Raw genomic sequence first — 144,179 nt, 5'->3', positions numbered from 1 at the left:
GCCATGGAGCGCACTTCACTTTACCTATTGGAGGGCACCGCTCCCAATGTCTGTGCGACCTGCTCTCCCTCCGGCCCACTGTTTAAAAAGTTTGAGGACCCCTGCTCTACGCGTTTCAAATTTTCATTCTCATCAGGAGAGGATGATGGTGTCAACAAAATAATAAAGATATTGCGGTTAAAACCGCATTTCCCAGTTACCTGATAGTGGGAGCCAGTACTGAGTGTCAAACTTGATTGAAGAAGGTCTTTCCGAATGGCCCGAACAGCTGATTGTGCAGGTATTTATGCTCAAAATTCCCACCACTAAATTGACAAGCTCCAATCAGCTGACGAGACCCAAACAGCTGATCACTTACACACCCCCATTTCGAAACATCTGGAAGGTCTCCTCAGCTGACTGGAGCTAACCTTTACCCTACATTTCACTGCCTGAGGTGAATTTGAAAAGAGGCGGGAACATTAGCCCTTTCACTGCCGGGCAATACTGTAAAATACATTCCTGAGGAGAAATATTAGATTTTATTATACGGTTTCAACAATTTATGCTGCAACCATGCCACCATGCGTCCCCCAGAGCTATGCAGCTCTGTACCCCCACCCCACCCCCCACTCTCTTTCTACAATGCTGGTTTCTCTCTGGTTTACAAATCTGGTTTCTCTCTGCAGTGTTCAATTTCCGACTCAAGTACATGATGGGATGTTTCTCCCCATTAACTTCCTGAGACAGGACAGCCCCTAACCCAATTTCTGACGCATCTGTTTATACTAAAAATTCCTTTGAAAAATCTGGGGCCACTAGTACTGGTTGTCTAGAGAGCGCCATTTTCAGATTGTTAAATGCATTTTCGGCCTATGGTGACCACTGAATCATCACCGACTTTTTCCCTTTTGTGAGATCTGACAAAGGTGCGGCCATACTGGCGAAATTAGGCACAAATCGCCGGTAATACCCCACAATCCCTAGGAAAGCACTCACTTGTTTCTTGGTGAGCGGACGGGGCCAGTTCTGTATGGCTTCCACCTTATTATTTTGGGGTTTAATCATACCTCTCCCCACAACATACCCCAGATACTTGTCTTGTTCCATGCCTATGGCACACTTTTCTGGGTTTGCAGTAAACCCTGCTTCTCTAAGGGAATCCAAGACAGCTTGAACCTTACTTAAATGGCTGCTCCAGTCTAGGCTGAAGATGACAATGTCATCTAAATAGGCCGCTGCATAACTCTTGTGCGGAACAAGGATTTCATCCATTGCTTTTTGGAAGGTGGCCAGGGCTCCTTTCAAACCAAATGGCATTCTAACATATTGAAAACAGCCATCGGGAGTAGAAAAGGCAGTTTTCTCTCAGGCGTCTTTTGTCAAAGTGATATGCCAGTACCCTTTTGTGAGGTCCAAAGTGGTGATATATCTGGCTGGACCCAACCTCTCAATAAGTTCATCAACCCGGGGCATAGGGTAGGCATCCATTTTTGAAACTTCATTAAGTTTACGGAAATCATTACAGAATCGCCAGGTACCATTTGGCTTGGGAACTAGTACAATTGGGCTAGACCATTCACTTTTTGATTTTTCAATCACTCCCAAAGACAACATTCTCTGAACCTCTTCTGAGATCACCTGTCTACGGGCCTCAGGAATCCTGTAAGGTTTCAGCTTTACTTTTACCTGTGGTTCTGTAACAATATCGTGTTCAATCACACTAGTACAACCTGGCAAGCTAGAGAACATATTTTTGTTATGTTGCAAAAACTCTTTGGTCTCCTGTTTTTGCGAACTAGATAACGTATCAGCCACCGTCACCTTATGGCATTCTGGCTCAGTAGCCACAGGAGGGCAGACTAGTGCGGGCAGTGACTCCCTTTCTCTCCAGGGCTTAATCAAATTTACATGATAAAGTTGCACTGGCTTTCTTTTGCCTGGTTGGTGCACTTTATAATTAACCACCCCAACTTTTTCCAGGATCTCAAAGGGTCCCTGCCACTTAGCCAAAAATTTGCTCTCCACAGTGGGCACTAATATCAAAACCCGATCACCCAGACTGAATTCTCTAATTCTAGCAGACCGATTCTACATATTTCTTTAAGCTTCTTGTGCCCTCTGCAAATGTTCCCTTACTATGGGCATTACCTTAGAGATTCTCTCCTGCATGTGGGCAATATGTTCAATTACACTTTTATATGGGGTTGCTTCAGACTCCCATGTTTCTTTAGCCACGTCCAGGAGACCACGGGGATGTCTACAATATAGCAGTTCAAATGGGGAGAACCCTGTACAGACCTGTGGTACTTCCCTAATTGAGAACAGCAGATATGGCAACAAACAATCCCAATCTTTCCCATCCTTTTCCACAGCCTTTTTTAACATTGCTTTCAAGGTCTTATTGAACCTTTCTACAAGGCCATCAGTTTGTGGATGGTATACGGACGTTCTCAGCTGCTTGATCTTCAATATCTTACACAACTCTCCCATGACCTTAAACATAAATGTATATATATATGTGCACTGAGCTGATCTTTGACAGATGGTATGGGTATTACCATAAAAAAATCAGGTTCTTTAGAGCAGTAGTTCTAAGGGGAAGCGTATAATAGAGAATACATCCAATGGTATCACACTTGAGATAAAGATAGATCCAAATTGAGAGACTGCGCTGAACCAATATGTATAATTTCAAAGCTTTATCATAAACACTATATCATTACACCCAAAACATAAATTACGTAGGATGTAGCACAATCTAATCTCGTCTTAATGGGAAAAGATTCACCAGTTGCCGTGCTTACAACTTGTGCTAAATCGTGAGAGATATTATGGCAGCACTTACGTTTCCAGCTACCACATCTAAAACTGCCTTTAATTTTTTCACGGTTCTCGTTATTGACTACACTCAGTGTTTCTCTTATTGACCACACTCCAGCCAGTCACCACGTGGATACCAGCCACCTCAGCGGAAGATACCTGCCATCTCCAACTTTACCGTCTGCTTGTCTATACTTTTTTGACACAAAAGTACCAAATATTGCATGATTTTTTTTCTGGTTATTTTTCCCTATAATAACATTACGTATATAAATGTACAGTATACACAATGATTACAGTTACAAAGCAAAAGCAGAACATACACAGCATGTACAAGACATGAGATACACTTGGCTCATTGTGGGTGAGGAAGTCTCCAACCTAAAGCCATACTTGTGTAAGTGATTCCCCCTGACACCTTACAGTTACATGCCCTAATAGGGGGAATAATCTCAACAGAAAAAACTTTACAAGTTTCTTCCATAGTTGGGATTAATAAAGTTGTATAGTATTGTACTGTATTGGATCAGTCACCGACAGGGTCCAACTGCACCAATGGAACATAATGGGACCTGTCACATATTGTCTGTCATTTTGGTGGATAAACTAGTTCAATATTCTGCTATGTTTTGTCTGCCACTTATGGCAGAATCTGCGCTTAGGCCTGGTTCACATCTGCATTTGATAATCCATTCGGGGAGTCCTTATGGGGACCGCCCCAAACAGACTTCCGAATGCTTTGGAAAGCGGTAAGCTTATGAAAGCACACGGACCCCATAGGCTATAATGGGGTCCGTGTGCTTACCGTGCGATGTCTGCATGGAACATTCATGATCTACTTTCCTGTCCGCATGACTCGTACAAAGACCTTTATAGTCTATGGGGTCCGTGTGCTTTCACTGCACACCGCTTGCCAATGTGTTCGATAGTCCGTTTGGGGGTCCCCATGCGGACTCCCCGAACGCAGATGAGAACCATACCTTTATCCTTCATGACAGTGTACCTGTAACAAGCAATACATGTAATAAACTCATTGGTAAATAGCACTTTATTATTGCATGTATGTTACACTATATTTCAAGAGTGCTCATGACACTTCCTTCCTTTTTTCTGTTCATTTATGTACCAGCGACATTAGATCTTTGGTTTAGGAAACATGACAGTTGTTATTTCTTTACTTGTTCAGTGGCAAATGTTATATCTATCTATCCAGCGCCGCATCTCTAATGAGGTGAGGTGAAGCGCCCGCCTTGGGCGGTGCATGAGCAGGGGCGTCAGCCCAGGCGATTTTTATTTTTTAAAATTTTTTTTCTTTGATAGAGAAGAAGAGGATCACGGAGGCAGCGGGAGCATCAGCAGCACGATTGGTAAGTATAATAACATTTTTTTGTTTTATAATAGGCTGCCACCTGCTGGGAAGAAGGACGTTCCTGACAGACTGTCAGGAACGCCCTTCTGACTGTGAAGAGCTACAGTACCGGCACTGATAGCTCTTCACCTGGGGCACAGATCAGGAAAGCCGATAGTGCGCTGAATTCAGTGCACTGTCGGCTTTCCAGTGGTATATAAAACTGCCTTTGCCCAAACCCATGAAAGGTCCTCTTTAACATCGGATCCCGGAGAGGTGAGTAACAGTGTTTTTTATGTTCCCTCATCTCCCCTGGGGCTCCAAATATTATACTCGGTGGTCTAAAAAGACCCCTGAGTATAATAATAGACCTTGAAGGGTCCACTGTGGCCCCTGCAACCTCTATTATGCCTACAATCTATTGTGCCATATAGGGGTCGGGTGTGTGGAGAAGTGAGGAGTAAAAGATGTCTATGTTTCAAACTTTACAGAGTCAAGACACAGTTGAAAGAAGTGGTTATGGCGGTCCAAAGAGAAGAGACGGGAAATTCGATCGTCCGCCTCAGGCAGCAGAGAGGTTAGGTTCACCACTCTATCTATCTATCTATCTATCTATCTATCTATCTATCTATCTATCTATCTATCTATCTATCTATCTATCTATCTATCTATCTATCTAATCTATCTATCTCACAGTAACTGTGCAAAACTGTATCTACTTGCAATGCATAAGAGTGCCACTAGATGGCACCACTTGTTGCAGCGTACACACTGGCTGTAGTATTTGATGAGTCATGCTCCATGTGCAGGCAGGGGGACTGGACTTCTTAGTGTTACATTACATACCCTACAGAGGAGCTCAGTCCTGTGATTGTCTAGAGGTGTACAGAGCATTGTGTGTTGTAGGATCACCCGAAGGTGTCCTGTGATCGGTGAGTGGACTCCATACAGTGTTTCTGCTGAAATTATATTCTGTTATGGGACGGAGCGCACATTGACCACTTTTACGGGGCAGTATTTTAGTTAGAGTTAGAGTTTTGTATCCGTAGTCTTGCAAATCTTTCCATGTCAGTTTTTATATGCTGGTGTTCCTCTCCTGGTTTTGGTTTACAAACACTGATGTAGTATCCTTACTCGAATACTGCCATATGAAGGTGACTATTGTACAAAAGTTCACAATTCCTCCGGGGTAGAGATCAGACAGTGAAGTAGTTTGACTGATGCAACTCTAAGACTATATTCACATGACCGCCCTGATCTTCAACTGTGTTTTTCATAGATGAGCCAGCACCAGCATGTAACAGAGCCGAAAGTATCAGTAAAAGGGCAGGAGCTTCCCCTACATACTGTAGCTTTATCTATTTATAGATTTCATGTCTTACGTTAGAGAAGTTCTCAGATGCAGAATCCCTCAAAAATTACAGAAGAAAAAGTTCTGGTAGTAGGACTTTTGTGTCCCGCTAATTGGCTGACACCGGAACAGAAGATAGATAGTTTAGGAATATTTTATTTGATGATGAAGAGTATATATTGCAAGTAGAGATGAGTGAATAGTATTCGATTGAATACCTCGCTCCCATAGGAATGCGTGTAAGTGGCCGATCAGCAAGGGGTTAAGCGCAGTGAATATTTGATGCGCTTAACTCCTTGGTGTTCGGCCGATTACACGCATTCCTATGGTAGCGAGGTATTCGATCAAATACTATTCACTCAACACTAATTGCAAGTAATAGAGAATGCGTTATTTAAGAGTTCGTCTTTTAGTTTATTTCTTAGACCAATATGGGCTCAAAGCTGTCAGTAGATAAATCGGTGCACGTCGTCATCGTGGGTGGAGGATTTGCTGGCATTGAGGCCGCCAGTCAGTTGAAATCCAATGAAATTCCCTTTGTTTTGGTGGATGTCAAAGATGCCTTCCATCACAATGTTGCTGCTCTCCGTGCATCTGTTGAAAGCGGTAAGGCATGTCAAATAAAGAACATGGTAAAATAACGTGGCTGTATTCCCTAGCTCAAGGGGCATTATCACATCTATAACCTGTCCATAGTGTTAGGAGCTCAGATGCAGGTACAGGGTCCGGAGTAGCCAGAATAGAGAGAAGCAGCAGAACTGAATCTAACAATCGCTAGCGGAGAAACCGTAACCAAACTGCTATACGCCCAGTATGAGCCAAAGTGCTGTGAGAGAACTCATTTGCATACCAACGAAAATTGAGATTTATACCGAATGGCGGTGCGGAGAAGACATCTAAAGGTAGGAAAAGAATAGCCTTTCTTAAGGCTATTCCTACGTGTCAACGAGAAAAAAATCGATTTTAATAGTAGAATCCCTTTAAGTCATTCATTAAGCACTGTGCCAGTACTATATGTGTAAACTTTGTGCTTGTGATACAGGTTTTGCAAGAAAAACGTTCATCTCCTATGAAGAGTCGTTCCAAGACAGCTTTAAACAAGGACGAGTGGTGGGAATAAACCTGCAGAATCAGACTGTTATTCTAGAAAGCAATGAGGTAACTACGGTGCGATCAGTCATAATCCTCTAATGTAAGGAAAAACACAACTGCTTCATAGTATCGCTTGGCACCACAAGGTTACTTGTGAAATACTTCATAGATGTGAACATTTTTGGCATTTCATAAGATTTAAGCAAACTTGGTTTGTTACTTGCCCAATGTATCGCAAATGAAAATATAGGAATTTACAATGAACTTCATAAAAAATGTTTTGTTTTGCAACTGGGCCCGGCAAGGTACAGTGCCTACGGCTAGCTGGAGATGGCCTGGGTTTGGTACCACTATGATAGCGGTCGGGGAAAGCCGCTGTACATATTGTAAATGAAAAGGGCCCCCGGCATGTCACTGAGGACCAATCACAGGCCTCAGCAGAGACGTCGGGAAGATGGCCGAAGATGCTGAAGACAGCCGGAGCCAGGGTGCCCAGGAAAGGTGAGTATCAGTGTTTGTTATTTTTATTCACCTTCACTGGGCCTCTGATTATCATAGTTTTGGGTCTGAGGAGACCCCAGAGTATAATAATAGCACCAGAGTGGAGGGTGGGGGGATGTTGGGAGCATATAATACTGTGGGTGTGTGGGGGGATACTGCTGGGCATGTAATACTGTATGTGGGCCACTGCTGGAGGTAGGAGGGGCGGCGCTGTTGGGGGAGGGGGCGCTGGGAGGGGCCCGGACAAAAGTTTGCACCCGGGCCCACAAGATACTTGTTACGTTACTGTACACTACTTCTAGTAACATTAGAACAAACTCTGTGTAGTCTGTCCAGCAGGGTAGTACTCCTGTCTAAATCTCCCCTATATATTATTCTTAATATAGATTTAATAGACTAACAGGAAATAGAGGACCAATAGAAAAGGGTTTGACTGCATGATCTGACTACACAGGGTTTGTTTGTAGTCTGTTACCATGGAGACAACATATCTCTACTCAGGTTAGATATAAAATGGTAGGATTTTTTTAAGGGTATGTTGACACTGCGTTTTTTAGAGCGGATTTTGACACGGAATCTGCCACAAATTCCAGCTCCACAAACGGCTCCCATTGACTTCAGTGGGAGTCACTTGCTTCTTTTTTCCGCTAGCTAGTAGCGGAAAAAAGAAGCAAGCTACCCTAGCTTGCTGCTCCCATCCGATTAGGCCCATTCTTCATTCCTAATCCGGAGTGGAATGCCACGCCGGGATGCCAATGCACAGCACCGGCATCCCATCGCGATTAGCCACGCAGAAGTGTTCACACACGGAATGCATATTCCGCCGTGTGAACATACCCTAAAAAGGTTTTCCAGACTAAGAGATTTTGATGAACAATCCTAAAGATAGATTACTAATATCATCAAATCTGTGGGGGTCTGACATTCACCACCCCATCAATTAGCTATTCTCAGCAGCTGATACACAGAGAATGGAGGAGGAAGCAGATAGCTCTGGTCTCGGAGTAGATTCAAGTGAATCTGAGCTGATCTGCAGCACCAGGTCTGGCCACTACACAGTGAACAGGGCTATCTGCTTCCTGCTCCATTCTCTGTGTATCAGCTCCTGAGAACAGCTAAGTGATATGGTTGCAGGTGCCAGACCACCATAGATCTGATATTAGTCATAGGTCATCAATATTCTTAAGAAAATGCAGTTCTCAGTTATATGACATCTGACCTTTCATCTTCACCAATCTGATATGGGAGTAGTAAATGTAGCATCTTCAAGGAATAATAATCTGGCTACATAGTAACATTCATTGTCTTTTTTCCTCAGTGAATAACAATTATGTCATATGGTTTTGGCTGCAGCCGGTATGTCACTGCTACATAATATATCACCGCCATATAATATTTTAAGCCCAACTAAACTTTCGGACAACTTTTGATTTTCTGGCAGAAAATTAATTCATTTTGTAATATACTTTATTAACAAATTTTGGCTTCTTTCTGTGAAAAAAAAAGTGGAAGCAAAGATTAATGTACATGGCAAAGGAATCTGCAGTAGCAAAGCAAATCTAGTTTCTTCAATACTGTATAAAATGTATATTTTCTTTATTTCATAGTCATGTGATGTTATAAGGAGGTGGTCATTATTATTTTTAACAATTTTTTTAACCCAGGAAATACATTTTACCCACCTCATCATTGCCACTGGGAGTGATGGTCCATTCCCTGGAAAATTCAACAAGATAGCCACCAAGGAAAACGCCATTCAAATGTATGAAGATCTAGTAAAAGAGGCAAGTATTAAAGGGGTTGTCCCATCTGAAGGATCCTATCTATACTGGTAGCTTATGTAAATTGAAGACGTTTCCTAAATATATTGCTTTAGAAATGCTGCTTTGTTTGCCTGCTATAAGAACTTAATCCTCCCATTGTTTACACAGCTTTACCATAACCACTAGAGATGAGCGAACACTGTTCGGATCAGCCGTTCCGAACAGCACACTCCCATAGAAATGAATGGAAGCACCTGGTACGTACACTTTGCCGGCGGCCGGTCGCCGTGCCAGGTGCTTCCATTCATTTCTATCGGAGCGTGCTGTTCGGAACGGCTGATCCGAACAGTGTTCGCTCATCTCTAATAACCACAGACCTGTTAGATAGGACAAGTGACGTCACTCACTGCTCTGCCGGCAGGACAATCAGCTCAGCTAATTTCAGTTTGCTGATAAAGCCTGTGATGATTGTATCATATAATCTGGGAAACGGAAAAGCCGTTTCTTCCGGCTCCAGGAAAAAAGAAGCGAGGTGCTCATTCTTCAGGCCGAGTCGCCTCGTGATTCAGCCTGAAGACACTCCCTCCTCCGGACTAGGCCCATTCATTGCCCATACCAATCTATGCTAATAAAAATGGGGTAAGTGCCCTAAGTAAGTCTGATATAAAACCCACTGACTAGGAGAGGGAATATTTTTACACAGCAGGTTTTCTATCTTGCAATGATGTCACTGAACCACAATGCAATTGGCTCTTGTACATAATACTGATAAGCTATGACATCTCTCTGACCTTTGCTCAATGCTTTATGCAGATGCAACATACAGGTGCAATATGTCATGGGAACCATTAATATGGTAGCTCAGATCACCAGCCTACAGAAAGGAAAAAAGGAATAAAACATAACAGAAAAGGATTTGGAATAAGAATTTCCATGCATGTGAATGCGACAAATCTACCAAATCTACCATGTGTGAATATGCTTGTGTTCAGAATATACCAGAAATATAATGCAGTTCATGTCCCCCAAGGTCCAAAAAGCTAAACGTGTTGTGGTGGTTGGTGGCGGCTCAGCGGGAGTCGAGATGGCTGCAGAGGTGAAAACAGACTATCCGGAGAAAGAGGTAGAATATGTTCAATACTTTAATAGTTCCCCTTTTTTTTTCAGTATTATTTTACAATGTACTTTTTCCTGTACTATCTGGTAAAATATTTTAATTATTACATGTTACATACATACACTGTCTACCATGCAAAGGAAGATATCTGCGGTGTCCGTCGTTAAATATAGGAGGAAACAGCACTGGCATTAGTCACATGCAAGATGCCACGAAGTGCAGAGTTGTCCGATTTTGAGAAAGGGGTAATTGTGGGATACCACAGAAGTGGTAGATCCTTAAGGGACATAGCAAGCGAAGTGAATTACCCAAAATCGACAGTGGCCTATGTGATTACGAGTGGAAGGTGAATGGTGATTGTCGGAATGTGTCTCGAGTCGGCAGACCCCCGAAACTGGGAGATAGAGACCGACGGGTGCTGGCCAGAGAAACCGCACCCAACCAATTCCCTAACATACAGTATAAGACCAGGGCCACTTAGACAGAGATGGCTGGAGGTTAGCCGCAGGGTACAGTAGCAGCTTTGTGGATGGGATTAAAGAAATCTCATCCACACGCTGTCGCTAAACCCTTAGCAATTCAAAGGTTGAAGGCAGTAATACTTACAGCTGAGTCGAGGCAGAAAACACCAGATTCAGCGACTTGCAGAAGAACACACATCTCCCTGGCGTGTACCCTGTCCCCATTAAAAGCAATAGTGTAAACTTACGTAGTCTGGAAATGCTCCAAAGTGGATATCTGCGCCAGTTTCCTGTTGCCGCCATAGTTCTGATGGTCACAACAATAAATCACTATGGGGAATATGGCTGTGATAAATGCAATGTTTCCAAGTCTGCATACATGTGTATGATAATGCCCATATGACTATAACATCTTCAGCTTTTTCCGTTCACAGGTCACATTGATTCATTCTAAAGTTGCCTTAGCTGATGTGGAGCTGCAGCCTTGTGTAAGGCAGACGGTGAAGGAGATTCTCCTGAAAAAAGGCGTCAGGCTAGTTTTAGGTAAGAGAAGACTTCCATAGTCTGTATCAGCTCTCGTTGGTTTTAGGTCAGTGCTGTTGAAAGTCACAAGTGCCCGTCTAATTCTGACTTATTACTTCTAGTTTGCTCATTCTCTCCTTATGTGATTTTTGTACTACTAAGGCCTCGTTCACATCTGCGTTGGTAATCCAGTGGTGCAAGCGGTGTGCAAGTGAAAGCACACGGACCCCATAGACTATAATGGGGTCTGTGTGCTTGCCACCAGATCTCCGCAGGGATCATGCGGACAGTAAAGTAGTTCACAATCTACTTTCCTTGATTCGTACGGGCAGCGCACAGGCAGCACACGGACCCCATTATAGTCTATTGGGTCCGTGTGCTTTCCCTGCATACCGCTTGCAGTTGCGTTCGGTATTCCGTTCGGGGGTCCGCATGCAAACTCATCGAACGGAATACTGAACGCAGATGTGAAATAAGGGTAACACCCAAACACCGTCATTTCCTGGTTTCAGCATTTTATTAGCACTTAAAGACTTTCATCTGTTCATTTCCCAGGTGTCTGGGCTAGTCGAACGCTTATTGGTAGGTTCATGGTTGTGCATGTGTTTGGCCATATAACCAACCAACCACAGATTTTGTAAGACAAGTGATGGCAGGCTAAAATTTAATATGTAAAGGCAGTTTAAGAATAAGACCCCACGTTGCAGAAATGCAGCTTCTGCGGAAACACAACAGAGAAAAACAGATGGGATATTCCTGCCCCTGTGTGCAGTTTAGGACAAGTGGAACTTTTAATAACATTAATTTACAAATTGACTCTCCTATAAGAGGTAAGAGGAACCTCCCCCTTGTGTTTTTTTTCTGTCCTGTGTGTTGGAGGCTCTGTGGCCTCCTGAATGGTTTAGAAGAGGGGTTTTAAAGCCTTCTTCTTCTACTTCTTTTTCCGTTCCTTTCCTTTTATCCTTCTGAGAGAAAGATCTCGGTTTATATTGCAGTCTTTTGACTTTCCTGCTTTTTTGTTACTGCCATTTTTTCAGCTGTGTGTAGCTTGTTCATTGGCCAGCAGTAAGGTAGTTGAGTCCTCTCCAGCTTTTCCTCTGTGTCCATTGCAGAGTCTAAAGCACTGTTTTCTATTGCTATGAGCACTCTGTCAACTTCCTGTTGTTTTTTTTGTCAGCGGCCGTGTGCGCTCACCTGAGCTGCAATCACAGCCGTGGGAATCGATTCACCGCCATTATGGTGAGATCCAACCAAACTTTTGATATATATGTGATATATGATGATATATCTTGCAGTTTTTCAAGGTGCATTTGGTTCCTAGGCGGATACCATATGCTGTGACCTAGAAATAAGAGTGGACATATACCTGTGTATTATCATTGTTTAATATGTGCATATTTGATTGTTGCTCACATAATGGTGTATACCTTAAGTTATAGTTAATGGTGACCATCTTCCAGCCTGCTGTCTGGGAGTCTTCACTTTCCATATCAGACTCCTTAAACCATAGCTAATGTGAACAGTGGCCTGTCATATACAGTGAGTTTGAGGATCACTGGATTCCCTGCAACTCGCATATATCCAGTTGAGATAAGCTGAAAGTGCACCAAGTCCACTTCTAATAATGAGCAAGTTTCCTTAAAAAGGCAAGTTTTGTTATGTTTTGTGGCTTGCTCTGCTTCCAAGACCAAGCTCTTTTTCCAGACCTTTCCGGTCATTTTCCTTTCTCCTTCCTCTCCAGAGGTGGCATTCTTTAGATGTTTGTGTCGATTTCCTTTGTTGATTTCCTTTCTAGGTAGATCCAAGGGCTTGAAGGCTTCTAAGCCCACACTGGGCAGTCAGATCAAGAAGGCGATAAGGCTCTCCTTTCTTTCTCAGGGTCTTTCCCCTCCAGAATTTGTGAAAGTCTATACTACTAGGGCAATGTCGGCCTCCTAGGTGGAAAAACGCCCAATATCCCTACAACAGATCTGCTCAGCTGCCATCTGGCGCTTACATTCTACCTTTGTCAAACACTACAGGCTAGATTTACAAGGTTCAGAGGCGACTGCCTTTGGACGGTCAGTGTTGTCTACTGTATGCCATGGGGGCCCTCCCTAGGGGTTATCTCGCTACATCTCCATCTGTTGTGCTGCGGTTTGGACGTGGGGAATCGTTGATTATGTAGATAATCTGTTTTCCCTTAGTCCAAACAGCAGCACAAGACTTCCCTCCCTATTATATATTGTACTTTATAATTAACACAAGGGGGGAGGTTCCTCTTACCTCTTATAGGAGAGTCAATTTGTAAATTAACCCCTTCCCGACATGCGCCGTAATAGTACGGCGCGTGTCGGGTCTGTAACTATGGCGACCGCCCGGGAGCCGGGCGGCCATCATAGCCGCCGGGTGTCTACTGCTTTAAGCAGTAGACAACCGGCTTTAATGCCTTCGATCGATCCGGGGACCGATCGGAAGCATTAACCCCTTCGGCGCTGCTGTCAAAGGCGCCGGAGGCGCCATTTTCCCGGCGGCGCATGGGCGCCGCCATTTTGGCAGGGATCGCCGGCTCCTGGAGCATGCTCCAGGGCCGACCCCCCATTGCCATGACAGCCGGGAGCCTTGTCTGCAAATTCTCTCTTTTGCAGGCTGGTGTATGCAGCCTGCAAAAGAGATGATGATTTTTTGCAATGCATTGCAATGCATTAGCATTGTAATGCATTGCATTAGTGATCAGACCCCCTGGGGTTCAACACCCCTAGGGGGTCTAATAAATGCCAAAAAAAAATAAAAAAAAAGTAAAAAAAAATATAAAAAAATATAAAAAGTATTAAAAGTTCAAATCACCCCCCTTTCCCTAGAACAAATATAAAAGTAGTTAAAAACTGTGAAACATATACATGTTAGGTATCCCCGCGTCCGAAATCGCCCGCTCTACAAATCTATAAAAATATTTTTCCTGTTCGGTAAACGCCGTAGCAGGAAAAATAGTCAAAAGTGCCAAACCGCCGTTTTTTCACTGTTTTGATTCTGATAAAAATTTGAATAAAAAGTGATCAAAGCAATAACATTTCCCGAAAATGGTAGAACTAAAAAGTACACCCAGCCCCGCAAAAAAAGACACCCTATGCATCCCCGTACACCTATGTATAAAAAAGTTACGGCCGTCGGAATATGGCGACTTTTAGAAAAAAAATTTTTAACACCGTTTTGGAATTTTTTTTAGGGGTCAAAATGTAAATAAAACCATATAAATTTGGTATCCCTGGAACCGTAGCGAAACACAGAATACAGGGGACATGTCATTTTGGCTGCACAGTGAACGCCGTAAAACCAAAGCCCGTAAGAAAGTCGCAGAAATGCATTTTTTCTTCAAATCCACCCCATTCTGAATTTTTTTCCTGCTTCCCAGTACATTATATAGAATAATTAATGGTAGCATCATCAAGAAAAATTTGTCCCGCAAAAATTAAGACCTCATATGGCTCTGGGAGCGGAGAAATAAAAAAGTTATGGGGTTTAGAAGGAGGGCAGTCAAAAACGAAAAATGAAAATCAAAAAATGCCATCGGCGGGAAGGGGTTAATGTTATTAAAAGTTCCACCTGTCCTAAACTGCACACAGGGGCTGGAATACCCCATCTGTTGTGCTGCTGTTTGGACTAAGGGAAAACAGATTATCTACATAATCAACGATTCTGGCTAATCCCATTCACACATTGCAGGAAAAAAAGCGCTGCAGAAAAGCTGTGTTTTTGAAAAACTCAGCATGTCAATTTTACCTGGCGAAACGTTTGCGTTTTCCCTATAGATTTAATAAGGGAAGAAAATCTGCAGAAATGCAGCAAAAACGCAATGAAAAACGCTGCAGAAAAAAAACAAGCAAATCGTGTGATGCAAATTGAGATCTTAGCCTATGGCTGCTTTCATACAAGCTATCTGTTTTGAAGGCTCAAAAAAAAAAAAAAAAAAAAATAGACATATATATTAGTGTTTTTGTTTTGAACCCAGAAATTCTCCCTTTAGTAGAGGCACAGGTGGCGTGAAAATGTCATCATGTCCACAGGGGTGAACCTGCTTCTTTCGCCGCCCGAGCGAAGTGCAGAAAGCCGCCCCCCCCCCGACCGGGAGGAGGGGGCGTGGCTTAGCGGAGGGGGCGTGACATCTCGAAAGGGGGCGGGGCTTAGCGCCGTTTGCCAGCAGAGAGCAGGCCCGGAGACTGCCTGCGCTCTGCCTGAGCGTGAGGGGAGGCTGCTGGAGCAGCGCTGCTCCAGTGGCCTCCCCAAACCACCGCTCCATGCTAAGCCAGTCCAGGACAGCTTGTCCTGGACTGGCTTAGGTTAGCAAAAATGCCGCCCTCCCTGAGGCCCTGGCATAGTGCCGCCTGAAGCGCTCGCTTCAGGTCGCCTCATGGGAGGTGCGGCACTGCATGTCCATGTGCATTACCGGCAGTCTTCTATGGCAGAGCAGGGACCTTTCAGCTCCCTGCTCTATCATAGAATTAAACAGTATTGGCGTGCACAGCACAGCAAAAGCCTCGTGCTCAGGTTCCCATTGGGGACGGGGGCTCTGGGCAATTGCCCGGTTTGCACCCCCCTAATGCCGATCCTGGTGAGCGGACCCGCCTGGAGATGGATAGAGGAGCAGTGTCTCTTTTTTTGTTGTTGTTATTGCCAAGTATGTGTTTCCTATAAATGTCCCATTACTTCCGTAGCCACGACTTGGTTTGGCTCAAAAAAAAAATGTAGCGGGGGCAACACGGTGGCTCAGTGGTTAGCACTGCAGCCTTGCAGCACTGGAGTCCTGTGCTCGAATCTCGCCAGCAACAACATCTGCATAGAGTATGTATGTTTTTCCCATGTTTGCGTGGATTTGCTCCTATTCTTCAAAAGACATACTGATAGGAAAATAAATGTACATTGTGATCCCTATATGGGCCTCACAATCTACAAAAAAATGTAGACAACGTTTCCACAAAGTGGGGTCTTAGCCCAATAGTAGTCGAGTTATCAATACATAACTGTGCCAACCATCATTTACCAGGGCAACGAGTTTCCAACCTGGATGAATTAACACTGAACATGGTCAGAGAGAATATGGAATTGCATTTGGACAAGGACACGGAGGTGATCACTTCTGACCTGATTCTCTGCTGCACAGGACTTAAGATTAACTCATCTTGTTACATTAATGCTTTCGGTAAGTGAACTAGAAATTAAAGATATAGTTATGGATTATACAGCTACCTATACAACGGATGCAGCAGAGCTGACTTTGTACACTCAGGACACCCGGAGTGTTCAGCAGCAGCCCGGCATTCATTGTTAACAACCGAACTGCTTGGCTTGTCTGAATATGTGCAGCAGTGTTTTATCTTCCTTTTATGCAAATATACAAAGTGCTCTCTTTATACAATGTATCACTTTGAAGCATAAAGTCTCTTACAAGAACGGACTTGTAAAAGACTTTATTCTTCAAAGTGATACATTGTACGTTTGCATGACAAAGATAAAAGCGGCAAAGCTGGAAAATAAAACATTGCTGCATGTGTTCTTTGTTACTGGTGTTTGCAGAGCTGAATTTGTCAGCTAATCCATTATCTACGTGGATTTAGAAAAAAATGCTCGATACAGTTCTGGTTATATCGCTTTGAAGTTACGGTTTTTCTTATACTGCAGTCTTGTTTTAGGAGATTACTGCCCACAGCGTTGCACAAAATGTTTTCCATCCTGCTTAGCTCGATGAGCTGCTGTGAGATCACCATATTGCCCTGGAGTCACATTGCAACCCCAAGGATGCCACAATTGCAACGTCTTGACACAAAAGAAGTTGAACATTGCTTGACTTGTTCGTGGCAGTCACAGCACTCTCGAGGCTGCAATTCATCACACATTCACCAACATGAGTGAAGAAGTCTCATGTCTACATGGCCAACTTTTGGTCATGCGATGGGAGTAATGGCCAAAGTCGCAATGTAGCCCTAGCCTAAAGTGCAGTTTAATAGCATGAGAGACCCTGTTGGGATTTCATCCTTCCTATAGTTTACGAAGCATGAATCTAATAACAGGTTCCCTGTAGGTGAATGCACCATATATATCACCCACAGAATCCCAGACCGGGGCCCACGTTGTGAAAAACGCAGCCTCGGCCATGGCCAAAAAACGCTGCATTTTTCATTACCTGCTAAGTGGATGGGATTCTGGCTAATCTCTCCCACATATTGCAGAAAAAAAAAAATCTGTAGCGGAAATGCTGTACTGTGAAAAATGTTTGCAAATCAAAGCATGTCAATTATACCTATGGAAACACTGTATAATAGAGGATCCTCTGCTGGCTTTATGTGGAAAAACCCTGCGGAAAAAAAACATGATGTCTTTCCGCCGCAACTTATCTGCAAAACTACAACTCCCAGCATGCATACTTGCTCTGCTGTTCTTGGAACTCCCATGGAAGTGAATGGAGCATGTTGGGAGTTGTAGTTTCACAGCAGCTGGAGAGCCGAAGGTTCCCTACCCCTGGGCTAGGGATATGGTTCACACAGCAGAATTTTGGTGGGAGTCAGACGTCTTGCTAGGCGATTCCACTCAAACCTCACATTGATATGAATAGGAATAGGAAATCTTTCTGCAGCAGACAGGAAGATCTCCAAGGTAAATTTTGCCTGGTGGATCCCACTACAAAATCTACTATGTGAACCTAGCCTAAGAGAGATCACCATTTTGGTCAGTGCTGAGTTGATCAGGCGTTTCCGGACCTACTTTGTGTGTGGAGATTAGGGACCAGCAGGGACGTGGTAAATATCAGAAAGAAAGCAACAAGGGATCACCGAGGTATGTGCTGCTTTTTTTTATATTTTATTCCACTCTGAGTCTGTGTGAGGACAATCCTTTTATATGGAACATGAATATATAATTTATACATAATTTTTGTTTGTATTTTTTTCACATTAGGTGATAAAGTGGCGAGCAATGGAGCCCTGAAAGTGAATGACTATCTACAAGTGGAAGGGTTTAATAATATTTATGCAGTTGGGGATTGCGCTGATTTGACAGAACCTAAAATGGCGTATACCGCAGGCTTACACGCCGAGATAGCAGTATCCAATATTATCAATAGTCTTATGGAAAAACCACTCAAGGCCTATAAAACAGGTACAAAAATGCATTATTCTCTCTATACGTGTGTTTTTGCCAGTTGGTGTGATACATACAAGGTTCATATGCATGAATATTGTTTTTATACATATACAGTGTTAGTGTGTATATGTATATATATATATATACACTGTAAGCTGTATAGACAAACAACCAGACAAATAATTTTTATTTTTTCCTCTTTAGGGCCTGTCACTATGCTAATATCTTTGGGTCGAAATGATGGAGTCGGCCAGTTTAATGGCGTCTACATGGGAGGATTTTTTGTAACTCTAGCGAAAAGCAAACATATGTTTGTTTCAAAAAGCTGGAATAAAATGGGGCAGAAGATGCCCAAATAAGAGTTATCATTTATGGGAGACATCTTTGTACATGACTACCTCACCATAACAGGAAAATATGACTTTACTGTAAGGAGAATGTTAACATTGAAGTGATAGACTGTACGATATACTGTAACAAGCAGACTAATATGACGGAGCTGATCCCGATGGAGTCACAAGCTTTGTTCCAAATACATGAAGGATATGCTGGATCCCATTGACCTAAACATGGCCCATGATGGTATGTGCATAGCCTTGGTATGTGTTCTGGTACTTGCACGTGTGACTAAATTAATATTTTCCATACCTGTATTTTTTTTAACTTATTAAAGCTAAGTAGTGAGACCCATTATCGTTTTTATCTTCTGATGTTACGTGTTTTACATTCTATTTTCTGTACATGATTATGGGGCAGCCATCTTGCCTGAGCTTCACTTAACAGTGGAGATGGGCATTACAGTATAGATACTGTAGTCTGAACTTGTCTCATTGGAAGAGTCATCCAGACATGCTCTGTGCCCAGTACTGTGGTCAGTATTCAGAGAAGTGGCACAGGTGTGGCCCTTACCTCCTAAGGCTGAAAACACACATGCAGATTTTGATGCCGTTTGTGGTGTAGTTTTGAAGCCAAAGCCAGGAAAGGATCCAGCAGAAAGAAAACATTATAAGTCCTCAGTCATATCAGCAGCAATTGTATGATTAATTTGATCTCTTTTTACTCTCAACAATAACGCACATCAAACCTCCCAACCGTCCCGGATTCTGCGGGTCATTGCCGGATTTGGTGTCCTGTCCTGGTCGGCGGGAGGTATGTCCCAGACGCAGATGAGTTGAATACATAGGCGAGTAAAGCAGGAACTGTCACAGCTCAGCTCATACTTTACCGCTGCGACCTGGCTCCTGGATGTGTAGGCGCGATGTGATGACGTCACTCACGTAACGCCTACAACTCTGTGCGTGAGACTGCGGAGAGAGCTGCGGGGGAGCAAGGGAAAGGAGAGTATTAGTGTTGTTTTGTGTTAAACATTGAGGTGGAACATAATGAAGGGGGCCCATGAAACTAGGGGCAGATAAGGGGAGGAATGACATGAAACTGGGGGCATAGATATAGGGGGGGCATGAAACTGGGGACAGAGATGTAGGGGGGGACATGAAACTGAGGCAGGGATGGAGGGGGGACATGAAACAGGCAGGGATGGAGGGGAGCATGAAACTGAGGCAGAGATGGAGGGGGCACATTAAACTGGGGCAGAGATGGAGGGGGGGCATAAAACTGGGGGCAGAGATGGAGGGGGGGGCATAAAACTGGGGGCAGAGATGGAGGGGGGGCATAAAACTGGGGGAAGAGATGGAGGGGGGGCATAAAACTGGGGGAAGAGATGGGGGACATGAAACTGGGCAGAGATGGGGGAGGCATGAAACTGGGGCAGAGATGGAGGGGGTCATGAAACTGGGCAGAGATGGGGGACATGAATCTGGGGCAGAGATGGAGGGGGTCATGAAACTGGGGCAGATATGGAGGGGGGCATGAAACTGGGGGAAGAGATGGGGGGGACATGAAACTGTGGGCAGAGATGGGGGAGGCATGAAACTGGGGCAGAGATGGAGGGGGACATGAATCTGGGGCAGAGATGGAGGGGGTCATGAAACTGTGGGCAGAGATGGAGGGGGGGCATAAAACTGGGGGAAGAGATGGGGGAGGAATGAAACTGGGGCAGATATGGAGGGGGGCATGAAACGGGGCAGAGATGGAGGGGGGGCATAAAACGGGGCAGAGATGGGGGGACATGAAACTGGGCAGAGATGGAGGGGCATGAAATTGGGACAGATGGAGGGGGACAAGAAACTGGGGGAAGATGAAGGGGGTATATGAAACTGGGGGAGAGATGAAGGAGGGCATATATTTTACAGGTGACTAGGAGTATTATACTGTGTGGGGGCACATGAAAAATAAATGAGAATGGGTGGAGTCAACTGTAGGCAAGTGGATGGAAAGGTGGCGGAGGGAAGGTATATCCCATTGAGATGGCTCCTCTCTACTAGGTAAGGGATGAATCCAGTTCCGGGTGTTGGGTGTAGTCATAGACCCAGGTTCCAAGCTCTGGCCCTGAGTTTTCGTGCAACACATTTGGAGCCTTAACTCTGTGAAGACAGTAGGGTGTGTCTGACTTTCATTGCTGCTGCTGCTGCTATTGAGAACTGATTACCCAAACCCTGTGTAGGTGTGGAGAACCAGAAAGGCCAGCCTGTTAAGTTTGTGGACTGCACTGCCTTGTGGCTGAAGTAAGCCTTTTGTTTTTCCTTTTTGCTGAAGAAAGCTGTTTATGTTGAACTTTGTGAATTGCACCTAATAAACCAAGCACCAGTGTGAACCTGAAGACCGAACTTCACGCGTATTTTACTTACCTGACAACCAGCCCCAAGCACCTGCATTTACACAACATAAAAGTGGGCGGAGCTAAATTTTCCACAGTGCACTGTGCATGCCGCACGTTCTGTCCCTCTTTCTGTTCTTTGAAAGTTGGGAGGTATGTGCACATGGTGATTTTCCAGTAATGCACAAAGTGATGTCACAGTACAGGGATAATGCACACAGTGATATCATATGTCAGGGATCTCAACACACACACACACGCAGTTGTGTTCGTGATTGCAATCAACCATAAATCTAAGGCCCCACGTGGTGTCTAGCAGCAAAAAAGCGCTGCTGGAAAAAACGCAGCAGCAACGAATGTCTAAGTGCATATTTTAATGCAAAATGGGATTGGATTCGCTAGAAACCCATACACTTTGCTGTGACTGTAAAACGCTGCATTTCCCACCTGTAGGACAGAAAGAAACGTAAGAATTCTGCACTGCAGGACTTATTTCTTCCTCAATCAGGACTTTGTTAAAGAGTCTTTTTACCTCTAACATGCCGACTGTAGTTTGGACGCCATGTTCATGCTGACAGGTCCCCTTTAAGCAGGGTGCAGGTTTTAATAAATTTGTTGCATTTTATTTTGGCAAACTTAAACAGATCTTGATCAATCTCCGTGATAATGCTCTGAAACTCCATGGATATTACTTACAGTTGTATTAATGAAAAATGGCCACTAGATGGTGCTATGCACAGAAATAGATGGGAGTCTGATCATTTGCCGCTGTCTGATCACTCACATCAAAATACATTGAAACAGACAAGTTAAAGTTTATTTTCCATTTACTTAACATTAAGTGTTACGTTAAGCTTTCTTAGGGCATCCATTACCCAGACCATCTTCCCCAAACGCCCACAAAAATGAACCAGTCTAACAAATTTACCTTGATTTTCAATCCATCCAATGTTTCACTAATAGGGCATTTTTGTCAGCATGTAACTGAATAAGGCCGAAGTTACTGATACAGCGTAAAATACTAGTTGACACTCCGCACATTGTTACACCTTCTTTAACCTTCTTACTTCTTGTATGACCTGAGGCTGTATAATCCTTCACAATTTACATTTGGCAAACAAAGTTAGAATACAGCCTATGTCATATAGCTCCCCACTACCGGGATCTGCTCCAATGTTAAGCCTGAGGCCACAATTCGGAAAAACTGCATTATTTTACTTCCTTTCCGTAGAAAATAAGCTCTAATGTCCTCCCTAGCAATGTTCTATCTAAGCACTGTCAGTGAGAGCTTGTCCTGTATACCTCTACTCACTGTGTATTGCCAGTATACACGGTCTATCAATAAGTATTTGGACACCTGTAGTCCAAACGGCAATGACAGCCTCTACCCTCCGGAACTTTCCACAAGTCCTTGTATGACGGTTAGTGGTATTTTATTCCATTTGACTTGGAGAAGACAGGTAAGTTCCTTCACTGATTTTTGCTCGGCTGCTGCACCCCTTAGATTGGTGATCCAACTCATCCCAGAGGTGCTCGATAGGGTTCAGGTCTGGGCAGGCCAGTCCTGTGGGTTAACCTGATTGTCACTGTCCCAAGCCATGGTAGACCTCGCTACATGACAGCTGGCGTTGTCATCCTGGAAATAACATTGGTCTGACCCATAGAACCACTATAATGTATGGAGCACACTATTATCTAAAATAGTTCAATAAGCGTCGGCGTGGAGTTTACCATGCACTGGGACCAAGGGTCCATACCAGGAGACTATTCCTATGTGTTAGGGACAAAAAAATTGAGTTTTACTGATAGGATCCCTTTAATTAGTGATACCTCAGATTTACAGCTAGAACTACAATCTTGGTAGCCTATAGACTGGGGCTAACATGGGCCCAACATGTGCAAAACTTTTATTTCATTGTATAGAAAAGCAAATGGAATCCTATAAAAAATATGTATTTTGCAATAATGTTGCACAACTAGTGATGTATGAACGGTGTATACATTAGGAGATTTTCACAATATGGCAAGAGTACACCAAAATATAATGTGAACAGAGTTTAGCTTTAGCATTTATGATTGAATATTCATAAAATCCTTATATTTATAAGAAATAAAGGTCAAACAGAAGATAGGCAGAGAATTGCTTTATTTTCATTTATTCAGTCAGCTCATGACTATAAACCATGAAAAATGTATACATAAAGGTTTAACTAAAAATAAAATAATCAAAAAAGATGAAATATATACATCAGGTAATGCTAAAATGCAATACTGCATAATGGAGATAGGAAAATGCTATACAGTACAAATGACATAACTGTAACATTGTAGCTATAGAAAGAACAGAAATGACATTTCTGAACTAAACTTCCCCTTACTGGACACACAGTAGGCAGATCCTTCATTTTATCTGGGAATTATTAAAGAATAATGAGAATTAATATTAATCTTGACAAAAATCCTGTACAATGTGTCCCCAGATGAGTTGACCGAATATAAAATACCAAATATAACATGTAATAATGAAGGATGGGTTCACAAACATAGAACAAACAAAACTGTCTTCGATGTCTAACAGATAGTACACAGCTCCTATGATACTTGAGAGGTCAGCATGGCTTCTGTCCCGCTATGGCCTAGTTCACACAGGTTAGTGACCGCATATTTTGGTCCTGATTTTGACGTAGGAAGCGTGTCAGAATCAGGACCAAAATGCACCTGCCGCAGCTAGCTGTTGCGGCTTCTGACAGTCGCGGCTTCCTGCTCTAGAGTAGGACGAAATGAATGGGACTAGTCCGGAGGAATTGTCATTGCCAATGTCTTCTTCCATCGGCTTCTTCTGGATTTAAAATTCACGCATGCCATTGGGCAGAGCCGACTGTGCGTGTCTGCGGCCTTTTTCTTGTGGCTGCTTTCACAGTACGCTCTTGTGAAAGGCCACAAGAAAATGCGTAAATTTTAAATTCAGAAGAAGCCATAAAAAGAAGAGATCGCAGAGAGTTGGGCTAGAAGAAGACAGAGGACAGCACTGGAGAGTTTTCTCACAGCAATGGGGACGCCCCCAGTGCTGCGAGAAAACTCGTTTACATACTGAAGTAAACCAGGATATCTATGGAACGGCGGCGCGGAGAAGACATCTAAAGGTAGAAGAAGAATAGGCTATTCCTACATGTTAGGGAGAAAAAAAAATGGGATTAAAATGATTGAATTCCTTTAAATCAATAAATCTAAGGTTCCCCATGGAAATCGTGGATGCGCACAGCTAACACAGTGTGAAAAGAAGCATTCATAAAAGATGATATAACGAGAGGGACGGTATCACACTTTCCATGATACTTTTTATTTTTCTATCTTTTATATCCGATCATTTCTCAAATAAAACAATCATAAACAAACCTAAATAGGGTTAAGCCGATCTTGAGATTTCAAGATCGATTTTAAAATCCGATTTCCGATCATTTTCCAGCCGATCCCGATCTCGATTGTGAAATTTGCTCGATAGCCGATTGGAATCCGATCTTTTCCGATCCTGATCCTCAACCCTAGCTAATGCTTTTCTATGGGAAAAGTCACTTTTAGGGTTGAACCGATCTTGAGATAACCTCTGATCTCGATCCCGCTGTAAAAGATCGGAATTGCGATTGTGAAACTTACTCGATCGGAATCAGATCTTTTCCGATCCCAATCGCTCAACCCTAAACCTAAAAACAAATGAAGCATTACACGGTGCCTTTTAATATCAATGCACTGTTTGTGCCTACTTGTCAACCGTCCCAAATTTGCTAAGTTAAAGGAATTTCTCAGAGTTGCATGATGACCTATCCTTAGAATACGCCATCAATATCTGTTCGGAGCGAGTCTGACACCAAGAGCCCACCAGCACCACTTCTGCTCCACAAGCCATTGACTTCATATTTACTTGTCATGTGGCCTTTCTACAGCTCAGTTCCATTCAAGTGAATGGGGCTGAGTTGCAATACCAAGCAAGGCCCCTATAGAATTTACTGAACTCTTATTATACAGTGAATAAGCTGCAGTCTCTTTAAAAAGCTGATCTGTGGGGTCGTTGTCAAAAAAGCGTGGCGGAAAAGACCGCAGTGGAAATGCAACAGGTTGTTTACAGTCATCTGCAGAGTTCCTTGAAGTATAATTGACATGATGCAATGTACAAAATCGCAACATTTTTTGAAACAGCATTTCCGCTTTAGATTTTTGTCTGCAATGTGTGGATGGGATTAGCCAGAACCCCATCAACTTTGCGACATTTCCGCGATAATGCTGCGCTTTCGCAACGTGTCCCAAAAACCAGCCTGGTCAGCAACAAGTGTCCATATTCTGAGTTGATTATAGCAAGGACAGAAGACTCGCTTTACCTCCAAGCAGCTTTGCTGTGCTATGTCACCAGTTAAACATAAATGTAATAAACATATGAAAAATTACTTAATAAAAATTGAAGAAAATGTGCAAAACTTTTATAAAATCATCAAACATTGGACATGTATTAAATATCTCTTTAAATCTCAACTAGATATTTTATATCTATGTAAAATACAAACACAATGCCCTCTTTGCACTTTGCAGGATATCAAAAGATTATAATACAGTTACATTTAATATAATACATCCTTGTAAATAAAACAGGAAAAACAACATAAAAAATGTAAAAGAATCAACACGTAAAAAAGGTTAATTTTTTTGTTAAATACCAGACTTCAATCATGTAGGGATTTCTTTACAGTTTCTCTATTTCCTTAAAATACAAGTAATACATAAAAGCATACCGCCATAAATAGTGCAGGTGAATCCAAGAAAGTTTATAATGTATTTTTATTAAAGAGGTAGGTTTCCTTCATCTTACATAGAAGTCTATGGAGAGGGCAGGACGTAGCAGATGGGAAAGACATACACATGCTGCAAAGGAGGGAACTCTATCAACATGAGGATCTACCACTGCATGAAACGAAGCAATCAGTTATCTAACCAATCCTCTCCATAGACTTCTGTGGGTGAGGCTGAAGAAGGATATGGATGCTATTAAAGAAAATAGTCTGGGATAGGTAAGACAAGGAAACCTTTTTCTTTAATAAGATGTATTACAAAGTTTCATATATTTCTAAGTTCTATTCATTTATATATTGGGTTTTACAATTGGATGTTCGCTTTAAAGGGCAGGTGCATCAATAGTGTCATGGTTGGGGGTATAGGCATGAAAAAATGTGCAACGATTTAATTGATGGTGTGACCAAACGCAAGTGTAAAGAGCTTGTGCTGTAAAAGCACACAGACCCAATAGACTATAATGGGGTCCGTGTGCTTACCACCAGATCTCCGCAGGGATCATGCAGAAAGGAAAGTAGTTCACAATCTACTTTCCTGTCTGTATGATTTGTGCGGTCAGCGCGCGCCAAGCACACGGACCCCATTATAGTCTATGGGGTCCATGTGCTTTTATAGCACAGCACTTGCAATTGTGTTTGTATTCCGTTCGGGGGGTCTCCATGCAGACTCTCCCTGGACGGAATACAAAAGCAGATGTGAACCAACCCTAAGAACCACAGAGCAAGTTTCAGTTCATGGCTCACACACAACTTTAACATTTCCCTTGGCAGAAAAAGCTTAAAAGAAGCCTTGGCAAAAAAAAAACAAAACACAAAAATATTGCAGTAATGTGGAAATTGTACTGCAAAATATAGGCGACTCCATCAAAACTGAGACTAACATGTATGATACAAAGTTAGAGAAAGCCTACAATGGCGGTGTTAACTGACGCATTGATATATCTGCCCTTGATAGCATCATTTTTGCGTAAATCGAAATTTGAGAACATGGAATTTGCGAGCTCAGGATGACAAATACATGATCCTGAAAGATACATCGACTATCAAATAGGATATATGTATTACTCTGCCATATGCAAGTGTGCAAATAGAGAACTATAAAGAATATCTGAGTATTCAGGTTGTTAAATAAGTTAAACACATGTAATGGACATACAGTATATATGTATTTACTTGTATAATATGTTGAATGCCCAGAATAGATGCACAGATGTGTTATGATCATTTTGAGAAGCTGAATTAGAAAAGTATTAATACTAATATAATATTAATAAGGGTTCTGAAGGCTTTAATAGATATTACTAAACTAAACCGAACACGTTGTATGGCGTTCACGATGTATTATAACCCTCTTCAGATGTAGAGAGCATGATAGCACTGGGGTAGTACTGTCAGTGACCGACTGCTTCACCCCAAGTGCGAGAAGGAGCTATCGGAGATCCTTCCTCCCAACCGCAGTCAGGCTGTATAATCAACGCCGAGCTAAGTGAAGATCACTCCGCACAGAGAACTAAATGATCCTGGATGCTTCAAGGATTCGGTTAGTGCCTTGCTTGTTTAGTAATATCCATTAAGAAGTATGGAACCCATCAAACAAGAATAAATCCATTTCCCGTCTGTGCTTTTATATTTCGGCCAGTTGGTTTGTATTGGCTGTCAATGGCTTATTCGGTGGTGATGTAAAACTAATGTATGTCAGAGTTGGAACAACTGGTACAGTGAACAAGAAACATTACTGTAAAGCACATGGGATGAGAGAGCATCTTTTTACAATGTATCACTTTTACCTCCTCCGAATCCTGTTTACGTCATCATTTAGAACTACCCTAAAAACAATGTGACGTTTCTGTAACAAATCCATTATAAATACATAAACACTGAACTTCATAAGCACCATGTACACAGGACCAGGATACGTCAAGAAAATATAAAACGCTTAAAGAACTCTACAAATATTGCTGCAGATAAATGCTTCCATACCTTTCTTATACATTGTCACGGTATGCTACTATTTACAACAGAAAAGAGGCATCTCGTCTGCATCTCTGGTCATTTAGTAACAAGAACATAGTTACAAAGTACATATAAAGAGAACAACCTTAACCAACCATTGAAAAATTAAAAAAGAAAAAAAAAAGAAGCTATATTTCTCTCCATACTGGAGGATTCCACCAGCCATCGTTCCCTCAACAAATGGAGGAATAAAATAACTTCTTAAAATATACACCTTTTACGACACTTTTCTTCTCGTGTTTTATAGCTTAGATGAAAACTAATGCCAACCCCTTAGTGGAACAAGTGCTTGCGAGAGCACATCTGGCAGTGAAGGGGTTCAATGGAAAGAATCCGCATATATTTTTATAATGGTTTAGGAATTCTCTGGAATATGTAAAACAATAAAAAAAAACATATGTCAGGGCCATCAAGCACAGTGATGTGTTTTTATATTATACTGAAGTGACTCTCAGCTCCCGGTCGGGACCGTGACACAGGGGACGGAGAAATAATATCCATATTGTCCATGCAACTTGCCACAGCTAGAATTGAATGCTTTCAAGCTCTAGTAATCGATGAAAACAGAACATAGTAAAACGATACAAACAAATGGAATTCCTACGTGGAAGCAACAGATCGCAACCTGGTAACTATAAGGCAGTGAGAGGGTAATGGAGGAATCATCAAAATCAATAAGAGGAAATGTTCTGTTCTTACTTCTTAACAAACAGTCTTTCCTCAAAAGTATAAAAAAAATGTTCTACTGCAGTCCATGTCAAGGAATTGTCCTGCATTACTGAGTAACGTCATACACGATGGACTGTTTCGATGGCATTGTAACACTATGGGAGCCTCTACAGAATACTACGAGCATAGTGCAATGGTTCTCTTTCTTCCCCACCAGCTATCCGTACGGTGATAGCAACACGGTGAAACTCAATTCAATAAACTCATCTCCATTGGTAAAACCAATTGTGATCAAGACTTTTTTTTTTCTCCACCAGCAGTTGGACTTGTAGAAGTCATCAAGATCAGGAGACAGTTGTCCTCATCTTCATCTTTCGTCGATCAAAATCTCATTTACTGAATAGCAACCATCTTCACTTTTTGGCTATTAACCATGGTGTCTGGCCCTTAAAGTATCAAATAAAGGTGCGTTCAAGATTAGGTTTTGGTAAATGTAGGAGCGCTGACAATGGTCTATACCAGCATGGTAAAACTAGGACTGTATCCTGAGCTGCAACCAGTGTTTTTGGATTTTACTTCACAATCCACTAAATCCTGCTCACTGTTTTCTGTTACTTAATATTACTGTATATCATATCAAGGGTTTGTCCTGCCCAAGAAAATTTAAATTGAAAAAGACTCAAAATTAGGGTTGAGCGATCGGGAAAGATCGGATCCGATCGGCAGTTGGAATTCCGATCCTGATCTTTTCCGGCGGGAGGTTATCTCAAGATCGGCTCAACCCTATTCATGTATATATCATTAATCGGGTTGAGCGATTGGGATAGGGAAAGATCGGATTCCGATCGGTGATCGAGCAAATTTCACGATCTGGGTCGGCTGGAAAATGATCGGAAATTCGATTTTAAAAACAATCCTGAAAGCTCAAGATCAGCTCAACAATACTCAAAATGCATAAAAATGAGATATACAGAAAAATAATATTCATCTCATTGGTATACTTTGGTATACTGATGATCTGGTTCCAACAATTCCTACTCCACTTGTGTCTCAGGCTCGGTTCACATCTGCATTTGGGTTTCCATTTGGGGAGTCTGCTTTGGGACCCCATAAACTACAATGGGATCCGTTTGGTTTCCAATCGGTTTCCGCACGAAACATGCGGAGAGAAAAATGTTGTTTGCAGGACTTCTCTCCCAATGTTTCGTGTGGATACCACACGGACCCCATTATAGTCTATGGGGTCTGTGGGTTTCCCAGGTGAACCGCTTTTTAATGTGTATAGATTTCCGTTTGTGGGGTCCCCAAGCAGATTCCCCAAATGGAAAACCAAACACAGACGTGAACCAAGCCTGAGATTGCTCAACCAGTCTCTGGGTGAAGAACCAATCACTGACTCTAGTGTTGACCAGTGATTGTCTAAGAGATCACTTTTAGATGTCAAACCATGTGACCAAAAAGTAGCCTGGTGGGTCTGTGAAGTGTCAGAATGGGAGCATAGTGGGATGTGAGAGGTGTGCATTTTTTTTCAAAAAAATTGAAAGTTTAATTTTGGCATTTTTTCAGTGTCTTTTTGAATACATAATATTGATAATATGATAGCTATTTAGAATATATATGTACAACCTATATCTCTCATGGTTTAATGACATGTACAGACAAGCCTTCTTTCACGCATTATTGTTGGCTTTTTTATTATGGTAAAAAAACTAAGCTTTTTTTTACAGCTTGTTTGAAGTGTAAGGGTAAGTTCACACGGGGTTTTTTTGCTACAGAACCTGAGGCGGAGGCCGCTTCAGGTTCCGGACCAAAAAAAGGGTATCCTCGAATGAATGCCGGTGCGCTGCACCGGCATCCAGGCGTGCACTCCTCTCCTGATTAGGCCCAATGAATGAGCCTAATCGGGAGGAGGGAGTGTCTTCAGGCCAAATTGCGAGGTGAAACGCCCTGAAGAATGAGCATCTCGCTTCTGACCGGAATCCCATTGATTTCAATGGGAGTCGTCTTTTTGGTCAGGATTTTGAGGCGGATACGGCCTTAAAAAAAACTCTGTGTAAACTTACCCTTACAATTCATCAAAAGTGTTAACACTGCAAGCAAGGTTTTTTTTGTTTTTTTTTTTACAGCCGTTTTAGCTGTATAAAGCATGCCAATTCACAAATTTCTCTAAAAACTGATTTGTCTGTATAGTATTTCATATTGTACTATAGACTGTAAAGCAACATTTAGGAATATGGAAAAAATGTTGTTACAAGTGCTTCCAAAAAGTAGGGTTGAGCCGATCTTGAGTTTTCAGATTTTTAAAATCAGATTTTTGATAATTTTCCAGCTCGATCGCCAATAGTGAAATATGCTCGATCGCCAGTCAGGATCCCATCTTACCCAATCCCAATCGTTCAACCCTAGTTACTTTATGTTTATGAAGTAGGGTTGAGCCGATCTTGAGATTTCAGGATCGTTTTTTAAAATCCGATTTCTGATCATTTTCCATCCGGTCGGCGATCGTGGAATCCGATCTTTTCCGATTCCGATCGCTCTACCCTAGTTACCTTATGTTTGTGGAGTTGGGTTGAGCCGATCTTGAGATTTCAGGATCATTTTTAAAATCTGATTTTCGATCATTTTCCAGCCGATCCCGATTGTGAAATTTTCTCGATCGCCATCCGATCTTTCCCGATCAAAAAGTGAATGCACCCAATAAAGAATGCAGGTGAATGCAGCACCCTTATGACAATATGCTTTAGTATTTATTTATTTTTGTTTTTTCTTTTGGTTTTTGTCTGGTTACATTCGTTTCATGGATTGCTGTAAATAACTGGTAGTGACATTGTCAGAGCTGCTTTGAACAAATGGATGGACGGATATTGAGAGTATATTAATACATGGCAGAATCATGCAATACAAGCAAAAATCACAATACAATAACACCGAGCAACGACTCATTTCTAAAAGGAATTGAGAACCTTAGTTCTCCCCAAACCTGAGAGTAACGCACATTCCATGCCGTCTCCATGACAGATGGGATTCATCTACTACATGGTACGATCGTCTTACAATGTAACAATATAAAAGAGAAGACGGAATGTTCTCCCCTCTCCAAAAAGTTAACGGATACACAGATTGGCAACAGTTGTCGAATGTTTCGTTCATCGATTGACTTTATTTTTCATTAACCATCATACTCAGGAAAACGGCCATCATTTCTCTGACGTACTTTTGGCACCGAAGTATAATAACTTAACAAAAAGCATTATTTAATAAATGTGCACAAATATCATGCAAATACAGCAGCATTTCTTCACAAATATTAGAAAAGCAAAAAACAAACATTATACACGAAGGCTTAAAAAACAAAAATGGAGAACATCTATTTTAGTATTTCTGTACAAAACGCATAAAGTTTGGTATGCTTTTTTTCTACGGAACACTGTATAAAAATAAATATTCTATGTACAGACACACAGGACAATCCCGGGTTAGAACGATCACTGCAAAAGAAAACATAAACGTGGGTTAATCCGGAATCTTAGTACTTGGTGTTGAGTTCAAGGAGATAGTAACGTAAGAAAGTATGGACAAATGATAGGCTATTTTTAGGTTTAGGAGACCAGTGGGCGGTCTGACCGTGCAGAGAAACATAGGTTATGAATAGGACCACCCACTGGACTCCTATGGAGGAAAGAGCAGGGATTTAGATGAATAAAATGTAAGTTATACTCAATCTATTCACACAAAACTACATGAATACGTTCAGCTTCTCCTGCTCTATAACATGTTGCCCGTTGGTCAGACACCATGTGGCAAGTATGAAAACTGAATAAGGAGTAAGATTTTTCTTCCGATTCTTCAGCTCCAAACAGCGCCACTCCTGCCTTCTGGCTGTGTAAGTTATTGCAGTCCATAAATGATGCTTTTCTGTACAAAATGGGCCCCTAAAGACTAGTTCACACGGGGCACGGGATGGCGTATTTTGGTCCTGATTTTGACGCTGGAAGCCACGTCAGAATAGGACCAAAATGCGACTTCCCGCTCCGGAGTAGGCCCATATAAATGAGCCCAGCCCGGAAGGTGCTGCCGCGAGGCGGACGCCACGGCTGAATCAGCCTGAAGAAAGGGCAGCTCGCTTCTGTTTTCCATGAGAGGGAACATACCACTCACGGAAAAAAGTAAGCTAGCGGTCTACACAGACCTCCATTGTGAGGGGGCGGATTCTGACGTGGATTCAGCACCAAAATCCGCCCCCTCTTGCCCCGTGTGAACGAGCCCTTATTATAACCTCAGACAACCTCACAATGCTCGGTAGTAATCCCTCCAAGAACACAACATTAAATGTTAATTTCTTTGGGTCTAATGGAGTGGATGTGCTTACAAGCTTACGAAAAATGTCTATCGTTATCAACTAATACATCCCAGATGTCGAGATCATAAGATGTTAAACAATATGGGATACATATACATTTATGGCTCACTGAAACCGTATCTTGTGTTTACAAGACTGTGGATATTGGAAAACACCACCTGTTCAGCAAAACATGTCTTCTGCATATACCAATGTATATATATATATATAACAAATACACTGCTATGTCTTCTCTCTAACTTGCTGGATATGAATACAGAGTAGGTGGATGGAGTCAAAGTTAATATCTTGTTTATTGGTTGTGTCTGATTTGGATAAAAAATATTCAAGAATATCAGGCAATGTATCCAAAGTTAAAGAAACATGAAACCCAGAAAACTTTATAAAAAAAATTATGAAATCTCCCAGCCCGTCCTCCATTAACCTTCTCCTTTATCTTGACTTTGGTTCGTTTCATGCTACAGTTGCGAAACATATAGTTACATAGTTACATAGTAGATGAGGTTGGATGAAGATATCAGTCTATAAAGTCCAACCTATAACCCTACAATCTTCTCTGTGTCTCAACTTAGCCATGCCCCCCCTTTGTAATACAAGAGGTTCCTACAGCCTCTCTGCTGTGTCCTGTCTATAGTAGGACACAAGGTTTATTAAAGGGGTGTTCCCATCTCACTGTTTTAGAAGTTTGCCTGCTGTCTCTTGTTCTTACTTGCTGTATTTCCCTTCCCCACCCCCCAGATTGCTGAATGACACTATGATGTATCACAATACTTATACAGGTCAGATAATATGCAGATTCTTGTACAGAATGGACTCAGTGTTATCTGTGTGGTTACATAGAGAGATAACAGACTCGGCTTTATTAGCAAACTGCAATTATCTGAACTGATTTTCCTGCCGGCAGAGCAGTGAGTGATGTCACTTGTCCTATCACACAGGTCCATGGTTATAGCAACACTGTGTAAACAATGGGAGGTATATGTTCACATAGCAGGCAAACAAAGCAGAATTTCTAAAGCAATATATTTAGGAAAAGTCTTCAAGTTATATAAGCTACCAGTATAGATAGGATCCTTCAGATGGTACAACCCCTTTAAGCCCACTCCCCTTTAAGCCTACTCTTAGCTAAAGCCCACACCCTACAAGGACAATTCTATTTTATGTACTTTTAGTTCTCATTTCTGGGTTTAGTGCATCTTTATCATGTTGATACATGTTTTACTACTTGACCAAATACAGGCTGCTATGCTTTTCAATAACAGGACATGATCTATTTGTTATAGTATATGTTTTTGACTTTTTTTAATGGTATCTTGGTTTTAGCCTGGCATGTGTATACAATTATTTGAAATAAATATCCATGCATATCTGTGCAACATACACTGCATGCATATCTGTGCAAAATACACAATGTCAAGCAGCATGGAAGAAAGGAAAGTGTCAAACTCAAGTGCTATAAACCCCTTACACGGCAGATAAAAGCATATGGTCACCTTTGAACACTTTACTGTGTATATATAGGATTCAAACACATACAAAGTTCAGCCGCTGTGCAAAATACAGTAAAGTTCCATTAAACCAGCACCCCATAGTCTGATTCAGCACCGAACAAAAATAGTCTCATGTCATATTACTCTAACAAGTGACCTCATAGTCAAGCTCTTGTGCTTAGTAACCCTTGCAGTAGAGGGGATTAATGACCTGATGGTGCCAACATGGTTACAAGTCCTGGTACTGATGTAGGGTGCTGACAACATGCCAACATGATGATGGCAGCAGATTTAGGTACATTTGCGACGTAGACTCCAGATAGAATGACGCTGGTGGTCTAAGTAGTGTTATATACATTACATATTATAACACGTCAGATCTCAAGGCTCATGAAATAAGCCATATATCCAGCACTCTTGTCCCACAACAGTCGGCAGAGATTGTAATAGATGGTGTAACTAAATTCCTGCACAGAATAATGCAATGTATTCTAAAGGATTGATTCAGGTTAGGTTTAAGCTATAGGCAGCATTTAAAGGTGAACATACACTTTTAAGGAACGCTGAAAATATAATCCAATAGGTGTGCAGCACATTATAGAGCAGGAGAAGCTGAGCATAGTGATATATGGTCTTCATTTGTCATGTATTCATTTTTATCTCTGCTATTCTGGTCTTGGGAGTTCTTGGTTACTCAATTCAGCTCCCATTCACTTGAGATACAGTAACCAGGATTGGCGACATGTAGTATAGTATACAGAGCAGTCTGCATCTGGTTCTGTACACTGTATAGTTCTGCTCATTGAAGACATCAGCTGAACAGTGAGGCGTTGGATGTCAGTCCCCCCATTAATCTGAATTGGTATCTTACCATCAGTATATAAGAAAACCACTTGCAATGAATAAATGACAAGTTATAGTGAGAATATTCCCACAAAGCTACACATCAGTCTGCTCTATAACATGCTGCCTACAGATCGGACAGACTGTGATCTTATGCACTTCAAGCACTGTAACTAATGTTACCTTATTCCAGCAGCCTTGAACTGGTAAACCATCTTCTCCCTGTATTAACAGATCAATTGATGATAGTGTTTATGTAAATGTCCTTGAAATAAGCTGAAACATGCAGTATGTACATATAGAAAACACTGGCGACTGAATGCTGGTTTTGCTGCAATCCATGTATTATCCACTACACAATCATTTTGTTTTCCATTTCGAGAAGACCTCACACCAGATCTGAAAAGCCCAATGACATCCGTCATCTGATAGATGTTGTCACCCGAAACATTTTGGTGTTTTGGATATCCAAATCCGTTCAGCCATTCCAAAGGTATAAGCTCTTTAATGTTGATGCCAATTAGAGTACACTAGTCAAGTGGTTGGTAACAATGCATGACATATAGCACACCAAAACCCTGTGTGCTATATACCACACACGTGATTAGTAGACCCAAAATTGCATAAGCACTAGTCTTGAGTGAGTAGTAAGCGATCGAATACCTCGCCGGCATAGGAATGCGTGTAATCGGCTGAACACCAAGGAATTAAACGCTTTGAATATTCAATGCGTTTAACCCCTCGGTGTTCGGCCAATTACACGCATTCCTATACCGGCGAGGTATTTGATCGAATACTACTCAATCTAAAAGGGCTTATATCTTTGGAACAACTGAATGAATTTGGATACCAAAATGCTTAGGGTGTCAGCGTCTACGAGATAACGTAAATCAGTGGGATTTTAAGACCCAATGACAGGTACTTTTTTTTTAAAGGATTGCATCATTGGGAAACCCATTTTTCACTAACTCCACGTCGGAACAGCCTTTAAGAAGGTTATTCTTCTCCTACCTCGTGTAAGAGGCCACATGAAAATGGCCGACTGTACATGTATAGTTGGCTCTGTCCAATGTGAAATGGCAACAGAGAATCCCCAACAGAGACTCAGCGGGTGCGGACAACGAGAAGAGGTGTGTGCACAAGAGGAGAGAGGCGGCGCTGGATCTTTGGAAGAGCATTTCCTTTGAGCACAGGGGACGCCCCTTGTGCTTTCTGAAGACTCATTTGAATAAAGAACAAATATAAAAATTCTCCAAAATGGCAGAACGGAGCAGAAAAATAAAGGTAAGAGAAGAACAGCTGTTCTAAAGGCTATTCTAACATTAGGTGTTAGTGAAAAATGAGTTTCCCAATGATAGAATCCCTTTTAGGCTATGGCCCCATGGAACGGAAACGCTGCGATTTGCCACTGGGGAAAAATCGTGGCGTTTTGGAGTAAGGGCAAATTGGATGCGATTCTAGCGAATCCCATGCCCACATTGCAATAAAAACTACGGTGTGGACATGCCACGATTTCCGAAACCGACACGATTTTGGAAATCGCAGCATGTCCATTATACCTATGGAAAAACTGGCAGTTTCTCCATAGGTATAAATGTAACAGAAAGACGCTTTATTGCTGTGGGACGTCCCCTGGGGCCTTAGCCTAAAGAGGTCCTGTCACTATTGCTACACCCCACAGAATGCATTAAAGGGAGTGTCCTAATCCCCTGTGTAAGTGCAGGAGTCACCTTTATATTTTAGTTGCACTTTCTTGGAAACTGGATCCATGAAATTGGTCTTGCACTCTAGGCAAACACAAAGCATCAAGGAATCCTGGTTGCAGCTGACATGGCGTGAATTTTACCCAGTCACATGACTATTAGTTACTGTACATCATTTCTTACAAACTGAATGTCTTGGAGAGTCCGAACTAAGAACCAGACCCTTGTAAGGTTGTACACTGTTACTTACCTCTCCACGATCTGGGCAGGCTTCAGGCCTAGTTGTCTGACGTCTCATGACCCTGGTCTGTGTCCCGGGTCTTGTGACGTCTGACGTCATTGAAGACGGACTACTGCGGAGGCCGACAGCGGAGGAGCCGGGAGATGGGTAACTGTTTTTTTTATTTTTTTCTCCCCCTCAGTCTCCGATTATTATTATTACTGAAAAGAACCCAGAGTATAATAATTATTTATGGGTGTCCACTAATGGACATATTACTATGTGCAGGGGTCACTATGGGGGATAATACTGAGTGCAGGGGCCACAAAGGGACATAATACTGTGTTCAGGGGCCACTAATGGATATAATACTGTGTGCAAGGTCCACTATGGAGCGCGCAGAAATGCATAGGAGGGGTTGGTCGAGGTCTTCAGCGTCGGTGTCGGAGAGGGGGGGGGGGCCATGTCAAAAGTTCGCCACGGGGCCCCGCCAATCCTATTTATGCCACTGACCTTATCACTCTGATTATAGGGACTGTATAGTGATATATCTCTATGACCATTCTGTGTCTTTCTAATAACTGAGACACTTTTAAGTCTATTTTAATCTACATAATTCATGATATTCACGGTACATTCCTGCTAGTTACTGATGCACAAAAAGCTGCAAATGCCAAATTTCAGCTAACATTGCTCATGCAAAACAGATTAATGTATGAGAATATTCTGGCAGCGTAACCCAACTGTAGGCAGCTTCATCTTCTATCTTACAGAACAACAGTCATGCACAGTTACATTTTCATTATATCTACAAGGTAAAACTTGCAGATGACATATTTCCTAATAGGAAATGAAAAGACAACACAAATGCATAACACGTAGCACATATATATAAGAAACACAACTGTCCTGTATAACACAAACACATCGTATAACACACACATTATATACAATGTATAACAAAGACAAAACAGAGGTAAAATAAAATGGATACAATGTATTAAATGTACATCTTATAAATCTAGTCAAAACTGAGAAACACCATCAGTCCTGTGAAAGTGATTAGAACACCGGTCACAAATGTGTTTTATTGAATTATGTATATGGAGGACTTGGGACTGGGGTTGAGCCGATCTTGAGATTTCAGGATCGTTTTTAAAATCCGATTTTCGATCATTTTCCAACCGATCCCGATGGTGAAATTTGCTCGATCGCCGATCAGGATCCGATCTTTCCCGATCCCAATCGCTCAACCCTACATTCTTGTCAGCAATAGAACCCATCCTGATCATATATTTATCACCATGTTTATGATTCAACCCAAGCATAGTACTAGACAAATCTACACTAGGACTACAAACATAAGATCCACATATTTTAGGTAAAAATAAATCTTAAATGATAACATGTTGGCTCCCGCAGTTACCAATAGAGGGAGCTTGAGTATACGATAACCTCCCTGTAGTCATTATGGCACACAAAAAGGATTTTATCACTCTGTCTATATAGTGTTTGTGGATCTCTATGGTATCAATATAGAGCTCGGACCTAAATAAAGGTATAGTAACAAAATAGCACAAAATTTTGGACCTTACAAATATTTACTTTAAAGGGGCTCTATCAGCAAAATTATGCCGTATGAACCTCACATATGCCTGAATAGCCTTTAAGGCTATTCAGGTACTGCTAATGGTATTTTAAAAGCCCCCCCGTTTTAAACTAAGACATATATACAAATTATACTTACCGTGCACGGTGGGCGGTTCCTGCACTGGTGGACATGATCTTCAGTCCCGCCTTCCTCTGATGTCTTCTTCCAGCAATGTCCTCCTTCCATGCCTTCATCTTCTTTTCTTCGGCAGGTTCTGTTTAAATCCCGCACGTGCGCAGTATCGCTCCCTCCGGAGTGCTACTGCGCACGCTCCGACACCATTTTTGTCAATGGAAGTTTGCGACCGTACTGCGTATGTGCAGTACACTCACGTAGTTCTAAGGGGAACTGAGCATACTGAGCATGCTCAGTATGCTCAGTTCCCCTTAGAACTACGACAAAAATGGCACTAGAGTGTGCGCAGTAGCACTCTGGAGGGAATGATACTGTGCACGCACGGGATTTAAACACAACCAAAGAAGATGAAGGCTTGGAAGGAGGACGTCGCTGGAAGAAGACACCAGAGGAAGGCGGGACCAAAGATGACAGCCACCAGTGCACGAACTGCCCACCGTGCACCGTAAGTATAATTTGCGTATATGTTTTTACAGTCTTAATTTAAAACGGTGTGTGTGGGGGGGCTTCTAAAACACCATTAGCGGTGCCTGAATAGCCTTTTTAAAGGCTATACAGGCATCTGTGGGGCTCATACAGTATAATTTTGCTGATAGAGCCCCTTTAAGGATTATCAAGTGCATCTAGTATGCTAAGGGTACAACAATCATCAGGAAACCAATGACGGCGGCCATGCGCCTTTAACAATTGTCAATCCAACTAACAGCTATTCCTGCCAATTCCTCTATACAAATGCATGTTGTGCTCAGCTGAGCATACAGTGTTGTCAATTGGAAGAAAGGAATAAGACATCGTTAGACGCCTGAGACAGCAGTTTATTTCCTCTGAAGGGATCGAGAGTTAAAATTCAACATGCCCAATCCTTATAAAATCACAAAGCTCCAAAACACATAAGCGGATCAGCCAGTCTCACTGAAATCAGCAGGTTCCACTAAGATACAAACCAGATTCTAAAATGTTTTATTATATCCCATCATTGCTTAATAAGCGTGTGTTACGCGTTTCCATCTATAAGGTTTATACGTTTATGCCAAATAAGACACTTTTTGGAAAACAATTCTGGCCGCTATAGTAAAAAGCATGATGTTGACTAAAGTATATATAGGTTGCGTGATATAAGTATAAATATAGATTATAGTATCGGGAAAAGGAGAGTTTAGATTGTTAAGTGTGTCAAAAAAAAAAGAATTTGGAAAGTGCTCATTAGGAAGACAAGGAGGTAAAAGCATACTTAAGTCATGGGGTATTCAAGGAGTAAACTACTTAAGACCCACCCTTAAAAGAGGCCACAGTGCACTGGATCTAGCACAGTCTCATACACTAAGCTTGTAGTACCTTTCCCAGCCACTATCCACCCAAGAACACTGTGCTAGTTCCAGTATACTGCAGCCGCCACAAACTGCTGATCGGTGTGAGTGCCAGGAGTAGATCCCTGACGACCAGCTGTTGTTTCATAGTTTATACCTGGAATGCCCCTTAAAATAAAAGGAGTGAAAACTAGTTTAAAGTTTGCTACATCAAGGTATGTAGTGTGTTAAATGTTGAGTTAAAGTTACTATATCAATATTATTCTAGTTTGTATTTTCTGTACAAAAGTTTAGTTTTTGCACTGAATAAAGACAGTTGAAAGAAAATTGGGGTTTTTTTTGCATAAAGAAATAGGACTTTGTGTTTAGTTCAAATGATGTTACAATTGGAGTTTTATAGATAAAGTTAGGCTACGTACACATCTGGACACCCAATAAGGTCAATGGGATTCCTCAGGATCTATTTCATTAAACGGTTCCTGAAATGGACCAGAACAACGGACAGAGTGAATGTGAATATGCCCCAAATGAATAATAATTAGATGGAGTAATGTGGTCCATTTATATATTGTGTTACTAATTTAAAGGGGGTCTATGACCAGAACCCTGTATTTCGACCTATAGGTTGGGGCTACCTACATCAAACTGGTATTCCTTGCTCCAGAGAGGTAATCGGCAACTTTACATATTGGCAAAAATGGTGATATCTCAGCAACAGAGGCAATAATTCACACTGAGCCATAATATTTATATGAATAATTAGCATTTTAATTATGTATTACCAATAATAATATTTATTATTTTGCTATTTTTGTTAACTATTTATTTTATTTATTATTCACTAATTATTATCATGATCAATAATGAACACCAGGGGGCGGGCAGCACAGGAAGTCTGTCCGTTGCAGTTTCAGCCAATCAGTGCACAACAGGATGTGATGTCAAGGAAAGATGTGCAGCTTTAGCAACTTCTCCTATACAATAACTTAACAAACTAATAGTGTATAGAGAACACAGGGAACTTACATTTGAGGAACTTATGCGAATAAGATGGATGGCCCTGATATGTCCTGATATGTCAAATCACCTTAGTAACTTATTTTTAGGCCTAGTTCACACGGGGCACAGTTAGGCGTAATTTGGTCCTGATTTTGACACGGGAAGCCGCGTCAGAATTGGGTCAAAATGCGCCTGCCACGACTATCGCGGCTTCCGACAGTTGCGGATTCCCGCTCCGGAGTAGGCCCAAATGAATGGGCCTAGTCCGGAGGGTGCTGCCTTGAGTTGGACGCTGGGGCTGAATCAGCTGCGGAATCCACCTGAAGAAAGGGCAGCTCGCTTCTTTTTTCCCTCTAGTGGAAAAAAGAACACTAGCAGTCTACATAGACCTCTATTGTGCGGGGGCGGATTCTGACATGGATTCAGCGCCAAAATCCGCCCCCTCTTGCCCCGTGTGAACGAGCCCTTACAGATCTGCCCATGGTTTTGCTTTAAGGAGGAATTCTACTTTTTATTTTTTTTTTTTAGTAACTACTCCGTTCGAGAGTCATAAGTAAGACATTTAGACCAAGGTTAATGGGTAAGTCCAAGGAGGCGATACATGTTAAATGTAACCATGCAAAGGATGTTAAATAAAGGACAGCATACACCGTGCAGGAAAAGGGTTGTTAAATCCATACCAATGGGCAAGGGGCATCCAGCCCATCCAGCCCTGGTATCCCCGGATCACCAATTTCTCCTTTTACACCTCGATGTCCCTGTTCATAGAAACTATTTTATTATTCCATAAGATGTTAAAAATGTTCATTCTGATAGCTGCAGATCATAAGAAGGCAAAGCTTTAGGACACCAAGGTGGGATTTAACAAACTGAAATAAATTTAGGTTTTCCCCCAGAAATGGAGGACGCTAATGCTCTACCTTTGGCAATAAGAAAGATGGGACCCTACGTTTTGTTGGATAATTGGATTAGGTCATGCACTGACGGCCGAAGAAATTAGGTGACTAAATATTAAATCCAACTTTCGTGTCCAGCAGCTTTGCCACGTTTTGATATGACACAACTTGGTGGTGACAATATTGAGGAAGGGAAGAAGCATTACCAACATTTAGCGGTTGCGGAAGTGATCACATGACACCTGGAAGGAATATTCTTTACAAGAAACCTTATGATTACAGAGCATAAGATATAATACACATTAAACAGATACATTATTTTACAATTCATCCTTTGTTCTTCCCATCCTCAAATCCTATATAAAATACATTATAAAAATCAAACATACCAATGGGCAGGGTGCATCTAATCCAGGCGCTCCTTGGTCTCCCTTATCCCCTTTAGGCCCCCTAGAGCCTTTCTTCCCCCTTTCCCCCTGCAAATAATAATTAAGTTCAACAAGAGATGTAATGACTTGTAGGATCATCCGCTTCAAAGTTGTTTTACAGAACTATGTCTAAATACATATCACCTAGAATATCATATAATGTATCCAGTAATATCTAGAACATTATCTTCTGTTTATTCTTTGTATGTGAATATGGATTTCTCACCATTCAGATGAATTAAGGTGGAAATGTTAATGAAGTCTATTGGTCTATTGTGTCAGTTTGTATACATTTATGTGTTGTTTTGTTGTCCTTTTGTGTCGTTTTGATGACAAAATGGAAAGACACCATAAAAACTACAGTATGCGCAGTTATCCACCAATACGAACCATAATCCATCATTTAAAGATACAGTGTACAGTAAGGGCGGGTTCACATTTGTGCCCGATCTCTGCTTCATGGGTTTCCGTCTTCTGCCGACAGGAGACACGAGTCCGCCCGTGAGCGTCTTCTGGTCTCCGGACACAAAGTCCTGCATGTCCGACTTTGTGTCCGGTTAAAAAACAACGGTTTCGCTGCGGAGACCAGAAAACACTCACGGACGGACACTTTGCCACTTTGCAAACCCATTCAAGTGAATGGGTTTGAAAACTGACTGCCCGTGTCCGTCTCCTGTCCAGTTTCCCAGGCAGAAGACAGAAACCTGAAAGCGGCGACCGGGTGCAGGTGTGAACCCGCCCTAAACTGTTACTTCCACTGTATCGTAATCCATTTTTTCAATTACTCTCACGTTCAGCAAAATGGTGACTCCTATTTAATTCCAAGAATAATGGTCAGGCACACAAATGGTCCTTATGTTGGTTTAAAATTACAAAGATGATATAAAATAGGTTTTTCAACACACAGAATTTTTTTGACAAATGGCTCAGAACCGTTTAAAAAAAAAATTAAAAGGAACCATATTCATTTCATCAATCCCGTGTCTCTCCTGTTCTGCTGCAGCCACGGCCCCCCGATGGTTTCTATGTTCTGGTCACTCTTAATAGCCAGAAAATGTCATTCAGTCTATCACTGGCTGAATCGGGTCGCCTCTGAGATTGAGGATTGGCTGATTGAGAGGGAACAGGAAACAGTCTACAATGTACTGCCCTAAACAACCAACCCAGCTTCCTCCTGCTGCCAGTGAAGGCCAAGCCAGAAGCAACGTTATTCCAATTCAGGCAATAGGCACAGAGTTGCAGTATCCTGGCATCAACACTATACAGTGGACAGAGCCTGCAGCTCGGATTCTATTACTTGAATAGGAGTAGAGCCGCTTCTGGTTCTGTCCTTCACTGTAGCTTCCATAACTTGGAGGCGTCTGGAAAGGTTGCTCAGTGCAGGGTTGCGATGTTGGACCAGTGCTAATCTGACACTGACCTATTAATTCTTTTTGGACAAGCAAATCTAAAACTGTACTTGTGACATTTCCACTAATACCACTGCTGCCACCAGTAAAAAAAATATTAATTCCCCCCCTTCCCAAAATTATATTTTTATGGCCGAGCTATGATCTATTCTGGATTGAATAAAAAGGGTGACCTGGTGCCCCATTAAATGAATGGCAGGCTCAAATTTGAGCCACCTAATCCAGTTGCAGCTCTTACCCAGATATCATCTCATGGAGTGGGTGGTAATGCGTAATGAAGAGGTAACAGAAAAAAAAACGGCGAAATTGGAGAGCGCTACTGGTATGAAATATCCAAGTATCCAAAAACAAGGAGAATCACGAGAAGGTGAATAGCATAAAATGAATTTATTGGTTCCAAGGACGTACAAGGCAACGCGTTTCAACACCAAACAGGTGTCTTTGTCAGGACACTATCGACAGGAAAGATGGATGAGGATCTGATCGCCCCAATCAGAAATAGGGTCCCCTATATCAGTCTTTTATGTCTGATTTTCCTTATTTTTCACCATTGGTTTACTCTCCATCCTTTGCTGTAATAGGTGGTCCCGTTTTTGGATACTTCACACCAGTAGTGCTCTCCATTTTCCTGTTTTTTCCTATTACCTCTTCATGATCTATTCTGATTATTCTCAGTGCTCCTGAGCAGATAAACAAGATTTAGGCTGACCATACATATCAGATATTTTTCGGCCAAACACTCATTCAGAAAACATCCAGGTCTCCCAATCCTCCCATACACATGCATGCTTGACTTAGTAAAGTATGCAAATGTCCATATGGAAAGAGTGAAACAAACCTCTAGAGGTGGCTTTTCTCTCTTCAGAAATAATAGATCAGACATGTTACAGTTCTCTGTGCGTAATACTTTTCTCTGGCATGACAGTCAGGAGGCCCCCAGACACATTGGATGGCCAGCCATTCCCATTAAAATTGGCAGGTTCAGTCGAGAGTAGTCTAATGTGTATGACCGGCTTCCATGTTAGCGCTACTATTAGTTTCATAGTTAACTCTACACTTCAAAGGGATCATGTGACGTCCGATTCATTTATTTACTATGATGTAGGGTTTCAATATCATCTATTCAACTGTATATAGATCACATTGAAAAGACCTATTCAGTGTGACTAGCCCTCCGAAAATAGACACTGGGACTTACGGTGAAATTCTACTTTGACATACAAACATATAGAAGAGCAGTTACCAATAGCTGTGTCCTAATTGGTTTCTATGGGTAACTTCTCCACATTGTATTGTATTATGATTACTTCTTTTATTACTATACTAGCATTTGCCCACGACTTTGTCCACGTGTTTGTGCCGACCGCAGGCCCCCGCACATGCCCCCTCCCACATGGACTCCACTCCCGCGGGCCCCCCTCATGCATGTCCCCTTCTAACAGGCCCTCCCTTCCGCGTGCCCCCTCTACCGCGCGCCCCTGCCTCCCCCAAACCCCCCATCCCGTGTGACATCCTCCTCCCGTGCGCAAAAGCATGTTCACTCCAGTGAACACTTTCTTTTAGACTCCATGTACTGCAGCTGCCATCAGCCTAAGCGGTACAGCAGGGTGAATGGATGTTACTGACATACGCGCTAGCTCCCCTCTCTCTCCCCCGGCAGAGGCCGAACACTTCTGTCCCTCATCGTACTCACACACGCGGCACACTTCGCGCGCCGCCACAGCAAGACTGCATGCCCGGTAGTCTCCGGACCACCGAGTAGACGTCATTTTCTCCAGCTCGCAGACTCTCCATAGCGCCGCCCACACTATGCCGCAATCCAATCGGAGAACGGCTGAAGGACCTGTGATGACGTCATCTCGGGTCCTTTATCCTTGCATGAACATGAATCCTGCGTTAGCAGTGGAGAGGTCCGGGCATTTAGCGGCACCATATGTAGCCTATGTTTCATTCCTGGTTCCAATCTATGTATGTGCGAAATGTCAGCCAAATCCGTTCAGGCGTTTTTGCATGATTGAGGAACAAACATCCAAACGCACACATATCCAAACTTTCAAATTTATAACATTAGTAGGATAGGATTCTCATGGAGTCCTAGGGCAACTCATGATGGATTATGGATACGATCTTCTAGAATCTTGTGCCAATATATGAAACATTCTGAATCAGATAACAAATGACAATATACTAGTGGTAACATAAGTGTACATTATTGGTGACAATACTGCTTGCATATTGTATTTAGCTATTTTAGGAGGAATGGTGCAGTGTTTTATTCTATTTATTGCTTCTCGTATGTATTACATTGTGAAGGAAGCTTAAATGTCTGTTTAATGCAGATTAGAGACTTTAGGACATTAAGCAATTACAGTGAGGCATAGGAACGTGTGGTTTGCAGAATGAATATAGGATGTGAAAAGCAGGGGATTAAAACCAAGGAGAGGATAATCCAGGTGAAAAAGTGGAACAGGCTACAGAGGAGGTTGGAGGAAAGACCCAGGTAAATAGGCACAAGTTAAGGAAAAGGATAAAGGGGACAAAGGTGAACCTGTGAAAAGCAAAGAAAATACACACACAGTAAAAGTGAAGAAAAGGAAGTGGAGCAAGACTGGATCGCACAAGTGGAACACATTTCATTTGGTAAACCTGCTATATGGTCTGTATAGATAATAGCATGTTGCCTATCTGACCTTACAGGTTCTGTCCAAAACAGATTTCAGAATAGTAAATTATTAGATGACTTCATTCTTATTTTTGGTATACATTAAGGCAGGAAACCAAATGAAAAGTGCAAAACAAAGTTAAATTTTTGTTCAGTAGGCAATACAGAATGTGATATATCAAATAAAGGCGTTTAATACACTCAGTAGGAAAGCGATCATAAAGATGTTTATGGGTTGTTAGAGATAAATGGGATTCTGTAAATTGCAACAGATTAAATTACGGAATCATCGCTAAAGAAATTCATGTCTGGATGGGACACAAACACAAGAGCTAAGGACACTCTTGTCTGGGTCCTCTGGCTTACAGAAGAAGGTCCATGTATTTCATTTTATTATATCTCTGTTGTGATCTGTAGTCATCCTCCTCAGATACTGATTGATGGAGTGGTCACATTTTAATGTTGAAAGGGGATCATGGAAGTGTTGGCATAGGAACCATGAGGATTAAAGATGTTTGACTTTAAAAATAAAACCTGCTGGTTGTAAAACACCTTTAGTCTGAGGCTTCACGTTGTGGAAACGCAGCTTTTTTCGTTGCAGATTTTGTTGTGTTTTTTTGAGCCAAAGACAATAATGACTACAAAAGGAATGGGAAATATCTAGGAGGTTCTTATACTTCTCCCTTCTGTTCAATCCACTCATGGCTTTGGCTCAAAAAAACCCGCATCAAAATCTGCAACAAAAAAGATGCATTTCCGCAACATGGGGCCTAAGGCTGAGACCCCACTTTGCGGAAACACAGCTTCTTTTGTTGCAGATTTTGGTGTGTTTTTTTGAGCCAAAGCGAAGAATGGTTACAAAAGTAATGGTGAACACAGAGGAAGTTCTTCTACTTGTACCTTTGGCACCATCCACTCCTGGCTTTGGCTCAAAAAACCGCAACAAAATCTGCATTAAAAAAAACTGTGTTTCTGCAATGTGGGGCCACAGCCTTAGGCCCCACATTGAGGAAACACAGCTTTTTTTTTATGCAGATTTTGCTGAATTTTTTTAAGCCAAAGCCAGGAATGGATTGAGCAGAGGGAAGAGGTTTAAATACTTTTTATATGTTTCCCAATCCTTCCTTATCCATTCTTGGCCTTGGCTCGAAAAACCGCAGGAAAATCTGCAAAAAAAAACAGCTGCGTTTCCGCAAAGTGGGGCCTTAGCCTTAAGGATCTTCATCTTTAATGTCCAAATGGAGCCGCTCCACTGATTTGAGCATTGTTGGATTTTTTTTTTTTTATCTAGCTCCCACCCCTTCTGAGCCATCAATACTGTCAGTTTCAGCACCAAGGACTGAAAACTGACAATAGAGAGTCGAATTAACATGGTGGGTGCCAAGATTAACACAACTGTTTGTATGGGAACAGTAGGGGCTAGAGAAATAATTCCACCTGTACCGGAATCAGTGAAATGGCACCTATGCAGTTGGTGGAGGTGGCGAAGGATCCTCTATTATGATGGTCGTCCACCATGTAATGTTTGCTTCTTATGTCAACTAGACTTTGTATAAAAAATTTTTTTTACAGAACATATCAAGAAGTGTAACTAAATATTCCTGGGTCGCAGCGTGGAATCTGGTCTCCAACTACCATGTGTCATGTGTAATACTGTGCCATTGTATGAAGCAGAACATGGTTACATCTGCTACCTTTGCACTACTTATTGCTATGTGTCTGCAGATCATATTGAAAATATAGATTTTCTCATAATTGGGAATATTGTACAGTGACACTTGTATTCATTTGATAAAAAATCCTGATGACAGCTTTCCTAAAAAGTCATTTAAGGTGGAATGATTATAATGATAATGCTTACCTATGGAACATGCTTCAAAAGAACTGGAATATAGTGCTATTCAATCATCATGCATAATATGAAAGTGAGGAAATACGCAAACTGTATTGCATCCAAAAACACAGTGTTTCATACAAGGGAATTGCTCCTTGTAGAAGTGTAGCGAGCATGCTGTCATAACAATGCATAGGGCGCCATTATAACTTGAAGCAGATCTTTCTAATTTGCGTGGGTGTATTGCTACCACAAGCCTACAAAGCCTGTAATTGTATATGTCATTTAGTGTATGTCAGTGAATGTACTTTGTGTACTGCTGTTGTCAGGTTATGTCACCCCACAATCATTCCACCTTATTAAGAAGCCATTAGTAATAGTAAAGGCCATCGAAAAGTAAAACATTCTTACCCGGCTTCCCTTCTCGCCAGGTGGTCCCTGCAATGACAAGTGTTTAGATTTTCATTAATATATAAGCAGTATCAGTTCTTTTTCACTTGGGGTCACAAATGCTTAGAAATTCCAAATACAAGAAGATAGAAAAATAAATACATCGTCAATATACCCTTACACATACAAACCTAACATCAACTCCTTTGTGCAGTAGAATATTCATACACTATGTTCTAAGCTATATATTTGCAGATTTATGTTACAATGTAAATGATTAGTTTTTTAAAATGTTTTTATTAGTTTTCTTATTAGTTCAAAGAAAGGTTTTGACCATATTTGAATGCCATAACAATGAGATATCTTAAGTTCTTAACAAATAGATAACAACAAGCCACCTGAAGCCAGGTTCATACACTGAGGAAAAAGTACACAGACAGATGGGGACAAGAAAACATTCATGCATTGTGTTAGTATACGTACAGGTGGCCCCACTGGTCCAGTTGGTCCTGCAATACCAGGATCTCCCTTATTGCCCTGTAAAACCAATGTATGAAATATAATTTACTACAGGATTCATATAATACATGAGGATTAATTCAGACTATATATGGGAAATGATTGAAGAGGATCTTTCATGTCCTCAGGCACATGCGGTTTTCCCAAACTATTGTTTTTCCCATTATGTGCCCCGGGTGAAGAGCTATCGGTGCATTTACCAAGAGCTCTTCACTGTCAGAAGGGCGTTCCTGACAGTGTAACTGGGAATGCCCCTCCTGACAGCCTGTCCACAGCGCTATACTGTGAGGGGGCCCAGCCATGATGCTCCCCTTCTCCTGACAGTACTCGTCCATAGACTAGTACTGGGAGGGTGTTCCTCATTGCCGATTTCAGTTGACTTTCCATGTGCATGGGTACCTTAACTCCAGATGGAGCACTCACAGCAGCGGTACAGTTTGCATGGTAAATTAAAAGAGATTGAGAATGGAAAAGTTGGTCTGTCCCAAGACACGTTAAGAATCTAAGTGGGAGCTGGATTTCAGGGAGACAACTCAGTAAAGGTTAGATTTGCTACTAGAGATAAGAAGGGGCTAAAGAAATGGAATAGTCCCCTATGTGAGAGCTAGGCTGCTTTCATCTCACAGTGCCCTCTAACTTTTCAGTTACCGACACAAAAATATATGACCCTTACCCTCTCTCCTTTTGGTCCTGCTGGTCCTGAAACACCAATTGGTCCGGGGGTCCCCTATTACACAAAGAGAAATGACTTGTTATCATGTTGTCATTTCTAAGTCTTAGGAGTTGGGAAACAAGCGAGTAGAAGCAAGGTCCATTTGGGCAGGCAGTCAAGTTATCTTTGGCTAGTTACAATTTTCAGCACTGAGTCTAAACAACTTTTAAAATCCGAGGAGGAAAACTAGAAATGTGAGACGTAACATGTGAACGTTTAACCAAAATATATCATGGCCACTAGCTCCAAATCCAATAAGCTGCCATCCTAACTCAAAGCTGAAAATGGTAACTTGATGAAGACATATTGGTTTAGTGACATATTTAAGCATTTTCATTGACACAAATTAAAATGGATTATTATATAAAAGGAAAGGGATTTGCATCATTTCAGGAAGGTAGCTTAGCATGCAATCTGACATCACCATGCTGCAGAAATGGATGCATTCGTATAGATCAAAAGGTTTGGTTTTCACTTTCTACAATGATTCCCCGCATACTAAAAACACCTGACTTGGTAACCAAAGCGATTCAGTATGGGATTCTTATTATTGCCATACTTTATTTCAACACATCATAGATCCTCAGGACAGAACGCTAATTCCTTCAAGAAAACGTCAACAGTTTTGCGATGTTGGAAATTTTAGCCATGAATTTTTTATGGCTTGGCTCACCAATGAAAATAAAACAATGAAATTGCCTTTTGGGAACTCTATGCCATTTACTTAAAGTGTACCTAAACTTTCAAATAAGTTTTGGTTTTCTGGCAGCATTAATGGCATTCATAGTTTGGAATATATTTTATTAAATGGAGTCTATCATTGGTGTCAGTGGTTTTGAGATGAAGACTAGTGTGAAGCGAGTAGTATTCGATCGAATACCTCACCGGCATAGAAATGCGTGTAATTGGCCGAACACCAAGGGGTTAAACGCTTTGACTATTCGATGCGTTTAACCCCTTGGTGTTCGGCTGATTACACGCATTCCTATGCTGGCGAGGTATTCGATCTAATAGTACTCGCTCAACACTAATGAAGATATTCCTGGATAGGCTTTAAAAAGGCTATTCTACTACTACCTTCTTTTTTCGATTCACCCCACCAGTCTGTTGTAATCCTGGCTACTTTATGTAAATGAACCCACTGAGCACTCTGGGTGTTCCCCAGGGCCTGCAAGCACCCCCTCCCCCCCCCCCCATGTCATAACTTTATTCACGCCCCTCCATTGCTTGTGCCTAGTCTGTCCTCCTCTTCCCTGGATGTTCTTCCGGCCAGATCGTGCTGCTGCATTTGAATTCGGAATGCGGTACTGCGCATGTCCGAGCCCCATTTTGGTGTAGCTCAGTATGCTCAGTTCTATAACGAGCTATAACAAAATGGCGCTTGGAAGTGCGCAGTACTGCTCTGAATGGAGTGGAACTGAGCATGCCCGAGAGTTCAGATGCAGCAGCGCAATCTGGCTGGAAGAACATCCAGGGAAGAGGAGGGCAGACTAGGTACAAGCAATGGCAGGGAGAATCGAAAAAAAAAGAAGGTAGTAGTAGAATAGCCTTTTTAAAGGCTATCCAGGCATGTCTTTATCTCAAAACCACTGACCCCGATGATAAAATTTTGGCTCCTTTGTGTGAAATCCTGTGCAGGTAGATGGTTTCTGTATAGTACAGGCATACACTGCATATGGGGAAGAGATTGAGGGTCGGTCAATTCAAATAGCTGTATCTTAAGGTTTATAGCACCTAGAACAGTGGTACTTGTGTCATATTAGAGATACAGTTCTCAGCCTCATATGACAACAGTAACAGTTAGAACTGTGAATGATGAGACTCCCAGCTTACATATGCCAACAGTTTTAGCTGGGACAAAACCAGGTATTCATTAATAAAACACATTACGAAATATATTAATGCTAACAGAAAACCAAGAGCTTATACAATGGTAGCCTAACGTGCTTAAAAAAAAGCCAATATATTCCATTATTTGTGATACAAAATTCTTATCAATTTTAAGAATAATTTTATGAATTGGATATTCGATAGAAGACAAAGTATCATCAAAGTTCCTTTACTGCTTATGTGTACCTCATTTCCCCATCAAATTCTTTTTTCCCCCTTATACTTGCGGAATTGAAACGGCGCACACCGGAGGTACAAAAGTGCAGAGATTCTATAAAATGAGGTAGAGTAAGGTGTAATAAGTGATAAGTTCTTGGTCATTGGGGGTCTTAACACTGGAAACTGTACCGATCACTGGAATGGGTGTCCCGTGACCTCCTTCAAATTGAGTGGTAGTGAAGTATGCACAGCGCCACTTCTTTCAATATTTTTGGGACTGCCAAATGAAACACTCTGCTGTCAGTCTGACCTTGCCATGTGGCTGCTGACTCTATACGTACACCACCATGATAAGTGTTATATGACCACAATAATGAGCTATACATGTTTACTGTACTTACGGCTATGTCCACTAAAAAACTTGGATTTATCATTAAAGTAGACAATGATAAAATTTTTATTTCATACTGGACATGCCTTTTAGAAAACTTTGTAAAATATTTCAAGTCATGACAAACTTCACTAACATGCTAGGAATGTGATTGTGTATGATCTGGCGGTGTTACTTTACCCAGCAATGTCATGATAGACTTCACTAACATACTAAGAATGTGATTGTGTATGGTCTGACGGTGTTACTTTACCCAGTCATGTCTTCATAGTCTTCACTAACATACTAAGAATGTGATTGTGTATGGTCTGGCGGTGTTACTTTACCCAGGCTTCAGTGATGGTAAAAATAGTCAATCCTCCCAATAATAATCCATAGTGAAATTATAAAATGTTTCTTCCCTGCCACCCTTAGATTATTTTTTTTTTTTATTGCATATCAATTGGTATGTATGTTTCATTGCTAAAACAAATGTTCTGCATATTTTAAGGAAACTACTGGAAACCTGTCATAAGAAAATCCAATGTAAATTAGATGACACTTTTTTTTATGTTGCTTGTAGAGTGGGGGAGCCATATGACAGTGAAGAGGCGCAAGTTATGAGCAGATGGGGCAAGGCAAGAATAAAGGAGAGGTAGGTAGGTAGGTTAGTTTAATGGAGTTAGGACTCACCGGTGGACCAATTCTGCCGTCTAAACCTGAGGCACCCTGGACAGCAGGGCAGAATGTAAATGCACATGGAATGGACAGGAGAATGGAAGGGGGGGGGGGGGGGAACAATGAGGGAGGGGAAAGTGAGTGAAGCAGCAACTGAAAACATACATACACTTATATTCCCTTATAATCAAGGACAATTAAGGATACAAGTTACATGTGATGTGTGATGTTATGGTACATAGATATCATATTGTTTAAGTATACAGAATTATATCATCACATCTTCAATATACATGTAAGGACGAGTGCAGACCTGTGTTGAGGAACAGTAAAAATTAAAAGTACCTTTGCACTTGACCAGTCTACCTAGTTGTGTCTGTATCTATTGTTTATGTCAATTAGTTCACTCTTACAGACTCTTACATGTAAGTTTCCACAGGACTTTAACATTATAGAACCTTACCATCACAGACAGCAACAAAATGGCTGCACGCCACTGGATTGTATAGAAGGCGTTGCAAACATGACATCACACTGTGGTCTGCAGCTATTGGCTGATTCAGCACTGCACAGGCTTCCTGCTCTACCTGCTTCCTGCTCTACCTGTACTCTGCATATAACATTGCTAATACTGAGGGCTCTATAATCCATTTTAACTTCTTCCTCCGACATTTGGACTAGGAAGCAAAAAAATTGATCTGAACGAGCAGATAATTTTTACTAATACCAGAATTAAGACTGTGATGTCAGAAATGGTTGCCTTGTTTTGGCATATACTGTATTTTGTATTACTCGCTGTCGGACCTATAATATATATATAGAGTGTCTGGAGATAAAATTGATGTAACAACAATGTAGTTTCTAAAAGGTGCTCATCTAAATGGAAAAGCAATGAAAAATATGGAGACACAATGTAAGAAACATATTTTCTTGATATTTCTTGTAAAGTATACCTCCAGTTAAAGAAAACATCCGATAAATCTTACAGACATGTAATAAGGTTTCATCAATAGGTTTAAGGTTCCTGGGCCAGGCCGTAAACTATAATGCAAATCTATGAAGCTAGAGCAATAACTGGCTGAAGAGAAGGGGTTAACAGGTCACCACTACCAACAGTGGAATGGCAAAGGCCCAGTATTGACCAGGTGGGTATGACAGCACATATATAACATCTATGATTGTATTGTATAGAACTGTAAAAATGTCTATTATTTAGTGAACAAAAACATGTGGGTGACATGCTGTAAAACCATCATTTGAAGTTAGGGGTTAAACCACACCATTGGTTCCTTGCCCAAACATGCTCATTAGCATAATCCATTGTCACACACAAAACATAAAATTAGCTTAAATGGCAACTCACATTTCCACAAACTTTGCATAAATCAATAGTACAAGTGAACACTAAAGACTTTATAAGATATCACAGATGACTTCCTTCGTCAGGTTGTTTTCCGGCTAACCCGGACTGTTAATCTGACATTCACTCTGAAACCTTTGCTGATCTCTCTTGCTTGAACAAGGTGGGATTTTGCACCTCACAGAGAATCACAATAGAATTCTATGTGAGGGAGGATTGAGCAAGAGTTGAGCGACAGAGAGGATGGAAACAGGCAAATCCCATTGGACATCAAGCTTCTATCTTACTCCAAGTGCTTTATTCACATCAGTAAGGTAAGTACTTCTCTATATTGTCCTATATCACCTTGTTGATGCTTCTGAATGAGAACTATGGAGAAGATTCTCCTCTACTTTCTGTGTTTTGGGGAATATGCAAATCTGTTTCCCAGGGTGTTGTCTATGGAAGACATTATAGTAGTGAGTGTCCACCAGCTCTGAAGCAACAGAGCCTGCCGAGGGGGAACTAGTTAAAAATTGGACACAGGTAAATGATTAGGAATAGTATTATCTCTCATGTGCACACACTGTGTTATTGATTTTTGCAAAGTTTTTCAAAAGGGTTGGTAAAGGTACGAGATCAAAAACACACATAGTATGAAGCATCAAGTGCAACATCACAACATCAGCTACACAGTTCTGAAAAAAAGGCTTGAGCTTTGTTATGTGCAGTTATTCATATATAATTCATCCTCAATCCCTACAAAGAGTATTTTTATGTAAAACAAGATATATATATATATATATATATATATATATATATATATATATAACACATTTCTATATTCCATCTATATTCAAGTACATGGGGTGAAGCTGCACTACTATGCATAACCTCTAGTAACTGGAAGTTTTTCTAAATTTAGTACGACTCATTTAAGGTGCAGTTGACTTGATTTGTGGCACCTAGGACGCCAGATTTTTTTTTGCTTGCGGGCTCCTGAGATATCCATTAATGGAAATAGTTGCAAGTACTAATAACTAGGCAGAGCTGCCATTTAGGAGTTTGGGGAAGATAATTGACTCCTCCTATAGGATCTGTAATGGAAACCATTTCCTATTATTTTGGAAAACACAAAGGCAGTAAACAGGTATAAATAACAGATCAGGTATCCATGTACTATATAGGAATTTGGTAATTTAATATGGACCAGTGTCCATGTCGAAATGCCTACATCTCCTGTATATCATATATACTTACTGGTAAACCCAAAGGCCCCTTGTCTCCTTTCTCTCCTTGACTGCCCTTCTCCCCTTTCATACCACTCTCTCCTGCTTCACCCTGCAGAAAACAGAATAATAACATTATAGTTGTTTGACGGGATGAGGAGGAGCTTGAATAAATGGTCAATATACAATAAACCTCCCAAAGTTTGTAAATGAAGTGACTCAATGCATCGTTGGTCTAAGCAGATACCATATGCATTCAGTGTGTTGTGTGAACCAGAATTGTGGCACTTAACAGTTTCCACAAAAATTTCCAAACCATCGGTGCGACAAACTGCAACAACCCATTTAACCATCTAATATCTCATAAAAGAAATAATATTTTGCATTTGGTGACAGATCGTCTTGAAAGAGAACCTTTCACCACCTCCACCAACCCCAACTATTTGCATCCTTCAATAGGCACTGCTCCATTGATTCCAGCACAGTTGGAATTTTTTTATCTAGCCCCCACCATTACTTGGCAACGGGTGCTGTCAACGTCATTGCCTAATATGCTTATTAGGCTCTCTACTGTCAAGTGACAGTCTTAAGCTATCTACCGTAGCAGACGACTGCCCTCCTGACAGCAGAGCCTAATCGGTATTTCAGAATCAGTGGGGGCTCGAGAAAAAAGTTCCAACTGTGCAGGAATCAAGGAAGAGTTTGAGATTCTGGAAGTGGTGGAAGGTCTTCCTTAAATGGGTTATCTAGTTTCTAATATTGATGGCCTACCCTTAGAATGGGTCATCAATATTAAAGCTTCTAAAGTCGGACAGCTGAGTCCCCCACAGATCTGATGTTTGAGGTTATTACCAGGATCTATGCACTCGCCTTATTTTTAGCAGTAGGCTTTGGTACAGAAGTGCTGCATTTCAATATTAGAAACTGGATAGCCCCTTTAACCACTTCCGGATGGCCCATTGTATATACATACATCTGGACAGTGGTTTCCTTGTTCTCCAAGGATGTATCAATACATCCTTGCAGTTTTCAGTAGCTGCACAAAAACGTGCAGCTGCTGAAACAGGGAGCCGGCTATAACTACAGCCAGAGCTCCCCTAGAGAAGGCAGGGAAGGTTTATTACCATCCTTGCCTACCTGATTGCTGTGTACACAGGGCTCAATGACCACTGTATACACAGCTATGGGCACCGCTATGATGTGGCTCCCCTCTGATCTGGTGGTCACTTGATCTCCTGTGATCTGAGGCTGTTAGAGCTTCTGGGTCCGACAGGACAGTTATGGGAGGGAGGCTCCATTCCTCCTGTAATTTGGGCTAAGTGTACCAGCCTCGGTTACTGGGAAAATCAGGCCCCCCCTTACCAAAAAAAAACTGTGGTCAGATATCCCCAAAAGGTCTACTATGATCTTATGGGGACACTATGTAAAAAATAAAAAATAAAATAAAAAAGAAAAGTAAAAATAAATGTAATTAAAAAATAAATGAAATAATACCTCAATAACACACCTTACGTAAGAGACTAATAAAGGTTTGTCACTCTACTTGAGCAAAGGTTTGCATGGCCAGATGATCCCACAAAAAGATTCAAGTATTTGGGGTATTCCTTTCTTATGATTGGTGGGTCTTCAAGGTCTGAGCTCTCTAGAGCAACATGAATAACTATATGGGTAACACTTTCATTGCTCCATAGAACTCATCTGCATATTAACATAAAGGCAATAAGTTGCCAACAGAGTTTCTGATTTATAAAGGTAAAAAAAGGTAAGACTATCTATCTATCTATCTATCTATCTATCTATCTATCTATCTATCTATCTATCTATCTATCTGTTAGGATATGCTTGGTTCTGCTGACAGTCTCCATTTCATAAAAGTAAATAAATAACCTATAACAGCGTATTGACTATAGTAGATATATGACTCAATTATTCGTATAAACAACCCAACATATGTATCTATATATCTAAATGTAATTAGCGTAATGTTTGTTGTTCTATAATCTATGTGTTTACCTTTTGGCCAGGGAGTCCGGGAGGGCCCTATTAAAGAACACATACATAAGATGTAGTATTAGGACAGCTGACGTTGACTGATGTAAGTATACATTTTGTATGCAGAGTAGAAGGAAACTACATAAATAATAGGAAAAAAAATAAACCTGCAAGCTTTTCTCTGTTATTATATCATATCTAATGTAATGTTTTGCTGGCTCAAGTTGGCAGACCTAATATATTTTGTTATGTTCATGACTTCGTTCCCATATACAGCATACAATATATTGCACTACCGATAATCAGTATACATCTAAGTGTTAAGGGGTTCTCTCCAAATTGTGACATATCATGTGACAGTACCAGATCGGTGGGGACCAACTGTTGCAACCACCAGACTGGGGATCCTACTGTATGTCCCCATTTGAATAACACAGAGGACAAGCATGTGTGCTAAGGGACTGGTGGATATAGCCGAGCACTGGCTCAGAAGTCACATAGACTGGTGGAGTGGAGCAACAGTGCATATGTTTGACTCTTGTCCTTGGACCCCCACTGATCATGTACACATCTCCTATATAAAGAATAGATGATAATTTGCAATTTTGGCAAGACCCCTTAAAGTACTGTAGTGCTATAAAGTTGAGAATCTTGGATTAAGCAAATTATCTTTAACATTATGCCAACATACATATTGTTCATATCTAAGTAATGACTAGGCTTAAATTTTTTGACTCCACGCTGTGTAGTGATTAAAAAATCCGCCGACTACTTAGTCCCCCCTGCTGTCCGGTTACCTGCACAGAACCGCTGCCACCTCCCCTCCCGGTGTGTACGCCGTTCCTCGGAGCTCCGGCCTGTTGTTCTCTGTCCATTTCTCTCCTCTCTCGTTCAGACACGAGCAGGCGCTGTACGCGCCCCCGCCTCCCTAGTGAATCACTCACATCTCCCCGCCCACACTCTCCTAAGCCACAACAAGACCCACCTACTTCCAGCATCAGTAACACTAGCCTAGGGAGGCGGGGGCGACACGGCACTCTGCCGGCGTGTGAATGAGAGACGCGAGGACAGAGAACAATGACCCGGAGCGGCAGCGGTTCTGTGCAAGTTACTAGGGTTGAGGGATCGGGATCGGAATTCCGTTCCCGATCTTTTTTTTAGGCAGGATCGGAACCCGATTGCGATCGTGAAATTTACTCGATTGTCAAACGGGATCCGATCATTTCAGATCCCCATCGCTCAACCTTAGTAATGACTGAAAAGAATATCCGTCTATCTGCTTTTGCTGTGTCTATATATACTGTATATATATTGTGTATAAATCAGTAAAACTAACACTGGAAAATGATCAATTTCTATATAATTCCAACAAAGTGCAGTAAAGACTATTGGAGAGTATTATACAAATGTGTTAATCGAATGGCTGTCTACTGGAAATGTAACTGTGATACCAGGTGACCATGTAAGACCACAAGGTAGATGGTATCGGACGAGGATTTGGTTTTTTATGTGAGGATGAGCTACAAACATACCTGAATAGGTCAAAGTCACAATAAGACATCAATGTGCATTACAACTAGATAGGTAAGGCAGTCAAACTTACTACAGGCCCAGGAACACCCGGAGGGCCAGGAGGCCCAGACACCTAGAGAAACACAGATATATAGAAGTGAGTGCTAGTCATGTAACAGTACAACACTACAATCCCAAAAAAGATCTATTTTTATATAATTTACAAATTGTAAGTGGAAGTTAGTAAGAACACAAACTATCATATGTCCAACCTGATACACATTACTAAACATAGCCTACAGAAAATGTAGCCACCCCTTCTAATGATTTAGCAATGTCAGACACATCCATTGCTAATGTGAAAAAAAATCGAACCCACAGCATAGGGAGGTTTGGATAGTTTGGCGTAAAAAGCATAGTATATTCTAACAGGACTCCTGGGAGAGAAAATGAGAGTCCTGCTTTCTTCAACCATACAGACTGAGAGTTTTTTGTGTACTCACTGATATATAAAGAGTCTAGTGTTGAGCGAGTAGTATTTGTCGAATATCTCGCCGGCATAGGAATGCATGTAATCGGCCGAACACCAAGGGGTTAAATGCTTTGAAGATACGATGTGTTTAACCCCTTGGTGTTCGGCCGATTACACGCATTCCTATGCCGGTGAGGTATTTGACGAATACTACTCGCTCAACACTAATAAAGACCTGTCAAAAACTGTGAGTACGTGGGGTAACAAGGACTCTCACTGCCTCTCTAGGAGTCCATTCCAACTTTTTTTTTTCAATAATCCTTCTCCAAATCATATAAACCTGTACATCACAAAGCTCTGCTTCTCTCTGACTATCATATCTTGCTCTAAGATAGGGCAGACATCTCCTGCCAAAGATCACTTGAAGCTATGTTGTAAAATGTCGTCTTCTCTGGGCTAAGGACTTAATCACTTGGCAATGAGGCACTACGTTAGGCAAACACCTGGAAAGCACTTCCTGCCAAATAACCCTACACAGTTTGTTAGCCGACAAATTTTGGACTGCGGTTAATTTTCTTGGTATGCACAACCCTCCAGGTAAAGCATACAATGACCCTTCCAAAAAGTGAGACCCATACAAAAATGGTTTGCTACATTTCACATGAGACAAGTTTGAAGTTCATGTATTCACATTCCAGAATGCTGAAAATAATGATATAGGTATAAAACATATTTACCGTGTTTCCAGAACTTCCTTTCTCGCCAGCGTCGCCTTTCTCTCCCTGGTTACAATGGAATGACATAGTTTCAGTTTTAGAATCAGAAGTTCAGTTTGTGTATTCCTTATAGATAAGGACTTTTGGTAATATCTTTGTCTTTGAAGTTTATTTGAATCAGAATACTCTGGATGGTTTCTAAGTGTAAGTGGTACCGTATATACTCGAGTATAAGCCTACCCGAATATAAGCCGAGGCCCCTAAGTTTACCACAAAAAACTGGGAAAACTTATTGACTCGAGTATAAGCCTAGGGGGGAAATGCAGCAGCTTCTGGAAAATTTAAAAAAAATTAAAATGGTTGGAGTTTTTGGGTGCAGTAGTTGCTGGGTGATGGGAAAGGGGAGGGGGTGTTTTGGTTGTCTGTCTGCCCCTTCCCTGAGCTTGAGGACTGTTTTTTCTTCCCCCACTTGGAATTCAGCCTGGCTGGATATAGGGTATCTGCAGTGCTCCTATTAACTCCTTCCTGATGGAACAGGAGCACTGCAGAAACCCTATATTCAGTAGACCGGGCACTATCAGACACAGGGATACCTATTGTGTATGTGTTTCACAATAATTTTCTACTTTCCTATGTATTCTAGGGAAAGGAGGGATTTAGAACTTTTATTTTTTATTAAATCTTCTTTTTTATTTTGCACTATTTTATGGGAGATTCTATACATTACTATTGCGGCTGGTCATAGGCCCCCCCTCCTAAAAAAAATAAATAAATAAATAAATATATATATATATATATATATATATATATATATATATAATTAGTTTTTTTTTGTTTTGTTTTTTTGCTGACTCGAGTATAAGCCGAGGGGGGCTTTTTCAGCACAAAAACTGGGCTGAAAAATTCGGCTTATACTCCAGTATACACGGTAAATTCTGCAGTCATTTGTTTGCCCAATTATATTTTTGCATATGTTATTTTTGTTATGACTTAAACTTTCCAACAACTTTTGATTTTTTTCACAGAATTTGTGTCATACTTTATTACTTTCTATGAAATACTCCATCTCTTTATTCTTTCCTATACTTCTGCATTGAGAGCTGTTCCTGCCTCTCACTGTGTAAGGAGTAGGGGGCTATATAAAATATATAGAAAATGAGGGAAGGGGAGGGTCACTTTAAACAGTTATAAAACATAGAAAACATAAAAACCTGCTTTTGGTGTCATAATTCCAGTGCTAGCTATGTTATTTCCAGAGATATCACTTGTTGAAAATACTGATATGCAGCTGTATAACATATATTCCTATAACGTATATTTTCAACCAGTGATATCTCTGGAAATAATGCAGGTAGAACTACACTCATATGAAAGCCAAAAATCCCTCCAAAAAGCAAGTGTCTATATTTTATAATGCCTGAAATATAAGTCTGAAGTGACCCTCTCCTCATATTCTCTGCATTTTACCCAGCTGCATATAAATATCCTAATCCTGACTTTATTTTCAACCAGTGATATCTCCGGAAGTAATAAAGATAGCTCTGCGAACTCCTCTTCAATATAACACCAAAAGCAAGTTTCTACATTTAAGGGTAAGTTCACACGGCGATTTTTTGACCGGAACCTAGGACGGAGGTCACCTCAGGTTCCGGTCCAAAAACAGGGTAGCCGCGACTGAAAGCCGGTACACTGCATCGGCATCCAGCCGCAAATTCCACTCCGGATTAGGCCCAATGAATGGGCCTAGTCTGGAGACGGGAGTGTCTTCAGGCCGAATGGCGAGGCGAAACGGCCTGAAGAATGAGCACCTCACTTCTTTTTTCTGGGAGCCGGAAAATACGGTAAGTAGGGCCCCACCAAAGTCTGGATCTGCCACTGCCATCCTCTTCCCTCATTTTCTCTACATTTTTACAGCCCCCTTTTCCAAGCGTTTACCCCATAACCCATTACTCAGTGAGAGATAGGAACAGTTGTCAATACAGGAGCAAGAGAAAGAATAAAGAGATTCAGGATTTCCCTGAAAAGAGCCAAAATGTGTTAATAAAGTATATTACAAAATGTATTAATGAGACAAATACGATCAGAAAATCAAAAGTTGAAGGGGCCACACGGTGGCTCAGTGGTTAGCACTGCAGCCTTGCAGCACTGGAGTCCTGGTGTTCAAATCCCACCAAAGGCAAAAAAAAAGCCATCTGCAAGGAGTTTGTATGTTCTCCCCGTGTTTGCATGGATTTCCATCCCATATTCCAAAAAAGATATACTGATAGGGAAAAAATGTACATTGTGAGCTCTATGTGGCGCTCACAATCTACAAAAAAAAAAAAAAAATCAAAAGTTGTTCAAAAATTTAGTTCCACTTTAAAATTAAAACTATAGAAATTCAAGTGTCTTAATACCTAATTCTCACTAGTTCTTTATCTACATACAGTACACACGTCCATTAATTTGGAATTTGTTTGAGCTTACTGTAAGTCCTGGAAGCCCTATTGGGCCAAGAAGACCTGGAGGTCCTATCGGTCCTTGGTCACCTCGTTCACCTTTCTCTCCAGTGGGACCATCAAGACCCTAACATGCAAATATTTTTCCAAGTTAAAACCTGTACTGTAATAACGTCATAAACAAGCAATTTAAGTCTTGAGAGACTGGTGAAAGTGAATTATATAGAATGCAAAATGTATACAGTGTTTATTATTAATGTAAAGGGGTGGTCTAATACTAGATAGTAAATGGATATCAATCAACTGGAGTATTAATGGAGTATCTTCATATCGGGCCAATATTGTATGAATGGTAAGGTCTGATTGCTGGCACCCAGCAAACCAGCTGGACAAAGGAGCAATGGTGCCGCTTCCCCATCATTGTTTACCCTGGCACAGCGCCATACATACTCCACTGTTCCATCAGTGACTCGTCTGTAGCTCAGGACCCCTCACTAGAATGATAAAGAGCTGCAGTATGAAGGCAAAGACACAAGCGAGAATATAGTGCTGTGCCTGGGTGAACCATGAAAGAGACATGACTCTTCACTAGGGTTGAGGCGATCTTGAGATTTCAGGATTGTTTTTAAAATCCAATTTTCGATCATTTTCCAGCCGTTCCCGATCGTCGATCAGGATCCGATCTTTCCCGATCGCTCAACCCTAATTATTATATTATAATAATTAGGGTTGAGCCAATCTTGAGATTTCAAGATCGTTTTTAAAATCTGATTTTCGATCATTTTCCAGCCGATCCTGATCGTGAAATTTGCTCGATTGCCGATCAGGATCCGATCTTTCCCGATCGCTCAACCCTACTCTTCACTGGATTTCTTCATTTAGATTATTAATGGTGATGCCAGCAATCCAATTCCTACAATTCAGATAGCCCAAGGAAAAGCCATACATATTATATCATCGGAACATGAAATAAAGCCATCACTCACTATGTTCTGCACTGTACAGATCTATTATACAATGTTTGATTTGTCACTTACAGGTGAACCTGTTTGTCCTACATCCCCTTTATCTCCTTTTGGCCCTAGTAATCCTCTGGGACCTGTGTCGCCCTTTGGTCCTTGAAGTCCATCCTGACCTGGTGGACCAGGAAGTCCTGTCTCACCAGGTTTTCCCCGAGGTCCCTAAAAACCACACAATAGCTTATTACAACCAAATATCCACACCTATAAGCACAATCATACCACTATGTAATATTATAATGAAGTATATGATATCATGTGCTGAGTTTGCGCAGTGTGGATTCACCCACCTTTTCTTATTGACTTCAAAATTGGAAGCAGGAGAGAAAACAGTAAAGATAACAGCGCCCATAGGAAAAAAAAAACTACTAATTTTCTATTAAGACCAATCTTTTGGATTTTAAAGGGATCCTATCATTAAAACGATATTTTTTCTGACTAATACGTAGGAAGAGCCAGTGCTGCCTCTATCTTCTTCTGGAACGGCCTCTGCCTGCGTCTTCTTCCGGCGCTGGCTTCAAACTTATAGGCATGCGCAGTCGGCTCTGCTGTCGGGCCTCGGGCGCATGCCCGCCTGGTGTAAGCGCCCATTTTCTTGTGGCCGCTTATACAGTAAGCTGGGGTAAGTGGCCACAAGAAAATGGCTGTGCACATTTGCAGTCAGCTCTGCCCGAAGCCCGACAGCAGAGCCAACTGCGCATGCGTAGAAGTTTGAACTGAGTGCCAGAAGAAGACGCAGAGAGAGGCCATTCCAGAAGAAGATAGAGGTGGCGCTGGAGAGTTCTATCACAGCATTGGAGATTCCCCCAGTGCTGTGTGAGTGCTGGGGCCCACCCCCAGTGCTGCGAGAGAACTCATTTGCATACCGAAGAAAACCGAGATTTCTACTGAACGGCGGCGCAGAGAAGACATCTAAAGGTAGGAGAAGAATAGCCTTTCTTAATGCTATTCCTATGTGTTAGTCAGAAAAAATGTCGTTTTAATAATCCCTTTAAAGAAATTTTTAACTCTATAATAATGCTGTACATGAGCTCATCACCACTTACTTTATCTCCATCATGGCCAGGAGGACCAGGTAATCCAATTTCACCCTAAAAGAAAAATATAAAATAGATAAAACTGAAATTATATATATATATATATATATATATATATATATATATATATATATATATATATATATATATACAGTCCTATGAAAAAGTTTGGGCACCCCTATTAATCTTAATCATTTTTAGTTCTAAATATTTTGGTGTTTGCAGCAGCCATTTCAGTTTGATATATCTAATAACTGATGGACACAGTAATATTTCAGGATTGAAATGAGGTTTATTGTACTAACAGAAAATGCGGAATATGCATTAAACCAAAATTTGACCGGTGCAAAAGTATGGGCACCTCAACAGAAAAGTGACATTAATATTTAGTAGATCCTCCTTTTGCAAAGATAACAGCCTCTAGTCGCTTCCTGTAGCTTTTAATCAGTTCCTGGATCCTGGATGAAGGTATTTTGGACAAACAATTCAAGTTCAGTTAAGTTAGATGGTCGCCGAGCATGGACAGCCCGCTTCAAATCATCCCACAGATGTTCAATGATATTCAGGTCTGGGGACTGGGATGGCCATTCCAGAACATTGTAATTGTTCCTCTGCATGAATGCCTGAGTTGATTTGGAGCAGTGTTTTGGATCATTGTCTTGCTGAAATATCCATCCCCGGCGTAACTTCAACTTCGTCACTGATTCTTGAACATTATTCTCAAGAATCTGCTGATACTGAGTGGAATCCATGCGACTCTCAACTTTAACAAGATTCCCGATGCCGGCATTGGCCACACAGCCCCAAAGCATGATGGAACCTCCACCAAATTTTACAGTGGGTAGCAAGTGTTTTTCTTGGAATGCTGTTTCTTTTTGGACGCCATGCATAACGCCTTTTTTTTTTATAACCAAACAACTCAATCTTTGTTTCCAAAATGAAGTTGGCTTCTCCAAATGTGCTTTTGCATACCTCAGGCAACTCTATTTGTGGCGTACGTGCAGAAACGGCTTCTTTCTCATCACTCTCCCATACAGCTTCTCCTTGTGCAAAGTGCGCTGTATTGTTGACCGATGCACAGTGACACCATCTGCAGCAAGATGATGCTGCAGCTCTTTGGAGGTGGTCTGTGGATTGTCCTTGACTGTTCTCACCATTCTTCTTCTCTGCCTTTCTGATATTTTTCTTGGCCTGCCACTTCTGGGCTTAACAAGAACTGTCCCTGTGGTCTTCCATTTCCTTACTATGTTCCTCACAGTGGAAACTGACAGGTTAAATCTCTGAGACAACGTTTTGTATCCTTCCCCTGAACAACTATGTTGAACAATCTTTGTTTTCAGATCATTTGAGAGCGTGCTGTCCATGTTCGGCGACCATCTAACTTAACTGAACTTGAATTGTTTTGTAGAAAGAAATGGTCCAAAATACCTTCATCCAGGATCCAGGAACTGATTAAAAGCTACAGGAAGCAACTAGAGGCTGTTATCTTTGCAAAAGGAGGATGTACTAAATATTAATGTCACTTTTCTGTTGAGGTGCCGATACTTTTGCACCGGTAAAATTTTGGTTTAATGCATATTGCGCATTTTCTGTTAGTACAATAAACCTCATTTCAATCCTGAAATATTACTGTGTCCATCAGTTATTAGATATATCAAACTGAAATGGCTGTTATAAACACCAAAATATTTAGAACTAAAAATGATTAAGATTAATAGGGGTGCCCAAACTTTTTCATAGCACTGTATATATAATCATCATAATGGAGTTTTTAATCAACATATTTTGATAATTTTATTGTATATTTTATATTTTTTTATAACTTTATGTTAAATTCTATAAAATATAACTTTATAATATATTGTCTAGGAGAGGAAAAAAAAAATCACATCATAATGTATCTTTTCATAAATAGTACAGAAAGAAACTTTGTACTAAATCCTATTAAAAATGCTTTATTCTCCGTTTATCAGAGTTACTTCTAACATAGAAGTCTATAGAGAGAGGCTGCTGGAAAAAGACACATTCTTCAGCTGCTAAGCTCTACTACAATCACTTGACTCTACTATATCTAGTAAGATAATGGTCTATGACTTTCCAGTATAAGGTAATGTATCAATAGATAGCCAGTAGCAGCCTTCTCCTCCCCCTCCTCTCTCCATAGATTTCTGTGTACGAGGTTGAATACTAATAGGGGTGATATTAAAGCTAAGATTCTGAGCAAAGAGAAGGAGGAGGTAAACAGCCTGATAAATGGAGAAGGAAACATTATTCTTTATCAAGATATCGTACATTTCTCATGTTCACCTGTACTATTTATTTTAGACTTTCAAAAAATTAAGCCAAAATCAAGAAAATTATTTTTAGTATGGAACAGTATAAAAACAGTATAATACCAAATACAGTATGTATTCAAGATTACCATTGGTAAAGAAGAAACAAAACTCCCCCCACCAATCCCCTGCTTCTTTGGTTTGGATGCTGGTCTCTACTTCCTGGTCCTTCTCAACACATTAATTGGTTGAGAAACATTTCCTGTGTTCCGAGAAGGACCAGGAAGTAAAGACAAGTGTCCTACTCGGAGCAGCGGAGGTTGGATGAGCCCAATATTGCTTTTCTAAACATTTTTTCTGGTGGAAACCCATTTGAGCCAGTTTAGATTGCTTTTTTTCGATTTATTACCTTTTGTCCTGGTAAACCTGGTGGGCCTGGAGGTCCAGGAGGACCCTGAAAGACAAGCAAAAAATTCATTTAAAAATGATGTTATACACTATTTCTAGTGCAAAAACATGTCCAATAGAAATATCTACAGTACCAGTAAGAACTTTGGACAGACCATATCATTCCATCATTGCACATCTACATTGCACATTCATCCTGTAGGCATGAAAACTCTGTTGGGACACATATCGAATAAAGTGCTTAAAGGGATCCTGTCATTAGAATCCCTTTTTTTCTAACTAACACGTAGGAATATCCTTAAGAAAGGCTATTCTTATCCTACCTTTAGATGTCTTCTCCGTGCCGCCGTTCGGTAAATATTCAGTTTTCCGTCTTTATGCAAATGAGTTTTCGCAGCACTGGGGGTGGGCCCCAGCGCTCAAACAGCACTGGGGGGCATCCCCAATGCTTTGAGAGAACTCTCCAGCGCTGCCTCCATCTTCTACAGGAACCGGCCTCTACGCGTTGTCTTCCGGCCTGGCTTTCAATCTTCTACGCATGCGCAGTCGGCTCTGCCTCGGGCAGAGCAGACTCCACCTGTGCACGGACATTTTTTTGTGGCTGCGCGCAGGTCCAGTTGGCTCTGCCTGAGGCCTGCTGGCAGAGCTGACTGCGCATGCGTAGAAGATTGAAAGCCAGGCCGGAAGACAACGCATAGAGGCCGTTTCCTGAAGAAGATGGAGACGGCGCTGGAGAGTTCTCTTGCAGCATTGGGGACACCCCCACTGCTGTTTGAGCGCTGAGGCCCACCTCCAATGCTGTGAGAGAACTCCTTTGCATAAAGACGGAAAACGGAATATCTACCAAACGGCTGCGCGGAGAAGACATCTAAAGGTAGGAGAAGAATAGCCTTTCTTCAGGTTGTTCTTACGTGTAAGGAAAAAAGGGATTCTAATGATAGGATCTCTTTAACAAAAAAAGTGTTAAAAATGTTTTATAATTTAGATTCTTTAAAGTAGTAACTTTTTTGCTTTGATGACATCGTGTACACTATTGGCATTCTTTCAAGCAGCTTCATGAAGTAGTCACCTGGAATGATAAAAATGCTGTCTTCAAGAAGTTCCCAGAGATACAGAGCACTTGTTGCTGCTTTGCCTTTGGTCTGTATCCAACACATTCCAAACCATCAAAATCACCAAATTTTTACTAATCAAACCAAAGACAGATTTCCACTGGTCTAATGTCCAAATTCAAAGTTTATCAGCCCAAGAATTTCTCTTGTTGTTGTTCTTTGTTGGTGGCATCTTTGCAGAATTTAAACCATAAAGGCCTGACTCTTGCAGTCTCTTCTCAACAGTTGACCTTAAGATGTTTTTGGTACTTGAGCTCTCTGAAGCATTTAAGAGACCTCTAACCTGAGGTGCTGTTCATTTGCTGTTTCTAAGGTTGGTAACATTATTGAATTTCAGCCAGTTTCATCATATTGTTGGATGATTTTCATGATAATACCTGATGATAACTCCAAAGTTCTTGAAAATTTCCAAATTAGCTGACCTTCATGTCTTAAGCATGTTGAATAGGGCTAAACACTGTCTATAACTGTGTACCAATTCTATCTCTGCTCATTACAACCAATTGTCTCAAACCTATCAGGGCAAACAATTCTGCAAATTAACTCTTGGAAAGGCATATCTTTTAATTCGAAACCATTCCAGGTGACTACCTCATGAAGCTGAGTGAAGGGCAAGAGTGTGCAAAGCTGTCATGAAAGCAAAATGGAGACACTTTGTAGGTTTGTTTAACACTGTTTTTGTTTACTGTCTAATGTTTCTTTATAGTCTTGAATATGTATGTACAATGTAGAAATTGAAAAACAAACAACCATAAACAACAGGAAACCACGTTGGAATGAAGAGGTATGTTCAAGCTTTTGAGTGGTTACTTGCTACTTTTATAAATCGCCAGTAAACATGCATTGATCTTGTAAAGCAACAAAATATTTACATTTAAAAGGATCTTCTACTTTATTACAGGCGACATATGGACAATTTGTGCAGACACTGCTGTCAGACTGTAAAGTCCCATGCATTTAGAACTGCAGGCAGGCTGATCAATATCTCCTAAATGAGATTTTATTAAGCCTGTGTGTGGTTCAGCTTCAAAATGTAAGATGGAGAGAGATGGGTAAGACTAAGATATTAAAGGCCAAGAAATGCGTAGAGTATAGAATTTCCCCTAAAGGCAAAAAAGGAAAGCAGGAGGCTCTATAATTGTATTTCAAGCAGCCTTAAAATTCCTACACGTGGACAGATTGCACAGTGATGAAGCGTATTTTAATGTCTTTGTGGCTTCAGGTGTCGGATATGAATATAATATGTTTATTCAATAGTACAGAGGATACAACAAGGTCTATAATCCTGGGGCGCTATAATCATCAGATAGCACTGTTGCAGCATGTCGCCCTAGATCCTTACACACTGGTATGGATCTTGGATAGGGTTTGGGATCGGGAAAGATCGGATCCCGATCGTCGATCGAGCAAATTTCACGTTCGGGATTGGCTATTTGTTTTCAATGGAAGGCAGAGATCGCAGCAGGAAGCGGCGAAAAGAAGCGTCCTGCTCCATCTTGCCACGGATTCCGCAGCTGGTCTGCAGCTTGAGGCATTCTCCTGATTCATCTACTATAAAAAGAATAACTGCTTAACATACCATGAAAAATAGTGTATATTCTATACTGTTGTCATATCACCCACCTGTTGTGCTTCGCTAAGGTTGCTATTATATTCCACAAGGCTGGATTTCCCAGGTTCTCCCTTAGGACCCTGTAAAAATATAAATTTAAATCAATATGGGTAAAATATGCAAATCTATTCTCCAGGATGTAATTAGGAGAACAGTGTCTCTGCTTGCTGCCCTCTAGGGGCAGTCCCCATAACATCATGCATGACTCGTTTAATGAGCCTAATAACATAATGCGGGGATTATTGCCAAACTAGTATTTCTATTCCAAAAGGAACAGATTCCCAGTTAAATCTATAGTGAAGGTAAAATGAATAAACTTTTGCAATATACTTCACTAAAGAAAAATGACTGTTTCGTTTCTGAGTGATTTTTGTCCATACCCCATATATAAGCAAAGAGCCTCTCATATTTCTCCACCGTAGAGGAAATTCATATCTGGCCAAGGCTTCTCCCAGCAATATATAACCGTTTCCAGGGGACCAAGCGTAGGATCTAGATTGATCAGCTGTTTGTCGTAGTAGCTACGTTGTGAAAGCCATTGTCTTTGGTAGCACATGCTTTTTAGGGACTTTAAGGGATACATTACATGACTACTGCTAACAGTACAAGTAGCATCTATGTGGCCACGTTGCATCTATCCCATAATTAATATTTCAGGTTTTAGGGTTATTGATCTTTTCACAAAACACTGCTTTAGGTTAAAGGGATCCTATCATTTAAACTCAATTTTTTTCTGCCTAACACGTAGGAATAGCCTTAAGAAAGGCTATTAATCTCATACCTTTAGATGTCTTCTCCGCGCCGCCGTTCAGTATATAATCCTGTTTTCGTCGGTATGCAAATGAGTTCTCTCGCAGAACTGGGGGCGGTCCCCAGTGCTCAAACAGCACTGGGGGCGTACCCAATGCTGCGAGAGAACTCTCCAGCGACGCCTCCATCTTCTTCAGGAACGGGTCTTCTTCCCGTCTGCTTCCGGGGGTTGGCTTCAAACTTCTAGTCCTCGGGCCTAGGGCAAAGCTGACAGCGCATGCCTGCCGGCCACAAGAAGATGGTCGCTTACAATACTGTGCAAGCGCCCATTTTCTTGTGGCCTGTGGGCATGCACAGTCGGCTTTGCCCAAGGCCTACAAGTCTGAAGCCAACCCCCGGAAGAAGACGCGAAGAAGACCCGTTCCTGAAGAAGATGGAGGCGGCGCTGGAGAGTTCTCTCGCAGCATTGGGGATGCGCCCAGTGTTGTTTGAGCACTGAGGCCCACCCCCAATGCTGCGAGAGAACTCATTTGCATACCATCGAAAACCGGGATTTCTACGGAACAGTGGCGTGGAGAAGACATCTAAAGGTAGGAGAAGAATAGCCTTTCTTAAGGTTATTCCTACGTGATAGGATCCCTTTAAGGCCCCATGTATTGGGCTGCAGCAAAAAAGCGCAGCGGAAAAGACTGCAACGGCAACACATCATGGTTTTCACCACAGCTCTCACAGTGCTTCCATTATACCTATAGGGAAATATACGTATAAATATGTCTATGAATGTACCCTTACTGGTCACAACTTCAGAAACTGATGGGTACTTTGACAATATCCTACAACTTGTAGAACCTACAACCCCCTTCCATTTTATAGAGTATGACTAAGTATTATAGATATACACATATTCAATGTTGTTACAATAAGTTTTACATTGAGATGAAGTACAGTACGCAGTTCCAATTTGCTTTACAGTTTTACTCACTCGAGATCCAGAAGAGCCTGGTTCTCCTTTAACTCCTGCAGCTCCCTGTAATTGGAAGAAAAATTGAAGAATTCAGCTGTAGTTGACTTGTCTTGTCTCCAAACTGAAGATCTTGGTGTTGTGGCTCGTATCACTGTCATTAGTCGCTTTTCAGGTGTTAGAAAGTAAAAGTGTTTTATAATAAGTTACTAAACTGATGGCTCCTATAGAAGAGCTAAGGGCTACTTAATCCTTTACTTCCTTAGATCACCCACCTTTTCACCCTGCTGGCCTGGAATTCCCGGTTGGCCAATAGCACCAGCTTCTCCCTAGAAAAATTGCAAATTAAAACAGAATAGACATTTACAACATATTCTTGATCTTATATGTAGACCGCGACCAATTGATGGGCAAAAGCTGGCCATAAACTTTAGTTAACTGATAGAATGCTTATACTAGGTTCACATAAGCTTTTGGGTTTCCATTGCTCAGGACCAGAAAGATGGAGACCCTGTCCTCTTAAAAAGTGGATACATGTGAAAAAACTGCTGACCTCGTAGACTATAATGTCCTTGCAGGAAGAAGGCCAATGGCTAGAGATGGACGTCTCTGGTCCACAGAGTAGAGTGTCTACAAGGTGAGTAAAATAGATGACCTTTATTGGACAAAAACGTACTGCACTATGATGTTCTGCAGTGAAGTCTCCAATGCAAGTGTGGATCCAGTCTTAAGGGGCATTCACACGGAAAGGGTACAGAAAAGGGTGCATTCACGCGGAGGAAGTTGGCACTGATTCTGGCACGATAACTTGCAGGAGAATCAGCGCTGGTAAAAAGTCTCCCATCAACTTCAATGTGTTCCGCGTGGAAGACGGAACCCATTGAATTCAATGGGAGTCTTTTTTATCAGCGCTGATTCTCCCGCGAGTTATCGTGCCAGAATCAGTGCCAACTTCCTCCGCGTGAATGCACCCTTTTCTGGCCTGACTTCTTTGCATGCGTCCTGAGCAGCAAAGAAAGCAATTCCAGACTCGTCTTGCAGAAACTCATCTCCTTTGAAACATTTGCTGTAGGGAGTCAGGAGGCCTCCATGCACATTAGATGGTTGCCCGGGCTTACTGAAATCGCTGGTTTGGCTGATACACAGCTAATAGGTGTGGGCCGCTTTAGGCTGTATGGTGGGATATAGCGCCTTCATAATGTGCATTTTTCACTTTGTCTCTTTACTATGGAGGCAATCTTCCCTAGAAGTAATACCGCCATATATCAGGGTCAGATGAAACATGGCACAAAAAGAAACCCTTACAATTCCTTTGCACAGAATGGAGGTAAAGCTACAAGAAGTTACTCTGCCAGAACAAATGTGGAAGTTGAGGTTCAGGGGGTCTGAGACAAGGCAAGCGAGGTTGAACAATAAAGTATATTAATAAGTTCAATTATTTTAGATTGGATAAAGAATAGAGATGAGCGAACAGTGTTCTATCGAACACATGTTCGATCGGATATCAGGGTGTTCGCCATGTTCGAATCGAATCGAACACCACGTGGTAAAGTGCGCCAAAATTCGATTCCCCTCCCACCTTCCCTGGCGCCTTTTTTGCACCAATAACAGCGCAGGGGAGGTGGGACAGGAACTACGACACTGGGGGCATTGAAAAAAATTGGAAAAAGTCATTGGCTGCCGAAATCAGGTGACCTCCATTTTAGACGAATAGTGGATTTCAAATCCGGGTCATATGAGAATGTGAACTTTGTGACTATGAGACAGGGATAGCTGTACAGGCAGGGATAGCTAGGGATAACCTTTATTTAGGGGGGAATGTTATTAAAAATAACTTTTTGGGGCTCTATCGGGTGTGTAATTGTGATTTTTGTGAGATAAACTTTTTCCCATAGGGATGCATTGGCCAGCGCTGATTGGCCGAATTCTGTACTCTGGCCAATCAGTGCTGGCCAATGCATTCTATTAGCTTGATGAAGCAGAGTGTGCACAAGGGTTCAAGCGCACCCTCGGCTCTGATGTAGGAGAGCCGAGGGTGCACTTGAACCCTTGTGCACCCTCAGCTCTGCTACATCAGAGCCGAGGGTGCGCTTGAACCCTTGTGCACACTCTGCTTCATCAAGCTAATAGAATGCATTGGCCAGCGCTGATTGGCCAATGTATTCTATTAGCCTGATGAAGTAGAGCTGAATGTGTGTGCTAAGCACACACATTCAGCTCTACTTCATCGGGCTAATAGAATGCATTGGCCAGCGCTGATTGGCCAGAGTACGGAACTCGACCAATCAGCGCTGGCTCTGCTGGAGGAGGCGGAGTCTAAGATCGCTCCACACCAGTCTCCATTCAGGTCCGACCTTAGACTCCGCCTCCTCCGGCAGAGCCAGCGCTGATTGGCCGAAGGCTGGCCAATGCATTCCTATGCGAATGCAGACTTAGCAGTGCTGAGTCAGTTTTGCTCAACTACACATCTGATGCACACTCGGCACTGCTACATCAGATGTAGCAATCTGATGTAGCAGAGCCGAGGGTGCACTAGAACCCCTGTGCAAACTCAGTTCACGCTAATAGAATGCATTGGCCAGCGCTGATTGGCCAATGCATTCTATTAGCCCGATGAAGTAGAGCTGAATGTGTGTGCTAAGCACACACATTCAGCACTGCTTCATCAAGCCAATACAATGCATTAGCCAGTGCTGATTGGCCAGAGTACGGAATTCGGCCAATCAGCGCTGGCCAATGCATTCTATTAGCCCGATGAAGTAGAGCTGAATGTGTGTGCTAAGCACACACATTCAGCACTGCTTCATCAAGCCAATACAATGCATTAGCCAGTGCTGATTGGCCAGAGTACGGAATTCGGCCAATCAGCGCTGGCTCTGCTGGAGGAGGCGGAGTCTAAGGTCGGACCTGAATGGAGACTGGTGTGGAGCGATCTTAGACTCCGCCTCCTCCAGCAGAGCCAGCGCTGATTGGCCGAATTCCGTACTCTGGCCAATCAGCACTGGCTAATGCATTGTATTGGCGTGATGAAGCAGTGCTGAATGTGTGTGCTTAGCACACACATTCAGCTCTACTTCATCGGGCTAATAGAATGCATTGGCCAATCAGCGCTGGCCAATGCATTCTATTAGCGTGAACTGAGTTTGCACAGGGGTTCTAGTGCACCCTCGGCTCTGCTACATCAGATTGCTACATCTGATGTAGCAGTGCCGAGTGTGCATCAGATGTGTAGTTGAGCAAAACTGACTCAGCACTGCTAAGTCTGCATTCGCATAGGAATGCATTGGCCAGCCTTCGGCCAATCAGCGCTGGCTCTGCCGGAGGAGGCGGAGTCTAAGGTCGGACCTGAATGGAGACTGGTGTGGAGCTATCTTAGACTCCGCCTCCTCCAGCAGAGCCAGCGCTGATTGGCCGAATTCCGTACTCTGGCCAATCAGCACTGGCTAATGCATTGTATTGGCTTGATGAAGCAGTGCTGAATGTGTGTGCTTAGCACACACATTCAGCTCTACTTCATCGGGCTAATAGAATGCATTGGCCAGCGCTGATTGGCCGAATTCCGTACTCTGGCCAATCAGCACTGGCTAATGCATTGTATTGGCTTGATGAAGCAGTGCTGAATGTGTGTGCTTAGCACACACATTCAGCTCTACTTCATCGGGCTAATAGAATGCATTGGCCAATCAGCGCTGGCCAATGCATTCTATTAGCGTGAACTGAGTTTGCACAGGGGTTCTAGTGCACCCTCGGCTCTGCTACATCAGATTGCTACATCTGATGTAGCAGTGCCGAGTGTGCATCAGATGTGTAGTTGAGCAAAACTGACTCAGCACTGCTAAGTCTGCATTCGCATAGGAATGCATTGGCCAGCCTTCGGCCAATCAGCGCTGGCTCTGCCGGAGGAGGCGGAGTCTAAGGTCGGACCTGAATGGAGACTGGTGTGGAGCTATCTTAGACTCCGCCTCCTCCAGCAGAGCCAGCGCTGATTGGCCGAATTCCGTACTCTGGCCAATCAGCACTGGCTAATGCATTGTATTGGCTTGATGAAGCAGTGCTGAATGTGTGTGCTTAGCACACACATTCAGCTCTACTTCATCGGGCTAATAGAATGCATTGGCCAATCAGCGCTGGCCAATGCATTCTATTAGCGTGAACTGAGTTTGCACAGGGGTTCTAGTGCACCCTCGGCTCTGCTACATCAGATTGCTACATCTGATGTAGCAGTGCCGAGTGTGCATCAGATGTGTAGTTGAGCAAAACTGACTCAGCACTGCTAAGTCTGCATTCGCATAGGAATGCATTGGCCAGCCTTCGGCCAATCAGCGCTGGCTCTGCCGGAGGAGGCGGAGTCTAAGGTCGGACCTGAATGGAGACTGGTGTGGAGCTATCTTAGACTCCGCCTCCTCCAGCAGAGCCAGCGCTGATTGGTCGAGTTCCGTACTCTGGCCAATCAGCACTGGCCAATGCATTTCTATGGGGAAAAGTTAGCTTGCGAAAATCGCAAACTGACAGGGATTTCCATGAAATAAAGTGACTTTTATGCCCCCAGACATGCTTCCCCTGCTGTCCCAGTGTCATTCCAGGGTGTTGGTATCATTTCCTGGGGTGTCATAGTGGACTTGGTGACCCTCCAGACACGAATTTGGGTTTCCCCCTTAACGAGTTTATGTTTCCCATAGACTATAATGGGGTTCGAAACCCATTCGAACACTCGAACAGTGAGCGGCTGTTCGAATCGAATTTCGAACCTCGAACATTTTAGTGTTCGCTCATCTCTAATAAAGAACACTTCTCTTTTTGGCTGTCGGATGACCCCTTTACCTTCAGTTCCCCTTTATTGAATTCAGCCTACAATTCACATTGAAGAAAATGTGAATTGAAAAAAAAAAACCCAGTTACACATGCACCGTACCCTGTAATATACGTTTTGCTGCTTTTGTTCTTTGACCTTCTCGCACCTTCTGTGCCACAACAGAAATAATGAAACAGAAAAGAATGGCCTCCCTGTCTTACAAAAGCCACTTTGTCATATTCCTGCCTTCAAAGAAGCTGAAAAATCCAGACCTGTCTATCAGAAATGTCCTGCTATACTCTGCCGCTTTGTGTTCACTTTAACAAGATCCTTCAACCTGATATCAAAAGGATTTTTATCAGATAGACAATGTTTAACTCTACGGAGTAAATTTTAATCACATTCGTGGAAACCCTTCATGTCTGATCTAAAGTGAAATGTGAATCACATATCAGACAAATTACAAAATGACAAGAATCCGTAGTCAGAGCCGTCTATTCTGCTGGGGCGCTATTCCGCCACACCGAATTATACCTGGTGGAGATAAGTATCGGCAAATAAGCGTTACTAATACACCGTTTAGTTTAACAAATGTTATTTTAGCTGCATTATAGTATCCAGATGTAATACAATGTAGTGTATGAACTCAGGCCATAGTAATAGTATGGCTGTCAATGTAATATAGAGAACACAAGAGGAGGAAACGGAATGAGGATCTTTATAGAAAAACATCCTTTTGTGAAAGTTTAAAGGGGCTCTATCACTGGATTTCCGCTATTTTAGATAAACATATGCCTGAATAGCCCTTAAAAAGGCTATTCAAGTCCTGCTAATCGTTTGTTAAAAGACCCCCCATTTTAATGAATCACCTTTTAAACATATATGTAAATGAGCCCTCCGTGCACCGTGGGCGTTCCCGTGCACCCCTCACATCATACTCTGTTCACGCCCTCCTCTTTGGTTCTTCTATGTAAGACCCTCCTCCTGCTTTCGATTCACTGCCTCCAACTGTCTCTTCCCTGCTAGTGGCACAGGACCTGTGATGACGTCACTATAAGGTCCTTTGTCGTCTTCTAAGTGGTGATCTATACAGAGCAATGTCTGTATCTCCCTGTGTCTATCATAGATCTCCATGTGTACAGTAGATCTATGCTATGATAGCTTATACGCCCCCTTCCACCCACTGAATACACCTATGAGCATGTACATAAAAAAGAAGAGAAATCCAGTGGCAAGAAACAGAATTACATGATACTGCTGTAACAAAACAGTCCAGTGGAAAGCAAGAGAATGGATGGATTCACATAGATCTTGGTCTCATTTTACAGTTGATTATATAGAACCCATAACTTTATTCCCTATGCACTAATATTGGCAACAAACAGGGGCGTAACTTGAGCGGGTGCAGAGGATGCAGGTGCACTGGTACCCAGGAGCCCTAGGGGCCCATAAGCACTGGCATCAGTATTGAGATTGCAGCTTCCTTCTGGCCCATAAATCAAGGAAAGCTACAGATTACCCAAACCACACTAAGGCTGATTAAACTCCTTATTAACCAAAACCATCACTATCAAGAATTCGCTATAGGGGCCCGGACAAAAGGGGTAGGGGGCCCGGAGAAAAGATTTTCCAAATTTTTCAAATCTGAATGCCAAGCAGCAGCTGCAGAGGTAAGCAATATATGAAAAGGTTTCCTAGATAACTGATAATTCAAAGAAAGGTTCAGAATGAGAAAAAAAAAAATAAAAATAAATAATAATAATAATAAAAAAAAAAGATCCACTGCCCTACAGAGACTAGTGGAGATTTGGGTACAGATGAGTAGTATTCGATCAAATACCTCACTGCCATAGGTATGCGTGTAAGTGGCAAGGGGTTAAACGCGTCGAATATTCAATGCACTTAACCCGTTGGTGTTCGGCCGCTTACATGCTTACTTATGGCGGTGAGGTATTTGATCAAATACTACTCGCTCATCTCTAGATCTGGGAAGCGTCAGGCGAGGATTTATTTTCTTTATTATTTTCTGGCATAGTATACAATACCAAAATAGGCACAACATTAAACTCAATAATAATTGTATTCACTCTGTTATTGCGCATACACACCTTTGGTCCTGGAGGTCCTGGCAGGCCTGGGTTACCAGGTTCTCCTTTAATTCCACTGAGTGCATTGCCAGTTTCTCCTTTTTCTCCCTATATACATATAAAACAGAAAAAAAAGTATTCTGCATCCCATCAAACTTGCAAACACGTTGTACTCTAACTGATCATACAGCAACCTGTGGAATATATTAATATTTAGTACACTGCCTAAAGATCAGAAACCATTTTCCTGCAAGAGACATAAGACAGTGCAGCTCCGACATTAACAGAATCTGACAGTTGTCAGATTGTCAAGAGTATTGTATGACAAGAAAAAAAAAGGAATGTAAAACTGACTTGTAAATTTAGAGGAACTCCAACACAGTAAAAAATAAAGGTAATAAGAAGTTCTGCTATTCTTCATTTTTTGCATGCCTTCATTTATTTGACTAAAATCAGATTAAGGTTGCAGCCCGAGGTGAGGACTGACATGGTGTGACCTCTGCCAAGACGCGTTTCCAGTTCTCGCTGTCAGCACAAGGCCAATCCAACAGCTGAATCATGGGAGACTGCTGGAAACGCTGCCTAATAACCAGAAGTTTCTACACGGGGTCATCGGGCAGCAAATCTACATCTGTCAATATACAATGCTAAACTATATAAATTGAGCTGCAGCAAAATATACAACGAGGACTTTTATAATTCATTATTATATTATTATTCCTGGTTTATGCTCAGTTGCAAATGATGGATGAATATTTTTAAAATGCTAAAAATCTGTCTCTAGATATCTTATGTTTCACATATTCCTTGCACACTGTGGGACAACTGTATGTATTGTGAGAGAGTGAAGGTGTGGTCTGGGAAGACAGGTATGTTCCAACCAGGCAGCTAAAGGGTGTTTGGTAAAGACTCACACCAGGGAGGTCAGCTGACTAATCAGGCCCTAATAACAGTCTGTGTGTGAAGAGTAGCAGGGTGGCACCACACTGACAGAGTTGAACTGTCCAGACCGGACCTCCAAAGCAGGTACTGTGCCACCCGTGGTTGTTGCCAAGGTGGGAGACTGGTAGCCAGTCTCCTGTATAGTCAGGGAAAAGGTTCCTTATGTTTAAGTTAGTTTCTCAGCCGAGAAGGGTTTTGTTTTTGTTTATCCTGTGGCTTTGCAAAAGCAGTGTATGCGTTACATGTGAATAAAGCCTGAACCTGTGTGCAATACAGTGTCTGTGTCCCTGTTTCCTGCACTGCTACAAGCATCTACCTGAGAGATTCACCACAGAGTAGTGGGTAGGGTAGTGGTGCAGGCGCAGATTAAAGGGAATGGATCATAATAAAATTAGTTAAGTTATTCTTTAAATCAAGTTTGCAATAAAACATTATTTTAGTTTTTTAAGTTTTACATATAACTATCATTATTAAAAAAAATCAAAATAAATCCAGAAATCTTGCCATTTTCACACTGGTCACTGAGCTCTGCAATAATACTCTGCTAATACTTCCTGTTATGTAGATATCACATCTCATCAGTCACATTTTTACATCCTGTTAGTTTGAGTCAAGGTTTTGGCACAATTTGTAACTTTTTTGTCTCTTAGGCTAGGCCCCATATGGTGTAAACACTGCAGCAAAAACTGCGTCGTTTTACAGTCGCTGCAAAGTGTTCTATCGAATCCCATCATCACATTGCAGAAAAATATGCACAGTGAAAACACTGCAAACTCCAAATCCGTTGTTATTTTGGAAATTGCAACATGTCCTCTGGTATGGATTGTTACTTTCTATCTACTGATGGCTGCAATATCACACATGAAATCTTTGCCCTTGGCCTAATGTTTTATAACAGCTTTGCATACGTTGCTTGGCTGAGATATAAATCTTGTGTTTTGCAGATCTAATATTTCTTATTGAACCTATCATTTTATAAACCCCTAATCCACTGATCTTGACACAAGGAAGAAAAGCCGAAATTCACTTTATTCATCAAGCACCTTCCTTGAAATCCAAGAACAAAGTAGTTTATCACACAGAGAAAATGACATAAGTCAGTGCTAAAAATATCTTAGCGGACATCCATGTTGGCCCCGCACTCACGGGAAATTTGCCCTCTAGCTTCAGGGATGCTTCAATTTAACTTTGTTAAACCGCCTTGACTTTTGTTACCCCGAGATGATGATGAATACAGGACTCTATCATTTACTGATGTCACTCTAAAATGTCATAGACTTAGTAATGTAAGTGATAATATTCCCAGGCCGTCAAGGACACAATGCTAAAACAGTAAGCACCGTAGGAAGTCAGTGGGGATATATAGCAGATGTTACGCTTCGTGATTTATGGCATAATCTGCTGCAAAGTGTCAGCTAAGCACAATATTTCTGACTCAATCCAAGCATGAAAAGAGCAAAGAGTTTCATAGGAAAATGTAAATGAGATTCAAGTTACCTTTATTCCTGAAGATCCGGGTTCACCCTAAAATGATGCATAGAAACAAGCATGAAGAATGACATTGTGATATATAATGCAACAATTTATCAAATACATTTACTTATATTAATGGATCATAGAGTATTATGCAATGCTAGAGTCTGCACAAAACTACCTAAAGGGGTTCTGCTAGGGGTCCTGCTGGGATCAGAAACGTGTCATCTATGTTGTGGATAGATGATACTTTGTCCTGGTTACAACCCCTTTAAACTTTGGGCTATGGAGACTGCAGTAAAATTTTGTTATCTCCTAAAATCTTGGGTATCACCTTGTATGCTTCCCTTATATTACATAAGTCTGAACATCTGCATATCATCAGTCTCAACACAGCCTATTATGTATAGTGCAAGTGTAAGCACTGTGTGTGACGTGATCATGAGCAAAGGAACCAGGAGAACCATTAAGACCTCTGTATCACAATAAATGGAACAAAGTGGGGTTTGAGATAAATCCTAAAACATGATGGAAGTGCAGGCATTGGTTCTGATAATATGTGAATAAAATGAGTGCCATGGTTCACATTGCTGTATGTATGCTATGGATACGTGTTTAAAAGGGTTGTCTGAGTTTGTAAAGTGGCGCCACTCTATGGACTTTGTCTGCTATTCATGCTCATCTCCATTCAGTTCTATTTAGTTTTCCGCCTAATGAGTCAAAGACGGGTGCATCAACTGTACAGGGTGGATCAACTGTACAAGGTGGATCAACTGCACAGGGTAGATCAACTGTACAGGGTGGATCAGCTGTACAAGGTGGATCAACTGCACAGGGTAGATCAACTGTACAGGGTGGATCAACTGTACAGGGATGGAGCAATTGTATAGGGTTCATCAACTGTACAGGGGAATATCAACTGTACAGGGTGGATCAACTGTACAGGGTACATCAACTGTACAGGGGTGCATCATCTGTACAGGGTGGATCAACTGTACAGGGGTGCATCAACTGTACAGGGTGGATCAACTGTACAGGGGTACATTAACTGTACAGGGTGGATCAATTGTACAGGGGTGCATCAACTATACAGGGTGGATCAATTGTACAGGGTTCATCAACTGTACAGGGTGCACAAAGGGAAGATGAGCAACTAGTTCTGAGAATTATTGGACTCATCTCTAGCATAAAAGTGGGACAATAAACTAGCAGTCCATAGGGTCCTGTGGGTGGTTTAACATTTCAAATCAACTTTTTAGGTTCCCTTTAAGGTCATTACATGTTCTGTGTCTAAATATAACCCCCCAAAATAGAGACATTCTGCTTCTCCAAAAACATAATAAGGGGAATGTATATTTAGTATGGATTCACACGGTTTATAATGCACCTGTACATGTTCTGATACGATTGTATCAGCATGGCAAGGATCTGAGAGGCTGCAAGTTTATGTTATTAGTCGTATGTTTTGGGCCCGCTCATATACAAACACATGTGTGAACCCAGTCTTAAGTTCCCTGGAACCCTATTTTTAAGGCCTTCTATGGATCCACCGATTCCCTCTCAATTCATTTGGCCAGCACATTTTCAGAGCAACATGTGCATACTGTGCCAAAGCAGACAGGTACGGGAGTGTCTCAGACCATCAAATAGTGTGTATGGGGCAGTCTGGTTGTCATTATAGATTAACTCAGAGCAATCTAACAATAGGGGAGTCCACAGTGGAAGGTCTATAAAGGAAGGCACCAAGTAATTTAACTATATAATCTCCTTAGGATAAGATTTTACAGAAAATAATTGACTTAATACTTGTACATACACCTGCTCTTGGTCAGGCAACAAATTGTCACTAGTGTAAAATATTACCATGGGCGGTCATATAATATGTCACAAATTATTAACCTTTATGTAAGGGAAACATTTACAGAGAAGACAATCATTGCTTCACATTACACTAACAGTACTAGGGAGTAACTAGTACAAACAACCTACTAGACAAGTACAGCAATTTGCAGAATTTACAGAATATTTCCTCCCCAATATTCAATTGAAATATATATATAAAAAAGGGACCTAGAATATAAGACCCACAACTAGCCTCAATTGTACACAGATGTTCATATAAGATAGACTCTGTATTGCCAACTGTAAATAGGTTTTCGTGCAAAGGTTAACGCTACCACTCCGCTAACCTCTTTACATAGGAGGCTTTGATGCTTTCCTTTTCACAAGCCTCATCAAACCAAATAGTTACCAAATGGCTGAAAAGAAGGTTTCCCTGCACATGTTCTCACCATCCAAGAAGGAGTTAACCAGCAATTCCTATGTAGCTAGCTGTAGTTGAGGTTACTAGTTTGTGAGAGACCACCTTCAGCTCTCCGCGTGAGTCTTTGGTAGTTACACCACGACAGCCAGTTTCGTGCCTATGGACCCCTTTGCACTCTTGTGTAACTGAAAATCTCCACTGCTGTATTATTGTCGAAATTTGGTATCTAGGGCCAGCGTTGGACTGGCTCACCAGAGTACTAGATGAATCTGTAGGCCCAGGCTCTTTTCACACAATAGTGATCGAGCAGAAGGCACCCAAATTTGAAGGGTACTATGGGCAATTTCACAGGGGTTGTTGGAGAGTGGGCCCCCAGAATAATTTTATTTGGTGGGTCCAAGGAACCTCAGTCCAACTTTATCTATGGCTGAATTGTGCTTTGTATTTCATCAGCAGTGGCTGGAAAGAGAGGACTCAATCATACACACACTATCAAGAGATAATATGAGTCCATGGTCATGTGATGGACAGTTCATGGTCATGTGATGAGTACACAGGTGCACAACTCATTACCAGGCAGATGTCTGATTACTGTGCTGTGACTATAACAAGCTGTGCACCTGTGTACTTATCACATGACCATAGACTGTATATCACATGACCATAGACTGTATATCACATGACCATAGATTGTATATCACATGACCATAGACTATATATCACATGGCCATGGACTGTATATCACATGACCATAGACTGTATATCACATGGCCATAGACTGTTTATCACATGACCATAGACTGTTTATCACATGACCATAGACTGTATATCACATGGCCATAGACTGTTTATCACATGACCATAGTCTGTATATCACATGACCATAGACTGTATATCACATGACTATAGACTGTTTATCACATGACCATAGACTGTATATCACATGACCATAGACTGTATATCACATGGCCATAGACTGTTTATCACATGACCATAGACTGTATATCACATGGCCATAGACTGTATATCACATGACCATAGACTGTATATCACATAGCCATAGACTGTTTATCACATGACCATAGACTGTATATCACATGACCATGGACTGTATATCACATGACCATAGACTGTATATCACATGACCATGGACTGATTTTTATCCACTAGAAGTAAGCAGAATGAATTACAATAATCAGAGATCTAGAAAACCATGAGGAATTGATACAGAAAGTATAATGGAAAAATGTTACAACTTATACAACATTTGTTTCTCAATACTGAACTCCTTTAAGTAGGTTTCTACTGGGTAGATGACAAATGTTAGATCACTGAAGGACCTAGAACTTAAAGGAGTTGAAGATGTTTGATACTGATGACCTATCCATAGGATCAGATGAAACCAACAGATGCCCTACACCCAAACCCTGAATCAATCAGCTGATGCGGTCACCGGAAACCTTATAGGAATGGAAGCAGCTCTGCGCTTACTCAAGTGAATGGGAGTGGGGCTGCAGTTTGAGGTGCCATCGCTATGGTGTATGGAGCTCTCTAAATTGTATGGATTTTCTGGTCCATACAGTGGATTTTCTGGTCCTGCCCCGATTCACTTGAATATTAGCAGGGCTGCTTCTGGCCATGTACTTGGTATATGACTTCTGGAGGCCGCATTAGCAAATTGGTTCAGGTGTCAGACTTTGACCAGCATTAGTGGATATGTTATCAGGACCAAAAAATCTTCATACCCTAGACAGCCCCTTTAAAATCAATGGAAACCAAGCGATGATATACATATATGTATAATCTAATCCTAATCTTAGCCCAATGCTACACAAAATAGAAATGAATACATTTGTGTGTTTCCAACCCAAAAGTGAATATCTCCTGGATTTAAACAATCTAACCAAACATGTAGTATTACAATTGTCATGTTAATGCAACATATAGGGAGATACTGAACAAGTTACAGGTTTGGGGGCAATTAATGGAAATGATTAGGTGGGAGGGGTAGTAATAATGGCAGACATAGTAAAGTGGTAGGAAGATGATGATGGAAGAGAAGATGAAGGAAGGTAAAGTTAAAGGAAGGGATGGGTCATACCTCTCAACTTTCAGAAACAGAAATCAGGGGGGAAGCTAAAGAAAAAGAGGACACAAGATGAAAATTAGGGTTGCCAAACCACATAGGGAGTGGAAAGTGGGATGAACAGTAAGACTATAGGGGATGTGTGAGGAGGGGGATGCGAGTTATGGAGAGGACTGGAGGATGCACGGAGACAGCACAGTCAGCTGAGAGGTACACTGGGAATCGAGGGTTAAACTACAACCATGCCTTCTAGAAAGATACCTTGGCTCCATGTTTCCCTGGCATCCCCGGCATGCCTCTTTCTCCCTGAGGGTGAAAGGCGAGAAGAGAGAGAAGGGGATAGAGTAAGTACAGGCAGGCGAAGTTAGTGTAATGTTTAGGGTTGAGCCGATCTTGAGATTTCAGGATCGATTTTAAAATCCGATTTCCGATCATTTTCCAGCCGATCGCGATCATGAAATTTGCTCAATCGCCGATCGGGATCAGGAAAGAAATCAATATAACTTGTACTTAACTTATGTAAATCTCTGCGTATTCTTGGTTTAAGTTTAGGGTTGAGCCAATCTTGAGATTTCAGGATAAGTTTTAAAATCCGATTTCTGATCATTTTCCAGCCGATCCTGATCATGAAATTTGCTCAATTGGCAATCGGGATCTGATCTTTCCCTATCCCGATCCCTCAACCCTATTAATGATATATAGAATAGGATTGAGCCGATCTTGAGATAACCTCTGACTTCAATCCCGCCGGAAAAGATCAGGATCGGAATTACGATCGCGATGGTGTAATTTACTCGATCGCCGATCGGAATCCAATCTTTTCCGATCCCGATCGCTCAACCCTAGTAATGTTACTAAGTGTCTGGGATAGAAAGAATAGCTTAGACGAGACAAAAATAGAGAATTGGACATCTAAATCCAGAATAACTATTGGTAAACCTCACATCAATGGCCCTGCCAGATCTATTGAGCGTCCCCTAGATCTGCATCTTCATCTTACATTAAAAATATTTGCACCAGATTTCACAATAATTTTATTTTACCAGGTTGATGAGAATTCTTGTGACCATTAAACCCAGAATACAAGATTTTCTAGATATTGGATATTATTCTTAGTCTTATATAATATTAAATTCCTGTATGTACGTGATGATTAATACTATAGTTACTGATCAATCTGCTGCAGCACACTACCCCCAGCTTCCATTAGGGGGTGCTACGACACAAGGATCCATCCGTATTGGCCTCAGACATTCCTGTACATCATTTGTGTTTTGCTTTCTGAAATACGACCCCTGCCTCTAATCATACATTGATCAGACGTCCAGCATTAGTCGGTAATATTACCAGATTGTAGGAACCCCTCATGTGACCCCCCGTAGGCAATGTCAGGTGTGTTTTCGATTTAACGGTGCCTGATTTTATTTTTTACTCTCATTTGTGAGGTCAATAGTATCAAGAGCATAAAAAATAAAAGTCAGAACTGAATAAATTGTTGCAAAAATGTAAAAGTAGCCGTAATTGTGGTCTTTGCTAATGAAAAATAATCTAAAGGAGCGGAACAGATTTTCAATACTTCGAAACAGAGGACTCCGATCTACAGCACTTTGCTCAACAATCACATTCAATATATCCAGGTTTCCAGAATACTTTATCTACTATATGATACGGAGCCAAGAGCCAAGTTCTTGGGACATTGTGGCCCCCAGTCAGTGACTAAATTCTAAAATATTACCAGATCTTACGTCATTGTTTAACATGTAAGGGTGCATTCACACTGAGTAAACGCTAGCTTATTCTGAACGTAAAACACGTTCAGAATAAGCGGCGTCTAAAGCAGCTCCATTCATTTCTATGGGAGCGGGGATACGAGCGCTCCCCATAGAAATGAATGGTCTGCTTCTTTCACTCCGTGCAGTCCCATTGAAGTGAATGGGGAGTGCCGGCGTGTACGCTCCGGCATGAGCAGAGCTAGCCGTATACGCCGGCACTCCCCATTCACTTCAATGGGACTGCACGGAGTGAAAGAAGCAGACCATTCATTTCTATGGGGAGCGCTCGTATCCCCGCTCCCATAGAAATGAATGGAGCTGCTTTAGACGCCGCTTATTCTGAACGTGTTTTACGTTCAGAATAAGCTAGCGTTTACTCAGTGTGAATTCACCCTAAAACTGACACATTGGCCCATATTTTCCAATGTGGTTACTAGAGATGAGCGAGTAGTATTCGATCGGATACCTTGCTCCCATAGGAATGCGCGTAAGCGGCCGAACACCAAGGGGTTAAACTCATCGAATATTCAAAGCGTTTAACCCCTTGGTGACATGGGCATATTTATACAGATGACTATTGGTATTAGAGATGAGCGAACAAGCACGCTCACGGCACGCTCCCATAGAAATGAATGGAAGCGGCCAGCATGTGGGGGGTTAAGCGGCCGGCCACCGGCAAAGTCTGTGTGCCAGGTGCTTCCATTCATTTCTATGGGAGCGTGCCGAACAGTGTTCGCGCATCTCTAATTGGTATCATCGGTCCCTAATGGTTGGATAACGCCCTATCAAGCTGAAGATTTGGTAATGTTTAATCCGTGTGATGTTTAAAGGATGTCACCTTCTCTTAAAACTTGTTCTATACACCTATAACTCAGACCGTGCGCCTAGGAAGGGAGGAAACTAAAAAGAGAGTTTATGAATAAAAGCTAAAACATATCACAGAAAAGTCAAATTTGTAAAGTGAAATATGGGAGTGGAACAGAGATGTGGAACTCGAAGATAAGAACACTCCATGTTTCTACTTGCTCTTGGATGTAGGAATCCATATGAAGTTAGAGGGGTTTCCAGGATGAAAAGAAATAAATAAAGGTAATGCTAAAAGCACAGAATGCGGTACAAATTTTTAATTTTTTTTTTTAAAAACCTCAACAACCTCTATTCACTTCTATTTATCTACGGGTTTTTCACATGATCCTCAGACAAATCAGTTGATACTGACTAGTGTTGGGTGAGTAGTAACCGGGTAGCCGCAACTGAAAGCCGGTGCACTGCACCGGCATCCAGCCGCGCACTCTGCTCCAGATTAGGCCCAATGAATGGTCGTAGTCCGGAGGAGGGAGTGTCTTCAGGCCATATCGTGAGGGGAAACGTCCTGAAGAATGAGCATCTTGCTTCTTTTTCTAAGAGCTGGAACAAACCGACTCCCAGAAAAAAGACCTGAGCGGCTCCCATTGATTTCAATGGGAGCTGTCTTTTTGGTCAGGATTTTGAGGCGGATATGGCCTCAAAATCCTGACCAAAATACTCCGTGTGAACTTAATCTAAGAGCATACTTTGTATTATCCATTTATTTGAGGCAACTGAAACAAAAACCACAGCTTTTCCGCAACGTGTAGCTTCAGCCTTACGACTCGTTCACATCAGTGTTGGTATTCCGTCAGGGGGAGTCCACATGAGGACCCCCCCCGAACGAAATACTGAACACAACTGAAAGCGATGTGCAGTGAAACCATACAGATCCCCATAGACTATAATGGGGTCCGTGTGCTGGCCGCGCGCTGCACGCACTAATCATGCGGGCAGGAATGTAGATTGCGAACTACTTTCCTGTCCGCATGATCTCTACAGAGATCTGGCGGCAAACACACGGACCCCATTATAGTCTATGAGGTCTGTGTGCTTTCACTGGCACACCGCTTGCAGTTGCGTTCGGTATTCCGTTCGGGGAGGGGGGGGGGTCCTCATGCGGATTCCCCCGGACAGAATACCAACACTGATGTGAACAAGCCGAAGGGTTTTTTAAAAAACATTTTTCGCACCATATGCCTTTTCTATCGGCACCTCCACTTTGCTGTTGTATTAGGACTAAATACAACCATATGTGATGTGTCACAGCATCAGCGAATACAGATCCTGACAGTACATGTATGCAAACAAAAGCAACCCTCGGAGTCCTACCTTCAGTCCTGGCTCTCCTACTTCACCCTTTGTCATTACCGTGAGTGGAAGAAGAAGATGCAACAGAAAAGAGTAGAGATAAGAGGAAAGATGTAAAAAGGTAAAACAAATATATAGACATAAGACGCAGAACAATACAGAAGATTTTCGGCATAATCTGCCTTGCAGGACAAAGCGCTGGCTGGCATGACATTCACTGTACTAAGCTATGTGCGGAATGAAGGCTTAGCATACAAGCACAGAAAGCACAACATGCGTGTGAGAATGCAGGTGTGTGTCGTGCCAGTAATGTACTGGCTCAGGAACAGAAATCCTTTTAAAAGCCAAGTTTGGAAAGGAAAAAGGATGTATTTACTGATATAGAGCCCTTAAAACCCACATAAAGCCTCGCACTCTTCACAGCATTGGATCAAATTTCAGTTAGTATTTAGAGTAATTTAGTATGTTATTTATATCCATTTCAGAACACTGGGGAAGATTTACTAACACTGTCTACACATAGACTAGACAGTCGTAACCTGCACCAGATTTATCACAGTACCTAATGCTGAATAATAAATCTGGAGCATATTGAGACTGTCAAGTCTAAATTTACACCTTGGTTTCTGACATTTAATGCACATTTTTAGTGCACATGTTAAGCCACACCCCTTTCCTGATAAACCACACCCATTATTCAATAAGCCATAACCCTTACTGAGCAAGGCTCAGAAAGTGTCTAAGGAGCGCCTCTTTGCCGGGTCATTGGCCGCATCCTCAGCCAAAATCGCTGGCTACACAAGTCGGACATTTTCCTGTGTTGGCGCTTTTGGCTGAAGATGGGACCTGGTGAAGAGGTGGTCTGGAGAAGAAAGAGGCGGTACTGGTAACTTTTGGCTAGGTGTTTGAGTGCAGGGGAACGCCCCCTGTCCTGTTTGAGAACTAATTTACATATGGAAGAAAGAAGAAATTTCTCAGGAACGGCGGCGGGGATCAGTAAACGAAAGGTAAGAGAAGAATAGACTATTCGGATATGTTCTTAGCTTAAAAAAAAAAAAGGGATTCTAATGATAGAATCTCTTTAAGCAATAACAAAAACAATAACAGTCAATCTTGAGACATTTTTTGCTCGTCTCATGAGGTCTATAAGATGAAGGGTTTTTTTTTTTTGCCAGAATTTGAGCAAATCACGACAGGACTCGGATAGGAGACAGTGAGTGCTCACCCCGACCACATTCTGTGATTGACAGCTCCTCGTGTATCACTGTATATACAAGGATGGCTATCAATCAAACAAAATGTGTGGGGTAAGAAAGATGGCCACTACCTCTGTCAGAGAGTCACCAAAGTCACTTGACAGGTTTACATGACCTTTCGGCACGGATCGGATTTCTTTGAACAACTTCTGCTGCCATATGAATAGTGGCCATTCGATGGCCGTTTTTGAAACAATTGTCACATGGCCATTGTAGAACCTATGAATTTCAATGTGTCTATTCACATTGCACTACCTAGGTCTGTTCCGATAGACAAAGATGGCGCATAGCAATTTTTTTTACAAAGTAACGACATGTGAACAGACACATTGGACTGGTGTGTACCTATGATCTACCATTTGATGGCAGTGTCACTCCTCTGTAGCAGATCCGTACAGTTCAGTTCTTTACTATAGATGTTTCAAAGAAATGATATAAAAGGTTCAGAGAGTTTTGTGGTATGGTCTTTATATCTAGAAGCTAAAATGTATGTCTTTACAGAATACAGTAGATATGTGAGTACGTAGCCAAACATGGAACTTAGACACCAGATCATGACATGAGTGGGGGGTGATCTGATACAAAGTTTGGCTCTATTTCCATGTTTTTCTTGCTGTAAAATGAAAAAACGCCAATAAAAAAGTTTGAATAAAAAAAAAAGTTTGGCTCTATTTAATGAAATTCAGTGTATATTTTGTATACAGTATATCATCCCACTACATATTCTTCTAAAGATAATCGAGGCAGTGGATTAAAAATCAAATGTACACACTATCCAGATCCATATACATAATTAGTATTTAGTAAGAGAATATTACAATATAATTTTTCAGTATTATTATAGACATAATACTCCGTATGCTGTGAATCTGAGTTTTTTTTTTTATTTCCTTTGCATCAGGAGACATGCCATAAGCCATCCATATAGGCAGACTGTATGTTAGATAGATGCAAAATGCATGTTGCAAACACTTCAGTACCACACGTCTCCAGAGGGATTCATGTAATTGATACCTTTCCACCTGCAGGCCCTGGAAGCCCAGGTGCGCCTGGTAGGCCAGCTTCACCCACTTCCCCCTAGCAACAAGACATGCAAGTCGTAAAATAAAAACACACTGAAATATCACAACATTGCAGGATAGTTCCCTAGTCCCTGATGTTTACCACAAGTCCTCAAGCCGGGTGAGAGGTACTGCATCATGTGATATGCTTTCAAGCTCGAAATACCAGGAAGTTGCTAACGTGTAAAAGTCCATGTCATATCACTCTGTTTGATTCTATCTATCTCCAATAGGTGGCACTAATGAGAAGGTTTTTTTTTCCCACAGTTGAAAGCTAATTTGCATTCCAATTTCCCATTTCCTGGCCTGTAAGGGTAAGTTCACACAGAGTTTTTTGGCTCCTGGAAAAAAGAAGCGACGTGCTCATTCTTCAGGCCGAGTTGCCTCGCGATTCGGCTTGAAGAAACTCCCTCCTCCGGACTAGGCCCATTCATTGGGCGTAATCCGGAGCGGAGTGCGTGGCTGGTTGCCGGTGCAGTGCACCGCCTTTCAGTCGTGGCTACCCGGTTTTTGGATCGAAACCTTAGGCGACCTCTGCTGAAGGTTCCGATCCAAAAAACCCCGTGTGAACTTACCCTAAAAACATAAGCACCCTGCTAATTCCTGCTGCGAATTCCAGTGTGAGCCTCATCCGATCAGCCCCATTCATCAGCCTCAAGGGAAAGCCAGAGGGCTGGAAAATGAAGAGGAAACCCAAGGCAAAGACCACCTAATTCCTCTTCATTATCTGCTGTCTGAAAGGCTCAAAGACTTCCAATGCCATATGGTGGTCCACACAAGACGAATTGTAGTGATATCACTAAGGGTATATTCACATGTAGGAATGGGTCGCAGATTTGGGGGCATAACTCAACCCGAATCAGCAGCAGATTCTACTCCGAATTTCCCTCTCATTGGTTTTAATTGGAAGCAGAGATCGCAATAGGACATGGATAACACTCAGCGTTCTGCTCGTCCTGCCACAGATTCCGCTATTGGATCCCATTGCTCGGGAGTCTCTGCTGAATAAGCTCAATCATCCAGGCCTAATAAGCAGAAAAAATGCAACAAAATACCAATATTTTGGCCAAATATGGCAGCAGAAAATGAAGAGGAATTTGTCTTTATTTTCTGCCATGTGAACTTAGCTTAACTGTTATAGTTACAGAAAAACAGAAAACCCAACATGGATGGATCCAACATATGACAGGACAAAAACAAACCTCCATGGACCCGAATGACTGTAATGGAATACAACTAGCTTCTGTTATGGTGCCTGTCATCTTGTTGGATAAAAAAGTCCTGCGTGAAGATTCTTTACAGAATCTAGGATGAAGGCTTCTAACATACCGTAACTATTGGGGATTTCTCTTCTATGATGCCCCTAACATAACTATTGGGGGATCCCCCTTCTATGATGCCCCTAAAATAACTATTGGGGGATCCCCCTTCTATGATGCCCCTAACATAACTATCCGGGATCTCCCTTCTATGATGTCCCTAACATAACTATTGGGGGATCCCCCTTCTATGATGCCCCTAACATAACTATCGGGGATCTCCCTTCTATGATGTCCCTAACATAACTATCGGGGATCTCCCTTCTATGATGCCCCTAACATAACTATTGGGGGATCCCCCTTCTATGATGCCCCTAACATAACTATCGGGGATCTCCCTTCTATGATGTCCCTAACATAACTATCGGGGATCTCCCTTCTATGATGCCCCTAACATAACTATTGGGATCTCCCTTCTATGATGCCCCTAACATAACTATTGAGGGATCCCCCTTCTATGATGCCCCTGACATAACTATTAGGGGATGCCTCTTCTATGATGCCCCTGACATAACTATTGGGGGATCTCCCTTCTATGATGCCCCTAACATAACTATTGGCGGATCCCACTTCTATAATACCCCTGACATAACTATGGGGGGATCCCCTTCTATGATGCCCCTAGCATAACTATTGATCCATATATCACTACCATAGACTGAGAACATCCATGTGGGACAAGGCAGATAGATTCTCACAATATCAATGATTTATTCATCTAAGTTGTAACATTAGTCATTATTGGTAATGTGGAGGAAATAGTTACTGAAATAAGACAAAGGAAATGGGAGATGTTGTCTGACAGTTGTGGATATGTGAGGGGCAACGTGAACTTGTGCAGTAATAATAGTGTCAGATTCCTAATGTCCTTTCTCTTCCTGGAAAGAAAAGTGTTACCAGAGTATATCAATGTCGTACCGCCTAAAGACTTTATGAAACAATACTCCATATTGTTCAGTTACTTTTAAGTATTTTTATATTAGTCTATGAAGAGGGGAGGGCGATAGAAAAGACGCTTGAATAATAGCTGCTTCTTTACTCTCCTTTATTGAATTTTTTGACATGGGTAGGTTGTAGATAAGAGGCTGCTATTGCACAGAATGAGGCGATAAATCAATTAAATGGGTTATCCGGTTTCTAATATTGAAGGCCATCACTAATGGATTTGTGTGGGTCCTAGATGTCTATGGGACAGTGTTGCAGTACCGACACTCACAGCTACAGCTTGTATGTTGAGTAAGCAGTGCGTGAGCGTGGATAGGCAATCTATATTAGAAAGCAGATAACTAAGGTTGAGATGATCTAGAGATTTCAGGATCAATTTTAAAAACCGATTTCCAATCATTTTCCAGCCGATCCCGATCCTGATCGTGAAATTTGCTCAATCGACGATTTGTATCCGATCTTTCCTGATCCCTCAACCCTAATTGTATACTATATATACAGTGGGGTTGAGCCGATCTTGAGATTTCAGGATCGTTTCTAAAATCCGATTTTCAATCATTTTCCAGCCGATCATGATCCTGATCGGGATCCGATCTTTCCCGATCCCGGTCGCTCAACCCTACAGATAACCCCTTTAGCTAGCCGACAGGAATATACTTCTTCACCCCTCCCTTCTCCATAAAGCTCTGTGTGTGAGTTTGAATACAGAGTGATGATAAGGAGCAGGAGAAACTTCAGACTTGTGATCATGCGCGATGTCACCAAAGTGAACCATATAAACAGACGAGGGGCAGAAAAACAGTGAGGGACCTTAAAGCTGCATCTTGGATTCAAGGAGTATTTTTTTTTGTTTCAATCTATTCCTTGCAACTTTAAAGGCTAGCCAACTCCATCCTATGATTTGCTGGGTGCGTAGCCTGCGGTGATGTGTCAGTAACCCTCTAACAAGCTGTGAAACCAGACATTAGTACAATGTTTATTCTCTACTATGTTTTCATATACTTTGCATTCCTTTGTTGCAGTTGAGTGTTCCAAATATTGTCATTTTTTTTACCTTCCTTCCTGGGATTCCTGCAGTCCCTGGCTCTCCCTGCAAGATAAATAAACCTATAAGAATTTTTCAGGAAATGAAATGCAAATAAACATCTGACAGGCTCCGAACTTTGGCAGAAGGAAGACTACATTATCAAACCGTGCTATACATTCATAAATTGGTATAATAAGGTAAGGCTGTACAACCATGCTTGTACATCAGATAACAGCGCACATCTCTTTACAGAGAGTTTATGTTTTAAGAGGTAAATACAATAAAATTAAATACAAATAATTGCAATAACTGGTCCACACAAATAATAGAATATATTATCTGATACATTGTAGAGTAATCTACATAATACAAGTAGGGATGAGCCAATCTTGGGATTTCAGGATCGATTTTAAAATCCGATTTCCGATCATTTTCCAGCCGATTCTGATCGTGAAATTTGCTCAATCGCCGATCGGGATCCGATCTTTTCTGATCCCTCAACCCTATTAATGATATATACAGGAATAAGGTTGAGCCGATCTTGAGATAACCTCTGACCTCGATCCTGCCGGAATTGATCGGGATCGGAATTCCGATCGCGATCGTGAAATTTACTTGATCGCCGATCGGAATTCAATCTTTTCCAATCCCGATCGCTCAACCCTAAATACAAGAGGGATATTCCTAGAACACCAGAAGATCGGTGTAGAGGGCGGCTACATAGAGTGTCACTTCTACTAGAGTCACTTCTGAGTTCGGGACCTACTTGGGGACCCTCCAAACGGAAACCTAATGTGCTTAAAAAGTGGTTACCTCCGGAAACCGCAGACCCCATAGACTATAGGGGTCGGACCTGCTATATACTCATCAGTACAGAAAGGAGCATAGGACCCCCTACTGGAAGAGCCTGGTCCTGTACCCTCGTGTGCATGAGCCCTTACTCTTAAAAAGTCTGGATAATTATCAGAGCCACAAAAATTCTTTACCTTAGGTCCTGGAGGTCCAGGCAATCCCTAGGAATAAAGCAAACAGAAGACACAATGAGAAATACTGAATGTTAGGATAATGTCAGGGAAGTTGAAAACCACTTATGGACTGCTCAGTTAAAAATCCAGATATTACTGGGTCCTATAGACTCAGGATGCCATAGAAGTGAAAGAGCAACATAATATAAACCACCAGGTTATTTCATTCTTGTGCCCTGCTGACTTCTAGAAGTACTTAGTTTTCTTTGCCTTAGGCTAAAGCCGCACATTGCAGAAATGCAGCTTTTTTGTTGCAGATTTTGTTGCATTTTTTTGAGCCAAAGCCAGGAGTGGATTGAGCAGAAGGTAGAAGTATAAGGGTACGTTCAGATGAAGGAAAAGATGGCGGAAACCTTTTCCACCTTGTGAACATTCCATGGGGCTAGCTGTGACGGGATGCCGATGCTGGTCACGGCGTCAGGCTCCTGATTAGACCGGAATGAATGGGCTCAACAAGAGTGTGTCTTGAGCCGCAAATGCCTCGGCTGACTCAGCCGTGGAATCCGTGGCAGGATAGGTCATTTACCTTCTTATTTCTGCTACTAGCTAGCAGAAAAAGAAAAAAAAGCGAACGGCTCCCATTGAAGTCAACGGGAGCCATTTTTGTAGGCGGATTCCATGTCAAAATCTGCCTACAAAAAAAATCCGTGTGAACATACCCTAAGAGCTTCCTAAATATTTCCCATTCCTTTTGTAGCCATTATTGGCTTTGACTCAAAAAACCACAACAAAATCTGCACGTTTCCGCAATGTTTGACCTTAGCCTAAAGGAGTTTTCCAGGCATTGGGTGTTCATAACTTATCGTCACAATAGATGATCGTTATCAGATTGGTGAATGGGAGCTAACCTGCAGTAACCCGGTATGGCCACTATACAAAGAATGGAGAAATCAGCTTCCATGTTCATTATCTGTTTATGTTTGGAGCCACTGGAACAGCTGATCATGGGGGTGCTGGGAATCCGACTACAACTGGTCTGATATTGATGACCTATCCTAAAGATAAGTTATCGATATCACATGTCTGAAATCCCTATAAGCTGAAAGATCTGCCTTAAGCTGCTAGACACAGTATCAGCTCTGTCACTGACTGCCAAACTATGAAAAAATTGCAAATCTAATTTAAGAAGATCAATAGTTTGTAACATCAGTACAGCTCAGAGGTGTCACTTCTCAATGTCAATGATATCGCAGCGCGTAGCCTTAGGCTGTTCGGCCGCCATGCAATGCCATCAAGGTAGTATTAAAATAACTTTTGCTGAAGCCGACAGTGTAGTCCTTGCCTAAAACTTTTCATGATCCTTAAGTTTTATCAAAAAGTTCTTTATCTTAACTTATTACAACTTAGTCAGCTAGAATTACGCTAAGTAGATTGTCTGCCATGTACATCGGAAGAGTTCGACTCACTTTTCCATCTTTTCCCGGTTTGCCCGACTCCCCAGCTTTTCCCTAAGAGAAAAAGAGAGATATAAATAGAAACGGTCCAACTTAATCGATCAGTCTTTCTAATTCGGGCGACCTGCTCTTGTGCGGCCCGGAATAGCACATGTCGGGACTTCAAAGTCTCTGGGGGTCTTTTTTTAGTCTGATTTTGTGCTGAGACCAGGATCATTACAAGGCAGAGTGTTACTTCCTCTCACTGGTATTTAAGTCAAGGGTGGAGGAAATAACATTGGTGTCAGCCTGTGACACATGTGCTTGGATGGTGATAGCCCTGATAGATGCAACGAAAACACTCAAGAACGAACACTTCTCCTCTTGTTCTTGAGATCTAAAGTTGCAAGTGGATTCAATTGAATGAATGAGGGGTACTAGACTCGTGACTGCCAAAATTGGCCATTTTGATAGAAGATAATCAATGCCTATAAATGGTGTTCCATTGTTTCTATAGGACTATAAATTAGTGTCATCTAGATGGAGAAAAGAAGTCTCTCTAGTGCCACCTATGTGACAGATTTTGTACTGCTTGGGCAAGCTTATTTGCATATATCTTCCAAGTGTCCCATTTTACCTGGTGTGATCCCCTAGTTTTTGGTTGAGGCTTTTTTTTTAAGCAACTGCACTCTCCATGTCTTACTTTCCTAACGTCTACAACTGAATGATCTAAATAGTCAATACTGGACAACCACAATGCACCATTCTAATATATTCCGAACCAGAGACCCAGGTAAATCTTCCTCATGTGTGAAAAAAGAGATGAAACTTACAGGTGGCCCTGCAACCCCAGGCAATCCTGGATCTCCTTGAGGTCCTGGTGGCCCAGGAGGTCCAGGTGGCCCAGGTAACCCTGGTGGGCCTTGGATTCCTGCTTGCCCTTGTTCACCCTAGTTTAAGGAAAACAAAGAGAGAAGAAAACCATAAATTATGTCAAACAATGGTTTTATATATAAACATATGGCAGCAAGAGGCTCCAGTCATATATAGATATATAGGTATAACATGACAAGCAAACTTTATTTTCGGGGTTAGTAGGCATCAAACATCAAGGGGTTTCCTATAGAAAACTTTTAATATGTAACTTTTGGATACTAAAAAGAATCACCAATTACATAATGTGATTTAAGAGGGTCTCAGTGCACATGAGCATATACTACATGGGGTGGCCATTTTACATACTGGCGATACATGGACACACACTGAGGGTAAGTTCACATGGAGATTTTTGGTCAGGATTTTGAGGCCGTATCAGCCTCAAAATCCTGACCAAAAAGACGGCTCAGGAGTTTTTTCCGGCTCCCGGAAAAAAAAAGCGCGAGTTGCTCATTCTTCAGCCGTTTCGCCTCACGATTCGGCCTGAAGACACACCTTTCTCCGGACTAGGCCCATTCATTGGGCCTAATCTGGAGCAGAGTACGAGGCTGTATGCCGGTGCAGTGCACCAGCTTTCAGTCGTGGCTACCCAGCTTTTGGACCGGAACCTAAGGCGGCCTCCACCTCAGGTTCCGGTCCAAAAATCTCCGTGTGAACTTACCCTAACATGGAGTCTGTCTCTAAATGTATTATAATTGCATAATCCTTGACTTGAGCTTCCATTATAATGACGCCATACCTCTGGCATCTATGCTGTTGGAGAGATTTCTTAGAAGGACGACATATCTTCTAAAAATATTCTGCTCTGAAACTCAATGTGCCCGAGCAGTGTGCTACGGTTAGAGCCAGGATTAGGAGCGCGGCTGCTACAAGAATGCTTCAGTGGCTCTCATGTAACTAGCATTGTTTATTACTGGAAAACCACCTATAATATAGGGAAGACTCACAGCCGATAAACCGCCGTGTAAATAGAAACGGAAATATCCATCTGCCACATATCTCTGACTTTAGGATACAAATCCTAGCTGACAGATTCACCATCTTATTGTCCAGGACGTGAAGATCAGCGCAAAACATAATGATGACATACATATGATGTCATCAGAGCCAGGGAAGTAAATATAAGTGTATATCATGTTCTAAGGAAAATGTATCTTTGTACTGTATTAGCCAATTAATATGAAATGTAATGATGGAGAGTCTCCAGTAGTTTGATACCATTTTAATGGCTAACAAAAAATGATGACATATTGCGAGCTTTCAGAACTGCTATAAGGTTCCTTCATCACTATTGCAAACCTAAATTGTATAAAGTACACGCTAGTTTTTGTAGGTTTGCAATAGGTTACCACCGAAGTGTTGGTTGAGATACAGATCTACAGTAGAGATCAGTGAAAGTGCTGCTTAGGGAATGTCGGGATAATTTTAGCTATCCATTACTAGCATACTGCTCGGGATATTTTAAGGTGAGATTGATATACACCAATAAATTTCCTAGGCAACAGGGTAATCTGCAGCGCTGTCCTAACACATGGTCTGAACAACAACAAAGGAGTTATGCCTCAGCTTATGACTGCACTAATCCACAGATACTGTCTGTCATTCAATGACTTCACTCCTAGAACATCTCTCACAGGCAACGGTAGAAAATGGAGGAGTATTGTCTAATAATGGGATGTTTTCTGGCAGGTAATAAGAGATACAGGGTGTCTATGCTTTACAGGTGGAACACTGGCTTTGGGTACAGATTATTAAAGTCAACCTGTTTGATAGAAAAATCAGTCTGATCTGAAGGCAGCATGTTATAGAGCAGAAGGAGCAGAGCAGATATATATTATATATCTATCTATTATATATATTTACAGAGAAAAATATATATAACTTGTACTTAACTGATGTAAATCTCTGCATATTCTTGGTTTAAGATTAGGGTTGAACCGATCTTGAGATTTCAGGATCGATTTTAAAATCCGATTTCCGATCATTTTCCAGCCGATCCCGATCATGAAATTTTCTCAATTGCCGATCGGGATCCAATCTTTCCTTATCCCGATCGCTCAACCCTATTTATGATATATACATGAGTAGGGTGGAGCCGATCTTGAGATAATCTCTGACCTCGATCCCGCCGGAAAAGATTGGGATCGGAATTCCGATCTCCATCGTGAAATTTACTCGATCGCCCAATGAACAGAGATTTATTTGACACATTTTCTATGATTTTCCCCCACAATTGTTCAGCTCTTCCTGTTCTACAACATGCTGCTTGCAAATAGGACTAAATTTTCATGATGACAGGTGCCCTATAAAAAACAAAAAAACTAAGGGGGCGTTCACTCTTACACCCATGTCTGCCCTGTGTCACTCCGCTGGGTTTCCATCCTTGACCCTGGGGAAACTAGACAAGGGACGGCTTCTAGATGGTCAGCTTTAAAACCTATTCATTTGAATGGGTTATTAAAGGTAGCTGCCGGTGTCCACCTGCAGCCTCTCCATGGGGAAACCTTTTTTTTTTTGGCCGGACACAAAGTCAGACATGCAAGACTTTGTGTCCAGCCAAAAAACCATTTCCCTGCGGAGAGGCCACAGGCGAACACCGGCGGTTACGTTTAAAAACCCAGGGCTGAGGATGGAAACCTGGCGGAGTGACACAGGGCGGATACGGGTGCAAGTGTGAATGTCCCCTAAGACATAAGAAAAACACATCCCCTTTAAGCCAGAACTCCTGTTCATTCTGTATAGTAATTATTTGCTTTGTAGATTTGGCTGGAATATAGGAGATGCTAAAATTTCTATTTTTAGTAGTAATATTTTTTGATAATAGAAAATATATGTGCAAGGTGCAGCAACCACAAATGCTCAAAAACTGTCCCATCTGCATTTGGCCAAATGATGTTCTACCAAACAGAATTTAGGTCACTAGGACCTTGTCCTTTACATTGGGTTCAGCAGAATTCAGGACAGAATTACTGGTATAATATGGACACTAAGATGGTGTTTCATGGTATAATGCAAAGGACCTAAATAACCTTTCCGTTAGGCGTTAAATATTTTATTATCATGCAAATCACTTGGTATTGTTGCCTTAGAAAGAATTCTGCAAATGCAAAAAATAAAAACAAAAACCAAACGCAATAATGCAAAATGCTAAAATATATAAGAAACCCTTTGGGAAGCAAGTCAGTAAATGAGCCAGAATGCCAAGCAAATAAAGGAGTGTACCTGGAAGATGCGCTTCCTTACGATGGCTGGCTGAACCGCCCGCACTGTATTAATCATAGCAGGCAACAGCTGATGGGGGACATCAGACCAGAAAATCCCAGTGCAAGGTGGGAGGAAACAGTGCAAGATGGGCCAGCAAAGTGTGACAAGTCAGAAGATCGGACAAGACAAGAGAAGAAAGAACAGAGAAAGGGTAACAGAATGCTTTACTGTGAAACAGCATAAGGAGAAGGAGACCATTCAGGTACCGCTCTTTAAACCGCACATAATGTATATTATCCACTTATGATCAATCTGCTCCAAAGAAAGCAAGATTAACCCTTGAGTTAATAGCAGTTACATAGAAGCTCATGTGACTGTATAGGAGTGAAACACAGAAGTTTGAGTGGCAACATTGTTACATTTCAATGTCAATAACCTTACATTGATGGATTAGTATCCAAGGAAATTAGTGATTCCACGGGCATCAAGAATGTATTGGATGTAATACCGGCCATATTCCATAGGGGGAAGCGTTGGTATGTACGTGTAATACAGCCAAGGCACAAAAATCCATTATACCCTTGGATTATGCAAACATATTCGCCTAGTATGCATTTTACAAGGATGCTTCAAGGACTATCCCGTGACCTCAAATATTCAGTCCTATTCTGAGGACATAAATTATGTGGTGTATATTGGAAAGTGACAGACAAAACTAGCAAGTCTATGACCACATAATAATGGATAGCTAAACTGGTGGGTACAGTAACTAAAATAGACAATGATGGCCACTGGCATAAAGGGAGCCTGAGCTGCCGGCATCATGCGATAGAGCAAGAGGTTCAGTATATCCTATCAGTTCACAGGAAGACTCTGCTTAGGAGTCCAGGGGGCGGTCCTACTCACGAGGTGACATCTATCTGCGCATGCCTGCTATCACTAAGTAGGATTGCCTGCTTATAAAAAGTCCCTTGAGTTCCTCTGTGCTGTTGACCTCCACAAAGAGACCTAATGAGGGTAGGGCAGGACTTCGGGCCACCCAATTGGTAGAAATGGCTCATTTAGTTTATATAGTTCTTATCATCATCTTGCTACAACGAATTGACATTGGTGATAAGACTTTTGCCCAATGACTTGCCATTGGTAATAAGAATTTGGCCCAATGACTTGCCATTGGTGATAAGAATTTGGCCCAATGACTTGCCATTGGTGATAAGAATTTGGCCCAATGACTTGCCATTGGTGATAAGAATTTGGCCCAATGAATTGACATTGATGATAAGAATTTGGTTCAATGACTTGCCATTGGTGATAAGACATTGGCCCAATGAATTGCCCTTGGTGATAAGACTTCTGTGTTGCACCTCACATTAAAGAGATGTACCTTATGTTTCCAAGGAGAATGGAAAAGAGAATCACTTGACTTCCATGTGATATCATTGGAAGTGCATTTAGCCTGTCTGTCATACAATGTCTGGCAGCTTCATATTGCATTTTCTTTATACGTGACCCCCAGTGATTATACTATAAAGACACGGTGACTATCAGTACCATAAGTAATAAAAGTTACAAGCTGACAATGGCTATGAGATATACAATTACTATTACTAATTTCCGGATCCTGCTATATAACCAATAGACAACTCAGAAAATGCAATATTACACCTGCGGTCTAGACATTGTCTACAGATCATATTTAGTCTCAGTTACCCACAAACCTTCAGAGTAAGAATCTGATTGGAGCGAAGCGCTGCAAAAGTAGTACTTAAATATTCCTATTGGACAGCAGAAACATAGGGTCATATAATGTAGGATCTCGTGTTGGGCACCAGAATAAATGCTAGTTTCCATCTACACTATATATTTAATTACTAAAGCTATACATTGCTATACAACATTGTAATTAAATATATGGAAAAGTTAGACTGCATGTACATATACATAGCATGTTAGCAATTGTAGATTAATAATGACATAGAAGCATGTATAGGTGTTAATGTATGGACCACAATGTGTATTAGTATAGTACATAATGACACATGATGATATACACATACGAGAGGTGGATCATAGACACTAGAAATACATTTGCATTTTGGCTAATATTTAACTAAGCATCTAGACAAATAACCAGGTTCTACATTTTGGGAGATGAGACATATTTATAGATAAAGTCCATATATTATTAGCATAGCAATACTTACATAGCACTTACTGACATACTTATGCCCTGTTCACATTAGTGTTTGGATTTCGTCCGGGGGAGTCCGCATGGGGACCCCCCAAATGGAATACAAATGCAAGTGCAAAGCGCTGTTCTGTAAAAGCGCACGGACCCCATAGACTATAATGGGGTCCGTGTGCTTGCAGCCAGATCTCCGCAGGGATCGTGCGGACAGGAAAGTAGTTCCCAATCTACTTTCCTGTCTGCATGATTCGTGCGGGCAGCGTGCGGCTAGCACACGGACCCCATTATAGTCTATGGGGTCCGTGTGCTTTTACTGCACAGCACTTGCAATTGCATTTGTATTCCATTCGGGGGGTCTCCATGCGGACTCTCCTCAGACAGAATACAAAAGCAGATGTGAACCAAACCTTAGCTTATCTGGAGTGCATTACCCTTATACTAAACCTGACTCTTCTCCAGAACTTCCCAGGTCACTCTCACAACTCATAAGGCAAACAGTCCGCCTATTATACCTGTATGAGCAGCTTAAAGTACTGTATGCAAGTGGATGGTTTGCCAACAAGATTTAGGCCCTATTCACATCTGCAATCAGGCCATTCCGAAACTTCCTGCAAGCAGCACTTTTCTCTCTGCATTTTTCGTGTCGAAACCGAGCGAAAACCACACGGACCCCATAATAGTGTATGGGGTCTACGGGTTTCCTTAGGTAACTGCTTTTTTATGCACATTAGGTTTACGTTCAGGTGATCCCCAAGCGAACTTCCCGAACGAAAACCCATGCATAGATGTGAACCGGGCTTTATATCTACAGCAATGTTATCAATTCAGGTTGATATGGTAAATGCCGTATAATACAAGGGCAGAAACATTGATCATTGAACAAATTTCATTGGAGAGATCAAGTGGATGTATGAGGCCTATTTACAAGCAATGTTCAATAGGAAATAAGATAAATATATACAGTCCTATGAAAAAGTTTGGGCACCCCTATTAATCTTAATCATTTTTAGTTATAAATATTTTGGTGTTTGCAGCAGCCATTTCAGTTTGATATATCTAATAACTGATGGACACAGTAATATTTCAGGATTGAAATGAGGTTTATTGTACTAACAGAAAATGTGCAATATGCATTAAACCAAAATTTGACCGGTGCAAAAGTATGGGCACCTCAACAGAAAAGTGACATTAATATTTAGTACATCCTCCTTTTGCAAAGATAACAGCCTCTAGTCGCTTCCTGTAGCTTTTAATCAGTTCCTGGATCCTGGATAAAGGTATTTTGGACAAACAATTCAAGTTCAGTTAAGTTAGATGGTCGCCGAGCATGGACAGCCCGCTTCAAATCACCCCACAGATGTTCAATGATATTCAGGTCTGGGGACTGGGATGGCCATTCCAGAACATTGTAATTGTTCCTCTGCATGAATGCCTGAGGATTTGGAGCGGTGTTTTGGATCATTGTCTTGCTGAAATATCCATCCCCGGCGTAACGTCAACTTCGTCACTGATTCTTGAACATTATTCTCAAGAATCTGCTGATACTGAGTGGAATCCATGCGACCCTCAACTTTAACAAGATTCCCGGTGCCGGCATTGGCCACACAGCCCCAAAGCATGATGGAACCTCCACCAAATTTTACAGTGGGTAGCATGTGTTTTTCTTGGAATGCTGTTTCTTTTTGGACGCCATGCATAACGCCTTTTTTTATAACCAAACAACTCAATCTTTGTTTCCAAAATGAAGCTGCCTTGTCCAAAGGTGCTTTTTCATACCTCAGGCAACTCTATTTGTGGCGTACGTGCAGAAACGGCTTCTTTCTCATCACTCTCCCATACAGCTTCTATTTGTGCAAAGTGCGCTGTATAGTTGACCGATGCACAGTGACACCATCTGCAGCAAGATGATGCTGCAGCTCTTTGGAGGTGGTCTGTGGATTGTCCTTGACTGTTCTCACCATTCTTCTTCTCTGCCTTTCTGATATTTTTCTTGGCCTGCCACTTCTGGGCTTAACAAGAACTGTCCCTGTGGTCTTCCATTTCCTTACTATGTTCCTCACAGTGGAAACTGACAGGTTAAATCTCTGAGACAACTTTTTGTATCCTTCCCCTGAACAACTATGTTGAACAATCTTTGTTTTCAGATCATTTGAGAGTTGTTTTGAGTAGCCCATGATGCCACTCTTCAGAGGAGATTCAAATAGGAGATCAACTTGCAATTGGCCACCTTAAATACCTTTTCTTATGATTGGATACATCTGGCTATGAAGTTCAAAGCTCACTGAGGTTACAAAACCAATTTTGTGCTTCAGTAAGTCAGTAAAAAGTAGTTAGGGGAATTCAAATCAATAAAATGATAAGGGTGCCCATACTATTGCACCGGTCAAATTTTGGTTTAATGCATATTGCACATTTTCTGTTAGTACAATAAACCTCATGTCAATCCTGAAATATTACTGTGTCCATCAGTTATTAGATATATCAAACTGAAATGGCTGTTGCAAACACCAAAATATTTAGAACAAAAAATGATTAAGATTAATAGGGGTGCCCAAACTTTTTCATAGGACTGTATAGCTCATTTCAACTAAACTAGAAGTTTTTCCAAAAGGAAGAACATCCCATCTCTATACAGCCATATTGGGGGTTTTGATCCTTGTCAATGCAAAATAGGGTACTAGTTGGCTGAATGAGAGGGCTTAAGCTTTTCTGTAAAGGAATGTGTCACCAGAAAATAACATTTTTCCTAGTCAAGTTTTAATGTAAACTCATTTTTAAAGAATTTTTTCCATGCTACATATTATGCAGAGACTTTCTGCTTTACAGAAGCCACCTCACTTCCCTCACGTCTTCTGGGCATCCTGACCTTGTGACACCCAGGGCTCTCTCTTGGTCCTTTACCAGCCACCTAGGTAAGTCATGCACCCTAAGGTCACTGATGAGGTGTGTGATTGGGACTCAATGGTCACATGGAACACCCCAATCTCATGACGCTTACGTAGCATCAGGACATCACCCAGGAGGCCAGAAGATTACCCAGAAGGAGCATCAGATGCTGCAAGGATGCCTAGAAGAGGCCCTAGGCCTTCATCTACTATACTTATTTGACTTACCTAAAACAAATCTTTGGGCAGAACTGTCTGAACTCAAAATGAAATGAATCTTCAGAGTCTTGCCAATCTCTAGTCCTGCCCCTACATAGAAGCGGTTGCAACAGGTATCTAGGTGGGTCATTGGGGGACTCGTTGATCCAGGGTTTTTAGGCTGACTGCCAGATTGGAGTCGGGGAGGAATTTTTTCCCCTGAAATGGGGCAATTGACATGAGCCTCATGGGGTTATTTTTGCCTTCCCCTGGATCAACACTGTAAGGACTGTAGGGTTATAGGTTGGACTTGATGGACTGATGTCTTCATCCAACCTCATCTACTATCTAACTATGTAACTGTGTTAAGGGCTTGCAAAAACTGTACAGTAGTTTTCTTCTGTTGCCACATGTACCTGAACCTAATTCTGTTGTATATCCCATAATAAAATTATTTTGCTGCTTGTGTTTGCAGAGACTGTGAAAAAACCTCTAATAGAATTGGGTTTAGCAGTCTATTTTCTGGAATCCCCTTAGATTTGGGATTAGAAGCTCCTCACCTGAGACAGTAGGTCTCGCTATTTACTAGTATTTTATGGTTCCCTGCGGTGTTGTAGTAATGTCTGACTTTACAACGTTTGGGGATGTTGAGTTGAGGGATTTTATTTAATCTGATGTAAGAGATTTCTAGAGCCCTTTCTTTGGTCTCTGCCTTGCGTCCAGATATTGTCAGTCTCCGTACAGATGGCCGAGGACAGATCTGTTCATTCTCTCGCTCTCTAATCCTATTTTATGTTTATTCCTCTTTTTCACCTTGAGGGCTCAGCTGCAGGCAGCGGCCCAGCTCTGTAATAAAAGCCAGGACACCGCTTAAGCGAGGATTTTTTTGGTCTTTCTTTTGCAGCATAACAATCCAGTGATGCTGTTTTTGCTAAATAAACACAGCTGACCCTTCTATCATTGTGTCGAGGCTGCAACATAAGCACTGTCAATAGATCACTGTAAAAGCCTGTATGTCACCAGCAAAACAGGACAGGATCACATCATTGGCCTGATGCACCTGGCCAGGCAGGCAATGACAAACTTATATATATATCATAATATATATATGTATGGAAAAAATTGTTGTTCCCCCTCGTTTAATGAAAGAGAAACCGACAATGGTCACAGAAATAACTTGTATCTGACAAAAGTAATAATACATAAAAAATTGTATGAAAATGAACAAATGAAAGTCAGACTTTGCTTTTCGCTTCAACAGCATTAAAAAAAAACAAAAAAAAAAAAAACAACAACTCATGAAACAGGCCTGGACAGAAATGATGGTTCGCTTAACTTAATATTTTGTTGCACAACCTTTTGAGGCAATCGCTGCGATCAGACGATTCCTGTAACTGTCAATGAGACTTCTGCCCCTCTCAGCAGCGATTTTGGCCCCCTCCTCATGAACAAACTGCTCCAGTTGTCTCTGGTTTGAAGGGTAACTTATCCAGACGGCATGTTTCAGCTCCTTTCAAAGATGCGCGATAGGATTTAGGTCAGGTGTCATAGAAGCTTAATGTTTTCCTCTTGGCCATTCCTGGATGTTTTTAGCTGTGTTTTGGGCCATTATCCTGTTGCAAGACCCATAACCTGTGACTGAGACCAAGCTTTCTGGCACTGGCAGCACATTTCTCTCTAGAATCCCTTGATAGTCTTGAGATTTCATTGGACCCTGCACAGATTCAAGACACCTTGTGCCATAAGCAGCAAAGCAGTCCCAGAACATAACAGAGCCTCCTCCATGTTTCACAGTTGGGACAGTGTTCTTTTCAAGATAGGCTTCATTTTTCCATCTGAGAACATAGGGCTGATGTGCCTTGCCAGAAAGTTCAATTTTTGTCTCATCTGTTCATAGGACATTCTCCCAGAAGCTTTGTGGCTTGTCAACATGTAGTTTTGCAAATTACTTTTGTCAGATTCAAGTTATTTCTGTGACCATTGTGGGTGTTTCTTTCATTAAATGAAGGGTACCAACAATTTTGTCCACGTCTTTATATCATATTATTATTAGAGATGAGCGAACAGTGTTCTATCGAACACATGTTCGATCGGATATCAGGGTGTTCGCCATGTTCGAATCGAATCGAACACCACGTGGTAAAGTGCGCCAAAATTCGATTCCCCTCCCACCTTCCCTGGCGCCTTTTTTGCACCAATAACAGCGCAGGGGAGGTGGGACAGGAACTACGACACTGGGGGCATTGAAAAAAATTGGAAAAAGTCATTGGCTGCCGAAATCAGGTGACCTCCATTTTAGACGAATAGTGGATTTCAAATCCGGGTCATATGAGAATGTGAACTTTGTGACTATGAGACAGGGATAGCTGTACAGGCAGGGATAGCTAGGGATAACCTTTATTTAGGGGGGAATGTTATTAAAAATAACTTTTTGGGGCTCTATCGGGTGTGTAATTGTGATTTTTGTGAGATAAACTTTTTCCCATAGGGATGCATTGGCCAGCGCTGATTGGCCGAATTCCGTACTCTGGCCAATCAGTGCTGGCCAATGCATTCTATTAGCTTGATGAAGCAGAGTGTGCACAAGGGTTCAAGCGCACCCTCGGCTCTGATGTAGCAGAGCTGAGGCTGCACAAGGGTTCAAGCGCACCCTCGGCTCTGATGTAGGAGAGCCGAGGGTGCACTTGAACCCTTGTGCACCCTCGGCTCTGCTACATCAGAGCCGAGGGTGCGCTTGAACCCTTGTGCACACTCTGCTTCATCAAGCTAATAGAATGCATTGGCCAGCGCTGATTGGCCAATGTATTCTATTAGCCTGATGAAGTAGAGCTGAATGTGTGTGCTAAGCACACACATTCAGCTCTACTTCATCGGGCTAATAGAATGCATTGGCCAGCGCTGATTGGCCAGAGTACGGAACTCGACCAATCAGCGCTGGCTCTGCTGGAGGAGGCGGAGTCTAAGATCGCTCCACACCAGTCTCCATTCAGGTCCGACCTTAGACTCCGCCTCCTCCGGCAGAGCCAGCGCTGATTGGCCGAATTCCGTACTCTGGCCAATCAGCACTGGCTAATGCATTGTATTGGCTTGATGAAGCAGTGCTGAATGTGTGTGCTTAGCACACACATTCAGCTCTACTTCATCGGGCTAATAGAATGCATTGGCCAGCGCTGATTGGCCGAATTCCGTACTCTGGCCAATCAGCACTGGCTAATGCATTGTATTGGCTTGATGAAGCAGTGCTGAATGTGTGTGCTTAGCACACACATTCAGCTCTACTTCATCGGGCTAATAGAATGCATTGGCCAATCAGCGCTGGCCAATGCATTCTATTAGCGTGAACTGAGTTTGCACAGGGGTTCTAGTGCACCCTCGGCTCTGCTACATCAGATTGCTACATCTGATGTAGCAGTGCCGAGTGTGCATCAGATGTGTAGTTGAGCAAAACTGACTCAGCACTGCTAAGTCTGCATTCGCATAGGAATGCATTGGCCAGCCTTCGGCCAATCAGCGCTGGCTCTGCCGGAGGAGGCGGAGTCTAAGGTCGGACCTGAATGGAGACTGGTGTGGAGCGATCTTAGACTCCGCCTCCTCCAGCAGAGCCAGCGCTGATTGGCCGAATTCCGTACTCTGGCCAATCAGCACTGGCTAATGCATTGTATTGGCTTGATGAAGCAGTGCTGAATGTGTGTGCTTAGCACACACATTCAGCTCTACTTCATCGGGCTAATAGAATGCATTGGCCAGCGCTGATTGGCCGAATTCCGTACTCTGGCCAATCAGCACTGGCTAATGCATTGTATTGGCGTGATGAAGCAGTGCTGAATGTGTGTGCTTAGCACACACATTCAGCTCTACTTCATCGGGCTAATAGAATGCATTGGCCAATCAGCGCTGGCCAATGCATTCTATTAGCGTGAACTGAGTTTGCACAGGGGTTCTAGTGCACCCTCGGCTCTGCTACATCAGATTGCTACATCTGATGTAGCAGTGCCGAGTGTGCATCAGATGTGTAGTTGAGCAAAACTGACTCAGCACTGCTAAGTCTGCATTCGCATAGGAATGCATTGGCCAGCCTTCGGCCAATCAGCGCTGGCTCTGCCGGAGGAGGCGGAGTCTAAGGTCGGACCTGAATGGAGACTGGTGTGGAGCGATCTTAGACTCCGCCTCCTCCAGCAAAGCCAGCGCTGATTGGCCGAATTCCGTACTCTGGCCAATCAGCACTGGCTAATGCATTGTATTGGCTTGATGAAGCAGTGCTGAATGTGTGTGCTTAGCACACACATTCAGCTCTACTTCATCGGGCTAATAGAATGCATTGGCCAGCGCTGATTGGCCGAATTCCGTACTCTGGCCAATCAGCACTGGCTAATGCATTGTATTGGCTTGATGAAGCAGTGCTGAATGTGTGTGCTTAGCACACACATTCAGCTCTACTTCATCGGGCTAATAGAATGCATTGGCCAATCAGCGCTGGCCAATGCATTCTATTAGCGTGAACTGAGTTTGCACAGGGGTTCTAGTGCACCCTCGGCTCTGCTACATCAGATTGCTACATCTGATGTAGCAGTGCCGAGTGTGCATCAGATGTGTAGTTGAGCAAAACTGACTCAGCACTGCTAAGTCTGCATTCGCATAGGAATGCATTGGCCAGCCTTCGGCCAATCAGCGCTGGCTCTGCCGGAGGAGGCGGAGTCTAAGGTCGGACCTGAATGGAGACTGGTGTGGAGCTATCTTAGACTCCGCCTCCTCCAGCAGAGCCAGCGCTGATTGGTCGAGTTCCGTACTCTGGCCAATCAGCACTGGCCAATGCATTTCTATGGGGAAAAGTTAGCTTGCGAAAATCGCAAACTGACAGGGATTTCCATGAAATAAAGTGACTTTTATGCCCCCAGACATGCTTCCCCTGCTGTCCCAGTGTCATTCCAGGGTGTTGGTATCATTTCCTGGGGTGTCATAGTGGACTTGGTGACCCTCCAGACACGAATTTGGGTTTCCCCCTTAACGAGTTTATGTTCCCCATAGACTATAATGGGGTTCGAAACCCATTCGAACACTCGAACAGTGTGCGGCTGTTCGAATCGAATTTCGAACCTCGAACATTTTAGTGTTCGCTCATCTCTAATTATTATTATTATAATATATATATATATATATATATATATATGTAAAATCATATCATCATAATATGTATATACAGACAAATAACTATATATATATTGTTTTGGCATGCATGCACAAGATGTATCACAGTATATGTTAGTACAGAGTTGATCTTTTTAGATTCTAAACAGTACGAAACATTTTCTTTTGTACTGTGGCTAAAAATAGAATTGTGGAAAGGGTAACTCCATTAGCGCACATATAATATCGGAATATTTGGCCATTAATCCTACACGGCCTATCAAGAAATCAAGATCTGAGGGCTCAAATGAAAACATGAAGAGACATTTTCAAACACTTTGATACTCTAAAATGTCCCCGGACTTTGACACTATATGGAATGTTCAGAAAAAAAAAAAATAAAAAAAATAAAAAAAATAAATAAAATAAAATATCTGGTATATATCTGGTACACAAGTAATGTTCATGGTGGTTAAGAATAGTGCAGATGTTAACAGAAATGATTTGGGGCAGGAATTAATATCTATAATTTCTATATTCTAATTTATTTTTATTTACTAAAGAATATATCAATTCAGGAATCTATATATTTTTAGAAAAATCTATGTAATCATTCATTTACATTGCATTACATTTATACAGTGTATATAATTGCTGTCCTCATGATTCATGGAACTATACAAACCATTTACCAACAAACTCCACTTCTATACAGATATGGAGCCCCATCACACTATGTATCATGGACAGGAAATTCCGCTCAGCATATCGGTGGCCATAGAGGTGACCCTCTTCAGGCTATGAATAGTTGTGTGTCAAGAGGGAGCAAGAAGGATCATTGATGTATTACTTATGTTTGCTTTTGCACAGCATCTTGAGCATTTCTTTAATAAAAACAATGGGCTTTACTTGTAGAAGACTGAGCAATGAGCACCGTAGTCAGGGCCGGCTCCAGGTTTTCATGGGCCCTTGGGCAACAGAGCCTCAGTGGGCCCCCTTGTGGAGGAGGTGGGAGTTGGGACACTGCGCGCCGCTGCGGACGGATGAAGCGAGTGGCTCTGTCGCCCAAGGGCCCATGAAAACCTGGAGCCGTCCCTGAAACCATGTCATTAATTCCTAATGAAATGACTGGCATGTAATATGGGAGCGAGCCAGAAAGATGGTAGTTACAACACTATTTCCTCGACAACAGTTTCTTGCTACTTTAACCATCAGGCTTTACTTCAGACTCATGCCGATGGCTCGTTGTTATAGCGGCACGTTTTCCTGAGTATTGGGACTATTGTTAACACTCTGTGTGGTTGGAGACATGATGCGTATGTATTTTTGCTACAACCTGCTTTATTAACATCTCCATTCAGTCTTTTCCAGCTTGTAATTGTCTTGTAGAGGGATCTGCTCAGGATTGAGCAAAACAAGATCCAGAATTTTGAATCATGGTTTTGGAAGGGAAAAAGTAAAACTTAGAAAAATAAACTACAAGACCATATGCAGAACATCTTGTGTGAATCCTTCTCCTGTCATCTGCTTTCTTACCCCAAAAAACCCAAACTAATAATACTATTGGGCTCATTTGCTGACGTATTGCTTCCAAAATAGATACAAAATTGCGTGCTGATATAATGAATTATTCTATAATATATCTTTAATCAGGATTGGACTTGCTTTTATGGTTAGAGAACTCCAGATCCCCTTAGTCCTATCAAACAGCCATAGATTAAAGGTGTACGCTATCTTTTCAGTTCAGTACCATGTAGCACATTTTAACTTAAGCTATCAGGATAAGGTATCATGTGTACAGTATATGGCTATTGATTCTAAATATGACCATTATATGACTTATATTCAGAAAGCATAATCAGTTTACCCCCTGCAGGATCTATCTCAGTTGTCCCTCAGTTCAGTTTTGGAATGGCTAGCTGCTCTGAGATCACCTAGATACCTATGATACACGGCACAAATAGTGACAAATTCTGAGCTATTTTCTCTATCTACTGTACTTACACTGTAAAGCAGCAGCAGCAGCAGCATGGAGGACATTATACAGCAGTACTGAGCAGTATAGCTGTAAATCCTGCACTTGAGTGAGATAAAACAGTTACTAGAAGCAGCAGCATCTCCGTGTCTGCACCTTCTGCAGCTGCTCTGTTTCCTCCCCTCTCCACAGTATATTGCTCTATATGAAGTCTATATTTACAGTATCATTAGATTCTGTTTGTAGAATTATAGCCATTGATAAATGAGCCTATCTATCTTTGTATTTGTCTCCAATGAAAAGTTAAAAACAGGCTCCAGACAAATGAGTGTATTCACATACACTACAAAGCAGCAGCAGCAGCATGGAGGACATTATACAGCAGTACTGAGCAGTATAGCTGTAAATCCTGCACTTGAGTGAGATAAAGCAGTTACTAGAATCAGCATCATCTCTGTGTCTGCACCTTCTAAGCTGCTGTTCCCCCCCCCCTCCACAGTATATTGCTCTATATGAAGTCTATATTTAAAGTATCATTAGATCCTGTTTGTAGAAATATAGCCATTGATAAATGAGTATATCTATCTATCTATCTATCTATCTATCTATCTATCTATCTATCTATCTATCTTTGTATTTGTCTCCAAAGAAAAGTTACAAACAGGCTCCAGACAAATGAGTGTATTCACATACACTACAAAGCAGCAGCAGCATGGAAGACATTATACAGCAGTACTGAGCAGTATAGCTGTAAATCCTGCACTTGAGTGAGATAAAGCAGTTACTAGAAGCAGCAACATCTCTATGTCTGCACCTTCTGCAGCTGCTCTCAGTATATTGCTCTATATGAAGCCTATATTTACAGTATCATTAGATCTTGTTTGTAGAATTATGGCCATTGATAAATGAGCCTATCTATCTATCTATCTATCTATCTATCTATCTATCTATCTATCTATCTATCTATCTATTATCTATCTCTATCTATCCATCTATCTATCTATCTATCTATCTATCTATCTATCTATCTATCTATCTATCTCCTATCTATCTATCTATCTATCTATCTATCTATCTATCTATCTATCTCTAGTATCTATCTATCTATCTATCTATCTATCTATCTATCTATCTATCTATCTATCTATCTATCTTTGTATTTGTCTCTAATGAAAAGTTAAAAACATGTTCCAGACAGATGAGTGTATTCACATACATTAACATATAGCTCGACAGTCAACAATGAGTCTTTCATTAAAGCACATCCGAGCGCTAATTCATTAGTCATGTTAAATCTGTTCTCCCCCATGGGAATTGACTGTAATGAGATGTACACTATGGTTATAAGGAAAGTAAACACTTCAATTAGTGCTTTTTCAGCGTGCAGCAGTAGTAGAGCTTAGGGAGCAATAAATAGGCATATAGCAGGCAATATTTACCCTGTGGGAGTAATCCGCACAGTGACCCTGTAACGAGAAAAAGTAGGGCACATCCTTGTTAGGTCATTAATTATGTATCATGACACTTCCCAACGCTGCCAGGCTTATGTATACGGCTTGTAAGGGTTAAAATTTGCAGGCACTATCAATATCATGGTAAATATGTGGCAAGTCACAAGATCCTTCTTATGGGTCCCATTTATTATCACCAGGGAAATAATCCTTTCATTCCCCGCAGTTTCTATTATGGCCATCCCAGAGAATAGATGACCACGTTATACATAGTATGCAGCAGATTGTAACTTAACACTGATAACATATGACATAGTTTGTTATATCTGTAAATGGATAAGAAATTAGCCACTAAAAGAATACTAAACCTAGAACTGAGCGATAGAAGATGTCAGATTGTAGGATTTTCTGCATGATCCTAATCTTGTAGAAATCCTGCAGAGAATACAGAAGAGGCTGAACAATCCTTTTATCCTCCTACAAATAGGGGCAGGGATTCTAAAGCCAGTTGTCTTACAGCTGAGTACAAGGATGCTACAGCCATGAGTATGAGGAGAAGTAAAGGGGAAATAACCGAGATCTTGGAACACAGAAATACAATTATTTAGGGAATTTCCTGTGTTCCTTAAAAGGTATATATTAGTATTCTGCCAGCTATAGTACTGTGACACCTGCAACACATTTACAATGCACAGTCAGCAGTATGACATAATACCGTACAATCAACGCCTTTGTACAGCACAATGTACAGTGTATATAATCTGTATTATTGATTTGCTGTTAGTCATAGACCAAGCAAAGACAGGGCACTGAAATATCAGAGGAACTAGCAGTATACATCCGACATTACAGAACTACAGCTGGTACTGCATTCACTTTCAGGGTAAGTTCACACGGAGTAAAGTACTGCGTGATGTGGCATGTATACGCCGTGTAAGATTTTGTGGACCGTATACGCTTCCATTGATTTCAATGGGAGGCGGGATCGTATAGTGCTGTACATTTTATAGTGACTGTGCTAAATAATGCAGCTCAGCTCAATTCAATTGAATGGGACTGAGCTGCACACTGGCCTGTGGTGAATGGATGTGACTGGCCTGTGTAGTGGGTGTGCTGCCTATCAGATTGTTGCTACTGCCACTTCATTCAGCTGATCTGTGGGGGTTCTGATGTTAGACCCTATCTATATAAAGTATAGGGATATATTCATGGCCCATTCCAAGGAGAGCTCAATATGTAAATCTCAGAGAACACTCTTAATGGGACTTAGCTGCAGTACCAGACAAATATTGTGAACAAGAGTGGCGCTGTTTCTCTGGAAAAAGAAAAGACCATGCTTCTAATCTCATTCAAGGAGTCATAAAGGGTTCTCTGCAACGCGACAAGGTGGCCCCGGGGAGAAGTTGGAGAAATTCTAGTTCTACAGTAACAATTCTTCATTGTAGATTACAATGTATATTTTGTGTAAAATCTACAAAAAATAGAACATAATAATATCATTATAATGAATATGATCCCTAGCCTTCCGCACACTATGACTGCAGATATAGTGGCACGCTGGATGGAAAATTCATCGCTTTCTTGAGTTGGGTTCTCACAACTTGGAAGATGGAAAAATAATAAATATGTCTGAGTTTTTCTAACCTGCGGCAGCCCCTGGGAATCTCATCTGTATATCCTTATTTCAGCCAGGAAGGATATGTCTGAATGGTTGTGTGCACTACCTCAGTTTACTTTCACCTTTTTGGTCAAAGAGCATTGGGTTTATCCTCTCTCAATTGTCAGATCGCCCCACACCCAAAATGTTCTTGAGAAAAACAGGATCGGTTAAAGAAAACACTGTCAGGGATGAGAAGTCTGTTCATACAGTTATATGTAAGACATAGCGCCTTAATGTGAATTTCCACCAGTGATCCCCACTGTACACGTTCCTGTTGACTATTCTGCGCCCATTCATTCCTTACAACTTTAGAGAGGTCGGAGCTCGTTTTTTTCTAATACAAAATGTGACTTCACTCCATAAACATCTAATGAAAATATTTTGGCCTCCTTCAGCCACAACTGGGAACTTTCTGTATACATTGTTACTATATTTTAAGGAGTCCTATTAGAATCCCATTTTTAACTAATACCACGTAGGAATAGCCTTAAGAAAGGCTATTCTTCCCCTACCTTCAGATGTCTTCTCCGCGCCACTGTTCGGTAGATATCCTTTTTTTTCTCGGTATGCTAATGAGCCTCCAGACGGACAGTACTGGAGGCGTCCCCTGTGCTGCTTGAAAACTCTCCAGCATCACCTTCATATTCTACAGCCATGCCTCTCCGCCGCATCCTCTACGTTGTCTTCTTCACTTCAATGCTGTCTTCAAGATGTAAATCCATGGCATGCACAGTCAGCTCTGTCATCGGGCTTCAGACAGAGCCTACTGTGCATGTCTGTTCGACCATTTTACTGTGGCTACTTATAGGAACAGTACACTCGGCCACAGTAAAATGGCCGAACAGACATGCACAGTGCCGATTGGGCATGTGCCGGATTTACATCCCGAAGACAGGATCGCCGGAAGAAGACAAAGCAGATGACACGGCGGAGAGGCGTGGCTGTAGAAGATGAAGACGGTGCTGGAGAGTTTTCAAGCAGCACAGGAGCCTCCAGTGCAGTCTGGAGACTCATTAGCATATTGAGAAAAACTAAGATCTCTACGGAACGGCAGCGTGGAGAGAAATTCTAAAGGTAGGGGAAGAATACTTACGCGGCATTTGTTAAAAAAGGGATTCTAATGATAGAATCCCTTTAAAAGTGTTTCCCGGGATTGTAATATCCACAGGATAGGTCATCAATATCAGAGCGCTGGGGGGCCAACCAAGCACAGCATTGTATATTGCATAGGGGCTGTGCATGGTATTGCAGATCAGCCCTGTTCACTTGAACTTGAATCAAACAGATGACGAAAAGGAACATATTATCATTGGTTTGTGAAGCGCAAGTGACACTCATCCAAGTGCTGCTTCGAGCAGCTGATTTGTGGGGATCCCCATTATCGACCCCTACTGATCAGTTACTGAAGTTATATCCTGAGGATAGATCATCAATATTTAACTACCAGAACATTTCTCTAATGTAGGCCGTGAGCTCCCTCTAGTGGTAGCCACAGGCAAACAGAATCTTTTAATTTAGAGGGCATATTTGCACCATTAACTATTCTATCCGTTGTAGAAATAAGAATAAATGAATAATTTTTACAATTTACACACTTAAAAAGGTACATGTTGTCTTCCTATGGATATGTCCTAAATGTTATTAATAATAAACCCTTCCACCAAATATTAGAATTAACAAATAGCATTAATCGACGCAAGTACGTGCAATAATTCTGGATACCAACACTGATATTTCGGTGTCCTTGCTTAGATCAACAGTTTGACAACAGCAAGGACCTAAAAGAGCCCTTAGAAAGACAAACAGGTTGCCAAGATTAGAAGCCATCTTGGTACCTGACATGATGATGTTGGGCTCATGGCACTGGGCACCAAGTCACCCTATAAGCTAATATGTAAAAGCCTTACCTTCTCTCCTTTGGCACCTGCTGCACCCTAACAAAAGAGAATATTGTTATTGTAAAGAATGAGCCAAGTCATATTAATAAAAATTTCCATACAAATTTCCACTTACTGGTTGTCCCTTTGGGCCAGGCGGACCCTGAGAAGAAAAAAAATCATTTTATGTAGATCCAATTATGACTGCGACATAAATCACATATTATGATAATGGACATCAAGCCATATAATGGGGGCAGATTGGTAAGTGAATGTATTGGGGGCTGTTCCTTAGTAGATATGTACATGTAATGCAATGTAACAGCCATGGTTGTAGAAATAAGAAGCGGCCCTCCTCTATTTATTTTACATGTAACGCGCCATTGCTTGGAACTCATCAGTATAGAAAATATTTACAATGTAAAATAGATCAATCATTGGGCGATGTCAGGAACAGGAAAAGAGTAATAATGGTCGTTCATTTGGAAACCACATTTTGTCAAGTAATTATGTTTAGTGGGCTAATATGGGGTCACTGGTAGTCAAAGTCGCAGCCCGTCCCGAGCGGGTGATGTATTACTCTGCGCCGAATATTTAGTAAGGATGTGCTTCCAACACACGGACCTGTATAATTCGCCCCCTATCTTATATTGGCAGGTTTTAGGCATAGGAAGAAAATTGAGCACAAATTTTAGCTGAGACTCATATTAGCCGAAACAATACGTTCCATGCTTCTGTTCCGCACTTATAAAAATATACATTTCACAGTGTGATTAAAACTAGGGATATCGGAATGCCATTATAGATAATTGGTTGACTTAACCTTTTCCTGCTTTGCAGACATAACAATACCTTTCTCCGGCTTCGTGCTGAATGTACGTTATGGAGAAACTACTCGAGAAAACCAGTGATGCACCAAATGGCCTCACAGATAATAGGGGCACGGTAAATACACTACTGGGTATAATGAACTGGAGGAAGGATATCCTCATATATATAGTACGAGAGAATTGTTATATTATGGAGAATACAAGCAATTGCTGAATAGGTAAGTCATGAGAGCTTAAAGATCCCTTTAAAGGTGTTGTGTCATGAAGGCAACTATGATATATATATATATATATATATATATATCTTAGGCTGGGGACAAGAGGTGCAAAAACTCTGTGATTTTCAAAAAAAAAAAAAGCAGTGTATCCCAGACTGGATGGGATAGTGAATTTTTTGCGCACTTTTTGCTGCAGATCACTATGGAGGTGATTAGCCTTATAGAGGACCTTTCATGATCTTGGGCACATGCACATTTATATACCACTAGAAAGCCGACAGTGCGCTGAATTGAGTGCACTATTGGTTTTCCCGTTATGTGCCCCGGGTGAAGAGCTATCGGTGCATTTACCAAGAGCTCTTCACTGTCAGAAGGGTGTTCCTGACAGTGTAACTCCGACAGTCTGTCCGCAGCGCTATACTGTGAGGGGACGTTCCTTACCACCCAGCGATGATGCTGAGCGGTGAGGAACGCCTCCCCTTCTCTTGGCAGTACTCGTCCATAGACTAGTACTGGGGCGGGGTTTCCACACCGATCAGCGCCATCGGGTTACACTGTCAGGAATGCCCTCCTGACAGTGAAGAGCTCTCGGTAAATGCATCGATAGCTCTTCACCTGGGGCACATAAACCGAATTCCGCTGAATTCCGACAGTCGGCTTTCTAGCAGTATATAACATTGTATGTGCACTGAGAACATGAAAGATCCCCTTTAAAGGGTTTTTCTCCACTAAAAATAGTGTTGACCTTTTCAAAGAATAGGTCATCGGTATCAGATCAATGAGGATCCAACAAATAGCACCCCGATGAATGAGCTGAGGCAGGAAGCAAGATAGCAGATTGGGTGTAGTGGACAGACCAGGGTGTTCCAGATCAGCTCTCATTCACTTGACCTGGACCTAACCTACAATGGCTCAGTTCAGCCTATACACAGAGAACAGAGCTGTCTGCTTCCTGTTCCATTCTCAGCTACTGAGAAGTAGGGTTTCCGGGTGACAAACCCTGATGAATCTGAAATTGAGGGAGAGCATCAATGATTTTAGCCAAAAAAAAAAAACCCTTTAAGGCCAAGGCCTCACATAGTGTAAATGCATAGTTTTGCAGCTCATACTAAATATTCAGACAACATGGTCATGAGAAAAACCAACATTAAATAAAAAAGAAAAATTGATAGAATAAAACATCTCCAAGCAGCGTCAGCATATGCACTCATGTCTCAGTTTCCAGAGCCAGGGCTTATGGCTTTGCCATTTGCATGAACCCTTACAAGGATTAAGATCTTTGGACTAGAAACATCTTCCCATCTCACTTCTTTCCTCCAGCATTGTTTATGTAACCTATAACAAAAACCCTGCAATTTCTACTAAGTGTCCTGAAGGACAGAGGGTGACCACTAGGAAGCTGAGAACACAGACTTGGACTTGGTAAAACTTGCACATTTTGTTACTTCCATGTTCTACAATCTAAAATAGAACGATCACATCCCGTCCATAAGGGTCATCCGAACAATGACAAGAAGAGGCAGCGTAATAAACATCACCAGGACAAGATGTGTAAATGTAATGTTAGACGTATTCAGTCTAGCCAAACAGGGGTGTAATAATGGTCTGCGTGTCATGTTTGATATATTATGCTTGCTGGGGAAGTGGGAGAAGTCGTGTACTTTGCTTTGTTTTACCTTTCAAAAAGGCAAAACATATTCCAGGACAATGTCTAAGACAATGTCTATTTCCTTTCGACTATCAATCTTAAAGATCTTAATTCTCAATTTCCATCTTCATGGAATGACACCATATCACAGCTGCTGTTGGCTAAACAATAAATCAAGAGGCTGTTCCAGGTGTACATGCGAACTCCCCAGTGGAGAAAGTATACAGCAGTTTACCCAAGACTAGGCGTACGCTACGTTACTGTGGCAAAAGATCAGCCACTGGACCTACAGTAAAGATCAGCCATTGGACCTATAGTAAAGATCAGCCATTGGACATAAGGTAAAGATCAGCCATTGGACCTATAGTATTATTATTATTATGCTTACTTGTATAATGCCATCATATTCCGCAGCACTTTACAGACATTGACAGTCACTGTCCCATATAGGGCTCACAATCTACAATCCCTATCAGTATGTCTTTGGCGTGTGGGAGGAAACTGGAGTACCCGGAGGAAACCCACGCAAACACGGGGAGAACATAGAAACTCCTTGCAGATGTTGTCTTTGGCAGGATTCGAACCCAGGACTCCAGTGCTGCAAGGTTGCAGTGCTAACCACTGAGCCACTGTGCTTCCCATAGTGAAGGTCATCCATTGGACCTATAGTAAAGATCAGCAATTGGATCTACAGTAAAGATCAGTCATTGGACGTAAAATAAAGATCAGCCATTGGTCCTACAGTAAAGATCAGCAATTGGATCTACAGTAAAGATCAGCCATTGGACCTAAAATAAAGATCAGCCATTGGACCTGTAGTAAAGATCAGCCATTGGACCTAAAATAAAGATCAGCCATTGGACCTGTAGTAAAGATCAGCCATTGGACCTAAAATAAAGATCAGCCATTGGACCTGTAGTAAAGATCAGCCATTGGTCCTATAGTAAAGATCAGCCATTGGACCTAAAATAAAGATCAGCCATTGGACCTGTAGTAAAGATCAGCCATTGGACCTAAAATAAAGATCAGCCATTGGACCTAAAATAAAGATCAGCCATTGGACCTAAAATAAAGATCAGCCATTGGACCTGTAGTAAAGATCAGCCATTGGTCCTATAGTAAAGATTAGCCATTGGTGCTATAGTAAAGATCAGCCTTTGGACCTGTAGTAAAGACCAGCCATTGGACCTACAGTCAGGCCTAGTTCACACGGAGTTTTTTGGTCAGGGTTTTGAGGTCGTAAACGCCTCAAAACCCGGACCAAAAAGACGGCTCCCATTGAAATCAATGGGAGCTGCGGAGGAGCTTTTTCCGGGAGCCGTTTCTCCCGCCTCCCGGAAAAAAGAAGCGAGGTGTTCATTCTTCGGCCGAGTCGCCTCGCGAGTCAGCCTGAAGACACACCCTCTTCCGGACTCGGCCCATTCATTGAGCCTGATCCAGAGGCGGGTGCGCAGCTGGAAGCCGGTGCCGTGCACCGGCTTTCAGTTCCGCAACACGTTTTATGGATCGGAACCTGAGGCAGCCTCCGCCTCAGGTTCCGATCCAAAAAACTCCGTGTGAACTAGCCCTCAAGATCAGCTTTTGGACCTATAGTAGAATTTTTCTCCTCAACGCTCAGCGTCATTGCTGGACAGTAAGGAACTCCCCCTCTGACAGTACAAAGCTATGGACATTACTGTCAGGGGGAAGATGTTCCTCACAGTCCGGCTAGACTGTCAGGAATGCCCTTCTGACGGTGAAGAGATATCGGTAAGGGCACTGATATCTTGCACTGGGGCTTATAACGGGAAAGCCAACTGTGTGCTGAAAGTCGGTTTTCTAGCGGTATATAAAACCGCAGGCGCCGAGGACATGAAAGCTCCTCTTTAACGTAATTTTGGTTCTTTTCATGCCCTGAATTCTGTACATTTTGTGTCCCTTATCTTTGTATGTGACAAAGTAGAATTACATCTATTACTAGAAATACTTTTTTGGACATAGGATGTGCTATTTGTATCAGACAAAACTGTACAAATATGCAATTCATTCAAGTGACTGCGCAAGAACACAGAACATCTCATGCCATGTCCAGAGGTTTCTGTAGTGTGGGGTTGTCCCACTAAGGCAACCACTTCCACTTCATCCCAGCATGTAATGTATATCACACAGGGCACATAACATTAACCAGATCCATAATATAGGAATACAGATTTGTGTTAATAATTACATTACACAATGTACAAGTCCTTTAGGTATGTCGGTTCTTTGGGAATGTTATTAAATGTCACATATGGAAAAGATTTTTCAGGAAATTTTGGTAAAAAACCAATTACTGCAAAGATTAAATGGCTCTGCACATCACAGCAATGAAACCTTCCCAAAGGCGAGATTGAATCTCCATCACGGTATCTCTAGTCATATGGCCACCTTATTGTAGAATATTAGAGGGTGCTGAATGAGTGTTATAGGTTTGGGTAAATTATCATGAGCTTATCAAGTATTACACTGATATTGGTCGCATCTATTTTGACTTGATATGAAATCTCAGCCTTTATCGTGTCTATTTTCATTACGGTATTATGAATGTTGTACTTTTACCATCTTTAGTCATTGAAATTAGTGGAGAAGTGACCACCATGTGACTACGGCTCTATTCAGAACGGAGGATAAAACAGCTCTGTTCTCCAAACCAGTGGGGTCCTGAGTGGTCGGACCCTCACTGATCTGAAAGTTATTCCCTATCCTGTAGATACGGGATGACTTATTCAGAAAGGAAGAACCCTTTAGGGCCCATTCACATGGGTACAGAGGGGGCGGATTATGGTGCGTAATCTACATCATAATCTGCCCTATCACAATGGTGGTCTATGGAGAGCAGGCTGCCCTTTCTTCAGACGGACTCCACAGCTCGTTGAGCCGCGGCGTCCGCCTGGCGGCAGCAAACTCCAGGTTCGGCCCATTCATTTGAGCCAACTCTATAGGGGGGAGCCACGATTGTCGGAAGTCATGGCAGTCGTGGCAGGTGGGTTTTGACCCGAGAGTGACACGGCTCCCCGCGTCACTCTCGGTGTCAAAATCCGCCCTACCGTGCCACATGTGAACTAGCCCTAAGAGAGGTCCTCCTTATAGATATCTATTAGCCAAGTCGTAGAGCGACTACAAAGAACGTCTTTGACTCAGAAGGACCCAGCACATCCATCCATTCCATGGACACTGTGTAAAGATGATTTCCCTGTCGTTCTGCTGGAGGGAGGCTAAACATGTCCTCCTGTGCTCTCCCCACAACTGATTTTAGGGGGTGTCAGTAGTAGAACACCAAATGATCATCATCATAAAGGAACCCTTACTGTAGACGGAAAGAGTTTCATAGACTTTGCTCCAAACATTGTAGCATCCCTAGGGCCATGTTCTACTCTCTCAGTCTTTATCAAGAACCTTGTTATAACCAGATGGATATTATATAGCATGCATCCATTTGTTTTCTGGAATTTGGATCCTCACTATTTTTGGCTCCTAGATATTGACGGTGAATATGTCCTACATTGACTTGTGTATTAGGGTAGATGTCCTCATAAAACACCTCAGCAGATCCTGCAAATGTTGTCCCGTCTCTAATAAAGGGTCCGCTATGTGTTAATGGCTTTGTTTGAAGTTGAATGGACAGACGTGTCGAGGTGTCTGGGAACAGAATGATTTCATTTCCAGCTGTTAGCTGAATCTGGGTAACAAAAGCTCGCACTTCTCATAAATTGGCGAAATCTGGGACATTAGACTTGTTAATAGAGGACCCAGAGTGCACCACACTGTAAAGAAATTACAGCCCCAAATATGTATTTATAATGGGAATTTTATGTGCTATGGACAGATTCATTAAAGGGGCCATTACTAGAGGAATTTGAGCGTAATAATTATTTATTGTGAGACCGGAAGGGTGACTTCATCCCAGCGGTGGGACCCTCAATGTAATATATATCACACAGGGCACTTAATGTTAACCAGAGCCACAATATGGAAATACAGATTTGTGTTAATAATAGGTCATTTAACATTACACAATGTACAAGTCCTTTTAGTAGGTTGGTTCCTTGAGAGTGTTATTAGGTGTCACACATGGAAAACATTTTTCAGGAAATTTTGGTAAAAAAATAAAAAATGAGTACATCTGTAAATCAGATATACAGTATTGCACATTCTTACTTATTCCTTATAAGTGTTGGATTTTTATTTCAGATCTATTGCAATTATTACAGATCACTATGGGCAACTCCTAGCTAAAATTTTCCAAAAATAAGAAAAGGGTTTACTATTTTCCCAAAAACAGTGTAGTCTTGTGTTTTGTCTGTAGTTCAGTTCATGCCCATTCATTACTATATCCACAGGGGCACTGCTGTTTTTGAAAAAAAAAAAAACATTTTTCTGTTTTTCTTTTTCTTCAAGATGGATGTAAATGAATTGGGTCTTAATACTGTTTCCAAGTCAGAAGAAGTGGCTGAATGGCCACCACATTATGGCAGCCAACATGTCCAATTTCTATAAAAAATGAGGTAATTAGGGGCCTTTAGGATACCTGTGTACGTTGTATGTCACATATGGACATTACAGACAGGCCATAATGACTTCATTTGTCATAGCCTGTCAGTGAGAAAAAAAATAAACAGGTCACCAATCATGACCAAATGGGGGCTGGCGAGAAGCATAACGTTACCATTAAAGCGATAAAATTGTTATTTCCTTGTAATACTTATAGGGATTATCATATGCACATGAACCCTTTATACGAAGTCTGTTTTTCAATCATTATGGTGGTACTGTGCAAAAAGTATAACTTTAAGGGTAAGTGCAGATGGGGTTTTTTGGTCCGGAACCGTTCCGGACCGAAAACTTGGTAGCCACGACTGAAAACCAGTGCACTGCACCGGAATCCAGTTGCGCACTCCACTCCGGATTAGGCCCAATGAATGGGCCTAGTCAGGAAGAGGGAGTGTCTTCTGGCCGAATCGCTTGAAGAATGAGCATCTCGCTTTTTTTTTCCGGGAGTCGGAAAAAAGGGATCCGTCTTTTTGGTCAGGAATTTCAGGCGGATACGGCCTCAAAATCCTGATAAAAAATCCCTGTGTGAGCTTACCCTAATAGTACAAATCCATACATACAGAAGAATTTGCCATTGGTAAAGTCTTCTATATAAGCTATCATTTCTGGTTTTATTTCAGTACAGCTTTACAATATCATCCACACATTACAGAAAAAAACCTGCAGCAGAAAACCTGAGTTTTCAAAAACGTCAATTATATCTATGGAAAGGCTGGCGATTTAGGGGTACAAAGTCTACGGAGGAAAACTTTGCGCTATTTAAGAAAAACGCTGCAGAAAAAAAACACAATGCGTTTCCATGTTTTTTTACACAATATTTTTTGCTACTTCTCTCTACGTGGGGCCTTAGCCTTAAAGTAGCCCCATTTTGCTTTAATAACAACTTGCACACTCTTGAAATTCACTCAATCTATTTCATGAGGATGTCTCCTGGAATGGTTTTCCAATAGTCTTGAAGTAGTTCCCAGAGGTGTAGAACATATTGGTTGATTTTCTTCGCTCTGTTGTCCAACTCATTCCAAACCATCAAGATCAAAACCACCAAATTTTGACTCTTCAATAAAAAAGTACAGATTTCCATTGGCCTAATGTCCGTTCCTTGTGTTTCTCAGTGCAAGCAATTCTCTTCTTATTGCTGTTGTTTATCAGTACAGTTCAGCAACAATTCTATCATAAAGGCCCAATTCTCACAATCTCCTCTGAAAAGTTGATGTCGAGATGTTCCTGGTACTAGGGTTGAGCGATCGGTATCGGAAAAGATCAGATTCCGATCGGTGATCAAGTAAATTTCATGATTGCGATCGGAATTCCTATCCCGATATTTTACAGCGGGATCGAGGTCAGAGGTTATCTCAAGATCAGCTCAACCCAATTCATGTATATATTATTAATAGGGGTGAGCGACCGGGAAAGATCGGATCCCGATCGGTGATCGAGCAAATTTCACGATCACGATTGGCTGGAAAATGATCGGAAATAGGTTTTTAAAATCGATCCTGAAATCTCAAGATCGACTCAATCCTATCTGGTACTTGAACACTGTCAAGCATCTATGTGGGCTCTAATCCAAGATGCTGTTAAATTGTCATGTCCAATACTGCAGCCGAGGTAACTCTTAGTCTTCCTTTACTAGGGCAGTCCTCACAAGAGTTTTTGATGATTTTCATGACTTCAGTTAAGAATATCTTCAAAGTCATCAAATTTTTTTACAATGCATATGTGTTAACTAAAAAACCATTCCAGGTGACTACTTCATAAAGCCAATTGAGAGAATGGCAAGAGTTTACCAGACTGTTAAAGCAAATGGGAGCTACTTTGAAGAATCTAGTTCTAGTTTAACACTTTTTGCCTACTAGTTAATTCTATACATGTTTCTTCATAGCTTTCACATCTTTGATGTGAACCAATAATGTAGAATATTAGAGAGAGAAAAAAAGTGTATGCAAACTTTATATATATATATATATATATATATATATATATATATATATATATGTATATATATCATATCAGTGTTCCATTTCTGTTAAATCAACACTTACCATATCACCTTTCTCCCCTTTCTGCCCAGGATGACCCTATAATGTGTAGAACATAGAATAAGCAAATAGTGACATGGTCAGATTTACGGCTTGTAACGTAAGCCTCGACAACAGCTAAATCTACATTTACAAATACATGTAACTTAAAGATCTTCCACTGAGATGAGAGTATTATGTTATGCAACTCTCCAAGCCGCCCGGTGGTGTCGCCCCTAATAATCTATTTGTTTATTTGACCCTGGCTCATCGGGTAGAGCCCAATGGGTGTCCAGGGTGCCTGCGCTCTCCCTGACCTTGTCACGGGGTTATTAGGAGTTATGCAGCTTATTTATGGAGTGACAACTTGCAGAAAGGTATAAAATGGTTTGTTAACATCAGAAGAGGGCAGTAAATATTGACAAGGACTGAACATCATATACGTTAGATAAAATGTCTAACTTTTGTATGCATTTTTTATACCATGCAAATGTCAAACATTTTGATGCAATGAGCATTAGCACACTACGTGTTACACTGCGAGACCTGGAAGCAGACGTGCAAACGGTTTAGACTCTGCTATGTAAGATGGTTAGAATTGTTCTCAACAAACAACCCAGAGAACACAAGATGCCACAGTCATGGTGCTAAATCTGGAGAGCAATTTCATACTCACTAAGTGACCCCACTACACAAGTGACATTTTTTGGATACTCAATACTTGCAGCAATAACCTTGGGGGGTATATTGTAGAAAGGTGGGAAGTTTGGGAAAAGGATTTCCCACACTCTAAGGCTGTTGCTGCCACAAATGACTAGTATCATATTCTGTATATACTAGCTAAGCAATAAGACACTTACAGGCTTGCCGTCTAATCCTATTGGGCCCTGAAATACAAATAAGAGATACATATGAACACTTGGAGATCTCACCATTTCTGCACCATATACAAGGGAGTTGTGTACCCAGAAGATGTCACATCAGTATTACTACTGGATATTAAACCAAGAACAACCAAAAACAGTCATTTTTGTACTCACAACCCTATCAGCGCTGGACAAAATGGCAATGGCATTTCCATTGGAGTGAAATGGTGACAGCTTAGAACATTAAATTTAAGGGGAATGTCTGAGAATACAAAGGGTTTGCTTTTTTTCCAGAAACAGTGCCGTTCTTGTCCACAGGGTGTGTCTGGTACTGCAGTTCAGTCCCACATGCTCAAATGGTGATGGACGCCATTTATTTTCTAGGATACCATACTAGACACAGTCTATTGAAAAGAATGGCACTGAGATTAGGTTCACGTTTTTGCCATAGAGTTGAGGATTGGATTAGATACAAAGTGTATAGGGTGGATCCTTTACCCACATTATGTATAAGTGGCATAAGTTTCCAATAGGCTCCTATGTTAAAAGAAAAAGTATCGAAGACCAGTTTCACCTCTGCGTTTGGTATTGTTTGGGGAGTCTGCATGGGGACCCCCTGAACAGAATACCGAACGCATTGACAAGCAGTGAGCAATGAAAGCACATGGACCCCATAGATTGTAATGGGGTTCAGAACACACGGAGAGAAAACTACTTCAAGAACTACTTTGCTCTCCGCATCACTCATGTGAACACCGTGTGAAAAACATACAGACCTATTACATGGGGTTCGTGAGCTTTCATTGCTCACCGCATGTCAATGCGTTCGGTATTCCATTTGGGGGTCCCCATATGGGCTTCCTTAATGGAATACCAAATGCACAACCCCTTTAGTTAAAAATAAACTCGTCTTCAGTAAGATTTTTCAAGATAAAGTATGTAGGAATAAAGTAGGAATATATACATGGACAAATCAATAACCCGGCACTGCCTTTCCTGGTAGGAAAACTGCCATCATATTCAATGGAAATGCGTGAGCCAATAGCCGGCACTTAAGGGGTTAATTCAAGCACATCAAAGATTCTTCCCTTCATTTGGTTTCCAATGCAGTCATGCAACCAACACAAGGAATCAATATACAGACACAATGGGGTTATGTAAAAATACATGTACGGGGCTGTTCATTGCAACCAATCGAGGTTAGAAAACATGAGCAAGCGTTGGATGGGTTGCCATTGGTCAAACAAGTTCTTGGAAAAAAGACGTCACATTGTATGCAATTATTTTATATTTATATATAATAATGTAATAATACATGAAATATTAACACATAAACACCCAGAACTATACATCTACTTCTAGAAATTGCATCGATTCTGGCTCCAGTGATGACTTACGGGGAATCCAGGAAATCCTCGAGTTCCAGGCTGACCCTGTAAATAAAAACGAGATATGAGATGATATCCAATTCTATCGTATTAAGATTAATACTGAGATCTGTTTCCTAACTACAGTACAAGTTCCCAGCTTTACAGATTTGATGCCAAAGTGATCTTCAATAAAGTGAACCTCTAACTACACCACATTATTCTATACACACAAGGACGTCGTAAAAATTGGCTGTGAAAAATGGATGCAATGTCTGTTCTTTTAATGAGCATTTTGCGTCGGTGGGACGGCTAATTTTACTGATCCCTTATAGACTATAGAGATTGATGGTTCTGTGAAAACGGTCATAAATAGGACGTCATGTTATAACAGACTGTGAAAAAAAGGATATGTGAATTGCCCCACTGAAGTCAAGGTGTTCATGAGACCTCACTTGTACAATTCTCAAGGGACAGTTTGTATTATGGTCCAGAGTGGCATTGACAATTCTGTAGGCTTCAGAGCTGAAATCTTAGCATTCGTTTAATTCTATAATTCTGAATACACTGTCTACCAATAAGTATTTGGACACCGGTGTCCAAGTGGCACGAGTGGCAATTACAGCCTTTCCACAAGTCCTTGTATGACGGTTAGTGGTATTTTATTCCATTCGGCTTGGAGAAGACAGGTAAGTTCTTTTACTGATTTTGGACGGCTGCTGCACCCCTTAGTTCGGCGATCCAACTCATCACAGAGGTGATTGATAGGGTTCAAGTCTGGGCTCTTGCAGGCGAGTCCAGTCGCTTAACCTGATTGTTGCTGTACCAAGCCATGGTAGACCTCGCTACATGACAGCTGGCGTTGTCATCCTGGAAGTAACATTGGTCCAACCTATAGAACCACTATAATGTAGGGAGCACACTGTTATCTAAAATAGTTTAATAGGTGTCGGCGTTGAGTTTACCACGCACTGAGACCAAGGGTCCATACCAGGAGAAACAGCCCCAAAACATAACTCCATCTCCGCAGAACTTTACTGGGTGTCCAAATACTTATTGGTAGACGTTGTATTAGGGGGTTGTAAATTACTAAATTACGAAGGGCAAGGAATGTATTACAAAAAAAACAAAACCCTATACTCACCCGGTAAACCCCCATCGTTCCAGTGCCACTGCTATAATGGTCTTCTTTTAATTTTAACCATTAAAATCCTGGGCAAATTCTTCAATATACATTGCCATTTTGTGTCTACAAGAAGGCAATGGAGTTTGAAGTAACTATTTATTAGGAATACCGGTACATTCCCTCTTATTACTTGTCCAATGTACTTAATATTGTGACTTTTACTACTTTGTGAACTGCAGTTAACACTGGTAACGTCACCCATGAAGAAGATGGGGCAAATAACTCACATACATGGAATTACGCTCATGTGGAAGCAGGCAGTGTAGACATCGCTGTTAGTAATTGTCATTAAGACCATTTATCATATATTAGCTGCTGTTAAGTCATGAATCAAGAGCTCAAATCATGGGGGAGGGGATTCTTCTATCTAGGTAACTAACAACACGTCCATGCCAAGACTAAACTCTGTTTTAAGGGGAAATTGGAGTGCCAATGGGGCTTGATATGTTCATGTATACTGATATCTTAAAGGGAACCTATCACATTGAACTTGCAGGAAGTATGTTACAGAGCAGGAGGATCTGAACAGATTGATATATAGTTTTATGGAAAAATATTAAATATTACTTGTAATTATTTTTTTATTTAAATTTCAGTTCCTTTATCTGTGCAACTATAATTGTACAATACAAGGTTGCCCAACAAAGACTCCTAAGTCCAGAGATAGCAAACATTTAAAAATACAAGTTAGGGGGCGTCCACACTTGCACCCCTGTGCGCCCTGTGTAAGTTGGCTAGATTTCTGTCCTAGGCCCCGGAGAAACGGGACAGGGGACGGCTCCCCTTCATTTGAATGGCTTTAAAAGCAAACCGCCGGGGTCCGTAGGCAGCGGGGAAACCGTTTTTTTTTTTTGGTCGAACATGCAGAGCTTTGTGTCCGGCCAAAAAAAAACCAAAAAAAGGTTTAACTGGCTGTATTTCAAATTTCTACTTTGTACCTGTTCCTTGGAAGAGTGCCCAATAATAAACTGACCCCAGAACATACTGGATTGGAAACCACAAGCAATCTGTAACCAGATGGAATCTGTGGGGGATCCTCGCAACAAGTGGGTGCCACCAAAGTTCCCCTTGAAATAATTTGGCTATCCAAGATAATAGGTCTTTGTAACAGTTCTCTGCTCCGCTAATAGATAAGTGATATCCTTCCATTAAAGGGATTTCATAGTTTAAAATTATTGCTGACCAATTCTAAGGTTAAGTGACCAATATCAGATGGACGAGAGTCGATATCTCACACTCTCGAGAATCAGCTATTCTCGGCAGTTAATAGACAGAGAATGGAGCAGGAAGCAGACAGCTCTGTTCTCTGTGTATTGGCAGAACTGAGTCACTGCAACTCAGTGATCTACAAAACCCAGGTCTGCTGTCTGCTTCCTGCTCCATTCTCTGTATATTAGCTGCCGAGACTCATACAGGTGTTAAAACCCTCGCTGATCAGATATTGGCGCCCTCTCCTTAACATAGATCATCAATATTTTTATCCCAGAAAACCCTTTAACTTAGAATTCCCTATTAAAGCATTTCAAGGGAGCCCACCCCTTTAAGAACTTGCAGTAACACTGTCCATCCTGTATTTCTACCTTTCACGCGACTAAACCTTGCATTGGCCAAGTCATGAGGCAGTTGCGATTAACTTTACTTTCAGGACTAACATGAAGGATTAAAGCTTGGCCGTTAATGAATGCAAGAAAAAAATCTGGACTCAATTTTAACTAGATTTGTCCGAGTTCTTCTTAAGTTTCACGTCGTGATAATGATGGTTTTCATTTACAAAGGACACTTTTCTCTTATTTACTATGGAAAGACCCTTTCTGGAGAGTCCTACGAAGAGAAAATTCCAGATAATATAGTCACCTATATAACCGAATATGAAGGCTTTCTTAAAGGTGATGTACTTACTATATGTCTAATGTGTCCTCCCTATATTTACAACCCAAGTACAGACTGATATGTGAGCGAATTAATAGCTGCTGGTCCTGGCTGGCTCCGGGCCAAAAGCAACAAATAAATCTTGTTTTAGCACCAATTTAATTTCTCTTCTACAGAAAATGATGTAAATCACATAATAAATAAACACCTAATGATTTCTACACTAAATATGCTAAATGATCACAGAAGACCAACAGCAAAGGAGGAAGCCGGCCAAGAGCTGTAAAATATTCTTATTTCCTTGCTTAGGAGGAAAGTAGGAGTCTTAATAAAGCGCGGAGTAACTTATTGTCCCTTGCCTCAACTGCACGGAAGCTTCAGTAACTGGTCTGAAAGTGTGCAGGGTTCCTCTGGGATTTGCTGCCTACTGTTCACAATGCAAGCATTATTCACACAGGTCTGCTAGCTAATATCTTAATGGTCTTGTGTCTTGCCCTTGAGGCGGTTGTATTTTCTGTCACATCTCCAAAAAAGCGCAGACCGATCCAATTATGAAAAGCATATTTTGTGATTTTCAAGTTAGATTTTCTCTTAAAGGAACACTACTTAAAGTATTATAGATAAGCCCCATTACTTCTCGTGACCGAAGTTATAGGTCTAACATTGCTTCTATAGAAAAATATATATATTAAAAAAAAACATATGTAACTTGGCATATAGCATGTTTAAGATTAGGGATGAGCTGATCTTGAGATTTCAGGATCGATTTTAAAATCCGATCTCCGATCATTTTCCAGCCGATCCTGATCAAAAATCTGCTTGATCGCCGAGCGGGATCCGATCTTTCCCGATCCCGATCGCTAGGGTTGAGCCGATCTTGAGATCTCTGACCTTGATCCGGCCGGAAAAGATCGGGTTCGGAATTCCGATCGCGATCGTGAAATTTACTCGATCGTCAATTGGAATCCGATCACGATCGCTCAACCCTATTTAAGATGTGAAATCGCTTCACCCTGTTTCTGTATGAGCTCTTAAAGGGATTTTCTAGGATTTATGTTTTATGGCTCTTAAAATAGGCCATAAATGTCCAATCGGTGTGGGGCCAAAAACCGTCCTCTGCACTGATCAATTGTATGGGGCTAGTACTATACACAATGTGGGGCTGGGAGCAGCTTCAATGGGAGCTGAGCTGCAGTTTTGGTGCTGTGCCACTATACAGGAGTCAGAGCTATCTGCTTCCAGCCCGGTATTGTGTATAGTAGAGGTGATGGAAGTGGCTTATACAGCAGATTTGCATGGCGGTTGGCTGATGGCTCTCCACTGATCAGATAAGGATAGCCATAAAAACGTAAATCCTGGACAACCACCTTTTAAACTGGCCATACATTACAGAGATCGATCAGGTTAACTCATTTTACTGATCGCTATCTCTACTGACCCTGACATGAACACTCACCATCTGGATTATTCTGCTGCCAAGCTCCTCTCATGGTGAACAAAAGGATTGGGCAGATTGAAATCCAACTGCCCAATCCTTCTGTTACCTGTTGAGAGGGCTCAAGAAACATTATGTCGGTCATTCCTGCCAAAATTGGTGGGTTCGGTGGAAATTTATCTAAGGTGCATGTTCAGCTTTAGAAGCTCCTGTAGTTGGTAAAGACTTTGGTCATGGATCAGCCTTGTCTGCGGGACACTGAATGGATGGCGGTCCAGACCAGCTAGTGCATGGGCAGGAAGGGTTTTCCAGATTGATAAAGTTGATTCTTATATTTCTCCTTTAAGTAGTAGTTTTCAAAAATAGCTTAAATTCTACTATATAATGTGCAAGATGCTGTGAAGAGGCCCGAAGGAGGTAAAGGAAGGAGAGTATGAATTCCCAGAGTATAATGTGGCAACCATTTTTAATCCTCCCAAGAAGAATCTCCGTTTGTTTGGTTTCCTAATATCTAGAGATGAGCGAATAATATTTGAAACTCTAGTTTCAAATACCTCGCTCCCATAGGAATGAATGGAAGCGACCGAACAACAAGGGGTTGAGCCCCGGCAGTTTCCATTCATTCCTATGGAGCGAGGTATTCGAAACTAGAGTTTTGAATACTATTTGCTCATCTCTACTAATATCCTTTTGGGATATTTGGGTCAAACTTGGCTCAGCACGAAATCAATTTGCCAATCTCTACCCACAATACTGTTAGTTTACTGATGTCCATGTTAAGTCATTTATATTGGCGGTTCAAGGTGTGTTGGCTCCTTAGACATAGCAGACTTATGGGTGGTGGTTTAGCGACCCAAATATTGCTGTCTGTGGTAAAATCTTATACTTCCCTAACCATGATTGTCCCCGTCATATAAGGCCAGGGCAGTAACTTTATTATCACTACGCATGTGCACAACCACCCTTGCATAGGCAGAGAAGTTGAAGGTTACTGCATCAATGATTTGTGGCAGAGCAGCGCATGCGCCGGTAGCACCAGAAATGAGTCTAATGCGGCTCTCCACCATCAGCAGATTTCGGGGAGAGATACAGAGGGCTACGTAGTGGTCCTGAAAAAGTAGTTCATCCCAGGTGAACAGTGAATGATAGAAGCTGTGGTTATCCTTCCGTTCCCTGACGTGTCATTGTAATGGATTGGATGCTATGGAAGAAGTCAAGGTTTACAGTTACAACTATATTAAAACAAGAAAGTTACTACCATGAATGTATAGAATAACTATTAACTGTAATGATTCCTATAGGCAGACTTAGTTTGTGGACAGTTTGCACATGGGATGGACCAGATGGCAACTTGGTGTCTTCCTACCATAGTCTTCCTTCAGAATACACTATATAGGTAGACTCTTGTCTACCACTCAAAGAAGTCCAGAGGTTAAAATGGTGTAATAAAAGAAATATTAAAATCTGTGTTGAGAAACTCCAGAGAAGATGGGAGAGCGGACCAGGCTGCTGTGCTCAATCTCGCGGAGTTAATGGCTTATTTGAAGTGTCGTGTTTTGGGACTGCGCTGCGCCTTATGCCAGGTATGTATACTGACTAGGGAATAAGGGAACTGAAAGAAAACCAATTCCATAGACATAACTGCAGAATAACATGGAAATGAGATAAGTAAAAGATAAACATTATTGCCTTGCAGAACCTAGACACTTACAGGAGGGCCACGGGGTCCTATAACAGACATGCCCGGTTCTCCTGGAGCTCCCTGCAGAAAGACAGCAGACAGAAAGAATAAGAATGAGACAACACAGAGGAGCAGACATGTAAGATAAGGAAGGGAAGAGATTACTAACAGTAGTCTACATGGGGACAGGGAGGGAAAAGCTGGGTAAAGGGGAGTATGATTGTAAATGAATGAAATATAAAGATAGGGAACAATATGAAGATATCAGAAATATCCATTAATGTTTTACTATACATTTCATATCATGGTGTCATATCATTTTCATTAAGGAGAAATTCATAATAATGGGGTATTATGGTTGCAGAAAGGTAATGAATCAGTCTGTTCACATTTTATTATTTAAACTTCAGTCTGTATATTAATCTACCTAGAGAATATTAGAAAAATCAAATATTAAGGCTGAAATTCCTACCAGTTTGCCTGCTCATCTATCAGAAGACTGCAGCCTCGACCAGGTCTATGGAGCATCAACTAGATTTTCACTTACACTAGGTTCACACATGTGTTTGTGTGGGTCTGCATTTGGGTTCCATTTGGGGGGTCTGCTTGGGATCCCCCTGAATGGAAACCTAAAGTGATTACGCTCGGAATCTTGCAGAATGTATTGAGTGTAATGGGTTCCCTGGGTTTGCACCTGGATTCTGCTCAAAAAGGGCAAAAAAAGGAGAGAAATGTGCTGGACTTTCTCTACACATTTATAAAGCAGAATGGGGAACGGAATACCCAGGTGTGAAACTATATATATATATATATATATATATATATATATATATATATATATATATATATATCCTATTAATATTATAAATGTGAAAGTTTGTGGGTTTGTGAGTTTGTGTGTGTTTGGATGTTCGGATGTTTGTTCCTCAATCACGCAAAACCTGCTCGACCGATTTGGCTGAAATTTTCCACAAACATAGTTAATACACCCGATTGCGCAATAGGCTACTTTTCGTCACAATAGCGCACATACGTTTGTGCCAGGAACCCCACAAAACCCAAACTCACACCACCATCTCTGCAATCTCACACACTTTGGACCATAGCAAGCCACAAAATTCATATTGCCCTCTACAGCCTCGCCCCTAACTCCACACAATCATATATACATATACTTTACCACTTTGCCCCTCACCTTACCGATACTCCAGGAGGCTCTCTTTAACGCTCCGGAGCAGCCATGTTTGCCGACCCCCACCGCTCTGACAATCCGCGACACCGCCCACCCATGTCAATACCCCTAGGCGGTCTAATAAATGCAAAAAAAAAGTTTAAAAAAAAGTAAAAAAAAATAAAATAAAAACAAATAAAAAGGATTAAAAACTCAAATCACCCCCCTTTCCCTAGAACACATATAAAAGTAGTTAAAAACTGTGAAACACATACATGTTAGGTATCCCCGCATCCGAAATCGCCCGCTCTACAAAGCTATACAAATATTTTTCCTGTTCGGTAAACGCCGTAGCGGGAAAAATGGTCAAAAGTGCCAAACCGCCGCTTTTTCACTGTTTTGATTCTGATAAAAATTTGAATAAAAAGTGATCAAAGCAATAACATTTCCCGAAAATGGTAGAACTACAAAGTACACCCAGTCCCGCAAAAAAAGACACCTTATGCATCCCCGTACACGGACGTATAAAAAAGTTACGGCTGTCGGAATATAGCGACTTTTCAAAAAAAATTTTTTAACATAGTTTTGGATTTTTTAAAGGGGTCAAAATGTAAATAAAACCATATAAATTTAGTATCCGCGGAATCGTAACGAAACACAGAATACAGGGGACATGTCATTTTGGTTGCACAGTGAATGCCGTAAAACCAAAGCCCGTAAGAAAGTCGCAGAAATGCATTTTTTCTTCAAATCCACCCCATTCTGAATTTTTCCCTGTTTCCCAGTACATTATATAGAATAAATAATGGTGGCATCATGAAGAAAAATTTGTCCCAGAAAAATTAAGACCTCTTATGACTCTGGGAGCGGAGAAATAAAAAAGTTATGGGGTTTAGAAGGAGGGGAGTCAAAAACGAAAATCAAAAAATGCCATCAGCGGGAAAGGGTTAACTTCAAATACTTCTGTCCCAAAGTCACTATGTAAAGTTTCTCACAACACCGTATAGCAGCTCAAATACAAATTAACTTCAACACAAAAGTCTCACGTATTCTCAGAATTACAGCAAAAACAAGATACAAACTTACATTTCATATCCCATACCTTATACACAGTACGAAAACCTTACCTGCGCCTGTATATACACACTTCTACAGTCACCGCAGACGAAGTCGCGGGTACCAGCTAGTATATATATATATATATATGTACACTGTCTACCAATAAGTATTTGGACACCCATGCAAATGAAGATATCTGCGGTCATGATGTGCGTCATGCCCTGGTCCCAGTGCATGGTAAACTCCACGCCGACGCCTATTGCACTATTTTAGATAACAGTGTGCTCCCTACATTATGGCGGTTCTCTGGGTTGGACCAGTGTTACTTCCAGGATAACAATGCCAGCTGTCATGTAGCGAGGTCTACCATGGATTGGTAACGTGATAATCAGGTTAACCCACTGGACTGGCCTGCCCAGACCTGAACCCTATCGAGCACCTCTGGGATGAGTTGGATCGCCGAACTAAGGGGTAAAGCAACCGTCCAAAATCGGTGGAAGAACTTACCTGTCTTCTCCAAGCCGAATGGAATAAAATACCACTAACCGTAATACAAGGACTTGTGGAAAGCCCCGGAGGGTTGAGGCTGTCATTGCAACTCATGGAGGCTCTAACCACTATTGAATATGAATAAATGTTGCTTTTCTATTCTGCCACAGGTGTCCAAATACTTATTGGTAGACAGTAGAGATGAGCGAACACTAAAATGTTCGGGGTTCGAAATCCGATTCGAACAGCCACACACTGTTCGACTGTTCGAACGGGTTTCGAACCCCATTATAGTCTATGGGGGGAAATGCTCGTTTCAGGGGTAGGCAACATTCGATTAAATTCTACTTAACAAGTCCATGAGTGAGGGTCGGGCTGGATTCTTCTCCCTGCGCAGCGTCCCCGTGTCCTCTTCCGGCCTTGAATTCACTCTGCTAGGCATCGGGCCTGGGCAGAGCCGACTGCGCAAACCCACACTACAAGCGGACATGCGCAGTTGGCTCTGCCCAGGCCCGATGCCTGGCAGAGTGAATGCAGAGCCGGAAGAGGACGCGGGAGCGCTACGCAGGGAGAAGACTTCTAAAGGTAGGAGAAGAAACAGCGTTGATTGGCAATGTATAGCATTCTGCCAATCAACGCTGGTTCTGCATTGAATCTTAACTTCGAACAGCTAGTAGTACTCGATCGAGTACGAGTATTTCGAATACCGTAGTATTCGATCGAACACCTACTCGATCGAGTACTACTCGTTCATCTCTAGTAGACAGTATATAAATATACAGTATATATATATATATATATATATATATATATATATATATATATATATATATATAGTGCACTTCATGCCTACATCTTTCAAGCAGTATAAATTTTAATACAATGTCTCTTTAACAGTGTTCTCCGAGTAGGAATTTACTGTCATGCTCACGAATGAGGCTATAATGAGACCTATCATGTGCTATAGCATTTATCTCTACACCAATGGAAGAAGCCCCAGAAGGTTTGTAGAAAATTTCAAGGTATCTATATGATGGGGTGACAATGTTAAACTAGCAGAGAACACAGATTCTTTCTGAGACCCCGTGGCAACATGTGCACAATACAAATGATCACAGTCAATCACAACATCTGACAGTATTTCCATGGGATGTAAGCTAATGCTTGCTCAATGGCAGTCAATGACAAGGGTCACATCTGTAATCTCTCATACATTTTCATTCTGGCACTCAGAAACCTGAAACACAGAACTGGCTGTATATAGAGGGAAGCATTCCATGGACAGAGGAGGGGAGGACATCATCAGGATGTGGTTTCACAGATTTATCGGCTAAGACAAACCATACTGCTTTTGATTTACGTGTAAGCAATAACAACTCATGTCAGTTTCTGGTGGCTCAAGCCGATTATATGTGGATCTGAAACATACCCCAGGATTATTTGGTTGGAGAAGAAAACACTTTTCTTTTCCTCGTGTACTGTTTTCTTCACATTACTATTAGTGTTGAGCGAATAGTATTCGAGCGAATACCTCGCTCCCATAGGAATGCGTGTAAGCGGCCAAACACCAAGGTGTTAAGCGCATCAAATATTCACTGCGCTTAACCCCTTGGTGTTCGGCCACTTACACACATTCCTATGGGAGCGAGGTATTCAACAAATACTATTTGCTCATCTCGCGACGCTGTTTCACCTCTCAAAAAATTTTGAATTAAAAGTGATCAAAGCAATAAACATTCCCATTTTATAAATAAATAGTACAACTGGTCCCATTAAAAAAAGATTTTGGCATCCCTATACACACAGAAATATAAAAAGTTACAGGTGTCAGAATATGGCAACTCCAAAAGATGTTTTGTTTTGGTTTTTTTTGCAAAGTTTTGGATTTTTTTTAAGGGGTTAAAATGTAAATAAAACGATAAAAATTTGTTATCCCTGGAATCTTACCAATCCATAGAATACAGAGGTCATGTCATTTGAACAGAGAACACAATAAAAACGAAGTCTATAAGAAAGTCGCACAAAGTGAGTTTCTCTCCAATCCCACCCCATTCTGAATTTATTTCCAGCTTCTGAGTACATTGTAATAATTAATGGTACCATTACAAAGTATTATTTATCCTGCAACTATTAAGCCCTCCTATGGCTCGAAGAATGGAATTTTTTTAAAAAAAAAGTTATGGTGTTTGGAAGGCACGAGTAGGGTTGAGCCGATCTTGAGATTTCAGGATCGATTTTAAAATCCGATTTCCGATAATTTTCCATTCGAACCCGATCCCAATGCAAGTCAACGGGATTTTTTTAATAATTGAAGATCGGATTTTATTTATTTATTTTTCTAGATTGTGAGCCCCACATAGGGCTCACAATGTACATTTTTGTCTCCTATCAGTATGTCTTTTTTTGGAATATGCAGATATCCACTGAGCCACCGTGTGGCCCCCCCGAAGACCGGATTTTAAAACGATCCTGTTCACTACACAGCATGGAGTCCAAAAATTGAAGCCTCCACGCTGTGTAGTGATTAAAAAATCAGCCGGCTACTTAGTCCCTACCACTTACCTGCACCGAACTTCTGCTGCTTCCTCTTCCGATATGTACGGCGCTCCCCGGAGCTCGGGCTGTTGTTCTCTCCTCTCTCTCTTCACAAGCCAGCAGATCGCTGTCCGCACCCCCGCCTCCCAGGCTAGTGTGACTGATGCTGGGAGAAGGTGGGGCTTGTTGTGGCTTAGGAGAGTGTGGGCGGGTACAGGGCAGGGAGACGTGAGTGCATCGCTCACGTCTCCCCTCCCTGTACCTGTCCAGACTCTCCTAAGCCACAAAAAGCCCTCTGCCGGTGTGCGAAGAGAGAGAGGAGAGAACAACGGTCCGGAGCTCTGGGGAGCGGCAGTGGTTGGTTGAGCGATCGGGATCGTAATTCCGTTCCCGATCTTTCTTAGGCGGGATCGGAATCCGATCACAATTGTGAAATTTACTTGATCGCCGATCAGGATCCGATCTTTTCCGATCCTGATTGCTCAACCCTAGCAGCGAGTCTAAAACAAAAATCAAAAAATGCCTGCGGTAGGAGTACGTCAGCTGTAAATCGGTTAGAAACCTACTTGTAGGATCTTGTAGAGGCTATTCTAAAGTTTTCAAATATGCCTCTGTTATTCAGCTTAGGAGACCCATTTTCATGTAAATCAACATTTTATTTAATATGCAAATGAGGTGGATGCTTTGGGGGTATTAGTTTGGCCGGATGCATCAGAAGAATGTATCGCTTCGTCAGATCAGCTCTACATAAATAACCAGAAAAACAAGAATAGAATTCCATTTCAAAGACTAGTGGTTAGCTTTGTTGACTTGCTGCACTGGTGTTTTGGGGTACTTAAGTCCCATGTCTTTCCCCAAAAATATGCTGATACATCTAAGGCCCGGTTCACATCTGCATTTGGTATTCCGTTTGGGGAGTCCGCATGGGGACCCCTCAAACAGAATACCAAACGCATTAAAAAGCAGTTAGAAAACAAACCACACAGACCCCATGTGATGTGAATAACAACAATCCAGGCCGGTCAGTCCCACCAAAATATTATTTTTGTATTTTTTTTGTAATAGAAAAAATTCTGTAGACTTCGTTATCCTCTGCATAATGATCTGACATTATACACAGTCATATCTGGTAGTGGGAAGATACAGCTGCACGACTACTTTAAGCCAAGTCCTTCCAATGAAAACCAAAAAAACATTTACATGTTTGTAGACTGTTTCCCATTTCCTAAATGTGTCAACACATGTTAGTGTTCAGTAACATTCATCAATGCCAGTAACAGAGCGGCCCGGGCCATGTTCCTTTGTCCAAAATAGCTTTCCTTTCCAGGAAGTCAGAATGATTCAGTTGGGTTACTTATCATATCTGGACTAGAGGGATAGCCGGACCGCAATGCTGACATGTATCAATGAATTATGAAATGAGAATAGACATGTGCTCACGGATGTGTAGTCAGCACTAAGACATAGCGTACAGTAGGTCAATCTTCAAGGAGATGACTCTTCATTCTGCTCTTTATATGTCTCTAGATTTATCTTCCTATGTAAAATGATTGACCTCAATACTATACATATCGGCAGTATATAGAATATTGGCAAGATATACATTATACCAATAACATTCAACCTCACTAGAGTTACATAAAACTCCGTGTGAATGCACCCTTACAGTTTCACTCAGAAGACTGTCAACTTTGGTTGGGCTGTACAGAAACAGCGTAGATCTGTGCTATGCTGTTTCCATATCTCCCATAAAAATGAATGGGCGTTATGGTATCAAAGTAGCTCACTGTTGTACTCTGTTTCCACAATTCTGATTCAACCACGCAGTAAGGCCTGACCATAGCGGAGAATTTTCTAAGTGAGGATGTGGCTAGGTAACTATTAGGGCATCGAGACTGTTCATTTCTAATAGTTGCTCAAGTAATAGTCAAATCACACAGATTTATTGGACACATGCTTTCAAAGGTGATGGCATAAAAAACATTTACACTCATCTTCTCTGACCTCTTTTGGGCCTCCATAGTCCGGCGCTCTCCCAACAGTCACATGGGTACACCGAGCACCATGACCCATGATTGGGCATCACCGTTGTTCCGAGTTGCATGACATCATCAAGGAGACAGAGAAAGCACCAGACGCCGTGAGAAGGCCCAAAAGAGGTGAGGGAGGGGGAGTATAAAAAGTTTTTTTTTATTTTTTACACCTCCCCTGGGTGGTCACCCATTATATTCTGTGGTGTGAGTATAATAATTTCACTTCTGGTTCTTTCTGAACAATTCAGGAACCTGAGCTGTCCAAACCCAAAATGAATCTTGGGAGGTTCGCCCATCT

The 144,179-nt window shown here is 41.6% G+C and overlaps 2 protein-coding genes across 2 annotated transcripts; one reads left to right on the top strand and one right to left on the bottom strand.

Annotated features, from left to right (window-relative positions):
- The first annotated feature begins 4,997 nt into the window (after positions 1-4,997).
- On the top strand, positions 4,998-18,434 carry AIFM2 (AIF family member 2). The gene is made up of 9 exons (XM_075258502.1): positions 4,998-5,082; positions 5,915-6,107; positions 6,544-6,659; positions 8,759-8,878; positions 9,888-9,980; positions 10,870-10,978; positions 15,978-16,133; positions 17,885-18,085; positions 18,275-18,434. Exons 2-9 carry the CDS (start codon positions 5,933-5,935, stop codon positions 18,427-18,429), a joined length of 1,125 nt encoding a protein of 374 aa, XP_075114603.1. The 5' UTR covers positions 4,998-5,082; positions 5,915-5,932; the 3' UTR covers positions 18,430-18,434.
- A 13,125-nt stretch (positions 18,435-31,559) lies between these two features.
- LOC142182996 (uncharacterized) lies at positions 31,560-115,381 on the bottom strand. Its single transcript, XM_075257845.1, has 28 exons — positions 115,359-115,381; positions 101,568-101,636; positions 98,243-98,359; positions 97,443-97,484; positions 95,998-96,024; positions 95,039-95,074; positions 91,674-91,736; positions 89,425-89,451; positions 85,736-85,780; positions 81,150-81,176; positions 78,732-78,818; positions 72,107-72,160; positions 71,853-71,897; positions 70,132-70,200; positions 67,398-67,442; positions 64,725-64,769; positions 63,697-63,840; positions 62,688-62,786; positions 60,243-60,287; positions 59,125-59,166; positions 57,543-57,569; positions 55,561-55,641; positions 49,826-49,879; positions 49,117-49,170; positions 48,655-48,681; positions 42,300-42,386; positions 35,183-35,221; positions 31,560-31,794 (listed from the first exon to the last, which is right to left on the bottom strand). Exons 2-28 carry the CDS (start codon positions 101,622-101,624, stop codon positions 31,792-31,794), a joined length of 1,488 nt encoding a protein of 495 aa, XP_075113946.1. The 5' UTR covers positions 101,625-101,636; positions 115,359-115,381; the 3' UTR covers positions 31,560-31,791.
- Between the last annotated feature and the right edge of the window lie 28,798 nt (positions 115,382-144,179).

This window comes from Leptodactylus fuscus, chromosome 10 (assembly GCF_031893055.1).
Source record: "Leptodactylus fuscus isolate aLepFus1 chromosome 10, aLepFus1.hap2, whole genome shotgun sequence".
In the NCBI taxonomy this organism is placed as follows: Eukaryota; Metazoa; Chordata; class Amphibia; order Anura; family Leptodactylidae; genus Leptodactylus; species Leptodactylus fuscus.
This window is presented reverse-complemented; position numbering and strand designations above follow the sequence as displayed.

Bases quoted from the DNA above. Each gene is read 5' to 3' on its own strand.
- LOC142182996 (XM_075257845.1), bottom strand. From the start codon at position 101,624: ATGATTAATACAGTGCGGGCGGTTCAGCCAGCCATCGTAAGGAAGCGC. The intron at 96,025-97,442 runs GTGAGTCGAACT...CTTTATTCCTAG, and splicing joins AACCGGGAAAAGATGGAAAA to GGATTGCCTGGACCTCCAGG. The intron at 89,452-91,673 runs GTATCAATTACA...GTAATGACAAAG, and splicing joins CAGGGCCTGCAGGTGGAAAG to GGTGAAGTAGGAGAGCCAGG.
- AIFM2 (XM_075258502.1), top strand. From the start codon at position 5,933: ATGGGCTCAAAGCTGTCAGTAGATAAATCGGTGCACGTCGTCATCGTG. The intron at 6,660-8,758 runs GTAACTACGGTG...TTTTTAACCCAG, and splicing joins TTATTCTAGAAAGCAATGAG to GAAATACATTTTACCCACCT. The intron at 18,086-18,274 runs GTACAAAAATGC...TTTCCTCTTTAG, and splicing joins ACTCAAGGCCTATAAAACAG to GGCCTGTCACTATGCTAATA.